The sequence below is a fragment of the Leucopleurus acutus genome (genome assembly GCF_964270905.1).
Source record: "Leucopleurus acutus genome assembly, chromosome: 1".
NCBI lineage: Eukaryota > Metazoa > Chordata > Mammalia > Artiodactyla > Delphinidae > Leucopleurus > Leucopleurus acutus.
This window is the reverse complement of record NC_139142.1, coordinates 167270985-167387655: the sequence shown is the minus strand read 5'-3', so window position 1 is coordinate 167387655 and position 116671 is coordinate 167270985. Positions and strand designations below refer to the sequence as shown.

At 48.4% G+C, this 116671-nt stretch overlaps 2 protein-coding genes across 2 annotated transcripts; both read right to left on the bottom strand.

The window, feature by feature from the left end:
• Positions 1-237: 237 nt before the first annotated feature.
• On the bottom strand, positions 238-48239 carry SLC28A1 (solute carrier family 28 member 1; the record flags this gene model as incomplete). Its single annotated transcript, XM_082850766.1, is given in 25 exon segments — positions 238-264; positions 268-310; positions 585-678; positions 681-695; positions 858-956; positions 1699-1773; positions 4893-5043; positions 5170-5338; positions 6398-6516; positions 12847-12972; positions 15597-15614; positions 15618-15677; positions 17076-17156; positions 27226-27294; positions 28911-29024; positions 29693-29840; positions 37075-37199; positions 37201-37265; positions 41286-41313; positions 41317-41377; positions 43505-43572; positions 43575-43595; positions 44162-44273; positions 47744-47902; positions 48154-48239. Coding segments are annotated over 25 exon segments (2133 nt in total).
• Positions 48240-58166: 9927 nt separating this feature from the next.
• On the bottom strand, positions 58167-105522 carry ALPK3 (alpha kinase 3; the record flags this gene model as incomplete). The annotated part of the gene is made up of 14 exons (XM_082852547.1): positions 58167-58503; positions 59110-59158; positions 61507-61730; positions 62535-62623; positions 63182-63462; positions 65683-65718; positions 65868-65995; positions 66371-66518; positions 67167-69252; positions 84341-85574; positions 86161-86278; positions 96550-96671; positions 100199-100237; positions 105380-105522. 14 exons carry the CDS (start codon positions 105520-105522, stop codon positions 58167-58169), a joined length of 5034 nt encoding a protein of 1677 aa, XP_082708673.1.
• Positions 105523-116671: the final 11149 nt, after the last annotated feature.

The following is a 116671-nucleotide window of genomic DNA, read 5'->3' as shown; positions in this document are numbered from 1 at the left end:
ACACTTGGGGAGGTAGGAAATGGGAGAGCAGAAAGGTGGTGACGAGTGGGGGGGCAACCCTCATTTACTTATGTACTCGCTCTGCCCACTCACCCTGTCACCCTTCCCAATTTATGACTGAGGTGGGTCTAAGCCCTGCGGCTTCCCCAAGGGGGTGGGCCTGGAGAGAGAGAGATGGGGACAGCTGCTTCCTGGGGAAGAATAGCCTCCAGAAGGCATAGAGATGTTCTGTCCCCGCTATGCACAGATCGTGTGATTATAAAATCAACAGCAGTTGTCCAGGGCCTCTAGGGTGAACTCCGGGTCGGTGCTGAAAAGAAGCAAAGGCTGCAGTCTGAGCTCTAGGCCTGGCTCTGCTAGCCACTAAAGGCTGTGCAACTTTGGGGAAGTTGCTCCATGTCTCTGGTCCAAACTTCATCTCTAAGTTTGGTCCTCAAGCCCCACTTCCTCCTCCCTTGGTCACATCAGCCACAGCCATGACATTTCTATCCCTTGCCCTGGTGCCAAAGGGCTCCGCCGGGAAATCGGGCCTCCTGGACCCCATCACTGTCAGGGTCCCTCTGCCCCACGGCCCAGGTTCTCACCTCTGGAAGGCCTGGCAGCAGCACTGGTACACCTCAAAACTGCTGCTGCTGAGGGTCGTGTTCAGGAGGGACACACAGTCGACCTCAGCCCCCCGGGCATGTACAGGATCCCTGTGCAGGGAAAGCAGCTGGTGGGCAGGGCCCAGCCCCTCACTACCCTCCAACCTCACCCAAGAACTTCCAGAGAGGCCAGAGCCCCAGTGCCTGGCCCTGGACCAGGGCCAGCTGGAGAATCAGGGCTCTGAGTCCTGAGCCCACCAGGCCTGCACTCACCTGCCATGCAGGCATTCACCAGAGACACACAGGCCCCCGTGCAGAGCACCCGGAGCATGATCTGGGAGAAGTTGCTCTTCTGCTGGGGGGCCATGGAGGCTGCAAGAGGACAGGAGTGCTCAGGGCCAGGACTCAGCATGCCCCTCTGCCTGTATCTGTGCCTCCGGCTGCATCTGCTGACACCCCTTTCTCTTCTGGGTGGCCAGAGGGACAGACGCTGTCCTCCTGATGCTTTTGAGTTTGGGAGTCCTCCTTGACCTGAGTCAGGCCCCTAGGTAGCACTCCACGCCCCGCCACATGCCATCAGTGGCAACTGTAGGAAGAGAACGTGAGTTTGGAGTCAGGCAGACCTGGGATTAAACACAGGTTCAGCCACTTATTAGCTGAGTGACTTGGGCCATCATTCACTTTTGCAAGACTCAGCAAAACGGGATGGTTACACCACCAGGCAGGGAACTGCAGGGGGTGGAAATGTTTTTTGTAAAGAACTGAGAGCTGTGCAGAGCCTTCTCCGCTAGGCCCCTCCAGGCCTGCCTGTCCCTTGTGGGTACGGGAACTAAAGCCTCAGAGGGCAGGTCACCACCGCACCTCCCGACCCTCCCCAGAGCCCTGAGCCAGGCTTGGCCTACAAGGCCAAGGTGCTAACCTCCTGGGCTACCCCAGCAGCAGAGAAATCATGAAATGCCAGGGCTGGGAGGAAGCTCCACGGCCGCCTTGTTCAGGCTCTGCCTTAGAATAATGGGAGAACTGAGGCCTACAGATCCCCAAGAAATATCTCAGAGCCAGGACTAGCGTCCATCCCCGACTCTCCAGGATACCGAGAGGCCCCTATAGGACTCACTCAGGCCTCCCAGCATGATCCCAATGGAGCTGAAGTTGGCAAATCCACAGAGGGCAGACGTATCTCTGCTCTGACCTGAGAAGACAGAAGATGAGCGGGGAGGGGCTTCCCTCAGATGGGATGGGAGTTTGCTCAAACCACCCCGTACCCTGGCCTTAATTTCACCCACTGCCTATGTGCGTTTGACCTTTGAAGCACTCGGTGCTGCCCTTTCCCAGCCCTCCACACCTACCTCTAAGTCACCTCAAGCTGCGCAACCTCACAAACATAGCCCCCTCCTCATCTGCCCTTGAATCTCCTTAATTACCAGCCTTTCTGGGTCTGATTCAGCCTGGCCCAGTCTTCTCACTTTGGCCCTACTAAGCTCTGTACCCAGGAACAGTGGGTGAACGGCCCTTCCCGACTTGCTGCAGCCCCGCACCTTTGTTTACGGAGAATGCATTCAGGCTGAGGTCCTTTGAGGTGCGGTCATGCCCAAAGAGCAGGATGGTGGCCCAGTGAAGAGAGGGAGGGATTCGGAGCCCAGTCAGCTTGGGTTCCAGGCTTGTCACGGCCTATTTCAGGTTGAGCAAGTCGATAGCCTCCTAAGTTTTAGTTTCTCCATCAGGAATGTGGGAGTAATAGTAGCTGCCTGGAAAGACTGTCATAAAGATCATCTAATGTACAGGAAGTACCAGGCACAGGGGAGGTATTTAAGCAAGGTAATTCTCCTTCCCTTTTGCTCTGAACGGTTGTGTAATTCCTTAGAAGTGTTAAGAGCCAAAATGGAACAATTTGGAAAAAAAGATTGGCTTAGACCCATACCTCACACCATATAAAAAATTAATTCTAAATCACGGAAGCAGATTAATATTTTAAACATCAAATAATAGGAAATACAGAATAATTATTATTGTTACAAAATAATATTATTACTCTCATTTTGGAGAGGAGCAAACTGAGGCTCACAGAAGTGACTGAGGACGTTCACACAGCAAAAAGGCAGCTGTGTCAGAATTTGAACTCAGTTTTGTCTGACTCCAAAGCTCATGATTTTAACTACTTCACCATATTGTTTCAGGAATTTAACCCTTGCCAGATTTTTGGAATGGAGATAACTTTCTAAATTTAGATATTATAGCAGAAATGCAAAGATTTGGTGTAAATTTTGTGTTTAAAAAAATCTCTGAATACAGAATGAAGGGGAGAAAAAAAGACTAGGAAAAATATATGTAGAAAATGTAACAGAAAAGGGTTAATATCTTTATAACACACAGAGTTTATACAAATTGATGAAAAAATATTAAGGTACCTGCATTCTGCGTACTCACTTACAATCACCCTCCCAATCTGCCCAAGTAATCTTAAAATGTCAAAAGTCAAATCTTCAGTAACTTCGTACTGCTCCTCGGCCTGTGTCACTCTCTTTTACAATAACCACCTGTTCTAACCTCACTGCTCTCCTCTCAGTTCTCCAAACAAGTGCTTTTCAACCTCAAGGCCTTTGCACGTGCCTCTTTCTTTGCCTGGAATGCTCTTCCCAATTTCTCCTGGCCCCTCCTCCTCCCTGCAAATCTTGGCCTAATAACCACATCTCAGGGAGGCCTTTTCTGACCAGCCCAGTCAAGGAAGACCCCCTCCCTGTTTCCTCTTATTGTTTCCATCAGAGAACTTACCACAAATTGTGGTTTTAAAATTTTTTATTCCTTTGCTTTCTTGCGTTTTGCTCGTGTCTTTCACTACGTGTAAGTTCCATGTCACCAGGGACCATGTCTGTCGAATTCCCCTTTTTATCCCTGGTACTCAGCAGAGGGCCTGGCACTTCAGAGGTCTCAACAAATACTTGCTGAAGGAATGAAGTTCATTTAAAAAGATCCCGAAGGCACATACCACCCACTATCTCTAGAGAAGGGAGTGATACTGGAGCTGAAAATGAGGAGTGAGGGGAAACCTGGGCTGTTTACTCCATACAAACTTTTTTTTTTTTTAAACTAAAGAGTACATTCCTTTACAATTAAAAAAATAATTTAAAAGGCAAGAAAAAAATTTTTTATTAAAAGTTCCTAGTAACCCAGTAACAAATGAAAACAATGAACTATTATTTGCCCCTTAACGTATCAAAACTTTTTTTTTTTTTAAGAGGCTACTCAGCCCTGTTCAGTGTGTGGTAAAATCAATGCTCACAGGCACAGCTGGGGCGGTTTCAGTTGTTACAACCCCTTGGGAAAGATACTGGCAGCAACCACACGAGGATCCGTGCCATGTGATTCAGTCATCCCACATCTGGGAAAGCTCCTGAGGAAATGCTCGGAGAGGAGGGAGAAGTCCTGTGCAAAAAGCTATTCATTTCAGCATTGTGTATAATAGCCAAATAATGGAATTATAGATTATATTGTTATATGTATTATAATATAATTAATTATAATTATATTATATATTATAATAGCTGTAATTTTGGGATGATAAGATGATGGGTAATTTTGTCATTCTCAATCATGTTACATACAGCTGTTATTATTTTAGAGACTTTCATTTTAGAAAGCTTTTATAGTTTTTTTCTTTTTTTTAATGTCTTAACAGGGACTTCCCTGGTGGTCCAGTGGCTAAGACTCCGCACTCCCAATGCAGGGGGCCCAGTTTGATCCCTGGTCCGGGAACTAGATCCCACATGCCTCAACTAAGACTTTGCATGCTAATTTGCATGCCGCAACTAAAAGATCCCACGTGCTGCAACTAAAGAAAAAGATCCCACGTGCTGCAAGTAAATAAATAAACAGATAGATAGATAGATAAACAAATAAGTCTTAACAGAAGAAACAAACCCCTGAACTGAATCCAATATATTGAAGATGAATGTGGTGGTGAGGTCTCCCCGTTTTACTCTCTTAGCTCATGAGATGCTGCCATCCATTCCTTCGGGGTAGGTGTGGCAGGTTCTACACTTGTTTGCCAACAGAAGAGGCAAGGTGCAGCGGCTGGCCCAGGGCTGCACAGGATGGTGGCCTGTCTACAGCTGGAGCTCAGATACCTCCAACGGGGCTCTTTCTCAACCTCAGCCTCCTAAGAGGCCTTGAGAAAGATGGCCTCTGAAGCTGTCTTGTTGCCCAGGGCAACGGGATGTGGGAGGTTGAGCAGACCCTCAGTGTGTCTCAGCCGGGCCCACAGGGGAGCCGCTGCATCACGCCCTGCCCCAGGGAGGGGACAGGGACACTCACAGAGATCCACTGCTTCCTGGAACCGGCCCACTACTCGGCGCCCGTCGTTCAGAAACAGCTTCATTCCCAGCAGCTCAGCCACCACCGGGCAGCCCTCCCAGGCCACTCCCATCAAGAAGGCCACTGACCACAGGATGTAGGAGCAGATGAGCCTAGGCATGAGGCAAGAGGAGTGGCTGGGACTGGGGTTGGCCTGGGCTCTGTGGGTGTCCACCCACCATCACCCACCGACCAGGACCACCACCTCCACAGGCTGCGGGGGTGGCCGGAACTGTACCTGGAAGCTGAGCCCCTGGACGTCCATCACGTCTTCCAGCCAGGAGAAGGCAGCATTGATGAAGGCCAGCACAGCCAGGAAAGCAATCAGGTTGGCTGCGATGTTGGTCACGACCCTCACGGACATGGCAGCCCCACTGCTAGCTGCTTCTAAGAGGTTTTGAGCATCTCTGTTGATGGGATCAAGAGCCATCATTATTGGCCTATCTCCACAAACAGCAGGGCTCCCCACCCTACAGGCTCAAAGAGGAACCTTGAACAGAGCATTTCAGAGCCAGTGGTCCTTGTTTTCCCTCTGAGGCCAGAGAGAGAAAGAGCCTGGCCCAAGCACTAGGATAAGACCCAGACTCCTAGCACAGATGCTGTCCGAGACAGAAACCACTAGCCACGTGTGACTTTTGAGCACTTGAAAGGAGGCTGATCTGAATTGAAATGTGTTGCAAAGATACACACCAGATTTCAGAGATTGAGTCCAAAAAAAAAGAAAAAATATGAAATACCTTATTAATAATTTTTATATTGATTACATGTTAAAATGACAATACTTAGGATATATTTAGTTAAATAAAACATTTTATTAAAATCACCTGCTTCTTTTTTACTTATTAAAAGATGACTACTAGAAGATTTTAATTATAGATGTGACTCATATTTCTCTCGGGCAGTGCTGCTCTAGACCTTCAGGAAGTTGTGCGGTTGGGGATGCCCGTTGTATCCACAAGCACATTTGTCAAAAGTCGTGTCTTTCAACATTTTTTAAGAATTAAATGTTACACAAAGGTTGCTAAGACTATGATAAAGAGATGTTAGGAGGTGAGAGAAATCAAGGACAGTGCTCAACACGTGAATGCGATTGACACTGGGGATCAGACCTCAAGGCATGTAGAGAAAGTGGTGTGGAACTTTTTAACGACCCTCCTCAACACACACACACACACACACACACACACACACCAGGCACATCCCCAAGAACCAGGTCACTTGCCCATGCCTTGACTAGTCCATGTTTCCTGCTGGTCAGAGACTGGAAAATAAGAAGCGAGAACTGGAATCTATATCTTCACAAGTGAAGCTGCGACCAGGGCAGTGAGAGAGAGAGGAAGTGGGCTGCGCTTGGTGAAAGACAGAGATGGGCAGAGAAAATAGGGCCTGCTGCTGCCCCCACCTCTGCTCCTGTCTCTGCCCCTCCCCCCCACTCCCCTCTCTGCAGACCCTCCTGCTGTGCTCACCTGTAGGTCAGTTTCACTCCTTCCTCACCCCTGAACTTGGACTCCTCCACCTCTGTGTAGAGGGCTAAGGCACAAGGGGCAGCCTTCACAGAGGCAGCAATTAAGGAGGCAGCATCGATCTTCAAGAGTGAGAATGAGGGTTATAGAGAGATGTCAGGAAAATGTGGAGGTCAAGAAGTGTGGCCCAGGGCAGCAGGGGGACATGGTACTCTACCCTGCTGGTATATCACCATCATCGCTACTGCTGTCACTGTCACTGATAATAGTAATACATTTTATGTGTAGAGGGTTACAGGCTGTATGCACAGAAACTTCTATTCCCACACCTCCCCCAGGACTTCAGGAAGTTAGGCAGGGCAAGTACTGTTATCTCACTTGACAGACAAGGAAACTGAGGCCCCAAAGGGTTAAATATGACTTGCCCAAAATAAAGGAAGGGAAGGAATTAGACCCATTGTGTCTTTCGGCTCCAAGTTCAAGGTTCTTCCTCCCTTTCTAGGCTGTCTCTCTTTGACCACTGATCTGAGGGCTGGTTCATCATTGGCTGAGGGGTTTGGGATGGTTTCAGACAAAGCTCACAGAACCTGAGAGTTGGAATGGATCCAAGATGTGACCTAACTTGACCTCATAGTAAAGGAAAGCCTTCCCTCTAGAGGATCCTTCCTGTCACTCACTGTGGCAGGGAACTCACCACCTCAAGGCAGCCCATCACCTCTACTCCTGCGGTCCGAGAGCTGTTTCTAAGGAAATCTGCCCCTACAACATACAACACCCACCCTTTGACCCTGGGTCAGTCTCCTGGAGCCATGCTATAGAAGCCCTCACAGCAAGATGATAGAGCTGCCAGACCCCCGGGATTCTCCCTTCCTGAATTTTCATCCTCACTGTGGTCCCAAACCCTCTGCTTCCCTGTTCTCTTCACAGAGATGGAACACTTTTTCACCACTGTGTTATTTACCAAATGGGAGAATTAGAACCAACCCAAACATCTGACAATGGGGGGATGGCTATGCATTGTCAAGCTGCCATCAAAAACAATGGTTACCAAGGCTTCACAATACTGTGGAGAAATGCCTGCATACTTGCATATAGAGCATACCCACAATGATACAGAAAAAAACAAACTCCACAACTCTGCATAAAAAGAAGATCAGAAAGAAATACACTGAAATGCCAACCAGTTGTCTGTCCCTGGCTAGTGGGGCCAGAGTGATTTTCTTTTCTTTCAGCTTTTCTGTATATCTCTAAATGTCCACATGATATATACTGTCTTTATAAGCAGAAAAGTAAAATAGACTTCTTCTTAAAGTTTGTAATAAATCAACTGCAGTTTTAAAATTTTAAATAAAAAGGAACTAAAGGAGGGGAGGTAAGTTTAAGCTACATGTTCAGGCGAATAAAGCAGACGGCCAATGAAGCCCAAGGAAGTACCAGGAACTACTGATGAGGAACCAGGCCTCAGAGACCCTCTGAGGCTCTGACAGCCTTGTAATATCCTCCTCCTTCTTCTTTTAAAGCCCCTTTGTTTCCTTTCAGCGGTAAGCAGAAACCACTTACGATGTGTACCAGCTCCAGCACCCACCTGCCACGCGCCCCCATCACAGCCACTGGGTGTGCAGGCCTTGCTCCTCATGGAAATAGCCAGCCTCAGGCAGGTGTCCTCTCTGGACTTTCCAGGCCAAGCTTTGGGACTTTGCTGGCCTCCTCCTCAGCCGCCCAGGTCCAGCGGGCACAATACCACATCTGGAATCTTGGGATTTTCCCTTCCACCAGCCAGGACCCTCCCCTTTCTTCCAGCTTGGAGGCCGCATCTGGTTTGTCAACTCGAGTCTCAGTGGGGAGCACACCTTGCACATTCATGGACACTGTCCTTTGAATGGGCCAGTCGTGGCCACTGCCTCAAATGCCCCAGGCAGTCATTTCCTGCTCATCTTGGAAAGGGCTGAGTCCTGCACTGGCAGGGCTCCCGGGGGCACTGGGTCAGCCCACACACACGGCCTCTCTGCTGCCAGTTATGCCTCAGGGCCATGACATTCTCCAGCGCTGCCTCCAGACACCAGGTCAGGAATGCCTTCTGTCCCAGCATGACAGGGCCCACTTCTGCCCAAGGCCCTCCTTCCTCTACCTAAAGGTGTCCTATGTGAAGAGGGATAGAGGGTAGGAGCCATCCATCTGAACTTTCAAAAAGGTCTTTACTGAGAAAAGAAATAAATCCAGACACTCCAAAGCATAAAATGGGCCAGTTTTAGAAGGCTGGACTTCTGACCCTAATATGTCAGAGAAAGAACAACCACTTTTTCAACACCATGTCAGGTGTTTTTCTGTTTTTTGTTTTTAAGATTTTTTTTGATGTGGACCGTTTTTAAAGTCTTTATTGAATTTGTTACAATATTGCTTCTGTTTTATGTTTTGGTTTTTTAGCCGTGAGGCATGTGGGATCTTAGCTCCCAGACCAGGGATCGAACTCTCACCCCCTGCATTGGAAGGCAAAGTTGTAACAACTGGACCACCAGGGAAGTCCCTTGCCAGGTGTTTTCTGTTTATTATGGCATTTAATTCTTAGACTGCTGTGAGGTGGGCAGTAATGCCACCCATTTTACAGGTGTAGAAACTAAGCACGTGGTTGACTCTTACTTGGCCCTGCTTGGGCCTCCCAGACCCTGTCCCAGGGGCTCCCACTCTTGCACGATTGATTGAGAAACATCACTGGCCATCCCCTCAACCCATCCTGTGTTCACAGCCCAAGGCACACATCTGGATCTCTACTCACAATGATCCCGAGCCAAAGGGGTGGGTAGGGAGACCAGTTTCTGGGGTTTTAGCAGAGAGAGCTCGTGCCTACCTTAGAGTGTTTGGGAAACACACTGAAAAGGGACATGTATGTGGAGGTCACAGCGAAAGGATCCAGTCAAGTAACACTTGGGACCTCGGACCAGGGAGAAGGTCTAGACCAGTGTCATCTGATACAAATATAGCACAACTGTGATTTAAGTTTTCTAGGAGCCAATTAAAAAAGTAAAGAGAAACAGATGAAATTAATTTCATTAATGTATTTAATTTAACCCAATACACCTAACATATTATTTTCTACCCTTGTAATCAATGTAAAACTTATCAATAAAATATATTAATTGATTTTTCCATACTAAGTTTCACAGCAGATCTCATTTCAGACCGACCACATTTCAAGGGCTTAATAGCCACTTAATAGCTAGTGGCTGCTGTGTTGGACAGCACAGGTCTAGAAATATCCACATTTTAGCAATAGGAGGGGTGCAGGGAAGAGCCAGCCAGAAGCTGAGCATCAAAGAGAAAGGAGGAGAGAGAAAGGGGGGATTCTCTTTGGAATTCAGGGTCTAAGGGCAGAGCCCAAGATACAGTGAGGAACTGCCTGGAAGAGGGCATGAAAAGAGAGAGGGGAGAGGGTGGGAAGGGCTGTGGGAGGAAGCCCGGGGGTTGCTGTAGTGGCGGCCAAGAGCCAGGCGGGGGCAGAAGAGAGCTTCTCTGTGACCAGACGCCGAGAGAAGGAAGGTGGACTAGGTGCCTTTCACCAGGCCAGCTATGGTGGTAGCCTGGGGCTTCCGTACCAGAGGCTGTGGATGGAGACCCGCGACCACTAGGCTGATCCTGGTGGCCTCTGCACATTCTGTAGAGCTAAAGGGAAGTGGGTACCAGGCCCCTTCAGTGGGAAGGCCCGCCTGCCTGGGGCTGGGCCTGGACTCTGGCCTGGGACAGGGAAGGAAAGGAGGCTGAGCTGTAAGGCGATTGTGGAAAAGGGAGAGAGTTCTTCCAGTACTTTGGTCTTAAGTAATGGCAACGACGCTTATGCGATAGAAAGAATACCATTCTTTTAACTGGCTTGTGGGACCCAAAGCAAGGTTAAGACATTTAAAGGCTCTAAGTCCCGAAGATAGCAGGGCAACCCCTCCCCCAATACACCACCATGAAAAAAGTTTCAGGAACAAAGTTTCAAGTTTTCATTTTTGAAATATCAAATTCCTTCCAAAATCAATTGGTGGTGAGGTATGGGGGAGGGGTGTGGCATGCATCAGCTCTGATGGGCCCTTCCTAGGCCTTGGTGAGAAAAGGTGCAAACCAGATGACCTCTAAAATTCTAGGTGGAGGGTGCTAGGCGGAGAAGACAAAGCCTCAGAGTGCAAGGGGCCTTCCTGAAAAGTCACGAGGCAGCAGCCATCCTGCCCAGACAGCTCTGTGGGTATGCGGAGTTGAGCCTCCTGGTGTGGCCCAGGTGTCCTGAGGGAAGGAGGGACTGAGGGGCAGGTTAGCTCATCCCCTTGGCCATCCTCAAACACAGAGATGAGAAAGACAGGTGGAATTTGAGACCAATACTGGTCATTCTTTCATCCCCCGACCCATTCACACACAGGCATCAGGAGAGCCTGGGCCCTGGGAGAGGCAGGCTGCCCTTCTCCAAACCAGCGCACGGAGGCCCACCTCACCCTAGGGGCTGTGACCGTGCATTGCACGGATGAACTTACCCAGCTCATTCCCTTACTGCTCTACATTTATGTTTCTTGGGTTGTTAGCTATTACAAATAATGTTGGAATTTTGCATCTTTTGACCACTTGTGAAAATATTTCTGTATCATAATATTCCTAACTAGATCAAAGAGGAGTATTTTTAAATTGACTGATAGGTGTTTTCCAAAAAGGTTAGAGCAAATTGCACTCGCATAAAGAGTATGTGGGGCTTCCCTGGTGGCACAGTGGTTAAGAATCTGCCTGCCAATGCAGGGGACACGGGTTCGAGGCCTGGTCCGGGAAGATCCCACATGCCGTGGAACTAAGCCCGTGCGCCACAGCTACTGAGCCTGCGCTCTAGAGCCCACAAGCCACAACTACTGATCCCAAGTGCCACAACTACTGAAGCCCGCGTGCCTAGAGCCCGTGCTCTGCAACAAGAGAAGCCACTGTAATGAGAAGCCCGCGCACTGCAATGAAGAGTAGCCCCCGCTCGCCGCAACTGGAGAAAAGCCTGCGCACAGTAACAAAGACCCAACGCAGCCAAAAAAAAAAAAAAAAAGAGTATATGAATGCCCCTCAGCCTTGCCGTTTAGAGGCATGTAAAATTTTGCATATCCTTGAGAAGAAACATAAGTTATTATTGTTTTAATTTATCAGTGAGCTTGAATATCTGTTTATCATTTATGAACTTTTCTTTCTTGATCAATCATTAAACTTTTAAAAAATTGTGATTTTTTACCTTTCAGAGGTTTTTCATTTTTATTAGTTAGCTCTGTCAACTTTTTCCTTTACACTTTCGGATTTCATGTAATGCTCAGAATTTTATAAGAAAAAGGCAAGTTGCAGAAAACTGTGAATAGAATTACCTCACCTTTAGTAAAAAAAAAAGCAAGTATATGTATATTCAGTTATATGTACTTAAATGACTTTTTACACAGAAATATCTGGAATGACATATTTTAAGTCAGTGGTTCCCAAATTGAACGAGTATCAGAATCACCTGGAAGGCTTGTTACAATACAGGACACTGGGCCCCATCCCCAGCATTCCTGATTCAGCAGGTCTACAGAGGGGCCCAAGAATTTGTATTCCTAACAAGTTCCCAGGTGAAGGTGTCGCTGCTGGCCCACTGAGGACACTTTGAGCACTGCTGTTCTCATCTAGTAAGAGCAGTTATCCATGGGAAGTGGGAGTGAAGTGTTTTGTTTTTTTTACTTTATTCACTTCTGTAAGAAGCAAGAATTTCTTCGATATTTAAGGGGGAAAAATAAGATCTTGAAAGACTTGCATGTGAAAACACGAACAAGTACAGTGTTTTACACAAATGTAATGCATTATTACCAGGCACTTTGTAGGGGACACACTGAAGATTCATCTCTGCTTGCCATGCACTAGTGTTGTGATTGGTTTAAGGGCCTGATTCATACCACTGGAATTTGATTTAGAAACGTACTGTGCTCAGAAAGCTACACAAGTAATCATTGAGGAGTAGAGGAAGAACTTGTGCCCAGAGAGGGTGTAAAGGAGAGGAGGTGCAAGGACGGGGTACAGGAAGAGTAGGACAGAGCTCCAGGGGTGGCCTAGGTGGGGGACTGTGTGTCTGAGTTTTGGAGTCAGACAGGTCTGGGCTCAAATCCTGGCTTTGGGCATCTCACTTACTCTCTGAGTCTCAATTTCCTCATCCTTGAAATGTGGATATTAAAACACTTAGCGCTTTGCCTCAGTAAGCAGAATACTGGAAACCTTTGTTCCCACTAGCCACTTGAGAAGCCCAAATGGTCCAGCCCACCTGGCCTGCCTTACTCACGTGAAGCTTCTCCTCCCACCATCACAGCAGCCCTGGTTTAGGACGTAGCCCATGAGAGAAGACCCCAGGTCGCTCTGGCCAGGAGCTGTGTGGGGCTCCCACAAAGGTGGGTTTCAGGTTCTTGGTTTTCAGCAAGCAGAAGGAGGGCTCTACATACCCCAAAGGAGATGTAGGCGTCCAGCAGGCTGCCGGCAATGGTGGCGTAGCCTCTGGTCATGACAACGTGGATTTCAGAGAGTGTCATGTCTGCCAAGTAGCGCCGGATCAGTAGAGGAGCCTCAGTCTGCAAACGGGAAAGATGTCAAACGAGCAGCGCTGGTCAGGCTAGCACGGGCACTTGGGGCGTACCCCCTCCACCTGGGAGTGAGCAGGTCACAGTGAGGGCTGGGGACCCCAGGGGAAGAGACAGCAGGGTGGGGTGAGGACCAGAGTCTATACTTGGCTGAGCCTCTCTGAACCTCAGCATCAGCCCAGCTCTGTGGAAGGACCCCCAGCCCTTCCTTTGGGCCTGATAACGCTCCCCTGTGTCAAGTGCCTCCCACGTCCAGGCACCCAGCTAAGCCCCTCACACACATCACTTACAACCTTCTAGGAAAGAAGTGGTCATCTCCACGTTCCAGGAGAGCAGAAGGTCAGAGAGGTTCAAAGAATTACCTCTGTTCGTGCAAAGGACCAGAAGCAGATGTAACTCCAAGCCTGACGTTTAGTGAAGCCATGGGAGTTGCCAGAGAGAAAGGAACTGGGGCATTCGATGGCATGTTTAGTTCAGGGCACGTGGGGAAGCCTGTAGCCATTCGTTTATTCATTCAATAAATAATTATAGTATATACTATGTTCCAGACTGTGCTATGGAATAGGGATAGAGATGGGGGAGGTGGAGGGCAGATGGACAAGGCAGGGTAAGCAGTGGACCTCAGCAGGCAGAGGCATGATCTGACTTGGGTTTTTAAAGGGCCACTCCAGGGGACTTCCCTGTCTGTCCAGTGGTTAAGACTCTGCGCTTCCAATGCAGGGGCGCAGGTTCGATCCCTAGCTGGGGAATTAAGATCTCACATGCTGGGCTTCTCTGGTGGTGCAGTGGTTAAGAAACCGCCTGCCAGTGCAGGGGACACGGGTTCGAGCCCTGGTCCGGGAAGATCCCACATGCCACAGAGCAACTAAGCCCATGTGCCACAACTACGGAGCCTGTGCTCTAGAGCCCATGAGCCACAACTACTGAGCCCATGAGCCACAACTACTGAAGCCCACATGCCTACAGCCCATGCTCTGCAGCAAGAGAAGCTACCACAATGAGAAGCTCACGCACCGCACCAAAGAGTAGCCCCCGCTCGCTGCAACTAGAGAAAGCTGCGCACAGCAATGAAGACCCAAAGTGGCCAAAAATAAATAAATTTTAAAAAAAAGATCCCACATGCCACACGGCCAATAAATAAATAAATGTTTTAAAAAATAAATAAATAAAGGGCTACTCCAACCTGTGTGTGAAGGATGGGTAGGGGCAGCAATGGTGGCAGGGAGAACAGAGAGGAGGTGATTGTCGTGTCCAGGTGAGAGACAAGTGTGGCTCATAGCAAAAAAAAAGAAAAAGGGCAGCAGGGCAGGTCTGGGATGTGATGTGGGGCAGAGCTGGCAGGACTTGCTGATGGACTGGATGCAGCTGGGAGCAAGGGAAGCAAAGGAAGGAAGGATGACTCCTCGATTTTTGTCTAACAACCTCATTGAAGACGTTGCCATTTACTGAGAAGGGAAAATCTTGGAGACGTGCATGTGTGTTGAGGGAGGGAATCAAGGGTTCTGCTTGTTTGGACTTGCCTAGTAAATTATCTAAGGATATCCAAGTGGAGGGTCAAGGGGGCAGTTGGATATGTATCAGACTGGAGTTTAGGGGAGAGGAAGTATTTAAGCCATGGGGCTGGGGCAATCCCCTGGGGACAGACTGTAGCCAGAGAAGAGAATAGGGCCCAGGCCTGCCAACACTGAGCTTGAAATGATACCACTAATCCTTGAAGGTTCCCCGTCCCCGCGAAAGTTAATTCACCTTTGGAGCTCTTTCGGTTATCGTGTCATATTCACCTAAGATTTGTCTTTTCTCAGCAAAAACCATTGATTACATTTGCAGCATTTTATATAAAATAAATGCTGATACTGAAATATCTTTTGCCTCATTTGGAACAACTAAGGGATTTTGGACTCTTTATCTCAGAGCACATCTGTCTTAATTGGCTTAAAAAAAAAAAAAACCTTTGAAATCTACACACTTGCATCATAGCAAAAAAGATGCAAATATTCTCCGAAGTTTCCTAAACTGCCCAGTGGAATATGGCATACTTTGGCAAGTATGTTTTCTTGGTGACTCACATGTTGGGCAGATGGGCCAGGATTCTGGAACAGTCACCAGAGTCTTACCCCTAGGAGGGTCCGGCCTTCTGAAAGGGACTCAGGACTGATAGTCCCTTCAGAGTCACCCTTAGATTGGAAAATACATTTTCAGAAAGAGGGAGGGGGAAAAAAGACAAACTGATGTTGTGGAAGGAACCCTGTCCAGGAAGAAGAAGCCTTGGATTCTAAGTTCTGGCTTATGTTGTGGGATCTTGGCAAGGCATTCCCAGCCCCGAGCCTCAGTTTCTGCCTGTATTAAGAGGAGAACATTGGACTCCATCTGTAGGACTTGTGAGTCTCTAAGCTGATGAAGACAGCCTAGACCTAGGGTGGGAAGAGGTACCAGGGAGATACTATCCTCCTTGGCACGACCCGGGCAAGGAGTGTATCCCCAAATGGAGCATCCCTAGGGCAGCAGCCTTTGGTGACCCTGGGAGAAGGTTTGATTGGCTCTTCTGCTGACTGAATCAGAGCTCTAGGGACCCAGGGCACCCGCCCTCCTTGAGGGAAGGAGGCTGCAATACTGACCTGGCTCACAAAGATGTTTCAAGCCACACTCAGGGTCTTCGTGGCCATGGGGCCCATGGTGGCCTGCATCAGCCAGGAGATCTAGAAGGAAGCAGGGTGCTCTTTGTGGATTGGTATCAGCAAGCCCCAGGGACAGAGAGAGTCAGGGGTGGAAGTACCTTAAAAGTCTTCCTTCCAACTCCCAACCCAGGTAGAACTCCCTTACGTACATTTCCCCAAAGGTCCATTCATCTTCTCCTTCCACACCTCCATTGATGGGGGCTTATCATCCATGAAAAAAGGATTCCCTGGTCAAATATATTTGAGAATTGCTGTACACACACACCTTGGAGATGACCAATACTTACCAGTTTATTAAAGGCTCTGAGAAGTCCTGCACAAAACTTGTTTAAATTTGTTTAGCCTGGTGTCTAGCTTAGCTTCATAAAATTATTTGACCAAGGGACTTCCCTAGCGGTCCAGTGGTTAAGACTCTGCACTTCCACTGTAGGGGGCGCAGGTTTGATACCTGGTTGGGCCATATGGCGCGGCCAAAAATAAAATAAAATAAATAATTTGACCATGGGATCCCTTTACCTAGTAGCATTTATTAACTTGCTGTGAAACTAGAGTTTTGTGAAAGGCTTTGGGGAACACTGTATTAAAAAGTTCTTTCTTTTAATCAACATGAAATCTGCTTCCCTGGAATTTCTCTCCACTGCAGGTACCTCTCAGGCTGCCTTTTCCCTAACCTTCTATAAGTGTTTAGAATCCTACCCGTAACCTTCTTCACCCTGGCCTTCTCTTTTTCGGCCCTTCATCCCTACTTCCTTCAGCCATTCTATGGAATGTATGGTCTCAGGCCCTTTCAAACTGAACCCACTGATAGTTCAGTTTGTCATAGCCCCTTGGTTGAACACATTCTCCAGATTTGGGGATAATTGTCTCCCTTATGCCATGCACTGTGCACTCTTAACATAACCACAGGCTGCACTTCTGGCAGCTGCCTGATGATACGGGTTTATTCTGAGCTCAATCAGCTAAAAACCTCAGAATCTCTTGTCCAATGCTGTCTGTCTCCTGCATCCTGGTTTTGTGCAGCAGATTTTATGAACATAAGCACAGGATTTGACATTTATATCAGCTAAGTCTGGCCCACGTGACCCACTGCTCTCAAGATCTTTTTGGTATAAATTATTTTTTCCCTTAACACTTCTCCTCAATTCAGCCCCAGTTATGTAAACTTCCCTCCCCCAAAGACCCCACTGGATTTTGGTGCCATTTCTCCTTAGTAGCATGACAAGAGACTCTGTGAAAAGTTGTTTCGTTGGTAGTAGACTCTGAGAGAAGGCTGGGGAGCAGTGGATGCTGGAAGGTCCAGGCCCTCAGAGCAGGGGATTTGGGGAGGGTGTGGGCTTGGGAGCAAGGCATTCTGGGAGAGTGTGGTTCCTGTCAGCCTGTGATTCTGGGAGGGCCCAGGCTGGGACCTTGAGAACTCACCTTCAGGATCACCCACTGCATGAGGCTCACATAGTAGAGAACGGACATGGCACAGATGAAGAAAACAATGATGGGCAAAACCTGCCAGCAAAGAGCACAGACCCCGGGGTTAGAGGCAGATAGGTGGCAGGGTACCACGCAGGGCCTCGGAGGCCCCAGACAGCCACTTCATCCAAGGGCTTGCCACTCAGAGACCCAACGGGGTCAGGGAAGAAGCTCTGAATTCAGTGCATGAAATCGCATATGGGGCCTCTCTGGAGGCAGCTGTCCTCTCTGTTCCCCTCTAAACATTAACCATCCACCCAGGCATCCCTTGGGCTGTGGTAGAGAAGCAGGACTTGAGTCCACCACTTTTTATCACCTGCTTCTTTGTCTGTAAAATGGGGAGGAAGTGACTACCTCTCAGGTTGTTGTGAGGGTTTTGGGAGCTGGCTCAGGGCCCAGCACCTTCCTAGCACAGGGTCCGTCCTCCACCCTGAGCTCAATCCTTGGCCCATGACGCTGGCCTTAACCTCCCTCCTGTGTTTCGGGCCTGAATCAGAGGCCCTCATCTTTCTAGTGTTCTACTTCCACTCGGTGCCAGTGAGCTCCGAATGACACTCACTGTAGACCAGCCATCTGCATTTCCTCCTGTCACCCTCTTTCCTATTACCAGGCTTATGACTGCTTTTCACTTACTCCAAGCCTCTTCAATTTCTCCTTCAAAGCTTCCTCATGTCCATTTCCTTCTCTCCAGAGCCTCCCCCTCCCTGCCCCGCACTTCCTTGTTACAGTCTGACTTAGAATAACAAGGACTGGCAACAACTTAAATGTCCCTCAGTGGAGGACTAGTTTGATAACCTACGGTGTGGCTGTGCAGTGGTGCACTCAAAGTCAGGAAACAAGAGTGAGGAAACTCACTATGAGTAGTTTGGGGATGATTTTCAAGATAGATTGTTAAATGAAAAAAGAGGGCTTCCCTGGTGGCACAGTGGTTGAGAATCCGCCTGCCAACGCAGGGGACACGGGTTTGAGCTCTGGTCCAGGAAAATCCCACATGCTGCGGAGCAGTTAAGCCCACGCGCCACAACTACTTAGCCTGCACTCTAGAGCCCGTGAGCCACAACTACTGAGCCGGCACTCTAGAGCCCACAAGCCACAACTACTGAGCCCACATGCCACAACTACTGAAACCCACACGCCTAGAGCCCGTGCTCCTCAACAAGAGAAGCCACCATAATGAGAAGCCCACACACTGCAACGAAGAGTAGCCCCTGCTCGCCACAACTAGAGAAAGCCTGCGCGCAGCAACAAAGACCCAACTCAGCCAAGTAAATAAATAAATTTATTAAAAAATTTAAAAAATAAATGAAAAAAGAGAAGGTGTAGAACAGGGTGCATGGTGTGCTACTTTATGAGTAAAAAAGGTGCGGGTGGCATTGCAGGTGCTCTTGTGTGGGCACAGACATCCTTAGACAGATATGCAAATGACCAGGAATGGCAGCTACCTTGGGGAAGGAACTGGATGACTTGGGGGTCAGGGGTGGGAGGGAGATTTACTTTTTACCAAATCCCCTTTTGTACAGTTGGAATGTGCTATCTGTTCCAAATAGCTTTAAAATAATAAGTTATGCAGAATTAGTAATAACATGGGAGCATTCTTATGCTAGAATGTTAAGTGGGGAAAATGGAATATTAAAAGCACAGAAGGAAGGCTGGGACGCATACACCCAAATAGTCAAGGTAGTTGCTTCTGTGTGCTGGGACCGTGGAAACTTTGTTTTCTTCTTTCTCCATTTCTAATTTCTCACCTGCTCCTATAATTTTCTATCAGAGGTGGACACTTCTCAAGGGAGGGGAGCACGGGCACAGGAGAGCATTGGGGGCACCTCATCAGCGCGGTTTTGGACTTGCTGGGTTTGAGATGCCTGTGGGTTTGAGTGGACTGTGGACTGGGCAGGTGGACAGAAGGGCCGGCAGCTCTGAGGAGAGTTCTGGGCCAGGGCTCGGTTGAGTGCAGGTTGAAGCCACGGGGCAGATGCAGTTCACTGAGGAAATTGCCCTGGAAGAGAAGAGCAGTGGCTGAGGACAGGGCCCTGGGATCAGCATCCCTGAAGGGTGAGAGAAGGAGGAGGAGCGCGTGGTGGAGACAAAGAAGAAACCGAGTGGTTGAAGGACTTCCAGGAAGGGGTGCGATGGAAATTGAGGGCAGCTTTTCTAGAAGGGATGGTCCATCAGCTGTGCCAGATGCATCAGAGAACTCAGTAAGGACTGAGGTGGATGCTTGGCTCCTAGCGATTCAGGGCTCCCTGGTGACCTAGGTGAGAGCGGTGTCGGGAGGGATGGGCACAGAGGCCGGGTATCAGCGAACCAAGGAGGGAGTGGGACCTGAGGAAGTGTAGAGACAACAGGAGAAGCTTAGCTGTGCTGGAAGGAAGAGGGGCTGCCGAGAGGGGTGAGGGGTGGAGGAAGAGTTGTTTCCATTGTTCAGAAGGAGAGTGTAGAGCAATCAAGTTCAAGCTCTGGTTCAAAATGAATCGGGACTACAGAGTGGTCCCTGATGAGAACAGAGACTCTGCCTAGGCAGCTCCCCTGGAGAAGAGAAACAAGCCCTGCTGAGGTTGTTTTCCCTTTCCTGTCCCAGATGAATGCCACGGGTTCTGTCTGGATCTGCTCCACTTGACACCCCTGTCACCAGCTTCACTGCATGGGAGTGTCACCTGACAGGGAACGCAGGCACTGGGTGGAGCAACCCTCTTCCTGCCCTGTGACTCCCCAGGCCGCCCGGTGCTGGACACACCCCCCAACACAAGGGTGGTGACAGCATCCTGCTCTCCCTGGGAGAAAAATGCAGAGAGGATCACGTACTGTCTAGACTGCCTGTTCAATTTATCACGCGAGGGACCACTCGGCAGACTGGCAGGTTAGCACAGATGGCTCAGGCCAGCAAGTAGAGGGCCCGGGGCAGCAGAACCCGACTGCAGAATCGGGACTTTCTCTTGGCAGCAACCAAGAGACATTTTCTAGCTGGGAGATGGGGATCTTTGGTGGAAGAGAAGCTGGGACATTTAATACTAAATAAGGGCCCTGAGGCCAATATGATCTGACAGTCCAGGAAATACCCTTGGGCCCTGTAGCATGTGAGATGTCAGAAGAGAGGGCAGGCAGCTGGCTGTGGGAAGGGGGAGGAAAGTGCCCTTAATTCCTACCACTCGTGCACTATGCAGTCCTGCTAGGAGCCAGGTACGCAACGTGTGGTGCCTCACGGATCCTCAAAGCAACTGAGGTCGATGTAAATCCACTTCACAGTGGGGACACTGAGGCTGTGAGATGTTGGTTACCTGCCCAAGGTTACACACCTGCAAAGAGACAACCACTAAGCAGGTTGCCAAGGACCTACCATGACCCTGAGGAGGTTTGCCCTAGTGCCGGTCCTGGAACCTCATTTCTTTGTCTTCAGGAGAGGCATCCCCTCCCAGGCAGAGCCTCAGCCCAGGGTGTAGCAGCCTCGAGTAAGTCCTGACCACCACTTTGTGGAAACTCAGAGCAGGCCGGTCCTGCTAGTACCAGCACTCACCCTTACTCAAGGGAAAAGGAAAGTATAGCGCCTCTAAGCCAGTGGTTCCCAAAGGGTGGTCCCTGACCAGCAGCATCACTTGAGAATTTGTCAGAAACGCACATTCTGAGCCCCACCCCCAGAGTTTCAGATTCAGTAGATCTGGGGTGCACCTGAGAGTTTGTCCTTTCCCGTGGACACCACACTCTAAGAACCACTGCTGTAGAGTCTAGACCAGACTCTCCGAGCAGACGCCATCTTCTTCCCAGGAAACAGGCTCTGAAAGCAGGGCTAAACCCACTCAGGGCCTGGTCCTGCCGCTTCCTCTCTATGGAGGGAGTTGAGCCAGGGCTGCTGACGCCCTCCTAAGGCTGTCCCAACAGCTCCCAAACCCCCAGCCCCCAAGGCCTAAGCCCTGTCACTAGCCCCAGGCCACAGTAAACCAAAAATACCCAAAGCTGGAAAATTCCTCGGAGGACACTGCTGCAATGTCCACCGACCTTGCAGAAGGAGGAAGGGACTTACTCCAAGGCCACATAAGTTGCGCATGCCTCCTGATTTCCTGCTTATGCCATCCCCTTCACCCAGAATGACCTCACCAGTCTGCCCCCATGCCTGTCTATCTCTGCCTGTCAAAGTCTCCTTCAGAGGCCTCTGCAGATGCCACATTCTCATAAGATCTCTCCAGTTCCATCATCCCATCCCCCTCCTTTCAGCACCCACCCCTTCTCCACTTCCCTTCCATTCCCTCCTCTGGAAATCATGCTCACTACGGTTACCAGTGACCCCTTAATGACTAAATCCAATGGCACCTGTCAGTTCTTATCTTACTTGATGTGTTTTTTTCTGGCCACATTTGACGCTGATGACCACTGGGGACTGCAGAGGCTGCATCAGGCAGACACCCCGAAACCCTTGGGAGATGAAAACACTTTCTGCCTAGGGGTTCCTCGGGGAGAACATTTCATCAGCACTGCTGAGCTTCGTGAGTGGGTGCGTGTTCCAGAGGCTGGAGTGATAGTGAAGGAACGAGTGAGCGAGTGAGCATGTGCTCCCAGGTCGGCCAGACCCAGGAAGGTGTGGGAGTGGGGGGGGGGAGGCGATCGTGTGGGTGGAAAGTTACTAGAAGGGAGATGGAGCCAAGGTGGAATGACTAATCGAGACCATACAGCCAGGAGGTGGCTGCCACGTCGACCGTGCCAGAGGACATTGAGGGCTGAAGGAGTCCCAGGGAGATTCGGCTTCCTGGAGGAGCAATGAGCTGGACCGTGGCCCAGCAGGAAGCAGCTTGGATTCTGAAAATCTGAGTGAGCTCAGAGATTTCCCCAGGCTGACACGGGCCAAAGACCTTGGACTTGGGCCACATGATTCATGGAAAGGACGGAAAGAAAACTCTTGAGTCTTCCATTCGCCTCAGCACTAACAAAGTTACCCCCAGCTTGAGGATAAGCCCCAAGCTCGGCAAGTGTGTGCGTGTGTGTGTGTGTGTGTGTGTGTGAGAGAGAGAGAGAGAGAGAGAGAGAGAGAGAGAGAGATAGGCAGGGGCGCAGGGTGTGAATGAAACTTTGTGATTAGTAAATCTTGTTGAGAAAGGGAGTTCTGTGGCCATGGAGCATTTGTCTTAAGTCCTCCCTCATTCTGGCATGCCTTTGCTAAGGAGACCACTGGCTAATAATACACTGGCCAGGAATTTGTGCAGAGGAGGACAGGGCCTCCCCGGGGCCAGGGAATAGTTGGCGTTTGACTAGGAAATGCTAAGCCTGGTTAATGATAAACTCACCTCTCCTGTTTTTATTCTCTTGACTGAACATCCAATCTCAAAGTCTTTAGCAGCTATTAACTGGTTTTAAATTTATCACTGTTGTTATTAGGGATGCTTTTTGTATTTGGAAGGGATACCTGATGTCACTGACTTCTACTTAGAGTATGAGGAAGAAAACATCGCTTAATCGAAGTCCAACAACCTGGTTCTAGCCCTGCCTCTGCCTTAACTCACTGCGCAGTTATGCCCAGGTCACTGCTCCTCTCTGGGGCATGGTTTGACCATCTGTAATATCAACAGGAGGCCCAAAGATCAATGAGCTCCCTCCTAGCCCAACGGTCTATGAATCCATGGTTCTGAAGGGTGATTCGGGGAGAGATGCAAGTAGCAGGTGTGTACATATTCTTCTAGAAAGGGAGGAGAGACACACAGCTAACACTGGCGAGGGGATGGACAGAGCAGCAAGCCAGGTGATACTTTCTTTGCCGAACTGGGAGAGAAGTTGAGTGGTGGCTCTGGTGGACGGCAGCTGCTTGGATGCCCCTTCCCTCACTTCTTTTGGTAAAAAATTTGACTTTCCTTTAGGAAACCACCCCTCCTCTACTCTCAGCCCAGAGGCTCCAGGTTTGGCCCATCAAAGTGAGGTATCTTGCCTGGCTACAGTTCAAGGATGGCATATACCCCAAGCCAGGCTAAAAAGAGCCTACTCTTGGATTTCCTGCTGGAGCTAGTGGAAAACAGGCTCTCTCTCTCTCTGCTAGGGTTGCTAAGTTGGTTGGATGTAAGCCTGGTACCTCTTTATCACAACCTCAAGAGAGCCTATCCAATACTAAGACAAAGACTAAAGCCAAGTCTAAGAACACAGAACCAGGATATAAGCAAGGCAAATCCCAGGTGATGCTGCATACCTGGATCCAGCAGGACCTGAAGCCTCTGGATTTCTCAGTGATCAGAATTAATCTTTCTGTTTGTTTGTTTTCTGTTTAATCTTTTGGTTTAAATCAATTTGAGCCGTGTTTCTGTCGTTTACAACCAATGAACTCAGGAGCTAAGCACCCCGATCAGGAAGTATAGCCTAGACTCCCAAAGGCGGCCCCACGTTACAGCTGGGAGGGACTCCAGATCAAAGGGTCCATGCCATTGCTGTTTCTCCCAGGCAGGTATGCTATCTGCCACGTGTGCTCTGCTCCTATACTAGACCACAGATGCTCACCTAGAATAGAAGGGCACCCTGAAAACAGAGCTAATCCAGGTCCTACAGGGAGCTGTCTGCCTTGTTTTCTATAATGGGGGGTTAATAGTACCTGCCGGTCCTAGGCAATAATCCTTCAAATGGTGAGTTTCAGAGGGTGGCTTCCACTCAGTCAGAGCAACTGACTCCCTGGCTTTGGGTGGGAACATGAGACTCCGGTCACTCCAACTTCAGTATCCCCTGCCCTGGCCTTAGTGATTGATTGGGTCAAGAATGGTCACATGACCCAAGGCAGACCAATCCAAAACCCACCCTGGGATTTTTTAACTTGAGCAGGCAGAGAAGAATTTCCCCCGTGCTGGGTGACACGCATGTAAGAATGAGTATCTGGTGTTGCTGGGGGCCAGGAGACGATCTGGTATGAAAGAATGAAGCTAACACCCTGGGATGAGCAGAGATTCAAGGCTGAGGGCCACGAGCCTGGCAGCTCTGGGGCCCTGGTTCCAGCTGGCACCAGTTCTACCTTGCCTTCCAGCTTGTGAGCCAAGAAACAGTCCTCCCTCTCTCCTCCCTTTAAAGCAAGTTTCAAATGGGTTTCTGTCCCTTTCAAACGAACCAAAGTTAAACTGTTTTCTTCTAAACCAAGGGAAAAACAAAGATCCAAGGTCGGAGGCCCCTTCGCTACCACTGTCTACCAAGGAAAGGGCTCTGATATCAAGGCACAGAAGTGAATAGGCAAGAGCATCGGGCTTATTCCAATCTTGATTCCAACCCTCTCCAGCGTTATGAGCTTTGCACAAGCAACAACCACTCTGAGCCTCAGTATCCTCACCTGAAAAAGGGGGATAATGATATTCTTTTCCCCATAGGGTTGTAAAGGTGAAGTGAGTGCCTGGCATAGTCCTTGCTCCAGAACTAGTAGCTGTTACTATGACTTCCTTCTCCCTAAGCTTTTCTTCACTGTTCCACCAGAATCTCAGGTCAGAGGGGGACACAATTGTTTCTAGGGGCCCTGGATCCTGCTGCAAAGCCTGTGTGTAGCTTTTGGCTCTAGAAGGTTGGGAAGCTCTGGCCTCTGCTGGGGAGGTTTGGAGAAAGAAGAGCTCAGCCCTGGTTTTGGGCCAAAGGACAAGCTGCTCAGGACCACACAGTCATGGGAACGGTGGCTCAGCCAGGGGGAGGCTGCCTGTGTGGGAGCCCAAACCACAGCCAGGGCCTCAGAGAGCCAGACGTTCCCAGCAGGCAGAGAGACTTCCCACTTGCACAGAAGAACCATCATTTATCCATCTCATTCATTCAGCAAAAAGCAGTGTACCAGGCACCGGGCAGGGCTTTGCAGGGCTCAGGGTCAGTTAACCGACACCAGAATGAGTAAGACCCAGGCTTTGTCCTCAAACAGCTAAAAGTAACAGCTGCAATGTGTGGAGCTAAGCGATGAGCTTCATAGAGCTGGTCTCTCAGCTGCACACCCCCACTTTGCTCCCCACGGTGGCCTCCCTTCTGGACTGTGGCAGTCTGGTGGTCCCTGCGTCATCACCTGGGTGTGAGGCAGCCTCCTCACGGGTCCCTTTTTCCAAGCATCCTGGCTACAACCCTTCCTACCTACTATTGAAATCACAACTGTCCCAAAGCTCCAATCAAGTCCCTCCCTGCTCAAAAATCTTCAATAGCTCCCCATTTCCTGGGGACCAAATCCAGGTGCCTCAGCCTGGCATTTAAGACTCTTCAAGAGACAGCCCCACCACACTTGCAGTTTATCCTCCAATCCATCCTTTCCTTCAAACAGCTTACATGCCCGTCGAACTGAACTATACCCTGTACCTTAGACAGCCCAGAACTTTCTCACCTCCACGTCTTTGCCCAGCCATTTCTTCTTCCTGACTATCTCTGTGCCTCCAATTTTTTCCTATCCCAAGGCTCCAGTTCAAATGCCACTTCCTTAAGGGGGCATCCTCACTGTCCTTATTTTTTAAAATGTCTCCCTAAATGGACTCCCCAGACACTTTCCTTTGTGCCAGTTACACCTGAACCTGGCTGCCTGGGGAGGTCGAATCACAGAGTGTTGTGGTTTGCCTTGTAAAGTGTGAGAAGCCACCGCCACTGTTTCTCTGTCTGGTGGACATAAGAAGCCACCCTGGAGCAGGACTTCACTGCTTTTCCCTGAAACCTTGGTGGCCCCTACCTGGAAATGCAAATGTAAAGGGAGCAGCCCTTCCCCGCCTCTGTCCTACAAGAATGGTGTTAGGGAACTTTTGGAGGGGCTGACAGACGCCTACACAGAAGTGATCCTCTCCCTACACTGAAGTGATCTCAGAGAAACATGATGGACAAATTTGTCCTGAGAGGACAGGAACCTGGTCCCTCCCCATTTCCTCCTAGGGCTGACATTATTGGAACCCCTTGGATGGAGTGGATGTTTCCCAGAGAGTTGCTGGCGCAAACAGAGACCAAAGCTCCCAGAGGACCTCACCATGATTCAGGGCTGGGGGTGGGCTGGAGGTGTCTGGACTCGTGAACTGGCTTGACACCCAGAAGTCCATGCCAAACCCACGGCTTGGGCTGGAAGCCTCTGGGCCCCAACACCCCCAAGCAGGGTGGGGAGGCTCTGGGAACGATGGCTGAGTAATGGCGAAAAGCAGAAATCTCTGGAACCTACGCGTGGGATCCTGCACGGCAGCCCCATGGTTACTGTGGTCCAGGACGTGCTGGAGTGGGCAGCACCAACTCCCATCTGTGCTGCTATGGTAACCGGGCAGAAACTGGGGCGAGCTACTGGGTAAGTGGGGCCCACGTCTCCGTCTCTCTCTACCTGGCATTAAGCCTGGAGCGGCCGCAGGGTCCTGAGACAATGTGGATGTGAGGCAGGCAGAGGAGCTACACTCGAGATCTTACTCAAGGAGGCACTTGGGTGCTTGGGCGGTCAGTCGGGGAAAGAAGAAATATAACCACAGTTCCACCCCGGAACAGTGAAGCAGTCACACCATTGCATACTCAGCACGGCCTGCCTTGTTTTAGATTACAGTTAGGGCTCTACCAGTACACAATAAAGTCTTTCAGTCTTTATCTCAATTTCCCCTATAATATTTTGCACTGCAGAAGGCACACATTTTTGTTGGAAGGAGGGAAGGAAAGAGGGAAAGAAGGAGGGAGGGACTGTAGGTCTAGGAGAGTCCAGAGGAGCGACTTAGAGCTTGCAGCTGGACTAATAAGGGCAGGCTTCCTGGCAGAGGTAAGCTGTGAGGGGCCTTGAAGGAGGAGTACCCTGAGAGGATCTTTGGAGCATAAAGCGTTCCTGGAAACTGTACTTTACAGTTCTAGGTCCCTGCAGCATGTCAGGGGCTAAGGTTATAGCAGGTGCTATCCCCATGTCCTCACCCTCTCTTCTTGTCCTCAGCCTCCCAGCAATTCTATGATTTGGGGATTCATTTTTTTTTTTTGGAAAAGAATACAGATATATCTTACTTTTACAAGTTTTACAAAATATACTGAAAACATACCCCCAGGTGAGTGCATTGCCGGGGCCCCTCTCAGGACCCCGAGGCTTAAGCCTCATTAGCTTCCAGTAGCAGGGCTCTGCCTGCAGGAGCCCTCCCCCTCCGCCTGGGCTGGAGGGGGAGGGCAGAGGCTGTTAAAGGCTTTACGGGCCAAGAGTCAAGCTGACCTGAAATGCAAAGGCATCCTTGACCAGAGCCTCCCCAGACAAGAAGCTGGACCTGTAGCTCAGGAAGATCTGAAAGGAGAAAACAAAACATGGAGGCTGCAGGACTAGTCCGCCCAGGTCGTGGGCTTTACAGGGGCCAGGGCACCACGTGTGTCATTAAAGCCACACTCATGGGCACCTGCTCCTTCCAAGCACGTCCTCCAGAAGAGACACATTTTCAATAAACTGTAAAGAAATACTCAGAGATGAGAGTTGTTAGGACAAGAACGATAAAGAAGAGACAAAGGAGGAAGCAAACAGTGAGCTGCCTGGAGAAGGCTGTCAAAGGTGGTGCCCGCTGTGTCTGCTCACTCCCCTCCCCACCGATGTCACCATCCTGGGCTCCTGGCCTTGGTGTTGCGATCTGGCTATGCTTCTACAAGAGACCTGTATTTAGGACCAGAACAAGCACTGTGACTGCAGGGCCAAGTCACTTCAGTTGTCCAGGCCTCAGTGCTCTCATCTATAAAATGAGGGGTGTGCCCAGAGCAGCCACTGTCTTTTCCTGCACGACACCCATGCAGATACCCTTGGCGTGCCCCTCCTTCTCCCTGTAGAGAGCACATGGAAATTTGAGATGGTGAGAGAGGGGTGAGTATAGGATCAACCTTGCGTCCTTGATAATTTATATTTTAAAAAGTAAATCATGGGACTTCCCTGGTGGTCCAGTGGGTAAGATTCCGCGCTCCCAATGCAGGGGACCCGGGTTCGATCCCTGGTCAGGAAACTAGATCCCACATGGCGCACTAAGAGTTTGCATGCCGCAACTAAGAGTCTGCATGCTGCCACTAAGAAGTCTGCATGCCATAACTAAAGATGCTGCATGCTGCAACTAAGACCCTGCACAACCTAAATACATAAATAAAAGATAAATAAATATGAAACATACTTATAAAGAAAAAAGTAAACCATTATTGCCCAATGATGTGAAGTAACTTAATGACACTCAAAAATGGTTAAAATGAAAACGAAAAGGTTAAAATGGTAAATTTTGTGTTATGTGTACTCATCACAATAAAAAAATGGAATTAAAAAAGTATAACTTCAACAAAATGATTTTTTTTTTTGGCGGTACGCGGGCCTCTCACTGCTGTGGCCTCTCCCGTTGTGGAGCACAGGCTCCAGACACGCAGGCCCAGCCGCTCCGCGGCATGTGGGATCTTCCCGGACCGGGGCACGAACCCACGTCCCCTGCATTGGCAGGCAGACGCTCAACCACTGAGCCACCAGGGAAGCCCAAAATGAATATTATTTTTAAACACACATATATACATACAAAGTAAATCATTTGCAATTTTTAAAGCACTTTTGACTATTATAAGTTCCTTTTGTTATGACCACTGAAGGCCACATGCCTTGTGGGCTTTCCCACAAGGAACCTACCTGTTTTGAGATTCTCTTCCACATCAGACCCAGCCTCTGAAAGGACTGCTCTGTCTGGGCAGGTGGCACCAGGCCTGAGAGAAGTAGCAGCTGCAATGCTCAGCCCCCAGCTGCCCAGCTGGTCTGGGGCCCCATACACACCCACCATCCTGGTCACGGTCCCTCTCTATGTCCTCACAGCCCACCTCCCTCCAGCAGAGAGGCTTCTCCTCCATTCCCTGGAAACCCAACACGCCCTGGGCAACTGCACCCCATGTACACACCTGGATCTGGTCGCCCAGCCACTGAAATGCAATAAATCCTGGTTCTGTTCTGATGACGAAGAGTCCAAGTGCAAACTGTAGTACAAGACCCCAGGACACAGCCCGCCAGGATACCTGCCACCCGATAGAAAGGTCCTGGTGAGCTCAGCTCCTCGGGAGATCCACAGGGAACAGTTGGGTGAGGGCAGAGGGCACAGCACTGCTGAGGGGCTATGGGAGATTTGGCCAGTCTGTAGGATGAGGGCTGGACCCAGCCAGAGCTCTGGGCCAGTTGCCAATGGTTACATTCCCCATGAAGTTCAGAACAGGCCACACTTGGCAGCAATGCGCCTGGGAAGTGGGCAGGGGTAGGGCAAGATCTAACCAAGGACCAGCCTGGAGTGTGCCATGGCACTTGGTCCTGGGTCATCACGGGGTAGGTGGAGCTGGAGTTGTGGCATCAGTGTCCGGCTTCCATGTAACTTTTGTCTGTCTGGATCCTCCCCCATCCCTCCTATATAGTCAGGGCTCCCAGCCACTCTGACCCCACTCTCTCTCCCTCAGTGCACTCTCCCCACCCCCAGCAGAAGGGAGCTGGACTCCTAAGGGCTGCTGCTACCTCTCAGCATTTAATGACTCCTTAGCAGTGATCCCTACACCCCGGTGTGCATCAGGATCTCTGGGAGCCTTGGCGGGAGTCTGGGGGAAGGTGTTAACCACACTGTGAAATGGTGGTGGGGGGACCTGATATCAGAGAGAGAAGGGACTGCAGCCCACTCTGGACCTGATAGCTAAGCACTCACTGCGCGGTGATGCTTTGAGAAGGCAAAGAGGAGGCTGATGAACATGCAGATTCCTCCGAAGGACACCAGTTGCTCAGGCCGCTGAGCGGTGTCCAGAACCAGCCATAGGATCAGGGCCAGGAAAGCAGCAAGGGCTAGAAAGGGCTCCCTGCAGGAGAGGGGCAGAAAGTCATCACTGTCAGCATCTCCTCACCCCCACACAATAGCACCCAGGGCCCCAGAGAAAGGGTACTCAGGGCTGGTGAGGGCAGAGAGAGAACGCTGTGTAACCTCAGACAGGCTACATAGCCTCTCTGAGTCTAGTTTCCTCATTGGGTAAACAAAGCCAAAGACACCCCGTTTCTCAAGTTGCCGAGAGGACTAAACCAAGGGATGTGTGTACTCAGCTTAGCATGGTGCCGAGCACATGGCCCCATCGAGAGGCAGGAATTCTCAAAGCTGCAATGATGCTCAGCTCAGCCCAGCCTCTGACCTTGCCAGGGTGAGGTGGGGCCTGTGTGGGCTAGAACTCAGTACCATGGACCATGGGCTCTGCTCCCCCAAAGCCCAGAAGCAGTAGTGTCAGTCTGGAATGCAGAGTTGAGCACCTGAGACCTAGGGCTGGATGCAACTTTTATAGCAACACCTCCCTCCCTGGGGCTGGGATTTGCTTGTCCAGGAGGCAGCCTGAAATGTTCAAGAGCCCAGGTCTGGGTACTGGGTGTTCAAGGTCTAGCCCCGACCCAGTCTTCAACTCACTGGGTACTATAACCACAGATAAGGTTCACTGAACACCTATTATGTGCCAGGAACTATGCTGGGTGCTGAGAGACTTCCAGTAACTGTCCTCATCTTAGAGATGAAGAAACGGAGGCCCAGGAAGTTAAATGACTTGCCCACAGCTGCCCATCTAGAAAGTAGCAAAGCTGAGATCTTAGCCCAGGCACTCTGGCAGCAAATCTATTCCCTTAACTAGTTCTGTACACCGTCACCAGCCGGTAAGAGGAGGACCCAGGACCTGAAATCCATCAGGCTAACCCCAGAGTTGACTGTTTATTTTTGGTGTGTTTCCCAAACTCCTATCATCCCAGTTCCATTGGCACGATTTCTGCCCTGTCTCTGTGCCACCTGTACTATTTTCCTTGAAGTTAACTCATTTTATAAAAACTGAAATGCATGTTTGGGGTTTTATTTTTTTTGGAAGGGGGTTGTTTTTAATAGCTTTATTAGAGATATGATTTTTTTAACTTTTTATTTTATATTGGCATATAGCCGATTAACACTGTTGTGATAGTTTCAGGTGCACAGCAGAGCGACTCAGCCATACATATACATGTATCCTTTCTCCCCCAGACTCCCCTTCCATCCAGGCTGCCACATAGCATTGAGCAGAGTTCCTGTGCTACGCAGTAGGTCCTTGTTGGTTATCCTTTTTAAATATAGCAGTGTGTACATGTCAATCCCAAACTCCTTAACTATCCCTTCCCTCCACCCTTCCCCGCCTGGTATTAGAGATATGATTGACATAATAAATAGAACATGTTGAAAGTGTATAATTTGATAGTTTCGACATATGTATACACCATGAAACCATCACCACTATCACAGTGAGCGTATTATATCCATCACCCTCAAAAGCTTCTTCATACTCCTTTGTAATTCCTTCCCTCATCCCCAGGCAGCAAATGATCTGTTTTCTGTCACTAGATGAGTTTGCAGTTTCTAGGGTTTCATAGGAATGGAACCATACAGTACATATTTTTTTTTGTCTGACTTATTTCACTTAGCGTAATTATTTTATTTTGAGATTCATCCATGTTTTTGCATGCATTCATTTCTTTGTATTGCTGAGTAGTATTCCATTGTGTGGATATACCACAGTTGGCTTATACATTCACCTGTTGATGAACATTTAGGTTGTTTCCAGTTTGGGGCTATTGCGGATAAAGCTGCTATGAACATTCAAACATTCATGTGCAAGTCTTTATGTGGAAGTACGCTTTCTTTTCTCACTATAAGTGGAATGGGTGACTCATATGGTAGATCTAACTTTTTAGGAGACTGCCAAACTGTTTTCCAAAGTCATTGTACATTTTTCCATTCCCACCAGCAGTATGTAAACGTTCCAGTTCCTCCGCATCTTTGCCAACATGGTTGGTATGGTTACTCATTTGAATTCTAGTCATTCTAGCAGACATACAGCAGTATCTCTTTGTGGTTTTAATTTGCATTTCCCTAATGACTAATGATGTTGAGCATTTTTCCATGTGTTTATTTGCCACTTATATATCTTCTTTAACTAAACATCTGTTAAAATATTGAGCCCACCCTTAAACTGGGTTTTCTTATTATTGAGTTTTGAGAGTTCTTAATACATTCTGGATGCAAGTCCTTTGTCAGGTATATGACTTTCAAAGCTTTTCTCCTAATCATAGCTTACGTTTTTATTCTCTTAACCAAGTCTTTTTGAAGAGCAAAAGTCCTGAATTCTGATGAAGTTTAATTTATCATTTAAAAAAATGGATTGTGATTTTGGTTCTGTATCTAAAAAATTTACTTAACTCAAGGTCACAAAGATTTTCTCCTACGTTTTCTTATAGTAGTTTTATAGTTTCAGGCTTTACATTTAGGTTTATGATCTATTTTCAGTTAATTTTTTAATATAATGTGAGGCATGGATCAAAGTTCCTTTGTTTCTCTCTCCTCCTCCTATTCTCCTCCTTCTTATTCTACATATGGATATCCTATTGTTCTAGAAGAATTTGTTGAGATGATTATTATTTCTTCACTGAATTGTCTTAGCACCCCTGTCAAAAATCAATTGGTTATATATATGTAGGTCTATTTCTGTACTCTCTATTCTATTCCATTGATCTATTTGTCTGTCTTGATGCCAATACCACATTGTCTTGATTACTGTAGCTTTATAATAAGTCTTAAAGACAGGTAGTGTAAATTCATCAACTTTGTTCATCTTTTTAAAAGTCCTCTTGGTTATTCTAGGTTCTTTGCATTTCCATATGAATTCTAGAATCATGTTTTGATTCCTATCCCAAAAGTCTGCTAGAATTTTGATTGAATACTCTTAGAATCTATAGATTAATTTGAGGAGAATTGATATATTAAAAATATTGACTCTTTCAATCCATGAACTTGGTATTTTGCTCCATTTATTTGTCTTTAATTTCTCTCAGCAATGTTTTGTAGTTTTCCATGCACAGGTTTGCAGGTCTTTTGTCAGATTTATCCTTAAGTATTACATATGTTTTATGCTATTCTAAATAACATTTATAATTTTAATTTATGATTGTTTGTTGTTAGTATATAGAAATACTTTTGTTTTTTGTATGTTGAGCTTGTATCCTTCAAACTTGCTAAACTCACTTATTAGTTATACTAGTTTTTTGGTAGATTCCATAGGCGTTTCTATGTAGACAATCCTGTTGTCTGTGGATAAAGACAGCTTTACTTCTTCCTTTCTAATCTACATGCCTTTTATTTCTTTTTCCTACCCGACTGCACAAGCTAGAACCTCCAGTACAATGCTGAATAAAAGTGGTGAGAATGGACATTCCTACCTTGTTCTTGATTTCAGTGGGTAAGCACTCAGTCTTTCCCAGTTAAGTATGAGGTTAGCTGTAGATTTTTGGTAGCTGGTCTTTATCAGATTGGGGACGTTCCCTTCTATTCCTAGTTTGCTCAGAATTTTTATCAGAAACGGGAGTGGAATTTTGTCAAATGCTTTCTCTGATTAGGATGTGCTTTGGTGTGGTTTTCTTCATGTTTCTTGTGCTGTAGGTTTGTAGAGTTTCTTGGATGTCTGGGTTTATAATTTTCATCAGATTTGGAATTTCTTGGATATAATTTCTTCAAGTATTTTTTCTTCCCTCCTTCTCCTTTGGAGATTTCAATTACTTGTCTGTTTGCCTACTTAATGTGCCATGGTTAACTGATGCTCTGTTTGACTCTTTCAAGTTTTGAAAAAATTTGTTAGGTAGAGCCTGAGCAGCGTTTATTCTGTGGTTAATTTTTCCCTATTACTGACCCAAGATCTTTCTTAGTACTCTAAACAATATCTGGTGAATCATGAGGTTTTCCACTCTGACTATTGAGAGCAAACACTGCTCCTGACCCTGTGTGATCTCTGGGCACTGTTCTCTAATCCTTTTCAGTGGTTCTTCTCTAGGCCTTGCATAGTTTCCTCATACGCATTCACTGATCAGAACGCAGTTGAATACTGGAGGAGAACCCTCTGCAGATCCCGGGAACAGATCTCTCCCCTCTGGTACTCTGCATTGTGAACTCTAGTCACCTTGGCTTTTCTGAAGTCCAAGCTCTGTCTTTTCAACTCAGGAAATCTACTGGCCCCACCGTAATGCCTCTTTCCTGCACTGTGGCCTGGAAACCCCCTCAATGCAGTAAGTTGGGGCAATCATAGAGCTCATCTCATTTGTTTCCTATTTCTCAAGGATCACTGTCCTTTGTTGCCTGATGCCCAAATTCTTAAGAGCCATATACTATTTGTTCTGGATTTTTAGTTGCTTCAAGCAAGAGGATAAACCTGGTCTCTGTTACTCCATCTTGACCTGATTTTGGAAGCCGAAATCAAATGCATGTATTTTAAAAACAGTTTATTGAGACAAAATTCACATACTATACAATTTTCCCATTTAAAGAGTATGGTTCAGGGCTTCCCTGGTGGTGCAGTGGTTAAGAATCCGCCTGCCAATGCAGGGGACACGGGTTTGAACCCTGGTCCAGGAAGATCCCACAGGCTGCGGAGCAACTAAGCCTGTGTGCCACAGCTACTGAGCCTGCGCTCTAGAGCCCACGAGCCACAACTACTGAAGCCCGCGTGCCACAACTACTGAAGCCCATGCACCTAGAGCCCATGCTCTGCAACAAGAGAAGCCACCGCAATGAGAAGCCTGAACACCGCAACGAAGAGTAGCCCCTGCTCGCTGCAACTAGAGAGAAAGCCTGGGTGCAGCAACAAAGACCCAACGCAGCCAAAAATGAAAATTAATTAATTAATTTTTTAAAAAAGAGTATGGTTCAATGGTTTTTAGCATATTTACAGGGTTGTACAACCGTCACTGCAATCAACTTTAGAACATTTTCATCAGCCCAAAGAGAAACCCACAGCTCTACTCACCACCCCCATCTTCCCATCCCCCTCCAGCCCTAGTCAATCACTAGTCACCTAGTCAATCACTAATCGGCACTTCCCTGGTGGTGCTGTGGTTAAGACTCCGAGCTCCCAATGCCGGGGACCCGGGTTCAATCCCTGGTCAGGGAACTAGATCCCACATGCATGAGCAACTAAGAGTTCATATGCCACAACTAAGGAGCCCATGAGCCGCAACTAAGGAGCACACCTCCCACAACTAAGACCCGGCACAACCAAATAAATAAATAAATATTTTTAAAAAATCACTACTCTACTCTCTGTCTCTATAGATTTTCCTATTCTGGACATTTCATATAAATGTAATCCTACAGTATATGGTTCTTTGTGACTGGTGTCTTTTACTTAGCATAATGTTTTCAAGCTTTGTCATTATTGTAGCATTTATCAGTACTACCTTCTTTTTCTGACCAAATAATATTCCATTATATGTATAGACACAATTTATTCAGCCATTTAATGGTTGATGGGCATTTGGATTGTTTCCACTTTGGCTATTATGAATAATGATGCTATGAACATTTGCATATAAGTTTTTGGATATATGTTTTCATTTCTCTTAGGTATATACCTAAGAGTGGAAATGCTGGGTATGGTAACTCCATGTATAACATTTTGAGGAACTGACATTGTTTTCTATTGCAGCTGCATCATCTTACGTTTCTTTCAGGAGTATTATGAGGGTTTCAAATTTTTTCGCATCTTTGCCAACTCTTGCTATCATTTATCTTTTTTGTTATAGCCATCCTAGTAGATGGGAAGTGGTATCTTGCTGTGATTTTTTTTTTTGGTATATAATTTGCAAATATTTTCTCCCATTCTGTGGGTTGTCTTTTCACTTTGTTGATGGTGTCCTCTGAATCAAAACATTTTAGTTTTTATACAGTCTAGTTTATCTGCATGTCTTTTTCTTTTTTTCCTTGGCCATGCCATGCAGCGTGCAGGATCTCAGTTCCCCAACTGGGGACTGAACCTGGGCCCATGGCGTTGAAAGCACCAAATCCTAACCACTAGACCACCAAGGAACTCCCTACCTGCATATGTTTTTTTAAAGGAAACTTTATAACAATACTTCAAATGGAAAACCAGTATCAGTGATTTGTCATAAACAGAAGATGACTGTAAAAATAAATCCTTTTATAAATCTATTTAATAAAGAGAAGGCAAATGTAAAAACAAATCTATGTATAAATAAAACTAAAACTTTGTTTATAGGCTGGCTCAAAGCATTTTGCTGTGGTACGGGGGTCTTACTTTGGGAAACACCATTATGCCCTGCACCTGCCTGCCTTAGTCATTGATTATCTTTGGGCACCAGTTTCTTCATCAACAAAAAAAGAGTACCTTTTTTAAGCCATAGAAACATTTTTTTCCAGCTAATTTTTTTTTTTTTTTTTTGTAAACCTGTTTATAAAACAGATAAAATAGAGCTGTCTGGTTGAAATGGAGACTGGGAGGCAGGGTGTCTGATGTTCCCCTCTCCAATCTCCCTCCCCTGCCCTATGGTACCTCCAAGGTTTCCAGAGCTCTAAGAAACCCAGTTTAAAAACCAGGGGATCCCAAACTGTTGTTCAGGAACATGGCCAGCTACATCAGAATCCCCTGGTGGCTAACTAAAAACATTAACTAAAGGGAAAAGAATTTCAATAAGAATAGATACATGTATATGTTTAACTGAATCACTTTGCTGTACACCTGAAACTATCATAGCATTGTTAATCAACTATACTCCAATATAAAATAAAAAGTTAAAAAAAATATTGATTCCTGGACCTCAATTCAGACTGCTGAATCAGACTCCAGGGGCGGTCCCCTGCGGCTGTATGTCTCACGCATGCTCCAGGTGATCTGATAGGAGGCACTGATATGGGTCCTCCCTGCTTGAATGGGCTGGGATATCTGAATTTAGGAAACTGTTGATTCCTGTCCTCAGGTATCATAGGCACCTGTTTTAACTGGAGCAGAGAATCAGGTGGGAACTGACAAAATGCCACAAAGGTGGCACAAAGATGCCTCTGAAGCCACCCAGCAACACCTGCTCCGGGGCTCCCAGGAGGCAGGCAAGTAACATGTGCTCTCCATGGCCCAGGAGCCCTCTGGTGCGACAAGGACAAAGGACCTCCCCACCCAGCCCTGGCTGTGACCCCGCAGCTGACTCAGCGGCCCTCTGCCAATGTGCCTGCCCACCCCCATACTCCCCTGGGGCCTCACTTACCTCTTAAACCAGAGGTTCGGGCCGGGATGCCCCAGAGGCTTGACACACCTCAGCAGCTTTGGCCCCGGCAGCCTTTTCAGCAGGCTGTGGGCCAGGAAGACGAGGTCCACACGGGTGAGGACACCTCACCACACAGGTGAGGGCCCTCTGGAAATCCAGGAGGCAGGCCATCAGCAGGAAGGCAGCAAATGCTGGGAGTAGGTGGAGGATGAAACAGAGACGGGGTCATCCATAATGACACTGGCGTCTGCAGGACCCCGCAGCCCTATCCTCCAGCTCCACCTTACTCCAGCCAGAGCTCTCTGAGCCTTAGTTTCTTCGTCTGGAAATGAGCACCATTGTCTCTATTTTGTCAGAGGGTCATTATGAAGTTAATTGACAGAATGTGTGTAAAAGGGCTTTGCAAACTATAAAGTGCTGACCAACGTGCTGAGGGAGATGTTTAAGGAGGAGGCAAGACAGCATGAATCTCTGAGCATCAACGGAGCGCCTGCTATGTTCCAGAGCCACACTAGGTTCCGAGGAGGACAGAGATGGATAAGTCAGTGGCTCCAGGAAGGCATTCACTTGTGTGTCAGGATCCCGTTCTGAATATTCATCAGTGACCATTTTTCTTCCTGGAATTTCCTTTTCCCCCTTTGCCCTTCTCCCCATTTGAGCTGCTAGGCCCGTCTGTGCTATACCTCAAGAGAGGAATACGATAGCAGATAGCAGAGGGGAACTATCTCTCCCTGGCTTATGAATTTCAAGAGCCAGAGCCCTTGAAGAATGGAAAGGACTTATAACATTTCCATTGGATAAAAAATGTGGGATGGAACATTTTGAGTAAGCGTAATCCCTCCCCCTCCCCCTCTGCTGCCAAACTAGTTAGAGGATACCCGTGGGTCCCAGAGAAGAGGACTCTGAGCCAGGGGAGGTGTCAAAAGCCCAGGCATATTTGTGGCATTGCAAGCAAAGGCGTCCTGCCCCAGGGAGGCAGCAAAATGTCACGGAGAGGAATACGCATGGAATGCATGGGCAGGCAGAAGGCTTCTAAGGTTCCGCACACCTCAGCAGGCAACGAAGCAGAGGAAATGATCTCTATGAGTGGCTCAGACAGAAAGGAGACCAGAACAGGCCCACGATGGAGATGGGGGTGTCTCCACGGCTACTTGCAGCGGCAGAGAACCCAGGACCAGTTGGGGAAGTGGACAGGTTAGCAGACCCTTGAGAACTGATCGTGGATAATCACCCCCAGGGACTCCTGAAGAAAGAGGTGAAGGCATATTCCAAACTGACAGACGTTCAGTTCCTATCCCTCACTTGGAACAATGAAATTGAAATAGAAACTTTATTTTCCATAAGTCAAGTTATGAAAAATAAAGTTACTTTTCTCTGACGCAGAAGTTTGTGGGCTGGGACACCTGTATGGGGGTTAGTTAGAAGCACACAGGTGAGGCTCTGCAGGGCAGCGCCAGGGATGCAGGCACAGGGCTGTGGGAAGTCAAAGGAGGGGGAGCTGGTGGGAGACAGGTACCAAGGTCAGCACGATTTATAGCACTGCCAGAATTACTCCTCACACCCATTTCACAGGTCGGTACTGTGGTGATCCCCATTTAGAGATGAGAAGTGAAGTGACTCACACAGGGAGGAAATTGGACTGGAATTCCAACCTGGGTCTGTCCGTGGCCAGCAGGAACCAGCACATCGTGTAGGAGAGAGGGCTGTGTGGACAAGTCCTCCAGGCAGGACACGGGAGAAACATGTATTAGGAAGTATTTTCATCCTTCTAGGATCCATTCACCTCTCCAGTGATAGGATTTTCTGTTCCTTTTGGGCACCCCCCTCCCTACTCTTAGCCCATGTGGTCCTGCGGTGTCTGACCCACTTCAGGGGTGGGAGACCACAGCATCCCCTGGGCCCAGGGATGGGCACATGACCCGAGCTAGGCCCATCAAAGGCCTCCAGGGACTTGGCTGGAAATATGGGCAAGAGGTACACTCTTCTGAGATTGGGGACGCTGAGGCCCTCCCTGTCAGTCAGTCATGGAGAAAGCCCATCTAAGGCGAGGAAGCCATTGCTATGGCTCAGACTAAGTGCTGAGAGCATGAGCTTCATTTCTCTACCACACCTACTTCAGGAAGTACGTGAAGAGCCCTGCCATAGAAGACGTGATACAACAAAGATATCAAAGAGCTGGAGGGAATCAAAATCCCGAACATGGAGAAAGTAAGGGAGGATTTAATGATTGAGACTGAGTTCCTGACAGCCAAGACAAAAGTGGAAATAGGATATGGTAGGTCATTTCCATTATCTGCTAGAAGGAATGTAATCATTTCTTCAAGAGAAACAAATCTGAGTCTGAGTGAAGGTGGACACAAGGGGAACCAAGACGGCCCTGCTCAGCTCCTGCCAAAGGAAGACTTCGCGGTGTCTGACATCTCGAGGAGGAAGCTGCCAGGGCCATGAACCAGCCCCATCGCAGCAGGGCATCCTGCTTTTGATTTCATCATGAAGACTGGGGCCCCTGCTGTCATGCCTCCATGTCCTCTCCCCTGTGTAGTCCCCACGATGGCCTCTGCATGCACACCCACCTCCCCTGTCCATCTCCCACCTGCCAAGCCAAATCGAGCTTCCAGCTGTGAGGACCCGCCTCTCCGCCTGGGCCCTGGACCCCTCCTTCCCCGTGCCCAGGGGACCTTGCTCCACCGGTCATCTCCACCTCCTCGCTCTTCCCCCTCTTTCTACAAACTCCCTGCCTCAGCTCAGAAACACAGTCAAAGTGCCTCCCTTCACAAACACACCCCCTTCCTTGACACTGCAACAGCCTTCCTTTAATATTTCCGCCCAGTTCTCATTAAAAAATTTCTCACAAGAGCTGTCTAGACTTACTGTCTACACTGCCTCTCCTCCTGTTCTCCATCCAGCTTTTGCAAGTCCACCCTAAGTCACCATGACTTCCTTGTCCCTAAATCCCACGGACACTGCTCCATCCTTGGCCCGCTGGTCCCCTTACCGCAGAGATGCTGGTGATCTTCCCCTCCTTCTTGAAACCCTTTGCTCCCTGGGCTTCTGCACCGACTCTGCTCCTGGTGTCCTGCTGCTGCCCCCACCTGCACACCTTCTCAGGCTGTCTCAGGACTCCTCTCCCTCTCTAATTCCTTCCGTGTGGCCGGTCCCCAGGTTTCCATCCGCGAACCACCTCTCAATCCGTTCTCCACGCACCCCTGGGAAACCTCTTCTCCTCCTGGAGGGCCTGGCAGCGGTTACCTCCAACACACTGTCCGAAACAACTCGCCATCCCCCTCCCTGCTGAGATCCCCTCCTCCACCCCTGTTCCCTGGCTCTGGCGGGCAGTATCACCCAACCCCGTGGTCCAAGCAGAACCCTGAGGCATCCTGGATTCCAGGGCCTCCTTCATCCTGCACAGGTGATCAGCTCCCAAGTCTGGCTGGTGTGGCTTCTCGAAGATTTCTCAGATCCGTCCCCTTCCATCCTCCAGCACTTCATCTTCTCCCATCTGGAACGTGGTCCTGAACATCTCCTTCTCCCGTCTTTCCCGCCTGCCTCTTCTGGGTTTCCACAATGTGAATCCAAACTTGACACTTCCCGGTTTAAATCCTTCAACGGCTCTCTCTGGCCTTGGAGGTAAAATCCAAGTTTCTCCAACTCCCTCCCAATACCTGGCCCCTTCTCATCCCTCCAGCCTCATCCTCTGGCACTCCCGGTCTAGAACTTTACCCTCCAGCCACACTTGAATGTTTATCAGCTGCCTGCCCACATACTGCAGGTTTTCACCTTTGCTTGTGTGTTCCTCTGCTTTCTCACTCCTATTGTCCTTCCCCTTTTACCTGGTTAACTCCTGTTCAATCTGTGAGACTGGAATGTTACCTCCTCCTGGAAGTCCTCCCTGATCACCCCCACATCCTTCCTTGGTGCTCCCAGGTGGCTCTCGGCATCATGTGGAAATATTTGTTCCCCTCTACCTTACTGATCAGAGAGTACCTTGGGAACAAGATCTGGTCTGGTTCAATTCTCATTCCCCAGCTTCTGGAACAAGAGCTGGCCCTGAGTTGGTGTTCAACAAACCTTTGTTGAGTTATTGGGTAAGTGAATGACCCTGCCCTGAGACATGGATGGCTGGGGTGGAGGTGGCTGAAACCTGGGTGGTGGGAGCCATGGGGCTAAGCAGGAGTGTCTGTCTCCCTGGTGGGGCTGGGCCCCAAGCTCACCAGTACATAGCAGGCCTGTGCAGATCCATCAAAGCAGCTGTGCGTGCTCCCTGCAGAAGCGTCTCACCCTCAGGGCTGGCTGCAGGCTCCTCCTGGGGAGAAGACCAGCAGGGTCTATGAGTGGCGCCCCTGACTCCCACCCCTGTGGGGATTCTCAACACCTCCAGGTAGAAGCCACTCAGGTACGTCCCCAGTAAAATGGCAACATGGGGCGAGCCAGGCACTGGCCTTGACATCCCACAGGGTTACAGGGCAACCCTAGCCCAGAGCAAACTAAGGAATGGCCGTCCACTCCTTCCGGCCTCTGTCTGTACCAGCTGTGTCTCAGCCTGGAGGAGCACCACTACCCCAGTGATAATCCTGCCTCCAGGGTTTGGGAAGGAACCCACTGAGACAATAAGGAAGAACCTTACCAACATACAGAAATGCACAAACCACGATGGCTGCCTCCCCTCCCCTGTCCCATTTCCAACTGTCTGAGGAGCCACGTGGGGAGGCGCCCAGCTCTGCATTTACTCCTGTGGGACATTATCTTCTGAGTCAACAGCACCTCCCAGAGAGAGGAAGTGTGAACAGTCCACTGGCAGCCGTCACACAGCCCCACTGTCTTCCGGACCCGGTGCAAATGCCAATTCTTGTCGGGTCACTTGGTCACTTGTCTGTCCCTGGAGGAAAGGCTGGTACCTGAATACCTCTGAGGTCTCCCTGGCTGAGCACGTAGGAGATGCTCACTCACACTCATTCAGCCACCAGTCACTTTTTAAAGGAAACTCTCTCCCCTCTCTCTGTCCCCACCACCCACCTCCTAAGTAAGGCATTTTTCCTCAATCTCATCCCAAGGCAGACAGATGGAATCCGCAACCCCACCTGGCTGAATGCTTGAGACCGAGCAGGACCCTATGGGCCTTCTGGGCACAGAAGCCTATGGCCCCCGTTTCTTGTTTGTAGGGAACAGACTCCAGCCTCCATGACCTTCCCTGAGTCCCAAAGGGCAGATTCAAACAGTTGTTAATCAGGGAAGGGAAGGGATGCAGAGACAAGGGAGGAACAGCCAAGAAACAATAGTGCAGCCTTGGGGCAGGGTCCTGGGTCCCCTTCAAGGGAAACACATAACAATATCTTTGAGCTCTTTACAGAACTAAAACCCAACAGATGGGAAATGTCAGCGTTCTTCATTCCAGAAAAGACCACCTGAGCCCAGATTAAAGGAACCAGAGAAGCTCATCAAGAAGATTACCTGAGGGCTTCCCTGGTGGCGTAGTGGTTGAGAGTCCGCCTGCCGATGCAGGAGATGCGGGTTCGTGCCCCGGGGGCCCGTTAGCCATGGCCGCTGAGCCTGCGCATCCGGAACCTGTGCTCCACAACGGGAGAGGCCGCAGCAGTGAGAGGCCCGCGTACCGCAACAAAAGAAAAGATTACCTGAAACAAAAGTAAAGGGGTGCAGGCCCTGTACACACCCTAGTCTTGTCAGCCACCCCACCCTTGAACCATTGCTATAAAACTCCTCACCAAATGCTCCTGGGTGGGGACACACAGTTTTCGAGGGCGGGAGCCGGCTGTGTCTCCCTTTGCCTGGCAAAGCAATAAAGCTATGCTTTTCTACTTCACCCAAAACTCTGTCTCCGAGATCCGATTTGGCACTGGTGCGCAGAAGCCAAGTTTTGGGCAACACGCTCTCATCAGCTCAGGATCTGGCCAGTCAGGAACCCCCCCCTACGCCCCCTGCAGTAGGCCTGGGTGTCAGGAGGCCAAGCTTTAGGTTCGATTTGCTGCCTGTGTGACCTGGGTCCATCTCTCTCCCTCTCTTGGCTTCAGCCTCCCCATGTGAAAGGAGGGGCCTGGCCCAGTCTAGGGGCTTTCAAACTAAGCTGCAAGGTTCCCTGAGGTGTCCCAGAGACCGAATGGGGTAGAAGGCAGATGGGGAGTAAAGAGGGGACCAGGCTGGTTCAGGGCCCCCATCCAACTTCAAGCAGAGCAGCCCCTCAGTATAAATTGGGGTCCCCCATGGGATTTTCATTCTGGCCGCTTCAAAGCAGATTGGGAACCTCTGGCCTGGCTCACCTCTGAGGCCGAGGTCAGCAGGACTCATCTGTTGGCTAAAATACGTTTACTCCTTTCTTCAGCAAAGGTCCAGTGAGCCCCTTCCCTGTCAGGAGGCCAGATTCCCCACAGGGGCCTCCTCCCCGGGCCAGCCCACATCCTTCCTGGAGACGACCTACCACCCTGAGGAGGGCTCCGGGCCAGCCTTGCTCCCGCTGTCCCTGACTTCTGCAGGGCTTGAGTCACTGTGCCAGGGTCCCGGCCTTCCTCCTAAAGCCACCAGAGATGGACCGGAGTGTGCCTCCCGCCTCACGTGAGAATTACAGCTGGGGGCCTGGAGTGCGGAGAGACCCAGGCTGCCACCAGTGTGCCCACAGTTGCCTCGGGAGTGGACTGGGGACTTATCCTTTAATTTCTTATTTTTTCGGCTGTGTGGCGAGGCATGTGGGATCCTAGTTCCCCAACCAAGGATCGAACCTGCGCCCCCCTCACCGCAGCCCCCCCCCCCAAGAGTGGAAGCACAGAGTCTTAACCACTGGATGGCCAGGGAAGTACCTTCCTCCTTATCATTTAGATCACAGCTGAAATGTCACTTCCTGGGTGAGCCCCTCCCTGACCTTTCTGACAAGCGCAGGCTCTACTGGCACATGATAAGTGTGCACAGATGTTTAATGAGTGATTAAGGGGGCTGCTCTGTGTGGAGGAGGTCAACACACTGCGGGGGGTCATAAGTGTTCAAGCAAAGAGGTGAGGAGGAGGTGGGGGCGGGAGGAAGATGATGAACAAAGGCCCCTCTCACCAGGAGGGGCCAAACCAGCTTGGGGGAGGGGACAGGCCAGGCTTTCCAACAGCTCAGCCCCCATGTTCTCCAAACCACCAGCCGCTGATGTGAGAGAGCTGGCCTCTCTTAGGCTCGGTGTGTCGTTCTCCGTGCGCCAGACCTTGCAGCTGAAAGACAAAGTCAGGGCCCAAAGCTGAAAGGGGAGGCTAGGCAGGACCCAGATGAGGGGCTGGGCGAAGGGCAGAGGATGGAAGGGAGGAGGCGGGGAGCGGGGAGCAGTGGCCTGGCATAGCCTCTCCCGTCCCAGAGCTCAACCCTCATTGTGCCAGGGGCCCCAGTGACAGAGGAAGGCCCCCGCTCCCTGCACTCCTGAACATGTGAGAGGCAAGTCCTTGTAAATCCGGGAGGTCAGGCAGAAACAGGGCAAGGTCTGCCCACTTCATAGAGTAGGAGAGGAAGGAATTATGTATAGCATATGTATGTATCTGAAAGGCGTTTTTCTGAAGACAGGTCTTAGCTTTCATCACTCAACGCAACAGGTTAAAACCATTGCCATTAAGTGATATTTTCATTGTATTACACTCTCCCATCTCTGAAAGATGGAGAGACAATATCCTGAAGACAACATTCCAGTCCCTGGATCCAACTATACCTGAAACCAGTACTACCCCTGGGCTTTTCAATTACAGGAGCCAATATAGTCCTTTTTTTTTTTCTTTTTCTTTCTTTCTTTCTTTTTTTTTTCTTTGCTGAAGCTCAGTACATAGGCCTAAACTCATCTGTAAATAAGAGCCCTAACGACGACTCCATCTCTCTTCACTCCTGTCCCCCCTCTTTTTCTTCCCCTTGGGTAGCACCCTACCTTGCCCAAGCACCAGACTGGCTAAGCTCACATACCCAGGAGCACACATGCAAGGGCACACATGAGCAGGCCCACGTAGGGAAGTACTCACACAGGCAGAGCCTGGGAAAGCCCAGCCACCCATGCACACATGCAAACACAGACACACAGCTGCACGGAGAGGGGCAGGCTCTTCTTCCTACTCACATATTTGTGGTCAACAAGTCCCTCTCAGGGAGATGGAAGCGCGTTTCCACGGGGACGGGCTGGATCCAACCTGCTTGCGTTTTGGCCTGTCTTCTCATCTCAGTGGAAATTCCTGGGCAGAGTCCAGAGTTGGAGTTGGCTGGGCCTCCCACCTGGCTTTGTCCAGCACGGTCTCCAGAGCCCAGGGCCACGGCCGGGGCAGGGACCCTGGCCTCTCTCAGGGAAAAGAGGAAACGGGGCAAGTGGGCCTCACTCTAGGCCTGGCCTGCGGAGCTCCTGCCTCCTAACTGAATCTGCCTTCCTCCTCAATGACGCCTTCCTCTCCACTCTTTCCTGCTCCCAAACAGGCCCACCTCTTCCAGGAAGCTCAGCTTTATTACTCTCACTCTCCTCATATCCCCTCCTGGGGCCTCCTCTTCCACCTGCCATCAGTGCTACTCAGTTTTTTGGATCATGTGTTTTATCGTTCACTTTGCATCTTACACAGCCTCCCTTTCCTCACTGGATCAGTAATTATAACGGCAACCTATTTTCCTGAGCTTGAAGATAAGGAAAGCAGTGTAGTGCCGTAAATAGTAAAAGTGTTTCAGGTCTAAGTGGTCTTGAAAACAAAACAAAATCACAGCTTGCCCTTTGGGTCCATGGCTTTTTAACTGACACCTAAGCAACAGTGTGCAAAGTCAATGGACAAAGCCTTTAACATTTCAGTCCTCAAACTAAACATTAAACTTATCTGACAGGATTGACAACATCTCCTTAATAATTAATCATACACACTCAGGACAACATCCTTTATGATGCATAAACACTTCCTGGTAACACAGAGGCGAAGTTACCAGCACAGGCTGGTTGTTCTGGAAGTTTGGGAACCATGATGGATGAAGGGTGGGGGGTACCCCTTCTCTTTAAAAACATTTTTTTTTGTCATTCTGATTACCAAAGTATTACACATGCATCAGCAAACATTTAAACATTATAGAAATATACAAAACACAGGAAGTTAAAAATCCCTCTAATCTGAGCCTTCCAGATATGACCACCACTGAGCTTGTGGAATTTTTCTCCAGACATTTTTCATAAGTGAATACTCTTTTGGGTTATTCATTTTACAAAAGAGGCTTATACTATACCAGCTTTTTTGCAATTTGCTCTTTTGGGTGGAGATCCACACTGTGCCCCACTCACTCTGTTGGAGGCTTGTGTGCTGCCTTGATTATAAACTAAACGTTTGTGGCATCATCTGGTTTATCCTGAGCAGAACACCTGCCACCATGGGCAGCCTCCACAGGGATGGGCTTGCAGCTGCCCTGGCAGGGGGCCTCATCAAGCCCCAGTGAAGGGCAGACGGGACTGTACCTGCTTCTCTGCCTCTGCCCACTTCTAACCTCTTCCTCCCCTCCTTCCCCCCTTTCCTGCTCCCTCTCCCCTCCCCTTCCCCCCTCCTCCATCCTCTCCTCTCTCCTCCCCCTCCTCTCTTGGTGCCCAGAGAGAAGCCAGGAGGCACAACACATCCAGGAGGAGCCAAACTTGTTCCAAAACATTCCCTACGCTGCACCTTAGAGCCTTGACATCTTCGTGTGCCCTGATCTCTCAAACAAGGATTTAATAGGCTGTGTGTCTTGAAATGAACCCAGAGCTTAGAGCCCAAAGGTCTAGATTCAGTCCTGGCTCTGAAAGTTAACTGGTTTCCTCATCTGTAAAACGCTAGGTAATAGTACCTACCTCATAAATAAATATTGATGGGGATTAAATGAGCGAATGCAGGTGAGGTGTTTGGCAGAGAAGCTGGCACCATCAGGCTGGCTGGTGTCATCGCTGTCACAGGTCCCATCTCAGGGCTGTCTGGACACACTGCTCTCCTCCTCCAGGCCAGGAGACCCTGTGTTGCTCCCCTGCTCCTGCCCTGAAGGAGGGGCAGTCAACAGCGATCCTGGCCCCCAGAAACCAAGTGCTCTTTTCAGGTGAAATTTGGCTGAGAGCCACAGGCTGGGCGGTTGGGAGGCTGGGTGGGTTGGGATGAGCCCCCAGGGAAAGAACAAGAGCTGGAGGACTTCACGGGTCCTGGCTGTGCCCCATCCAGCTGTGTGACCTTGGCGTGTCACTTGACTCCCTGTGGCCTGTTTCCTGAGGAGATGATCTCACTGGGGTGGTACAGTGAGGCCTGGAACTGAGCCAGGGCTGGGGTGCTAGGTCCAGAGCAGGGTGAGGCAAGGAATATATATATATATCTAATGACACAGACTTGTCACAGTTGCAGCATTTGAACTTGTTGTATAAAAAGGAAATCTGTAAATCTATAACTTGGCAACATTTTACAATGCTGTATATTAAAGATGGCTTTCTCAAGAAATCCAGAACCACACAGCCCTATGGTCAAACACTTGTGACATTTGTGCCTCTGCTTTTAAAGGTGCTGTGATGGACAGCTGGCATGCCAGGGTTCGAGAAGAGTGGATGGTTTGAAGTGCTTGCCTTTGCCTGTGCAAAATCAAGTGGCTGCCTCTGTTCCTGTTTTACTGTAGATTTGATAGTGTCTGTTCCTGTTCCATTCTCCAGGGAGCTTCTCTGTAGACTAACAGCACCACCCACCAAGTGGTAGAGATGCTGGTGTCTGGGTAGTCGTGGTTTTCTGTTGGACATTTGAATGTGATAAACAATCCAGCATCACTGGGGAAATACTGCATGTGGAATGTGCACGTTTCCAGGGGGCGAACATTGTCAGTCAAGAGGTTTGCAATGATTTCCTTCCTGCCAAAAATAAATGTGAAACTGCAAACAAAAAAAAAAGGCCTGCACGTTGCTATATATATATATATATATATATATATATATATAGCAATGTGTGTGTGTGTGTGTGTGTGTGTGTGTGTGTGTGTGTGTGTCGTGTATCTTTCCCCCCTTCCAATCAAAACAAAACAGAAGCACTTAGAAGGATTTATAATGAGGAGGCTGCTCCACCTCTCCCATCCCTGTCCTACTCCTCAGAGGCAACCCCTTACCTGTTTCTGGCTTCAGTTCTCTGGGGCCACTCCTGTTTCAGGGGAATTCTTGGTCTGAGTGGTAGAGAGTCCCTTCTCCTTGCCATACTCTGATATAATGAAGAGGATATTTTTACAAGGGGTGAGTGAAACATTCAGAACTGTAAGAGGCAGGCCTCGTCAGAAGGGACGTTCAACTGTCCCCTTATTTTCTTCTCACAGTTTTGCCTGCTCTCACCTCTTGGCTCTTCACAGATAAGGCCTTTTTCATCACACCTATTCATGTGTCCAAGCAGTGACTAAAAAGAGAGGCTCCTCCCTGGTCAAGTTCCATAAGCATGAGCTTGTCATTCCTCTTTCCTAAACCTGCTTCTCTCTCTCTTACACCTGGGCGGTTAGCAGAAAGGACATTCAATACAATGGTTCCTTTCTCATTTGGGGCATTGGAAGATGGGATTCCTATAGTCCTAGAAGAAATATGCTAAACTAGAAAGAGTGTACAAATTCTGATGACACAGAGCAAAATACAAAAACTGAAGAAAGGGGACTTCTCTGGTGGCGCAGTGGTTAAAGAATCCGCCTGCCAACGCAGGGAACACGGGTTTGAGTCCTGGTCCGGGAAGATCCCACATGCCACGGAGCAGCTAAGCCCGTGCGCCACAACTACTGAGCCTGCGTGCCTAGAGCCCGTGCTCCGCAACAAGAGAAGCCACTGCAATGAGAAGCCCGTGCACCGCAACGATGAGTAGCCCCAGCTCGCCGCAACTAGAGAAAGCCCGCGCGCAGCAATGAAGACCCAACGCAGCCAAAAATAAATAAATTTATTTAAAAAAAAAAACTGAGGAAATATCTTAGACGCGTATGCCCTCTGCTTGTAACTCTTACACACTTTCCGTAAGAAGGGACCCTCACGAGACTGAGAGCACAGTGCTCTTCTAGCACCTATACAGCAAGTCCAGGTGTTCACAGAGGAAGGAAATACTCCAAACACCCAAAACGCCAAACTCCCCTGCCCCAGCTTACTTGCCGTGACTATCCCAGCGTCTCCTGCTAGAGTCCACCCCTTGACCCTTTCTATTCATTGGGAACAGATGGGCACAAACGGCCATTATCCAGTACAAGATGAAAGAATGGGTCTGGGGGTTCATCTATCTCAGCAACAGTGAAGGGCTGGTAAAGTAAGACGCCTGGTCCCATGCCCATGAGGGCCCATGGCCACAGCAGGGGGATTTTCCCCAAACAGCTAAGAGATCTCTCTTGCCAAATATTTAACTGGCTGCTACACTGTGAAGTGTATTTCCCTTGTCTCTGTTTTCGTTTTACCTTCTATCCCTCCTGCCTTTCCATCTCATATTAGCTTTTTATATAATGAGAGGTTGAGATGCTTCCTTTTTCAGTTTGAAGCAGGTTAAGATGTTCCACAAAGGTAGGTCTTAATTCACGTCATCCTGTGAAGGACGTGATTCAAGGATGATATCCGTGGCTTTTGTGGGTTTTATACCAAAGGCTATATCCTCCTCTGGGAGGCACAGTATTTCCTGCCAGCCATTGGCAGGGGCTGTGGGAGCTGTTAATTTGGATCTCCATTGCCTTGTTGGCCCAGAGCCTGCCACGGAGTCACAGTTGTTAAGCTGGTTAATTATATAGGCAAAGATAGTTCCTTGATTGTTCCATTTTTTCCCTCTGTTGGGGCAGTGGTCTGATGTAGCACCCACTTAGAGCAAAGCCAGCTATTTTTATAAAAGTTTCCGTGAGGAGGGCTGTAGGCCTCCTGGGAGGAGCCGCTCAAATGAATCTACCACAGACCAGTAGTGTCATAGGGGAGGTGCTGACAAATGGGCATCACAAGTTAAATACAATGGTCAGGAAGAACAAAAATGAACGCCTCTGAGGGTCACATCTAGACACTGAGACTCTCCAGGTGCTTGCTTCCCTCCACCCAGGTGGGCTTCCACCAGTAACATCGTGCCTCAGGACGCAAGGCACGGTCTCCTCTCCGACTGGCACCAACTCTCCTTCCTGCATGGGCCTGCCAAGCCTGTATCATGCCTCGCTGTGCGACACTGCTTTCCATGCCACTGTGCCTTAGGAGCAAGTTCCCTCTTCCAAAGGCTGTGTCCCAGTCCCTTCACTTCTATGCCTGTTGGGGTTCGTGGAGAGCCTGACCCAGCCCAGGGGCTAATCACTGACCAGCCTGTGGGTCAGGAGGCAGTACTGATTTTTTCTCACGGGACGAGAGCTGGAAAGACGGTTTTCAGGGGTGGGGTGGAGATGTTGTTAGCCACCCCACCTTGAAGGAAGGGAGGAACACCAGGGTCTCCCAGCTTGGCAGGCAGGATGGATTCTGGGCCCACACTTAGACCTAATGGCTGTGAATTGTATTCTCTAGTCAGACTCCACGAAACCAGGGATACTGTGTCTCTGAGCAACTTCCTGAGTAAGACCCAGCACAAATTCCACAGGGGTTGATTTAATGGGCACTCAGCCACATAATCCGAATAATTTGACTCCAACTGCTCCAAGAATATACATTTTGCCCTGTTAGAAAACAAGAGCCCTAATGAAATTTCTCTGCCAGTGACACAGTCTACACAGTAGGACACCTGATGCATCTCAAGCAGATTCTTTGGCCTGAGATGGGGATTCTCGTTCGAGTTATTTACTCCGTACATCATGCATGAAGGTCTTTCATCTTCACGCGTGATGCATCCCCTGAGGCTGAGTAGACGGTAGCTGCTATCTCTCGCTGCCCTTTGGAAATAATAGGAAAGAACCGTCTCTGAACCACATCAGTTCTGAGGTCTGAGGACAGTGCCTCGTGGATTCCAGGACCTCTGGGTGTCAGTAGGGGATGCCTCTATTAGAAAAAGGAACAACAGGCACAAAATGGAGTCACTTGTCCCTAGGAGAGCAAACCAAGACTCTACTATAGTTTCAGCCACTCCCAGGACTGCAACCTTTAACCAATCAGTCTGGAATTACCTGATGAGCACAGTGAGGTCATCTCACCTGCATGATAGACTTCCCCTTTTCCCCCAAGGGAAGGTGACCTTGCCTGAAATAATCCGTTCTTTCCTTTATGACTTTATGGTCCCACCCTCCTTCTGCCTTTAAAAACCTTCCACTTTGTACACCTCCTCAGAGCTCCTTTCTATTGATACTTGCCAGATGCGACGCTGCCCAATTCGTGAATAAGGCCAATTAGATCTTTACTCAGCTGAATTTTCTTAACACTCCTACCTAGAGCTAGCTCCAATCACTCATGTGCATCTCAGTTCCAAGGGCTTAAGCAACAAGCCCAAGCTCACGTGGCTAGTAGAGGTGGATTTGAACTGAGGTCTGTCTGTTCTCAGCTCAAACAACCTTCTGATAATCTGGCTTCCCTTGAAGTTCTCCTTTCAGAAGAAGGGAAGAATTCCCTTGTCAGGTAAAGTGTCCAGTGTTCTGGATGGTTACATGTCTCATAAAAAATTAGCAAGGTGGGTTTTTAGTGTGAAAATTCCATTTCCTTGTACGTTTAATGAATGAAACAGGCTCCCTGAGTGTGATCAGCTCAGGGGTACTGACAACATCAAGGTACAAAACTGAGACCCAGACCCCATCCCACACAACACTGTTGGTCTGCCAGTAACCAGAATCCACAGTCAACATAACCCAGGGGATAAGAGGCAGAATCAAATCAGGAAAAAGAAGAGTTACTCCCAGAAGAAACTGTATGAGCTAGCTAATATACATTGCCAAAAAATATAGGGGAAATTTATGGAAACTTTTTAAGGCTGTTTGACCAAGATAGCGGAACAGAATTTTGATTCAGGTTTTGTTTATTGATATGTTCTCACTCACCAGAGATTCTATAGAAGCTCATACAGCCAGATACAGTTCTTACCATTTGTGCAGGGGGAGGGGGGATAATACAAATCTGGACTAAATACTGACCCACACTAAATTATAACAAAAGACCAAAATTCCAAGAAAGGCAGGAACTCACAGATTTTAGGAAACAAGAATGCTTTATTGGGTCCCTGACATGCATCCAGCCCATCTGCCCTCTGGCCTCTGACATGACCCAGAAGATGGTCTCACTCCCTGCCATGAGAAATTGGCGAGGCTCTGCGGGCTTTCCTCTCTAGGCCTGGAATTCTGGTTGGAAGAGCTCCTATGAAATGAACTTCCTGATCTCAGCAGCAGAGATAGACAGAAGGAACACAGTAGAGGAGTTATCATAATGGACATGGGCATGGAAACCAAACCTCTAGCTGTGGTTAATTAATCATTGGGCCCCAGGAATGAAAAAGACCAGACAGTGCCTAAGATATCAGCTAGTTACTACTGTAACCAAAGGTTTCTGGTTGGGCAAAGAGGTCTGTCTCAGCTGCCAAGGTAGAGTCAAAATCTCCCACTTAATTTCCAGACTTTCAAGGGAGAGGAAGTCAAATATCTTTGAAGAAAAACCTTATTTTAACACTTAGATGCATATCGTTAACCTTCCTTGCAACCTTCCCCAAAGGGATCTGTGTTCACTTATCTGGGAACGGAAAGGAAAGGAAAGTACTCAGACTTGGGGAGAGGGGTTTTGTAGGACACTGGCTCCAAGCCAAGTCCAATTTCTGGGTACAGCAGAAGAGCATGTGGTCTCCCAATCCATAGAGATGTTTAATAGACTAAATTCTGTGCCACAGTAGACCCAGTGGAATCTCAAAGCCAATGAAAGGTTATTTTGAGTGTTCAGTTGAAATGGATATATTCTGAAACACGCATAACCCCCACAATGGCTCTGATTAGTGGGGTAAGAATGACTATAATAGGATAGGAGAAGCAAAAGCCATCAGAATTCCCGCTCCCGACCGAAATGGTAAATCAAAAGTGTTTCCGTATTTGTGAGGGAATTGTAGAAATCAGTGTTACTATCAGATTTAAGAGTGAAGTCATAGTGATTCCTACCACAGCTCAGCCTGGCCAGGAGGTCTTTGGATTGTTGTCAACTTTAAAACGTGTTAACTCCAATTGCAGGTGCTGTTCCAGAAATGGTCTTCTTGCTAAAGCAAATTCATCCAGCTCTTGGCATTTGGTATGAACCCTTTGATCCAGTGAATTCATTTTTTTCCTTGATTTTGATGAGCAAAGAACATCAGAAGCAATTCGTCTTCAGCTGGCAGGGCAGCAGTACTCCACTGCTGTCCTGCTGAATGATATATATTATCTTAGCTGTTCAGCTCTGTGCCACAGACTGCCTCACAGGGACCTTGGCCTCAGCAATGCCATGTTCCAGCACGCTGACGGCATCATGCTGATAGGGTCTGGAGATCAACAGTTTCCCTAGATGCTTTGGTAAGACATATATATGTGAGTCAGAGGTGGGAGATAAAGCATGTGAAAATGCAAATGTCTGTTCCTTGAATAAAGTTCCTGGGGATCAAGGGGTCTGTTGAGGTCAGAATAGTTCCTCCATTAATGTAGGACAAATTCCTACATTTTGAATTCCTTACCACTAAGGCCCAATTCCAGGCAAAATTGTCAGTTTGGGGCATCTTGCTCCAACCCGTTTACTGACTGACCCAGAAGACTGCCAGCTTTGGGCAGGGCGCAGAGCAAGTGAAGGCTCTCCAGCAGGAAAAGCCTTGAGCACATATGATTCTGCCACGAGGCCACATGACCTGGCAGAGACAGTGGTGCTTGAGGGGTCTGTCTGTGGAATATTGGGGAGGCACATGGAGATTGTGACAAGTCTTGATTTAAAAAATATGGCAGGAGGGGGTGGGATAGGAAGGGTAGGAGGGAGGGAGACGCAAGAGGGAAGAGATATGGGGACATACGTAAATGTATAACTGATTCAATTTGTTATACAGCAGAAACTAACATAACAATGTAAAGTAATTATACTGTAATAAAGATGTTATTAAAAAATTTAAAATAAAAAAAATAAAAAATATGGCAGGAGAACCCAGAGTTTGGAATCAAGTGATACGCTGGCCAACAAGTAACTATTATCCTTTTGACACACAGCCCTCTGACTTGCCACTGGGCTCTGGGGAGTCTAACTGCTTGGCTACAGCCTACCAGGTGGCCATGCTGGCCCTTATGAACAGGGGTTGTCGGATCCACCCAGCCAAAATCAGGCATGGCCACCATCATTAGGTGAATGCTCCAGGATAGGGTTCTGGAGGCACAGGCAAGCTGTGTGTGGGCATCACTCACTCTCCCATAATGCCTCCTCCTGCCCTACGGCTGAGCTCGCCTCAGTCTACACTTATGCTATGGCTTTAACAGGGCAGGAACTTATCTTGACCATGAGGGGCCCTTCTTCTGGATTTGGATTTGCTTTCCTTACCCATCATGCCTCTCCCATCAAAATCCATGGAATTGGGCTTCCCTGGTGGTGCAGTGGTTGAGAGTCCGCCTGCCGATGCAGGGGACACGGGTTCGTGCTCCGGTCCGGGAAGATCCCACATGCTGCGGAGCAGCTGGGCCCGTGAGCCATGGCCACTGAGCCTGCGCGTCGGGAGCCCGTGCTCCGTAATGGGAGAGGCCACAACAGTGAGAGGCCCGCGTACCGCAAAAAAAAAAAAAAAAAAAATCCATGGAATTATCAACTGTTGTAAACAGCATTTCGGTATCCCCACATATTGCATTCAACCAGGGAATACACTTTATAGCAAAGTAATGGGTTGATGCCTATGGCCTTTGCTCATCTTGTCAGGATCCCCACAGTCTAGAAGCAGTTAGCTTGATAATATGGTGAAACGGTTTGTTGAAAACTCAGCTACGGCACCAGCTGAAAACAATACCTTGCAAGGTTGGGTAAGGCCTGCAAGATGTAGCATAAGCTCCAACCGGCAACCAATTTGTGGTGCTATTTCTCCTACAGGCCAGGGAGCAGGGTGAAGAGGGGCATGTTATCACGACATCTCAATGCGTTTCTCATATCTGAGGTTTAGGACCAGACTGGTGTAGAGGTTTTAGTTCCCAAGAAAACATCTCTTCAAAAATTCATAGTAATGATTCAAGTGAATTAGAAGCCTAGGCACCTGGCCGTCTCAGGTTGCTTGTACCTCTGAGCCACACAGAGCTAGGATAGGAGTATATCTAGGATACGAGTAAATATAGTGACACGTAGGAGTAGCTAGGATGATTAACTCTATCAAGGGAAAATATGATTGCGGCTACTTAAAAGGGGGCAGGGTACAGATGGACGTGGGGGTTTCCTAAAGTGCTTCCTGGTACTGCCATGTCCAGTGGCTAATGCTTGCCACACAGGCAGGACCGCTTAGGAACTCGACTTTGGAACTGAAGATTTGGGTCACTCCAAAGGGCAAAAAAATCCCTAGTCATAAATACTAGTTCTCACGACCAGTTATAGAAATGGACCGTAGCCTTTACTCATACTTCCCTTCTTCTTGGGTTATATAATTTCCACAGGTTGCAGAATTTCAAAAGGAGATTGTGATAAAAGAGGAAAGAGTATCATTAGTGACACTGGACTTTGGAGAATGGTAGCCCTGGTCATTACCCCTGGACTTAGTCATTGACTATTACCTTGAATGGTCTCCCCAAGCAGAGAGCGATTTGCTTTTGGTTGTATGTAAGAGAGTTGTAGTGCATCAGATGGGAAGAAAGGTGTGTGTGTGTGTGTGTGTGTGTGTGTGTGTGTGTGTCTGTGTGTATCTGTGTGTGTCAGGGTATCTTCTGTGGTTGCCTGCCAAGCCCTTTCTACCCTTCCACCCTCCACCATTCTTCTGGTAAGAATCCCCATCCTTTGGAAAACTACCTCTCTCCCAGTCCACGATGCCCGGAGCTCCAGGACAGGAATTTGAACGTTGAGTGGAGGGAGATCCACTGGAGCCAACGGCAGCAGCTCCTGGGAGGCAAGCTCTGGAGCTACCCTGGCTCCTGCCCTTCTAAAGGCCAACTGTTCAGCTATTCCTTTGGTTCTGTGAACTACCCCCAACACCCTTCCCATGAAGGTCCAAGTTCATTTCTGTTGCTCAAAACCCAAGAAACCTAATGGAAAGCACCTCTTTTGAGACCACCTCATGCATCTTTGCCTCCCAGCAGTGGTCAGCTCAGGGTCTGGCATAAAGTAAGTCTGCTCAGTATGTCTGCCGAATGAATGGATGAATGAATAAACAAATCAACAATATTCCAGCTCTCAGTTCACCACGGCAATCTGGATATGCAGGCTGGGAGAGTTGGGAGCAAGAGGAAAAAGTGGGCAGAGTCACCTGAGCACAAGAGGAGGTAGAGAAGTCAGAAATGTCAAATGGAGGGGGTAAAGGTCAGGCAAGGAAAGGCCTGGGTGATGGGGTGGGGCTGGGAATGAGAAGCCTCTGCAGCTTGGGAGGCAGGAAACAGTCAGTGAGTAGCTGAGAGGCAGGAGCTGGTCTTCCCCCGGGCTGGTCTTGCCCCAGTGGAGGCAGCCAAAGACACTGGGCGTTTCCCCAGAGCCCCAACTCTGCTCTTCCTTCCTGGGTTCCTTCCTCTGCATTCCTCTTCCAAATGAATGAGCAATTCCAAAGGCCTAAGCGCCCTCGTAAGGGGCACAAGCCATCATTCCATTAGTACAAGAAGCACAGACTGTCTAGCTGTGGCCACAGAAGGCTGAGGCTGAATGCCAATCTAGGATCCAAAACATGGATTCACTTTTCCAGTGGGTCCAGGGACTGCAGGACGCCTTCAGAGAACCGCCTGGGGAGACGGGACCCTGACCCCATATACCTACAACCACACCAGATAAGGGCGAGCAAGATACACAGTTGCTGCCTTTATTGCATTCCAAGGGGAGCAGGCTAGCTCGAGACCCACCCCATCCCAGGCCTCAAGGAAGGGTTCTCAGGAAGGGCCCAGGGTGCTGGGCCGAACACAGCAATTCCTTGGGAGCCTATATTGAGGCCCAGAGCTGGAGTCCCAGGGTCAAGAGCTAATGGTTAGGGGCAGGGGGTCCTAATTCCCAGGCACAGAGACACTCCTCCACCCTGCACATGGGTGGACTGCATTCTTCCTACAGCTCCCAGGTGCACGCCCTCTGGAGAAGAGTCCCAGCCCTCTATCCCTGGTCAAGAGGGGATGTGAAATTCACTGTGACCCCACCTCGTTTCAGTATGAAGCACAAGGTCCCACAAAGTCAACACCTTCCGTCTGGCCACAGCTGCTGATGCAACCCTCATGCCAGCTCTCACCTCACGGGCAGAGGGCCTGGGAGAAGTAGGGGAGGAGTGTCCTGGGGTGGGCTGAGAGGCCAGAGGGTCTGCTCTTCACCTAGGTATGGTGGGTAGGGTGGGGGTCAGGCTAGGGAAGCCCTCGGGTAGGGGAACAAACAGAACTCAGTGAAAGGCAGGCAGCAGGCTGCAATTGGGCTCAAAGCCAGGGATGGGGGATGGGGTGCAAGGGAGCATGGTAGGCAGGTGATTGAGTGCCTGAGTGATGGGGGAAGGAAGAGCATGAACACACATCACCAAAGACCACTGCACAAGGATATGACAGTCTCTGGAAGGGCCCTGAGCACCATTCGGGCTCAGGGACAGGTTAGTTGCAAGATAAGCTGGGATGAATGAGGCAAAATGACTGGAAGGAAAAGACACCCTGAGAGTCACCAGGCCAGACACCGCAGAGGAAGTCTGGAGCCCTGAGGATAGGGAGGGATCAGGGCCAAGTGAAGGGAAAAGGGTAGGTGCTGGCCTGCGTGCCCCCAGAGTGCAACATTCACGGCAGGGCCTGGGGCAAGGGGTTGGTTGCAGAACTCATGCAGAGGACTCAGGGAGCCTCCAGCAGTGGCCAGTGTAAACTTCAAGGAGGGCTAGGCTGCAGGCCCCGGCAGGTAGGGCCTGGGAGCCACGGGGACGATGGCACCAGGAGAGGCCACCGGGCTGGGTGTCAGGCACCAAGCATCTGATGAGGAGAGGCTGCGGGCAGAGGCCCCGAGGGGTGCCGCCTCAGTGCACCTGCTCCGGTCAGTCCCGTACTGGGAACGTCTCCATCGGTTCGAGCTGCTTCCTTGTCGGTCTGCTGCTGGGTGGAGGCCCCCAGCCTCCTGTGGGGGGCTACCGCATGCCCTGGGCCTTGGAGCCTCCATCTCGGACGGGAGGCTGTCCGAGTAACTGGGTGGCGACTGCCTCTGAGGCCTGAGGGGTGGCCTTGGAGCTTGGGGCACTCTTCTGGGGACTGGGAGGGCCTTTCCTCTGGGGCTGAGGACTCAGCTGGGGGCCCCTCCTGCCGGCAGATGGACTCTTGGAGCCTTTGGCCTTGGCTTGGGGGTGGGCAGCCTCAGGGCCCTTGAGAGGTTTTAGCCCCAGCATCTCACAGAAGGTGTTGCACTGGTGGGAAGAGGCAAACTGGTCCAGCAGGGCAGGGAAACAGCTCTCCTTGAGGCCTTGGTATCTGCAGCCAAACAGTGAGAGCTGAGTAGGAGCCCCACCCAGAGAGAGAGTCCTTGGGGGGCAGACTGTGGGGTGGCCACAACCAGGGTGTGGTGCCCAAGGTCCATCCTACCTTACCTCGGGGTGCTGGGGAGTCCACCTGGGGCCACCTCAGATGGCAGCATCCGAAACCTCAACTCTATACTGAGGTCTCATTACACCCTGGCCCATGGAGTTCATCGGGTGGGACGTCACTCGGTGTGAGGACCATCTGCCTTATTAACATAAATAAGAGCAGACTCCAGCTCACCACTCTGCTCACGGGGCCCTGCTTATCTGCACCCTGATGAGCTTTCACAAGTGAGAAGGAAGGGGAGCAGGTACACTGAGAGCCCAGGATGTAGGTGGTCCTGTGCATGGGCGTCAAGAGCTACTGGTCCAGGTCTGGGGTCAGGGGCACAGCAGGTGGGGATCAGTGGCCCCTGAGACATTACTACATGGCCATGCGTGCAAGTGGGACTCTCTGGTCACAGGTCTAGCACCTCAGGGATGGAGAACCAGAAGAACTTTGACATTTTCCACCCTGAGCAGACTCTCAGAGGGCATTCTGTCCCCAAGGAGCACTCACCCTCGCAGTTTGGTAGCAATCTGCACGTCAGTCATTTTCCAGTTAACCCCTGAAAAGAGAGAGAGTGGGGAGTTGAGGGCATCCTGGGCTGGTTCTAGGGCCCCCATGTCTCCAAGATGGATATCACTTTAGATGGGAACTTGCCAGATTGCAGGGCACATCTTCAGGTACCCACTCATTGGGTATCATCACCCTGGCCTGTCTCATGAGTGGTGTGGGTATCTCTGTATTATTAGTAGTAATAATATTCCCATTTTCACAGGTGAGGAGATAGGCTCAAAGTTAAGTGACTGCAGCAAAGTCACATTTATTCATTCATTTAATAATTGAACGCTGTCTGTGTGCAATGACCACCGTGAATCAAAGTTCAGTCTTTCTTACTCCTAGATGCAAAAGTCTTCCAGCTGTGCAATCCTGCCTCTACTGGATGAGATTAGGTCACAAACTGAGCTGGCCTCTGGCTTTGAGCTAAAACCTTCTCCTTCCTCATAACAGATTAGCCCATCTGGGCAAGAGGGAGAAAGGTGGAAATGTGAAGGTATTTCAGGGCTGGGCCAGCAGAAACGTTAACACTGGATAAGACTGGCTTCCACCTACTCATACAGTGCAGCAAGCAAGCACTCCAAGAAGCCCAGATGGGCTCCTGGGTTAAGACAGCCTTGAAGAACAGATCCAGGCAAGCGGTGACAAAGGAGGCATTTCCCACCCCGTCCAGGCCACCCCAGCATCTTAGCATTCACGCGTCAGGTCTGTGACTCTCCTTCCCTGTTTGTACACTGTCCGGTTGCCTTCCTCCAGGAACCTACCTCTCACTAACAGGCCTGAGTACCCGTGGATGATAGAGTGGCACAAATGTGGGCTTGAGAACCAGGCACACCTGCATTTACATTTCAGCTCTGTCACTTTGGAGCTGTGTGTGCTTGGCCAGTCACTTACTATCTCTAATCCTCAACAGTAAAAGTAGGGATAATGCTGCCCATCTTGCAGGGGAATTGAGAAGATCACAGTATGTGTAGGACTATAACTTAGTGTCTGAAACACAGTAGTTATGCAATAAATATTAATTTCTTTGTTATTTCTCTTTCAGCATTTATCACATTCCATTTTGCATTATAATAATGATGATCCCTTACACTTGCACAGAATTTTGGTTTGCAGAGGGCTTTCATAAATACAGTCTCATTTAATATTCTTAACAAGTCTGAGAGATAGGCAGGGAAGATATGACTATTCCTAGAGAGGGAAAGGAAACGGAAGCTCAGAGAGATTAAATGACCTAACCTGTCTGAGCTTGTTTTCTTCTCTGTAAAACAGACACCCAGCTAGAAAATGATGAGACCTAGGCTTGAATTTCTTTGACTCTCAAGTCTTTCTACTATATTATGTTATCATCTCATTGTAGAAATTGGTATACTTATCATAGCTTCTTGAGGACAATGGCTATTCCTAATTCACCCTTTTATCTTCCCAATATTTAGTAATGTTGGAAGGAAGGAAGGAAGGAAGGAAAGAAAAATTTATGAGTTAACAAATAGAGTGAATGTTAATGGTTTAATGTGTTACTAGCCCCCCTCCCTTCAATACATAGAGTTGTATATACAATATTTATTGTATTAGTATTTATTCTTTAACCCCAATGCAAAGCACATTTAAGCCAGTTTTCTATCTCTGGTCCTTGGTTTTGTCACTTATTTACATCAGGGATAAAATGTAATAGTGTGTGATATTCGCAGCATTCCAGTCCTCTCACTGTAGAGAGGATTTTATCTTTTCCTCTCCCCTGCCCTGTCTGGTTACAGAGAGTAGGCCTGGAGAGGAGTGGTCAAAGAAGGAAGGAGAATTCATGCTTGCTGGCCTTCCTTTGTTGGGGAGAATCTGAGTAATGGGAGAAATAGAAATAAACTAAAAAGAAGCAAGAGAGACTAAGTTTGTTTTACATAATAAAAAGCTACCAAAGACAGAGGGGGGAGCAGGGAAGGAGGAGACTGCAAAGCTATGTGTGCGGGGATGGAAGAGAGAGGTTAGGAAGTTAGAGAGTAAGAAAGTTCACAGCAGAGCTGCAGGGAAGAAGGAAAGGGAGATTTTGAAAACGCGGTTGTGGGGTTTGAATTAGATCCCATGTAACGGTCTTTGAAGTAAATTCCTTTTTAATTTTAAGTGAAGCCTGGAGTGTACTCCTTTAAATACAACTGCAGTTATAGACTAGGCACCATGAGGCCCTGATATGTATTAGCGCTGCATACAAAGTGGTTCCTGTCCAACGCACTTTACAAGGTTACTGTGAAAGCAAAGGAGAATATGTGCAAAAGTGCGCTGCACACGAGTAAACGAGAACTGTGACCCTGCCCCTCCGCATGCTCTCCTGCACATGTACATGCACACCTCACACCCTCATACCTGCCAAATCTGTGACAAGGAAGCTGCCATTTGTCCACAGATACAGCCAGTGCTGGAAGGTCTGGCATTTCTGCACGGCCTCAGAGCTGCTAGATGCTGCTGGAGCCGCAGCAAAGCCCCATTCCCGGGAACAGTAAGACTCCATGGGCTTGCCCAGGTCCTCCTCCAGGGTAGCATATGGGATATTGTTTGCAGGCCGGTAGATCAGATACAGTGGGATGATCCTAAACATAGTGTCACCCTGCAGTGAGCAGGAAGTATGGCCCCAGAGAGCTCCTCCCTCCACTTCAATTCTACACTCTTGGATCCAAAAGGAAGGCCCTTCCAAGAACAGAACTCTCAGCTCTGACCCTGGAGGACAGCAAGGAAGGGGGGGTTCCACCCTGAGTTCAGGAAAGGAAATGGTGGCCTCCTCCATTCTCTGAGGTCAGTGGGATTAGAACTGAACCCTGCTATAGCCCCAGGAGGCCTCTGTGCTTGAGTGAGGGACTAAGACCTGTAAGTGCCAAACAGAAAGGAATACCTCTGAGAGGATCCAACCAGACTGTGCTCAATGCCAGCTAGACCCTAATACTCAAGAGTTGAAGTTCCAAGTCTCAAAATGAAAACAGTTTCCATGTGTAGCTGACTCCTACAAAAATCCACAGTGACCCTGCCCACCTACCACATTAGAATCCTGACCAGTTTGCCTGGAAGCTTTAGCCCACCCCATCACCTTCAGAGAGGCCCAGAATCTGCTGTGCCCAAACCCTGCGATCAGCAAAAACTGGGCAAAGGAGTGGGGAATTAGGGTGGGTGGGAGGAGACTGAAGACCAGAGCAGAAGCTTTTCTAAAGTGGGCAGTGAATCTTGAGGTCTTTATTTCTAGATTTTGTGGAACCACTGAGCTGAGCATGGGGTTAGCTGGGGGCCCATTTACACGTGACCATGACTCAGGAGGCCCCCAGGAGGCTGTGAAATCATGGTTCTCTGCAGAAGCTCAAGTCAACCGGTCTGCACACTGCACGGCCCCCTCCCTGTGCACTTACTCAGGCACGTCCCCAAAGCCAGGTGCAGCCCGGGCTTCAGCCGCAAAGATTTTGCAGTACTCTCGACTCATGTTCTGGATCTTGCAGCCCTGTGGATTGAAGAGAAGCAACTCTGATCAGCAAGGAAGCATCCCGGTTCTCTATCTGCCTGGCTCTTAGGGGGAAGGCCATCTGCTAGAGGCTGCAGGGAGGATTCCAGCCCTGGGGGAGGTGGGGTTCATTCCTACCCTCCTCCCTACTCTGCACCTCATTTTTCTCATTTGTAAAACAAGAGGCTTTGGACTTGTTTTCAAAGTGGTTTCCAAAGTGTGCTTCCTGGAGCCCTAGTGATAGATGGCAATGCCCCAGGGGCCCCACTGCAGGAGAGCAAGGTACCGACCCCGCCCACAGTCACTCCCCTTTTAACTCCCAAATAAGGCTTCTGCGAAAGATATCTTTGCGGGCAGTGAAGAAAGTTTTCTGCTGAAAAATACAGTTTGAAAACTATGGCCCCAAAGATGTAGCCTGGACTACATCTCAGGCTCTCGTCGAGGTAAAGTTGAGACTAAGGTGGCTTCCTCCTCCATACTGGGCTTCCCAGTAGGACCCAGGCTGGGAAGGAGAGGGATGAGAGAGTGGAAGGATGGGGCAGGGGGATGGGACAGTACCTGGATGGTGACGTCATAGTTTCTGCCCAGGAGAGAAGTCTCACTGCTGGGCCCAAACACAAGCAGGCTGGACACCTTGATGATGCACGTGAGGCCTGACTCGAAGATGGGTTCCAGCCCGTAGATGACCTTGGCCTGGGAGGCCTTCCGAAGGCCACACCCGTGTCCACCACCTTGTAGCTCCTCGCTCACCAGGCGCCCAAAGAGCTTGTCCCCCCAACAGCCAGTGTCAGCCAGACCCTTAGCAAACACCATGGGGGTCATCTCAATCTCTTCTCCAACTGAAGGGGAACAGGAGAAATGTGGAAAACTAGAAGCTCCCCCCCGACTGCTGTGGGACCCGTAGCACCCCACCACTCTGTCCATGACTTCTCTTTGGGTGTGCACTTGTGGGGGGCGCCCTATGAACTATGACCTCCTGAGGGCAGACACTGTATCTGGTAAAACCGCCGTCATTCAACAGTGCTCACGTGTGCAGAGTAAGGGCTCAGCCAGTGTCTGTGGAAGGCAGGGGTTTTCTGAGGAAGCAGCAATCAATACAGAATATCAGAATTACTTTGTTTTAGAATTCAGTGTTTTGATCAAATGAATAAGTGACTCCATGTCAACCAACATGTTTGACTGAAACAAAAAGTTTGTGAGACAAATCCAGTAGCAGTGAGCACTCCTAGTGCTCAAATTGGGATCACTAAATACCATTTTCCACTAAAAGGAACCAGAACTCCCTAAAGAAATGGTTGATTCCGGGTCTAGGGCAGGAAGTGTCCTAGACTGACCTGAAACATCTCTGGACCAGACAGCAAGTAAGGTATCATAAACAATTGGCAACTTGTCAAAAGGACACAAGAGCCAACCTGAAGAGGCTTCTACTGGCAAAAAATGAGACAATCTTACCACCAACAACAGCAAAATAACTGCAAAGTATTGAACGTTCAAATGTGTTAAAAATCCATACTTTCATAATTATAAGTAAAAAAAAACCCTTCCCTCTGGAAAAAAAAACCCTCATTCGCGACCTTTGGAGGATGTTAGGGCACCAACTCACTATTCTGAAATCTAATAAGAGCAAGGAGGAAAAGAAAGTATTTTTTCCTTCATTTTCTGTTGGACCTATATGTATCAGGATTACCAAAAACCATTTCTTCTCTTCCAAAAAATTTCAGCTAATGAATAAAGAAGAAATGACAGAACTAAAATACTCCATGTTGTAAACCTTAATGGAATAAAGGACTTAGGTGATAATCAGTGACTGCTAAAACCCCTAGATGATGACAGGGGTTATATCAGATACAGTTTTTTAAAGTTTAAAAGGGATAGATCAGGCAGAAAACACCTGAATGAACCCAGTGATCATTCTTAACATTACTAAAACAGCCAGACATCACATGCCTCCAGATAGGATGCAAAGGAAATACACAGCACACCTGTGAAATGTTCACACACACACCCCCAAAATTTGCGCCTGAATTGGAGCAGGCATCTCAAGCTAATTACCAGTTTAGAGGAAGCACATCAATGAAGCAACATGTTAAATGGTGATATAATCAATAAAAATCCAAAATGTAAGAAATTCTTCAACAAATAAATGGCAAGGAGGGAAAACAAATGAGGGAGGAGGAACTATTATACATTTGATAGATTTAAGAGATTATGTTAGCCAAAAGCACTGAGTGGTTCCTAATTAAAATAAACCAACACTTACGAGAAAGTTGGGAAAATCTGATTGGATATTTGATGATAATTAAGTATTATTACTAAGTTTTTAGGCTTTTTTAGTTTTTAGGTGAGGTTATATTTGATATTGATTAAATCTGATTTGATAACTGAACAAAAGGCACTAGTTGAATGAATGAGTAAATAAGTGAATGAAGGAAAGAATTAAGGTATTAGTTGGCAAATGAAGCTCTAGAAACCTTTCCATCACCAGCCGCCTTCACGGTCCTAATCCTCAGTGTGTCTTTTGCAGGAGCAATACCTCTCTTCCCCTAATATGTGAGCCTTTAAAATGCTTATCAAACTTTGGGGTGTATCACAGTCACCAGGGCATCTACTGACATGCAATTGTGTTAGGCCCTACCCCAGAGATTGTGATTAAGAGTATCTGCAGTAGGGCTCAAGTAACTGCATTTTCAGCAAGCTCCCTGTGTGAATCTAATGCAGGAGTCCACAGACCACTGTGAGAAACTCCGGGGAGGGAGCTGGCAGGGTGACAAGTGGACAGTCCTGCTCTTGATCAAGGGCTCTGACATGGGCAAAGGGCACAGGCTGAATGAACTCCTTGTAGGACGTCCCCTTAGCCACCTCCTCCCCCCTCATCTTCTGAAACAGCTGTCCTCCCCCATCCTCCTCCACAAACCATATCCTAAACTAGGAGGCAAAGGGTGGCTGTATGTGGAGATAAACATGGCATTTAGAACAGATTCCAAGTCTTTAAAGAAGCCCCTGTAGATAGCAGGGTAGGGACACAGGCCCACCCATTCCTCCCCCTGAGGGGCACCTACCTTGACTTTCTTCTCTGGAGATGAATCCTGACAGCACTGTGTGGAGAAAGAGAAGAGAAAGCCGCTATCCTCAGGCAGGTCTGCCCAGACACAGCTCCGCCTCTGCAAAGACGACTGTTCCCCGCCCCACCCCCAGTGGGGGCCAGGCAGAGACCCCGGGGAGGGGGGGCAGAGCTCACACTCACCCTCGGGGCTGAGGCAGAAGTCAGTGGAGGCCGAGCCGTGCTCGTTGCGGATGGTGCATCGATACACGCCACAGTCTACGGGGGACGCCTGCACGATGGCCAGGGCCGCTGGCCCCTCATCCCCTGCACTGCAGAGAGGAGACCCTCTCCGTGAGGCCATCACCATGGCACAGCCCAGGGCCACCCTGTGGTCCTGAGGCTTCGCAGATCCCGCTCTCAGAGAATGCTGTGAGCCCTGTCTCTGAGAGCTCTGGGAAGAGCTGGGCCTGCATCATACAGGTCAGGACTGAACTAGCTGTGTGACTTTGGGCAAGTGACTTAATACCTCTGAGCCTCAATGTTCTCCCCTTCACTATGGGAATACTAGAATCTCCCTCATAGGGTTCTTGTGAGGATTAAATGAGGAGGTAGATCCAAAGTGCTGGGACAATCTCCCCCCCAGTATTGTTGCTACAATTTATTAGGGAGCCAGAACAGGTAGAGGTGGTACCCAGCTGGCTTACCTCCTGCCCACCTCGCCCACTGGGCGCTGATCCTTGGCCCATGTCAAGACTGAGTCACTAAGAATGTTGAAAAACTGGCACCAGAGCTTCAGGCTGCCCGAGGCATCAGGAAACTGCTCCACCCGAATCTTCCGGATCACCTGTGGGGCTGGAAGCAGGGGCACAGTTGAGAGGAACAAGCCACTTCCCCTCCATCGTGTGCCCTCTCTGGCCCTACCCCTGCTTCCCTGGGTGTCCGTGGTGGCACAGGCTGAGAGAAAACAGGATTCAAGCCTCCACACAGCCCCCACTTGAGTCCCACCTGTACCTCTGAGGCTTCTGCCCTGACTTCAAAGCGCACCTCTTAGCTAGAAAGCACATAGTACGGCACCTCCACTCCAGGCCAGGGAGAGCCTCACAGCTGAGGCCGCAGACAGCAGTCAAGAGAGGAACTTCAGTTTGCAGCCTAGGCTCCTAAACCTAAGACCCTGCGTTTGAATCCTGTCGGTACCACTCTGTACTCGCGGGACAAGTCTGCAAAAAGGCGATTACGGTGGTGATGATGATAGAGCTAGGATACTATTGAAGCCAGGCCCTGTGCTGAGTACTTGATTTATTCTATCCCATGTAACCCTCACAATGTTACAAAGTTGGTACTATTTCCAACTCCAAGCGGCCTTTCCGATTCCAAAGCCTGCGGGATTATTACGTAAGAATACCCTTTACAGAGGTACGCTAAACCTCTAGCAGGCAGGGTTACCCCAGCAGGGCCCTGCTCCGGGCAGCCCGCTCCTGGGAAGCCGTACCTGTTGCTCACCTTTTAGCAGGTCTTTGGCTCTCCTTGGCTTGGCCGGAGTGCCCTGCTTGCCTTCCTCCAGGGCCAGCTCTGCTTCCAGGTTGCTGGCTCTGGGGCTGGAGCCCAGGGCCCCTGCTGCCGGCTCCTCCTCTGCCCGCGGCACCTCCAGCAGGTCTGCCTTTCTGCCCTGAGTAGGGGAGCGTTTCTCCCGCCCTGGACTCCCCGGGAGCCCCGGTGCAAGGCCCTTCCGGGGCCCCCGGGGAGAACCCGAGGGGCTCTCCCTTTCTTCGGGCTTGGTTGGCTCCCCATCTCCTGCTGCTCTGACCTTAGGGAGAAACCTCTTCCTCCGGGCCCCCAGAGCCAGTTCCTCGGGGGTAGCTGCGGGGAGATCTGTCAGAGCTTCCCCTGGGATCTCCTCCTCTCGGAAGCGTTCCTGGGCTCTGCTCTCTGCTGACAGCAGTCCCTGCCCAGGGGCTGCCTGTCCACCCACGCCCCCCAGCGGCCCACCCATGCCGCTCTCCTGGGAGGTCGGCAGGAGGCCAGGCCCCTCAAGGGAAACCTCTCCCTCACCTTCACTGGATCCTCCTGAGGCCACCCTGGGGCCTTCCTCCTCACCTACCACGATGGCAGGGACAGAGAGGGGGCTGGGGCCAGGGCACCGGGCAGCAGCCAGGGCCTGACAGCCAACCTGCACCTCGCGGTCCAGGAGGCCAGTGAGGCGGCGGGAGGTACAGGGGCTCAGCAGCAGAGTCTGCGCGCTCTGCACCAGACGGTTGTTCTCCACTCGCTCCAGGATGCGCCGTGACGTCCGGGGACTCAGACCGGCCACTTCCACGGTGGGGGCCAGAGAGGGTGAGGGTGCCTGATCCCCGGCGGCAGCTTCCTCCTGGGCCGCTGGGCCCCTGCCACTCGTCTCTGAGCCGGATAGCTTCAGCAGCAGGAGCAAGTAGCTCTTCAGGGAGTCTATGAGGCCAGGGTCACAGGTCTGGGGGCCTGACGTCCTCCCTTCCGCGCCGGGCACCTTGGCGCAGGCCCCCTCAGCGTCTGCTGCCCTGGTTCCTGGCGGGTGACTCTGGCTGGGGGCGCCCAGCCCCAGGTGCAGTGCGGGGGCAGAACTCAGCGAGGCCTTGTCCCCAGAGGGTAGGAAGGCAGCTGTGCTCATGTGCTGAGAAGCCGGGGTGCTGGGCAGCCGCTGCTGTGAGTTATCCGTCAGGCCAGCCCCAGGAAGAGAGGGCAGAGTGGGCACCTGGCGGCTCAGGCCCGCTGAAGGACAGCCACCCAGATCCACCGGCAGCACTTCTCCCGGCTGTTCCTGCTTGGGGCCCTGGGACAGGCCCTCGTCGGCCTTGTCCTTAACTGGACCCGACTGCTCCGGCCCTCGATATCTCTCTCCTCCCACCTGCTCCAAACTGCCCTCAGGAGGCAGCTGTGCCCCGCGTGTGAGGCCCCCCGCCAGGGGACCTGGCACAGTTTCCTCACGGCTCCCGGAGGCCGTTCCTGCTGCCTCGTCAGATCTGAGCATAAACTCAGGTTTGTCTGGGACAGAGAACTCTTCTGGGGTCTGTTCAAAGCATTCAATAATCTGAGGGGACCTAGGATCCTCTGAAGGTGGGCGTTTGGGGGCCCTGGACTGTGGGCTGATACCGGTCATGGACGCCTTCTCTGACCAACATTTCACAGCTGTGGGAATGCTCCCCTCTGACCATGTCCCCTTGTCTTCCTGCACCCTTCTGTCTGCCTGTGTCCTCTTATCTGCCTGGGTCCCCACCTTTCCTTGTGCCATCACGTCCTCCTGGGAATTCCTGCCTGACTCTGACCTCTCACTTTCTTGTGTCACAACATCCACCTGTGTCTTCCTATCTGCCTGGGTCCTCTGGGTGGTTTGTGTTCCATCTCCCTGCGTCCTCCCATCCACCTGCATCTTCCTATCCATCTCTGTATTCTTCTTGCCTCCAGTGTTCTGATCAGCAGATGCTCTCCTGTCCTCCTGGGTTTCTGTGTCCATGGGCTCAATGATGTCCTGACTTCTGGAGGTGCTGCAACCAGCAGAGACCATATCAGAGCTGCTGCTGGCCAATGTGGTAGGAGCCATGGTTGCCTGGGACTCCTGGCCCTGAGAACACATGGACAGAAGCAAGAACTGAACTACACGTGCCTTAGGATCTCTTTCCAATCCAACATCCCAGCCTCCTCTGACCTCATCCAGAACTGCCATGACGAGAATCCTGCCACCTGGTTTCTCAGGCCTGCTGGGGGTGACAGAGTCCCAAGCCCACCCACCCAACCCCTGATCCCAGAGTCTACACCAGGGAATATCCAGAATCCAGGTCTAGCTCTGGCCCTCCCCACCTCTCCCCGAAGAAATTTTGCCTCTCCTGACAGCGCCTGATCACGTGCTACCCCACCCCTCAACCCTGCCCTTCGGAGGAGAGTGTCCTCTCCCCAGGGCCTCCGAGCAGTCAATCTGTCCCTCTCTTGTGGCACTAACTGTCCTGGATAGAATTATGGGTGAAGTGGGAGGGTGCCAGGGGGTCTCCTTGATAGCATCAGGGACAGCATCATCATTAATGCTGAGTGAGCGGCAATTACAAAATGCCATCCAGAGAGGGTTAAAGTCATTACGAATGACACCTGTGCCAGGAGATCCGTGAAACATTATAACGTTACCCTTCTGAACACCCGCTATTTGCAAAACACCATGCTAGGCCCCTACTTATCACATATGTATTACCTCGCTCCTCACAACAATACCAAATAGTTTGCAAGAATCATCTCTATTTTAGAGATAAGAACACTGATGGTCAAAGAAGGAATATGGTTTGTCCATTATCAGAGAGTAAGCGGTAGAGTTTAGTTTAGAAGCCAGGTGTGTCTAGCTTCAAATCTCATGTTCTTTGTTGTTACACTATATGGTCACACATTTAAATATAATGAAAGGACCTTCTATCTAAACATCCTGGCATAAAACAGTAAATTGCCTCTTTTCATGTTGGATATAATCAAAACCAACTAAGTAAACAAGAAAAATCAAAGCAAATTCCATTGTTAGTGGAAATGGAGGCTAATAAAACCTACAGTCTCAAAAAAAAAAAAAATGGGAAGGATTGCCAAAAGCAGATAGATGAAACTCTGGGAGGTTGCAAGAGCTGTAGGATCATGGAGGACTGGGTGGAAATCAAGCAGAAGACATACAAGGGAGACGTCCAACAGTCAGGAAAAGAACAGTGGAGCAGCCTACCGCAGGCAGTTCTCAAAAAACATGAGCAAAAATACACGAAAATTGCTAAGAAAATAGATTTTGAACATACGAGAACTTAAGGAATAGTGTTCCGTGGCCCTGGAGGAAACTACTGGAGAACAAACTTCGGTCAACCAAAAGATGACTGGGGAAACCACAGCAGAAGAATTGATGGTGAACGCTGAACATATATTTAACCATAGAACCAAGACTAAAACCAAAAAAGTTTAGAGTGGCAGATCAGAATGTCAGGGTTTATGCCCTGACAATGCAGAAACGATACAACTAGCACAGAAGGGGAAGGGGGAAGAAGATGACAAGTGGAGTTAAATGCCTTAATTGTATCACTTATACAAGCCAGGAATCAAAGGCATGACTCAAAGCTGAAAACCCAGGTAACAGAAATACAGCATATTCAATTATACAAAGATAGCCACTTAGAAATAAAACTTTGGGAAAATAGGAGATAGAAAATGAAAGGGAAAAAAGGTAGGGAGGAAGTGGAAGCATAATCACTGCTCATCATAAAAAAGTAAAACACACTGACTAAACAGATAAAATTATGGATGATATTACATAAAATTTAAATTATAAAGTACTACGTACAAATATTTCTAAGTATCAGAAGAACCACACACAAAACCAAAGCAAACGGAACGTATGAGACCTTAATATGTATTTAATTAAATTATATTTAAATTAAGTATAGAATTTAAAGTTACTTTACTGCGTATGGAATTCTGAATGAATGGTATGAATACGAAGAAAATAGAAGAGTCTGGTGAATAACAGGAGCCATCAAATGTAAGTCTGACTGACCGAAGAATGTTAGTAAAAACGCTCCTCCAACTTCTCTGAGAACCAGTAAGACACGTACAAAAACACCTTGGAGCTGGGCTTCCCTGGTGGTGCAGTGGTTAAGAATCCACCTGCCAATGCACGGGACATGGGTTCAAGCCCTGGTCCAGGAAGATCCCACATGCCACGGAGCAACTAAGCCCATGCACCACAACTACTGAGCCTGCACTCTAGAACCTGCGAGCCACAGCTACTGAGCCCGTGTGCCACAACTACTGAAGCCCGTGTACCTACAGCCCCTGCTCTGCAACAAGAGAGGTCACCGCAATGAGAAGCCCGTGCTCACCGCAATTACAGAAAAGCCCGCGCACAGCAACAAAAACCCAATGCAGCCAAAAATAAAATTTTAAAAATAATTAAAAAAAAAAAAAAAACCTTGGAGCCAACAAACAGCACTTAGGAATATATTAGAACCTTTTTTTAACTTCTGATATTCTAGGATTAAGAAATATATATTTAATATTTATTTATTTATTTGGCTGCACTGGGTCTTAGTTGCAGCATGTGGGATCTTCGTTGCGGCATGCGGGATCTAGTTCCCTGACCAGGGATTGAACCTGGGCCCCCTGCATTGGGAGCGCAGAATCTTAACCACTGTACCACCAAGGAAGTCCCAGGATTAGAAAGTATTAATATGGACATGAGATCTATACATTTACAAAGAAAATGCTGACTTTACACACAAGGCTCATGTGAACAGAACTTTTGATTAAAGCTGTCTTCACTCCCCCTCACCCACAGACTGATCAGTCCCTGGGTCCTACTGAACCTGCCTCTTCAGTATCTCAATATCCATTCCCTTCTCTCTGTCTCCACTGCCAACACCCTAATCTAAGCTGCCAACAATTCTATCTTGCCTGGACTATAGTAAAGCCTCCTAATTGGTATCCTTGACTCTAGTCTTTGCCTCTGCCAAATATGCGGCCCAAGTGATCTTTCTAAAATATAAATCTGGGCACTTCCCTGGTGGCGCAGTGGTTAAGAATCCGCCTGCCAATGCGGGGGACATGGGTTCAAGCCCTGGTCCGGGAAGATCCCACATGCCACGGAGCAACTAAGCCCGTGCACCACAACTACTGAGCCTGCGTGCCACAACTACTGAAGCCTGCGTGCCTAGAGCCCCAGCTCCACAAGAGAAGCCACCGCAATGAGAAGCCCATGCACCGCAACAAAGAGTAATGCCCGCTCGCTGCAACTAGAGAAAGTCTGCGTGCAGCAACAAAGACCCAACGCAGCCAAAAATAAAAAAATTAAAAATAATAATACAAAAATAAAAAATAAATCTGATTGTGACACGCCCCTCCTTAAAAGCCTCTCAGCAGCTTATCATCACTTACAGGCTAAAGCCTAAAAGCCCTAGCCTAAAAGAGAAAAAAGTTTAAGAATACTCCCTGCCCGGCAGGGTATGGGGAAACAGGCATCAGCACAGCCTCTATGGATAGTAATTTGGCATTATCTAGTAAAACTAAAAATACTTGTACTCTTTGACCCAACAGTTCCACTCCTAGGAATTTACCCTGTAGATATACTTTCATGTGCAAATTGACATATATACAAGGATACTCGTTGCCTCATAGTTTATAATAGCAAAAGGCTAGAAAATATCTAAATTACATCAATACAGGATTGATCCAATGAATTATGGTATATCCACACCCCAAATAAATAAAATAAATACCCAAATAAAAAAGCAAGGTATAGGACAGAAAGTATCATATGCCACCTTTATGTGGAAAATAAAGAGACACATATTTGTAAATGTATAGAAGATAGCTCTGGAAGGATGCCCAAGATACCAGTTATGGCAACTTATTTCAGGAAGAGGGATGGGGTGGTGGCGGTAGGGAAAGGGTGAAGATTTAATATTCTCTAAATACTTTTTATACTTTTTGGATTTTATACCATGTGCCTATGACACATATTTAACAAAATCCAATTAAGAATGAAAATGCATAAGTAAATAGGCCCTTGTGTGATCAGTGAGGGCTGTCCTTCAGCAGAGAACCCAGGTCTGTCTCTCCAGCCTCATCTCTTGGGTCCCTCCATCCAACAACACTAACGTACCATGCTGATTACTGTGCTAATTTATAACCACTTTGTTTTTCTCTGCTGGACATTCTCAGCCTTCTCATTGTTCACCTGAAGAACTCCTCCTTCTTTTCCCTGAAGACCTCACTCAAGTTTCTTCTCGTTTTAGAAGACTTCTGAGTTCCCTCCTCCACCCCCCAAAACGTACGTGGCTTCTTATCCTATGCACCCGTGGCAAATGTACCTAATTCTATTATTATACCCTCATTCTCTGTGGCAGTTATGCACGTGTCACCTGCTAATCTGTGAACTCTTCCCTTTCAAAGAGGGCCCAGCACAGGCCCAGGGTTAGCCTTGGTGTGCAATAACTATAAAGACTGACCTGTCTAAACACTATGTGGGGTGGGTGTGTGTGTCTGCATCTGGAACTGTATGGAGAAGTGAGGAGGAATGTCATGTATTCCTTAAAAATAAAAAACTGTGTGAGCTGGGGTGAACCTATCTGGTTCTCTGTGGGCTTTTTCATTACAAAGAACAATAGCAGTTTTAATTTTCCATCCTGTCTTTCTGTCTTCTCTGTAAAATTTTTGAGATTGAGGAACCAGTCTGAATCACCTTTGCATCCTTCACAGACCGAGGCACATAGGAGGTTCACAGGAATGAGCCACTGAATGGCAAGTACTATGGCTTGTAACCCTCTAAGAGGAGAGAGCGCTGGTTTGGAGAAGCAGGATACAAAGCCAGGGGCTTAACAGGGATGGAGCAGAGCATTGTCAAGGACCTGGAATCTACTTCCTTGATGAAACCCAGACCCAGGGCTCATACTGAGGCTTCATCATCTTTAAATGTTTGGTATAATTTTCCAGTGAAACCATGTGGCCCTAAAGATTTTGGGGAGGAGATTTAAAATTACAAATTCAATTTCCTTAACAGTCATAGTGTTATTCAAATTATCTTGTTTCATTTTTACATGAGTTTTGGTAGTTTTTTTTTTTTTAAGAATTGTTCTATTTCATCTAAGTTGTTGAATTTGTGAGTGCATTTTTTCCCATAATAGTCCTTTATTATCCTTTCAATGCTTGCAGGGTCACTAGTGATATCTCCTTTCATTCTTTTTTTTTTTTTAAAGAGCTTTATTGAGGTACAATTGACAAAACAGCATACATTTAAAGTGTACAACTTGTGTTTTGATATATCTATATACTGTGAAATGATCACCACAATCAAGCTCCTCTTTCGTTCTGAATACAGGTAATTTGTGTCTTCTCTTATTTTTTTTTTCTTTGTGAGTCTTGCTAGAGGTTTATCAATATTATTGATCTTTTCAAATAACAAGATTTTGGTTTAGTTTTTTTCCATAGTTTTTCTGTTTTCAATTTCATTTTTTACTCTTTTCTTATTTTCCCCTTCCTTCTGCTTGCTTTGGGTTAGTTTTGTTCTTCCTTTTCTAGTTTATCAATATGAGAGCTTAGAGTATTGATTTCAGACCTTCTTTTCTAATATAAATATTTAATGCTATAAATTTTCCTCAAGACACTGATTTAGCAGCATCTAAAATTTTGATATGTTGTACTTTCACTTTCATTCAGTTCAAAATATTTCCCAATTGACCTTAAGATCTTCCTCTCTGACCCATAAAAGTGTGATATTTAATTTAAAAGTGTTTGGAGACTTTCCTATTATCCTCTGTCACTGATTTCTAGTTTAATTTCATTTTTGTCAGAGAACATACTTTGTATTATTTCAAATATTTTATATTTGTTAAGGTTTGTTTACGACCCAGGATATGATCTATTCTAGTGAATGTTTTATATGCACTTGAAATGAATGAGTATTCTGTTGTTGTTTTGTGGAGTATGCTATGTGTCTATTAGATCCAGTTAGTTGATAAAGCTATTCAGTTCTTTTCTATTCTTACTGATTTTCTGTTTACTAGTTCAATTATTGAGTTATTGAGAGGCGTGTTAAAGTCTCCAACTATAATTGTTGATTTGTTTATTTCTCCTTTCAGTTCTGCCAGTTTTTCTTCTTGTATTTTGAAGCTCTGTTGTTAGGGGCAAACTCATTTTCATTTTCTTGAATTGATTCTTTTATCATTATGTACTTCACTATTTTTCCCTGGTAATTTTCTTTGCTCTGAAGTCTGCTTTGTCTGATATTAATATGGCCAGTCCAGTTTTCAGTTGATTAGTGTTTGCATTGTATATATTTTCTATTATTTTACTTTTAACCTACCTATATCATTGGAATTGAAGTCAATTTCTTTTAAAAAAGTATAGAGTTGGGAATTTTTTTTTTGATCCAGTCTCACAATCTCTGTCTTTTACTTCATGTGTTTAGACTACTTATATTTAATATAATTATTTATATGTTTGAATTTACATCAATTATTTTATTATTTGTTTTCTATTTGTTCCCTCTGTTATTTCTTCCTGTTTCCCCTTTCCAGTTTTCTTGTAGATCATTTGAAAATTTTTAGTATTCCACTTTAATTTACATATTATGATGCTTACTATATTTCTTTGTATTTTAATTATTGTTCTAGGGCCTGCAATACATACACTTAACTTCCCACAGTCTACTTAGAGTCAACATCTTACCACTGCAAGTGAAATGTAGTAATCTTACCACCATATAGGTCCCTTTACCCTCTCCCTCTTTATATGTTACATTTACATACATTAAAAACTTTAGCAGACAACGTTATAATCTGTACTTTTTACCTTCAAACATTTTTTAAAGAATTCAAGAAGACCACACACCACGACGAAGAGTAGCCCCTGCTTGCTGCAACTAGAGAAAGCCTGCGCACAGCAACGAAGACCCAACGCAGCCAAATAAATAAATAAATAATTTTAAAAAAAGAATTCAAGAAGAGAAGAATAATCTATTATGTTTACCCAGGTATTTACAAGATTCCTTGTATCATTTCTCTTTGTCTGAAAAATTTACTTTAGCAATTCTTTTAGTCTGCTAGTACTGTATTCTCTTAGTTTCCCTTTATCTTGGAATGTCTTTATTTCACCTTCAATACTAAAAGATATGTTTGCTGAATGTAGAATTATAGATTGAAAAGCATTTTCTTTCAGCAGTTAAAAAATATTATTTCACTTCCTTTTTAACCTCCATTGTTTCTGATGAGAAATCTGCAGTCATTCAAGTTATTGCTCCCCCATAAATAGTGCGTCGTTTTTTCTCTGACTACGTTCAAGATTTTATTGCTGTTGTTGTCTTCAGTTCTCAGCAATTTGACTATGCTGTTCCTTGGCATGGAATTCTGTGGGTGTTTCTTATTTGGGATTTGCTGAACTTCTTGATCTGTAAGTTTGTGGGGGTTTTTTTTGCCAAATTTGGGAAGTTTTCAGCCATTATTTCTTCATATATTTTCTCTGCACCATACTCTCTTCTCTCCTTCTGGGTATCCAATGACATGAATGTTAGACATTTTGATATTGCACCACAGATCCTTGAAGCTCTGTTCATGTCTTTTTCTCTCTGTTATTCAGATTGAATACTTTTGATTGATCTATCGTCAAAGTGCACTGACTTTTTCCCTATTGTCCTCATTCTGCTGCTGTGCCCAACAAGCAAGTCTTTTTTATTTCAGTTATTTTATTTTTCAGTTCTAAAATGAACAATTTGTTCTTTATACCTTGTATTTCTTTGCCAAGACTTTCTATCTTTCCACTTATTTCCAGAGTGTTCAACCTTACTTTTTGTCACTGCTTTAAAGTCAGATAATTATAACATATCTGCCATCTTGACATTGGCATTCTTTAACTGCCTTTTCCCATGCAAGTTGAGATTTTCCTGATTTTCTCATATGCCAAATAATACTTACTATATCCGGCACATTTTGAATATTATGAGATTCTGGTTTCTTATATAAATCCTATAGAGAACGTTAATATTTTTGTCTTAGCAGACACTCTACTTGGTTGTGTTCAGGCTGCAAGTTCCATTCAACATTCTGAGGTTGTAGTTTCAGTGTCAGTTCCATTTTCAAAGCCTTTGCAGTGCTATTCAGATCTGTCCGGTGTGTGTGCCACCCAGTGGCCAGTCTGGGACTTGGATGATGGCCTCTTAGTTCTTTTTTGATACAATGTTCAGAACCAGATCCATGCATGAACAGCATGAGAATAAGCCCAGGAATTTATAAACAGCTTATGAAGTCACTTTCCCAAACTTCTTCCTGTGTATGATCTACCCTTTACTTTCTGGGTCCCTAGGATTCCCTTTTCCAGTCCTCCCTCAAAGTTTTAGACCCCTGTGGCCTCTGCTACTATCACTACCAGGAGATTCCTCACCTATTCCTCAAGCCTGTTCAAAAGGGCTTCTCCTAAAGCTCTCTCTGTTCATCCTGATGCTTATTTATGAGTTTCTGATTGCATTAAGACCAGGCCAGGTAATACTAGATTTTTTTAAGGGTAAATACTGCTGAATCAGTGGTACTTAATTCTGGTCTTATTCCTCAGTCTGTCTGCTACTATTTGCTTATCAAAGTCATCAAGTAGGGTTTCCCTGGTGGTGCAGTGGTTAAGAATCCGCCTGCCAATTCAGGGGACATGGGTTCAAGCCCTGGAAGAGCCCACATGCCGCGGAGGAACTAAGCCCCTGGGCCACAACTACTGAACCTGTGCTCTAGAGCCCGTGTGCCACAACTACCAAGGCTGCGCTCAGGAGCCAGCAAGCCACAACTACCGAAGCCCGCGCACCTAGAGCCCGTGCTCTGCAACAAGAGAAGCCACCGCAATGAGAAGCCCACACACTGCAACGAAGAGTAGCCCCCGCTCACCACAAGGAGACCCGCACAGCAACAAAGACCCAACACAGCCAAAAATAAATACATAAAATAAATATATTTTTTAAAAAAAGTCATCAAGTAGCTGCACCATGCATTTAGCCCGTTTTTAGTTGCATTCAGTGGGAGATACAGGGTGGATGGTATTTACTCCATCTTATCCAGAACTGGAACTACCATAACCACGATAACTAATTTAACATTCGTTACTGTATTCTCTAGTTCTGGATTTCTACTTGGTTCATTTTAAAGTCTTTGCCACTTTTTATAGTTTCTAGTTCTCTGCTGAAATCTTCAATCTTGCCTTTTTATCTTCTTGAATATAGAATGTATAGTTTTAGTTTTAATAGTTCATGTCTGATAATTCCAAAAGTTGGAATATATTGTCTGCTGTTTTTGCTAGCTCTTTTTCATGTTTCTTTTTTTTTTTTTTTTTTTGCCATAATACGCAGCTTGCAGGATCTTAGTTCTCCAACCAGGGATTGACCCAGGGCCACAGCCGTGACCGTGCTGAGTCCTAACCACTGGGCTGCTGGGCAAGTCCCCTTTTTCACGTTTTCCTCTCTTTGTGTGCCTAGTTATCTTCATTTAGGTGCTGAATATTATATTTGAAACATTTTTCAAAAATAATTTGTGGCTTTAGATGATGTTATCATCCTCCAGATGCTTGGGAGCAAGGTATCTTAAACCACCTTAATCTGATTTCAAGGATTGAGATATTTCTTGGTCACCCAGGTAACTCAGAGTTAAGCCTCAGCCCCCGTGAGGGTAATTTGCTTCTGGTTCCCTTAATCCTAGGGTACAAACCTTCAGGGTTCCCAACCCAAAGACAAGGGGGTTTATCAGGGCTACCACTCTTGAGACCATGGGCTCCAATTCTGGTCTCCCAAGTCCCTTGAGGCTGTCTACAACACTGCTGAGTCTCTCATTCTCCCCTTCTGGAGTGGCAAACAACCCCAGGACAAAAGCTATGCCAAAGGCTGAGCTCACCATTCTGGATTTCCATCTCCTCCCAGGTCCTGGGCAAGTGATTCTTCACTTTGTTCGCTCTCCAGTACCTTCAAGCAGACATTTTAATATTTTGCTCAGCTTTATTAGTTGCCCTCAGTAGGAAAGTTGGTTGGAATTATCTAACCCAGCATTACTGGAAGCTGATATTCAAAAAATGTTAGTTCTCTCCCCTTTCTGTCTCACTCCCAAGGCTGGGAGTGAGGATAGGCAGGGGACTTCCTTGGCGGTCCAGTGGTTGAGACTCTGTGCTTCCAATGCAGGGGGCATGGGTGTGATCCCTGGCCAGGGAAGTAAGATCCCATGTGCTGTGTGGTATGGTTAAAAAAAAAAAAAAAAAAATTTTAAAGAAATTTTTTTTTTAATTTAGAAAAGACTAGGACAGGCAGGTGTGCATTCCTACCTACCACTTACCCTTGCTTCATGCTATTTGTCCTTCCCAGAATGTCTTCCTTCCTCTCTTTAACCTATATAATTTCTTTTTATCTGGGGATATTATGGGCATTCTTTTTTTTTTTTTTTTTTTGCGGTACGCGGGCCTCTCACTGTTGTGGCCTCTCCTGTTGCGGAGCACATGCTCCGGACGCGCAGGCTCAGCGGCCATGGCTCATGGGCCCAGCCGCTCCGCGGCATGTGGGATCTTCCCGGACCGGGGCACGAACCCGTGTCCCCTGTGTCGGTAGGCGGACTCTCAACCACTGCACCACCAGGGAAGCCCTGGGCATTCTTTTATATTAAAAAAATTATATTCGATGTTTTTCTACTATGGTATTTCCAGTAATAAACCCTATACATGCTGCCAACTGGCCTCTTCCCAGATGCCTTCTCTCGTGACTGCAGACCACCCCACTCTCCGTCCCTAGAAACCTACTGCAATAACATTCACCACAGCCTCTTTGAGCTTATGGTTTGGTACAAGTCTAATACCCTGGATTCATTAGATAATTTCTTAAGGCAACGATCATGTCTCTCCTCAAGCCCCTCTCCCTTCAACAGCTCTCAGAAAATACTTATATTCACGTAGTCTCTGAAAACCAAAGCACCCTAATTATGCAAGGAGAGTTTCCGCATATTGAGATGATCATCCTCAGGACATACAGGATGTAAAGTACTGTGAGGTCTCAAGGCGTTCAGCAGAGCCCTCTCATGTCTATACCACCCACTCTGAGGATTTGGGCAGATGGGGCATTCCACCATATCCCCAGGCTCCTGTACCTCAGCTCCAGAGATCTGAGCCAGTCTCAGAGAAGATCTCAGGTTAGGGCACTAAAAAGCAGCTTTTGAGGACACTGAAGGCCAGTTCCCATTCACCAAGTACCTTAAGCAAGATTGCTTCTGCCCAGGGAAAGAGCTCCCTGAATAGCATGGCTGGGCTCAAGGAGAGGGTCCCTGGACATTCTTAACAACCCAAGAGGCCTCAGTTTTAGCATCTGCTCCTCATCCATATATCCAAGACAAAAGCCTAACTTGAGCTGTCAGAGATGCCCCTTATTTCCAGGACAGGAAATCAAGACAGTGTAGGGAAGCAGCAGCAGATCCCAGAAGCAGAGGCCTTTAAAATATCTAACGCTAACAAGAGGCATGCTGGACCCATATGGAGAAAATAACAGAGCTTAAAAAGAAATAAGAGGGAACGTCCAGTGGTTAGGACTCTGCGCTTTCATTGCCAAGGGCCTGGGTTCAATCCCTGGTCAGGGAGCTAAGGTCCCGCGAGCTGCGCGGCTCGGGCCAAAAGTTTTTTTTTAATTTAAAAATAAAAAAAGAAAGAAGAAAGAAGGCTTGAATGATAGAAAAAAATACCATGCTTCTGGATAAGAAAGCTAAATATTAAGATATTGATATTTCCAAATTAATTCTTATGTGTAAAGATACTTAATGCAGTCTCAATCAAAATACCAATGGTATAGAGACAGAAAGCAGATTAGTGGTTGCCTGGTCGTGGGGGTGGGAACAAGGATTAACTGCAAAAAAGGAACAAGGATCTTTTCAGGGTGATGGAAATTTTTTTTTTTTTTTTGCGGTACGCGGGCCTCTCACTGCTGTGGCCCCTCCCGCTGCGGAGCACAGGCTCCGGATGCGCAGGCTCATAGGCCATAGTTCACGAGCCTATCCGCTCCGCGGCATGTGGGATCTTCCCGGACCGGGGCACGAACCCGCATCCCCTGCATCGGCAGGCGGACTCTCAACCACTGTGCCACCAGGGAAGCCCGATGGAAATGTTTTAAAACCGGATTGTGGTGATGGCTGTACAACTGTGAATTGTGTACATTGGTCTGTACATTTTAAACAGGTGACTATTATTGGTGTATAAATTATACCTCGATCAAGCTGTTTAAAAATAGAAACCTAACAAACTTTACTAAAAGACCATTCAAAATTCAAATCTGACTAGTCTTCCATGAAAGGATGTAATATGCTTTTGATCTTGTTAAAAATAATTCATCTCTTTTTGAAAATGTAGTTTTTTAAAATGGTGAATATAAGGATACAAGGTATAAAAAACAATGTTATCTGGGAGTTTGGAAAAATTCAAACAATGATTCTAAAGTTTTCCTACAGGAATAAACAAGAGAGAATAGCTGAAACATGTTTAAAAGAAGCATAAGAGGGTTGCTCTGCCAGAAATGAAAGCTACAACAATTAAAATGAGATCATCCTGTTGTAAGAATCAACAAACAGATTAATGGATTATGATCGATGTATATATGGGAACTAAAATAGGCTTTAGTGGGTATAAAATTAGTGTATAAAGAAAGAATCACAAACTAATAGGAAAAGGTTGAATTTGGGGGAATACTTATTAACCAAAAATTGAGCTAGAGACTGATACTATGCCATACACACAAATCAATTCCAGATTACTTTAAAAGTCAAATGAAGAAATTCAAACAAAAATTATAAAAATACAGATATATATTTAACTAACCTTGGAATAAGGAAGAAAAGCATAAACACTATTGAAGAAATGGTTAAAATATGCATATTGTGGCATCTTACATAACCACTAAAAATGAAGTTTTTCAGATAATTTTCAGGAACCATGAAAAACTGCTCATGCAATAATGAGAAGTAACGAAAGGAGAATATAAAACTGAATCAGAATAACAATGTAAATCAAATTTTTAAATAACAAAATACATATACAGAAAGATTGGTAGATATATCAAGATGTCTTTGGATGGCAGAATTATAGGTGAATTTTTACTTTTTCCTTTCAGCTTTTAGAATTTTCCCCCATATTTTTTTACTATGGTCATGTGTTTCTTTCATAATCAAAAAAGATTTTTTAAAAAAGATTTGCTAGAATGAGAATATGAAAAACCAATCAAATTCAGCTACTAAAAAGCAACAGCTTCAAAAATACATATAGCTGTTAAATGCATTTTTCACATGTATGATACATTTCACAATTTTTTTCAGTACTAAAAAAAAAAAAAAAAAAAAGCCACAAAAGCTCTTTGCAGGAACAGCAGAACCTCTACAGACAGCCTCTCCTGTGCCTGCAGTGCCCCAGCCCATTCGTCCCACCTGCAAGAGGCAAGGAGGGCCTTGTCAGGAGGATGCAGCCATTCTGGCTGTGGTATTCCCCACCGCTGTGGGCAGAGAAGCCAGATTCACTCACAGACTTGGCCGCCAGCCTGATCTCTTCCCAAATGTGCTCCCTAGGGGCCCATGAGAGCCATCCCTACCATATGCCCTGCTGTCCGCATGTGGAGCGGCCCCATCTGGGCTCCTAGGAACTCACCACTGCAGCTGCTGAAATCTCCTGAGACCAGGCATGAGAGGCTGAGAGTCATGAACAGATTCAGAGAGTCTGGTTTGAGGTTCACCCCACTCCAAAGACCTCTGAACTACCGTCCCCACAGACTAACCTCAGTACCCTCAGCACACACTGAAAGAAAACCATCTCCCCTGGCCACCCTTGAAACTGGTCTCTCCCTCCTGCCCCCAGGAAAGCTCTCTGTGTGGGAAAGGCAGCCCCTCCAGGAAGCATCCTTTTCCTGCTGCCCTCCAGGAGGTACTGCAGCAGCTTGTCCCTCATGTTTCCCTTCACTGTTCCAAGAAGCCGTCTGTCTTCTGCCTTGACCCCTGTGAAACACTGCTTTCAGCTGCTCCTCCTGTCTCCTGGGACCCATGCTCCTGCTTCCTCTGCCCAAGAAACAATTTCATCTTAGTTCTTGCCAAAATGCTGTCTCCACTTGGGGTTGCCAGATTTAGCAAAGAGAAATACAGGACACCCAGTTAAATCTGAATTTCAGACAGACAACCAATCATTTCTTAGTATAAGTATATCCCATCTATTTTATCCAACCCACCCCCAGTCTTGATACACTTTTTCCTTCTGCCCCACCATAAAACACTCCTTCTCTCTACATTCCTGTGAAATACTGCCTGCCCTCTGCCCCTGAAACATGAAACACGGACCAAACGGGATAAACTGTTTTCCTTCTGTTAATCCTCTCAATTCCGCTCCCCTCTTCCCTCTTCCCCTGCCCCCTACCCCCATCAAACTCCTCAATGCTGCCACCTGGATGCCCTCCCCTCCCCTGTCTCCACACAAAACCTCTGTCCTCTGTTGGCTACCTGATCCCCAGAAGAATGCCAGCACTCCTGTTCTCAGGGAAAACAGTTTGCCTCTACCTCCCACCACAGTAATGTCTCAGACCTACTGCCATTTATTTCGTTCTTAGCATGCACCAAGCCCTGGGCCAAGCACCCTGATTCTCACAGCAGCCCTTTGAAGTAGGCACTGTTTTTATTAAGGTTTTATGACTTGCCCAAGATCGCACAATGTTAGGGATAGTCAGATTTGCACATAGGTATACCTGACTCCGAAATCTTAGATAAAACCCCAGATCAAGTCAGAATTTTCTGGACAGTGGATATTTTTTCAATCTTCTACTAAGCACCCAGGTCAAGACCCACTGCACACTACAGACCACTCCTCAGTCTCCCCATTCTCTTTCCTCCCCAAAGAACATCCTCTTCCTCCGCCCCCCTCTGCGACATAGTCCCCTCGGCAGTGAACTTCCATGTTGTCAGAGGAGATGGTCGCAGTCAGGCTGTGCTGCCCACACGCCTGGCATCTGGGGACTGCCTGGGGCGAGGTCCAGGCCTGTGGTCCCCTGCTCCTGGCCAGCACTCCACCTCACCCCACCCCCTTCTATAAATATCCCACTGCTCACTGGCTGCCCAGCTGCTGCAGCAACAGTTTCCATGAGGTCATCTTTCCCAAGCGGCCTCCAGGCACCCAACACCCACACTTACCTTTCCTGGAGTCCTGTGGCCTGCTTGCCCCTGCAAGGGGCTGTCCTGGGTGCTCTGTCTCCTCCGGGCGGGGGGTGTGGGCACTTGGGCAGAGGCCTGAGGCGGGGCCTTCCCTGAGCTCTGAGCCCCAGGTTCTGGATCTTGACTTGGGGAAGAATCAGGCTTGCAGCTGGTGGTGGGCTCCCCTTTGGGCTTCGGAGGAGCAAATCTCTTCCTGTTGAAGGGCCTAGTCTGCTGGGGGGCTGAGGGCGTGGGCTTGCCAGGGACAGCAGGTTCCCTCTCACCTCTGGCTTTGCTGGATACCTTCCCTGAGGGCAGCTCTCCAGGTGTCCTGCCACAGGGGGTCTGGGCCCCCTCCTCCCCCTGAGGCTTGTCTGCCTGGGTGCTCTCCAGATACATGTCCTTCAGGGAGAAATACACTTCCTGGTCTGGGCCTGGGACAGGGGCATTCTGGGCCTGGTCTTGAGTACCCACAGCAGAGGCTGGCTTCCTGGTGCCATCTGCTCCGGAGGATCCAGGCCCCTGTGCGGCCCTGCCCCTCGGCTGGGTCTGAACCTGCTCCATGTCCATGGGCCCCTGTGTCCCACAGGAGTCAGGCTTGTCTGAACTGGGGACACAGTTTTCAGAGGAACGGTGGCTTCGAGCTGCCCTCTCTACCTCTGGCTTCTGCACACCTTGCTTAGGTTCCTCATCTTTCTTTTTCTTCTTGGCCCCAGACTCCTTTTTGGGGGCTCTTTGAGGCCCCAGCTCCATGGCTTTACAGATGTATGTCAACAGGCCATGCTCCCCAGCTTCCCCGTTCTCAGGGGCAGCCTCGCCGTTGGTGGTCACCTCTCCGGAAGCAAAACTGTTGATCAGGCCCAAACCTGGGTGCTGACCAGGCTCCGTCTCTCCCTCCTGCCAAGCCACCGGTGTCCCGTTCTCGACCTCCCGGGTGGGGGACGAGGGGACTGGCACCTCGGCCCCACTCAGCCGCCGCTTCCGCTGGAAGCGGTCGGGGCTGAGCTTGCGCAGGGTGTCGGCTTCTTCCACGGCCTCCTTCCCGTGCTTCCAGCTCTTCTCGATCTCACGCATCTTTGCCGCAGCCTTGCGCTTCAGCTTGGCAAACCAGCGCTGGTGGATCTTGTATTCGGTCATGGTGCCCACCTCCAAGACCCCCGAGCAGGACACAATTCCCTTGGCATTCTGGGCAGAGGCCTGGTAGATGGCGGCATCTTCTTCTCGACACCTAGAGGCAGGAGCATGAGATGGGAGGTGAGAGCCCACAATCCTCACAGCCAGAGCCTCGCAGAGTTGAGCGCCCCGCCCCACCCCCTGCCAGCCCTGCCCCGAGTGCCACGCCCCACCTCCGATAGCACCACCTCCAAAATTCCCCACTACAGCTGAGGAAACTGAGGCTGGCAAGAGGGTGGGAGCTGGCCAAGGTCATGCTCTTCCAGGACAGATTAGACTTGGGGCCCAGGAGAGCTCCCTTCAGAAGCAGGTGACCCACACAGCCCCTTGTGAAGTAAGGATGACACAGGAGCTTTTTTGGGAAGCTGACCTCATGGAAAATGTTGCTATGGGTCAGGACCCCCTCTGGTTACACTCAGCTCTCTGGCTGTCAGAGATACTCCTGCCCTGGCCTTAGGAGATCCCAGACACTGGCAGGCAGACACGCTTCAGCAGGTGGCTCAGCTTAGCCGCAGAACCCCGCCTCCACCCCCAGATCCTGTCTGGGCGTCTTCATCCAGCTGACTCCATTTCTAAGGGCAGACGTGGGCCATAGGACCTTCAGGAGGGCAGAGAGAGCAGAACAGGCCCCTCTCCCTCACCTGTAGAGCTGCAGTGTGTGGCGGTTGCCCTGATGAGTGATCTCGTATTTTGGCAAGCCACAGTAGCGGTCCAGCTCTGTGTCATCCTTGTACCAGGTCACCTCTGGCTCTGGGTATCCTAAGAGGGAAGCAGGAGATTGGGTTGCAGGGAGACCAGTTCCAACGTAGTGGGAGGAGAGAACAGGATGCCATGGCTTCCCCAGACCACCTGAAGAGACTGGACTGGCCCACCTGCCCCCGGGGCTTGTAGCAAGAAGAGGGCTATCATATGGCTCAGCTTATTTTTAGAAGCTAGGCCCTGTCAAAGCCTAAAACTGTTCCCCTTCAGCAGCTGGAAGGCAAATATAGAGTAGAAACTGCCTAGCTTCTGGTAAGAAGGGAGGCAAGGAGTCTCCAGAAAGCTTTGGCTGGTAGTAATAAGCTTCCTTTCTTCAGTGGCCTGTTCTACATCCTCAACAGTAGTAACAGCTCTATCCTCGGAGGTCTCTCACCAATACCCAATATCAACACCACTGCCAAGAGCCCTCCTTCTTTCATTCCAGCTTCCTGAGCTGTTAGTATTATTTGATGACACAGCTAAAACATCCATCCATCCATCCATTCATCCATCCACCCATCCACACCTACTTTCCCAACCATTCACTACTGTGAAACTGACTGAGGTATTTTCCCAGCCCCTCCTCTCTGGATTTCCAGCCCTACTCACAAAGAGTTTCCTACTGTAAAAGTCACATGTCCCTTCTTCCCTGGACACTTGGCTGATTTGTCCAGTAATGGACACATAATCAGTTAATCTAATCCAATTCTTTGATCTAGTATTTGGGAATTGGAACCTAGAGACGGTCTACCCTAGTGTCTGGAAATAACTTGGAAGGGGTACAGCCATGTTCTGCCACATGGACTGAGAAGCAGACAAAGCTGGTCGACGGTGAGATGGAAAATGAAGTTGATGTTCAGGATAGAATAAGAAAAAGGAGAGAGAGACTTCTCTGGTGGTCCAGTGGTTAGGAATCCACCTTCCAACGCAGGGGATGTGGGTTCGATCCCTGTTCAGGGAACTAAGATCCCACATGCCGCGGGGCAACTGAGCCTGCACACCACAACTAGAGAGAAGCCTGCACGCCGCAACGAAGACCCAGTGCAGCCAAAATTAAAAAAAGAAGACAGAGAGAGTCCCAATATCCTTCCAAATACTGGCTCCATTCCTTGCCTGGGCACAGCTACATTCCTACTTGTCAATTCCATAAGAAGCCCATCTAAGCCTTACCAAAAAATTCTGCTTCATTTCTTAAGCTGACTCCAATTAATTTGCAATATTTATTAGAAATTAAAGACTCCTAACATATATTCCCTTAGGTGTGTGCTGACTGCCAAGCAAGGGTTATGAAGATATAGGAGCTTGACAGACAGCTCTCTGCTCTCAGGGAACCGACTGTACTATAGAGAAGATAAGACAGGTCTCCGCACAAGGGAGGGATGCACCTGTATCTGGGTACACATTCTCTGTCTTCCCTACTGTCTATGGATAAACTACCCCCATGCCTATCTAAAGACACCCTCACTGCATCTCATCTCCTCTTGCCTCATCAAGGACATCTCTCCAACAATCACTCCTCCTCTCCTGCATCATCAAGCTTTTCCTCTCTTACATCATTCCCATCAGCATACAAGCCTCTGTACTGTCTCCCTTCTTTTAAAAGAACTTTCTTTGACCCCACGTCCCCCATTAGCTCCTGCCCCCATCTCTCTATTCTCTCCTTTATAGAGAAACACTTTGGAAGAGTTGTCTGTATTCACTGTCTTCACCCCGTCTCCTCCAATCAGGCTTTTGTACCCACCGCTGCACCAGAATTGCTCTTGGCAAGGTCACCCATGAGTCACACATCGCCAAATCCACTAGCGTTTCCTAAGCTTCGTCTACCCGATCGATCAGCATTGACCGTCCCTTCTTGAAACCTTTTCCTCGCTTGCTCCTGGATGCCACTCCTTCTGAGTGCCTTTCCTACTCCACTGGCCACTTTTCCTAATCTCTTTCTTCCACTGCTCCCCCACCATCACCACCTAAGACTATAAGTGTTAGATAGGCCAGGGCTCAGGCCTCAGAACCATTTTCCATTCTCTAGCCATAAAACCTAGGGGATCTACTCCTGTCCTTCAGCCTTTAAATAGCTATATCTTCCTGACTCCCAAATTTGTATCTCTAGCCCAGACCTCCCCTGAACTCCTGGTTCTTATTTCTGACTGCATACCTGACATCTCCACTTGGAGGTCTAATAGGGATCAAACTTAACAAGTCCCAAACCAAGCTCCTTATTCCCCTCTCCAAGGCAAGTCCCACATATATCAGTAAAGGGCAAATTCATCCTTCTAATTTGGCTCAGGCCAGAAACCTGGAGGCAATCCCTTATTCTTTTCCTCACGTCCACTCCATCAGACGATTATATGGGCCCTTCCTCCAGACTGTATCCAGGATCTGATCACTTCTTGCCATTCCCCGCCGCCAACCTGGTCCATCACCATCATCTGACACCTCAGTTTCTGCAACAACCTCCTTGCTGATCTCACTACTTCCATCCTGGCCTCTCTTCAGCCCATTCTCAGCACAGCCAGAGTGAACCTTTTAAAATGAAGTAAATAAAGTCAAGTGATAGCACTCCTCTGCTCAAAACACCCTAGTAGCTCCCGTGTCATTAAGGCCCTCATGACGTGGGCCGCGCTAGCGCACCAGCCTCAGTTCCTCCCGTTCTCTGCCTTGCCTGCGGTACCCCTGCCACACGGCCCTGCTGGCTGGCCTCTGAAAGCAGGTGAGAATCACATCTGGATTCCTCCCGCCTCTGTTCACACATTCCCTCCTTGGAGAGGCCTTCCCTCCCAGCCCCTGTGAAACAGCGACTCTGTCTCCCTGGAAACTCTTAGCCCTCTTACTATGTTTCTTTTTCTTCATAGAATGCATTGCTGCCTGACATATTATACCCTGATGAGGTTGTTGGTTTACATCCATCTTCTCCAACTCCCTGGGGAAAGAACAGCTCCATGACTCATCCGTGTTATTCGTGCTATGTCCCCAGTTCCTAGAATAGTGCCTGGTATGGAATCAACACTCGTTAAATATTTATAGGTGAATGAATGAAGCAATGCACTAACGGCTCAGGGTACAGAGAAGGGAACGAGCACCTCTGGCTGGGGAATCAGGAAAGGCTTTATGGCATGAGCAGCATTTGAAATGGCTGTGAGGGTGGGTAGAATTTCAGAAAACGTGGGTTCAGTGCCTGTACATCCCCCCTTCATAGCACTAATCACAATACTGTAACTGACTAGCCCCTTGTCTGTCTCCCCTCCTAGACTTATGTCCCATGTGAGTCAGCATCATCTCTCCTTCACTTCTGTATCCCTACCACCTAAGATGGCACCTGGCACAGAGTAGTTACTTAATAAAAATAAAAATCTGCTGGACGAGTGAGTAAATGAGAAAGGGAATAAGTGAGCAAACAAGAGGTGAGTGGGAAGGGCATGCCTGACAAAGGAACCACAACAGCAGAGTGTGGGGTGGAAAGCAGAGGACACACTGGGGAACTGTGCACAGGAGTAGGGAGCAAGGGAGGTGAGGCTGCAGCTGGGTCAGCTAGGAACAAACTCTGGGCAGCCCTGACTGTAAAGCGAGCCCCATGTTTCCACAGTGAGCTAAAGCCCCTGGTTACATCACCGTGCATGTCCTCACCATCCCATGGGGTGATCTCATTCCTACAAGGGCCAGGCTCAGAGCATCCCTGCCCCATGATCTGCCCAGTCAGGCCTCAGCCTCCAGGGCATCCGAGTCCAGTCAGGCTGTAGCGAGAGGGCAGGGATGGGGCAAGAAGGGAACGCTGAATGGAGCCCACAGCCACAAGGCTGGGGCTTCAGCCCCCATGCCACCTTTTGGTGCCTCTTCACTAGGTGGGGGCCAACCTGACAGCTTAGGGCTCCACGGCAACAATGGATTCTGGAAACAACTTTATTTGGGGAGAAAACATTTCTTTGTGCCCTGGGTAATAGAACTGTATTCTGAAACACACAAAAGCAAGGGAGGTCCTTCACTCCCAGCTGCACACACACGTGTGCCCGTATGTGTGCCCACAGGCTGGCATGCACGCATGCACACACACACACACACACACACACACTTGGCCCTGACCAGGAGAGCCCACAGTAGTACTGAAGCCTGAGGCCTTCCCTCTTCCCCTTCCTACACTGACACCTCTGCTCCGCAGCCAGCATGCCTGAGTCCAGAACTCAGCTCGGAGACTTACAGCCTCATCCTAACCATTCCCATTTTGGAGAAGCTCAGATTCAGGAGAAGAATAATGATGAATGTAAATTTAGAGGTTTCAAAGACCTTTCAAATATAAAATTTCATTTGGTCTTCATAACAAACCTGTGAAAACAATTGTGAACATTTACTGAAGACTTACTATATGCCAGACACTGACCTGTATATTTTTCATGTATTATCTCATCTAATCCTCTCATAAATCCTATGAGGAATGTACTGTTATTAATCCTCAATTTAAGGAAGAGGAAATTAAAGCTCCTGCCCAAAGTCATGCAGCTGGTACACAGAGGAGCCAAAATTCAAATCCCTCTCTTCTATAAAACAGGTAAGGCAGGTGTTTGAATCCCTTTTACACAATCCCTTCCTTTTACACAAAAGGAAGATGAGACTCAGAGAAATCAAGTAACTTACTCAGGGTCACACAGCTGGCACATGACAAAGCCCTTGGTGTCCTTTTCCTTATTCCACTGCTCTTTCCCCTGGGGACTCCGGGACTAATATGTAAGTTTCTGCCCCCAGCAGTCATTATCTTAGACTTATTTCTCTAAAAGGAGTTTCTTCAAGAACTTGGTTCTGTCTAAAGGCTAAGTCCCTCTGCCCAGTTGTCCTGACACACACACACATACACAGGCTAACACAGAATCTACAACAGAGTTGAGGAGAGTGGGGGAAAGGGGTCACCATGCTGGACAGAGATGGGCAGCCTCAAGGAGGACAGTTGCACTCTGGCCAGAGGGGCCCCTGGGGGAGACAGGAGCCAGAAGGTCCAGTCAAGGCCTGCTATCCCCCATATGCCCACTCTGAGAGGGGAGAACCCCAGGGTCATATACCACTTCTCCAAGTCCCGAAGGGCTTCCCTCAGAGCTCAGCCAGCAGGGGCACTGGCACAGACTCCTCTTCCTCACCTGGACTAGATCCTGACCCACCACGAAAGCATCACCTACTCCTGGCAGGGCCCTGCTTAGACTGACTCATCACAACCTCATTCAAGGAGTGCTACCAGCAGGGTGGGAGGAAGTGAGGTCACTCCATCTCCATGGGACGAGCCAGGATCACCACACCAGTCTCATACAAAGGCCAGTCTGAGCCATACACCCATCCCCGATCCTCCATTCCAGATGGGGGCGGTGGGGAGACCCAGTTTCTAGCCCTGTTTCCTTTGTTCTCTGATCTTTCTGCATAATGCTTTCCCCTCTCCCTGGCCCCTCTCTTACAGTCTACCTTTTCTCCTTGTTAATTGGGAAAGGCTTACTTACCAAGTGTACTATGGCGATCACAGAGAATTCTTTCTTAATCTGCTACAAAAGACTCAGGTAACCTGAGATTTTTTTTATATACATGGGGATGAGGAGGGAGGAGGAGGGAACTAGGTACGACAGTGGACTAAGGTGTGGATGTTAGAGATAGCTAGAGCCCTAGAAATCTTACAGCCTTACTCAGCAGAGTCGTAGATCTCATCATGGCAGGTGCTCCTGAGCAGAAGACCATGGGCCTGGCTGGTCATCATGAGACATGGGTATTATGGCAATTGAGGGGATAAAAGTTTGTTCCTTTGAGTTGGGCTTGAGACAGGGAAAAGCTTACTCCCATGACGACCTTGGGGGCATCCAGTAAAATACTCCAAGACTCTGTAAGTCAGACTCATGTCGGCTTCAGCATGTTGCTCTCAGAGTCCATGGCTACAAAGGACAGAATGGAAGAAGGAAAGGAGGGAGGCCCCCGCAGCAGCTGCTGTTGTCAAGGCACTGAAGCTGCAGCTGCAATGAACAGGCAATGTGGAAAGTGGAAAAGACACTGATTTTGTTGTCCACACAGTCAGGGTCACTGTGGTCATACTGGCAAATATATACTAAGCGCCTTCTTTGCGCCTGCTCCAGAGGCACGATGTGTCAGGTGTGTGCTCTATCCCCCAGATCTCACGGTCTCACTGGGGAGAGAGATGGACCAAGAAGCTGTACTGTGAAAGACAGAGTAAGAGCTCTCTGTGGGAATGCTGGAGATGACCTCCTGGAGGATGAGCTGTTTGAGCTGGGCCTTGAAAGATGATAAGGAACTTGCCAGGCTTCTAGGTAAAAAGGCAGCACGAGCATACCATCTATTTTCACTCTCTCACCCAAAACCACTAAGCTACACTAATGAGATATTTTTATTTAAAAAAAAAAATGTGTGTGTGTGTGTGTGTGTGTGTGTTTGTGTGTGTATATGTAGTATATATATAGCCACTAAAAAAGGGGAGAATAAGGGGAAGGAGAGCAACAGGAACAACAACATTTTGAAAGCTGGAAAGCAGATGGACAAGTAGAAACTGACTTAGCAGACCCAAGACAGCTTAACCCAATGAGAAACTGAGAACTACCCTTTGAACACCAGAAAATCCTCAAAGGGCATAGGAACTGGCAACCAGATATCTCTGGAACTGGGAGTAAAGGGAAAGAAGGAAAGGTAAAAAGAGGTGTAGAAAACAGTCAGATCTCTGGATCCCCTCACCCACTCCATACCACTGTGTAACTAACTGCTCCTTCCCCCTACGTCCAAAGATGCAGTTTAGTAACTGGAAAGGTAAAACTTTGCCCTGAGGGTAAGCCAGCTTGGTGGAGGGCATAAATATTCTATGGAAAAACGAATCTATAAAATAAATGTTTGGGCTTCCCTGGTGGCGCAGTGGTTAAGAATCCGCCTGCCAATGCAGGGGACACGGGTTCGAGCCCTGGTCCGGGAAGATCCCACATGCCAGGGAGCAACTAACCCCGTGTGCCACAACTACTGAGCCTGCGCTCTAGAGCCCACAGCCACAAGTACTGAAGCCCACGCGCCTAGAGCCCGAGCTCCGCAACGAAGAGTAGCCCCCGCTCGACGCAACTAGAGAAAGCCGCGCACAGCAACAAAGACCCAATGCAGCCAAAAATAAATAATAAATAAATTTATTTTAAAAAATAAATAAATAAATGCTTTATGCTGAGAGCCCACCCAATCCTCTCATCTGCATAGCTTCCAGAAAACTCAGGCAAGACACTAGAAGAATACTCACTAGGGAATCTGGCTAGTCCAAGAGGAAGGAACTAAAGACACTCACTTTGTCAGTTCCCAACTCTAGTGGTGGCCAGGTCACCCTAGAGTGAAGACCCAAGGTTTCAGGCCCCTCCTACTTGCTCAGAACTTCCAATTCGCTTTTTAGTCTCCTGCTCTTACTCATTATCTGACAACCAAAGATTCCTAGGTATCTGAGGAAAGCCTATAAGCAGGAGATTCAGGACCAAAACAATTAAAGAGAAAAAAAGCAAACTGGAAGAAACACAAACCATGCAGGAAACGTTTAGAAAACTATCATTACCAGTCTCAGAGAGTTAAAAGAAAATACTACATTCATGAAAAGAACAGGATGTTCTAGAAAAGGATTAAAAAAGAGCTCTTATAAATAAAAAACCCAATAGAAAAGTTGAAATATAACACTGAGGAAATCTCAGAAAGAACAAAAAGACAAATAGATGAAAGGGAAGAAAAGATAAGAAAATAAGAGAATGAGTCCAGGGGAGCAGATATGCACATAACAGGAGTTCCAGAAAGAAAGAACAGATAAAACAGGGGGAAGAAATCAACATCAAAATAATCTCAGATTTCTCAGAACTAAAGGCCATCAGTTTCCAGACTGAAAGCATCCAAGCATGCCCCTGGATGAAGACACCCGTAACAAGATACATCATTATGAAATATCAAAACACCCTTAAAAGCTTCCAGAGAGAAAACTGGTCTCATGCACAGAATCAGGAATCAAACCGTCTTCCTGCTCTGAACAGGGAACACTGGAAGCAGGCAGTGTAGTAATGTTTTCAAAATTCTGAAGGAAAATTACTTTCAACTTAGAATTCTATACCTAGCCAAACTCTCCATCAAGAGTAAAGCAGGAAAAAAAGACATTTTCAGACAAAAGTTGTCTAACATTTACTTACCATGTACTCCTCCTAGGAAGCTACCAAAACAAGGATGTAAATCAAGAAAGAGACAAAGGTGGAATACAAATAAACAAGAAATCCATTACAGGAGGGGTAAAGGAAATCCACAGGATGATGATGAAGGGAGATCCTAGGATGACGACTGTGTACCAGATGCAGAGAACAACTAAGTCATACTGGAGCAGAATGACTCAAAGGAGAGATAGGTTGAGAGCTTGTCATCATAATGCCTCCTGCTCTTGTACCATCTTTGGGACCTGATGAAGCCACTGGAGGATGCAGCTCAATAAAGCCAGAGAGTAAGCCAAGAAAAAGGAAGACATGAGATCCAGGAAACTGAATCAAACCCAGAAGAAAGGCAAAGGAAAGACCCAGTATAACAGCTGTGTATTAGGCCTAAAAGGCCACCAGTTCACGTAGAATAGGGATGTCTCTAAGGAAAGTAACTGACAGGGTACCGATGGCATTGATCTTGTGGAAAGTTATTTTAAAAGGCTATTAGAGGGACTTGCCTGGTGTCGCAGTGGTTAAGAATCCACCTGCCAATGCAGGGGACACAGGTTCGAGCCCTGGTCTGGGAAGATCCCACATGCCACGGAGCAACTAAACCCGTGTGCCGCAACTACTGAGCCTGCACTCTACAGGCCGTGAGCCACAACTACTGAGCCCGCGTGCCACAACTACTGAAGCCCGCGTGCCCAGAGCCCATGCTCCACAACAAGAGAAGCCACCACAATGAGAAGCCCGCACACCACAACCAAGAGTATCCCCGGCTCACCACAACTAGAAAAAGCCCGTGTGCAGCAATGAAGACCCAATAAATAAATAAATAAAGGAGATATGTGAGGGGAAGCAGAGAAGCACAGTAACATAGCAGATGCAGGCATAAGCAAGCAGCATCAGATGCTTCAGAGAGCAAAAGCAGCTTCTCCTCTTCACCAGGTTTGTGGGCTTTGGCAAGTTTCCTCCTTTGTAAAATCTGACTAATAATAGCACTGACTTCACAGGGTTTGGTAAGAATTTGACAACAATGGAAACAGATACACGTTGCAAAAGGTGTTATGCTGTACAAAGTTAAGGGATGCAGGCGCATCTCTGCATCCCTCGGAAGTGTTCTCAGCTTTGAGCACAGAGGGTTCTGGGCAAGGTGAAAACTGCCCAGGGGAACCCAGTCTCAGAGAAGATGTTTAGCTGGTTGGGGCAGACAGGTTCCCCAGAATCAGGACATGTCGTAGCTGGAAACCACCAACGCCCTTGATTTACTGAAATAAATGGGCTCTTGGAGGGAATCTTGACCTGGTGGCTGCAGAGCTGGGAGAGATAGGCACCCATTGGTGAGTCCTGCAGGCCCTGAAGCAGGTCGGGTTAGTGCAATGGAGCCACTGCTGGGAGGTTTGGGGGAGGGATACAATGCCCAGGGCCAGCTTCCCAGTACCCTCACCCCTTTATTCCCCCCTTCCAAGGAGTATGTCTCTGCTTCCTATTCTGCCAAACTGTTGCTTCAAATTCCACCACGGAGTTCAGTGAAATGCACACATGACAGTCTTCACTTCTAACACTTACACGGTACTTACTGCATGCCAGGTATTATTCCAAATGCTTTGCATGTATTCATACTATTATCGTCCCCACTTTGCAGGTGAGGTGCTCGGCATCACATAATTGGAAAGGGGACAAGCCAGCATTCCAAGCCAGGCAGTCTGTCTCCAGGGTCTGCGGTCAGAATCACTCTACATTATTGTCTCTCAGGCTTGAGACTCCCAAGTTTCAAACTACTCAACTGTAAAATGGGGATATTTGAGGAGTAGCCTTGAAAACCTCTTTCGACTGGAGAGCTTCTTTCCTTGGAATAAGATTCATCAGTCGTGTATGTATGCCTGAGGGTGAGGAACCTTTACAGAAGACAGGTTTTGAAGAAGAGCAGGGTGTATATGTGGCTCCAGAATGGGAGGAGAAAGGGACCCCAGCCCACACAGGGAGATGAAACTGGAGAGAAAGCTAAGAAGACAAATGTCAACTTGCACAGTTTTGTGCACACAGCCAACCCCTCTCCGTGCCTGTCCCCACAGCCCCCTTAGACCCCGACCTGTGCAGCAGCCCTGGCATGGATCATACAGACGGCCTCATTACCTGTGACGATGCAGGTGAATCTAACGTCGCTGTCCTCGGACACAGCCCGGGACTTGAGCGTGGTCTCAAATAGCGGCTGGGTCTCCTCTGTTAGCTGAGCAATGACGGAGCAGAAGGTGCTCCTAGGAAAGGCAAAGAACTATTCAGAGCAGCCTTTCTCCCACCTCCACCGCATTATGCCACACCCTGGTGCCCAAGGTAGCTTAAATCTTACCATGTCCATCCGTCATCTCGTGGCCATGGCTCCAGCACCTGGGCAAGTCTTTCCTCCAGAAAGCCTAGGCCTCTTGGCCAGGCTGGGAGCAGGGAAGTTACCAAGGGGCTGAATGGGATCCTGACCCAGACCCATTACAGTAGGCAGCATCTGACCATGGACCAGACTCCTGAGCATGCCAGACCACCAGTCCTGGCATCCCCATTCCATCCTTATTGTGGAGTCTTGCTTCACACTCCACCTTTCAGGGAAGCTCGTGCATGGGGGATACACACACATGGATAGGCCCAGCCTCAGAGATGGAGACCCCAGCACAGCAGAGCCTCCATTCATGCCACAGAGGGAAAAGCCAGCCAACCCCATGTATACATAGGTCCTAGGAGCTCAGGGGCCTCTCCTAAAGCTTAGGCTCAGAAGAAAAGCCCCTGCATTTGCGAGCATAGATAGACCCATAGTAGACAAAGAATAAGCTGGTCAATGCCAGGGGTCTAGATCCAAGGGTGGCCTCTAGCTCCTAGGAGTATCAGAAAAGAAAGACTCAAATGAATTCTCACCCTAAAGAGGGCTATGGACTTCCAGTGGAAAGCCAGTCATGGCTCCCTTGCTCCCCCCTTAGATCCACATGCTCAAGTGAATACACGGCTGGCAGCTCCAGGACCAACCAGCAAGACCGCCAAATCACAAACAGATCCACCACTGCAAAAGCCAGGGCTTTCAGTTCCCTCGTGATAGCCCATCTTCCAGAACTCAGGGGCATTTGTGCGCTCACTCAGTCCAGCACAGACTCACCAGCACTGCTCAGCACTTACAGTCCTCTCCTGCCTGCACACACGAGCAAACCACCATGCCAAACCCTTCCATGGGCCAGCAGAGACACAATGCATCCCTAGGCGTGACGTGTAACCACATAGCCAGGTTGTGTGGGGCACAAGCCGTGCCCAGCCCTCCTCCCCCTCCCAACTCACACGCCCTCTTGTGAGCAGCAGGGAGGACTGCAAGGGGTAATGTGAAGGGGAGCAGGAGAAACTGCTGTGGGGGAAGACAAATCACTCAGAGCTGCCTTTCTCTGAGCCTCAGAGGAACGGGTAGTCGCCCGCCGGCAGTGTGTGTCTGCCTGTAATCTCTCCACCAGGGGCAGGTAAGAGTCTGTGGGAACAAGCAAATAGAAGCTAAACCCTACTTTGTGGGGAGGGCTCCACATTCAATTTATCATTTCTGTGGTTATCATTCTGGACTTGAGTTTGAGGAGAAAGGTCACATCCCAGGAAGAGTATCTGAGATCAAGTAAGACTTCTGGACTGAGGGGGTCCAGCCATGGTTTCTGTACAGGAATGCAGATGCCTGGGCCTTTGAGCAGTTGACAGGAGTCCTCCCCCACAAAGACTACCCAGAAAGGGGATCCCAACTTCTCACGTGCCTGAACGCTTGAGTTGGGACTGCAGTTAAGGCTGCCATAACACTCCCTGCCACGCTCTCACCTGGAACCTAAGTAACTTATTAGATGGTTGTAAGAACTGTCTTCTTACAACTTACTGTCCTTTCCTTTCCCTTTTAATCCATTCAAAATAGAGGGTCCTTCAGGATCTAGACTATCAACTCCCTGACACTCAGGAATTTTATCTGAAAACGTTTCTTGCTGCTCTCATGCTAGCAGCAGTTTCTGACTTTGGGGAATACCAGATCCCAACCAACAGTTTCTAAAGGAAAGTGCTATGCCAAAAGTAATCAGACTTCTACGATTTTGCAACTAATTCAAAACATACCTCATTATGTCCTCGCTACATAATCTGAATCCTACCCTACTCATGAACATGAGCCTGGATCTCATATTCAGCTTAGGCTCTTAGGGATGAAGCTGCTTGGGAAAAATCTAAGAAAATAAGCTACTGGGTAAGTGAGAAAACAGGAAAGTTATGCTTTAAGAAAATTTGCAGTGCTCACACTAGATATTCAACAACAGGTAGTTATGTTATTTCATTACTTTTTTTGAATAAGAAAGAATGCTTATCTTCTCAAATTTTCCAGACCAGGTCCTAACTATATTATTAACTATATTAACTGCTGAAAAGTATAGCTAGAAGAATGCCCTCTAGGAGAGTGGATCTGGGGTACATTTGGGGGGACAGGGAGAGTCACTGCATATACTATCATATTGTACTGAATGTCACCCACTTTCTGTTCCCATTTTCCAAACCACTCAGACATGGGATGGACTCTGAGTCTGCTGCTTCCTGCCCCCTGGAAAGCCAGGAAGTCCATGCATCTGAAAATGGTCTGGTCCCACCCTGACACCTCCAGGTCCTTCCAATTCTGTGACTTCATAAGGATATCACAGCCTAATAATGTGTCTCTATAGAACACCAGAATCACCACTGGTTTTCAACATGTTCAAAGGAACCTAACCCTGCCCTTAGGTTTGGTTATTTACCTTGCTTTAAGTAGACTTCCAAGACCCTCTCTCTTTTAGCATTTACCACACTCTGCTTTGAATTCGTTGTGATACCCTCTCTTCTACCCCTTCAGACAGTGAGCCACCCAGAACAAAGGTCTCTCAGTATTCTTGCCTATCACAGGAAACGTACATGGTAGGCACTAATTATTAGCTATTCAGAAACCAGTTAGCTACGCAGAAATCTTTCTCTGTGTAAAGAAACTGTAGCCAACTCTCCCCAAATCTGCCAGAGTCGGGGATGAGGCCTAAGCAGTTGGAAGTAGCCAGGAAACGTTCCCATTTTGATCATAATTGTCAGTTCTGCCAGGGGTGGAGAGCTGTCCCCAGCTAAGGAGGCAAGAGGACAGTCATTCAACGGGCAAACCCGGCCCGTGGGCCTGCTCAGGCCCTGATCTGTCTCTGAAGTAGATTCAGAGAACAAGTTAATGCAGGAATACACTAACATGGTATTCCCTGACCTTACAGGGTTCACAGTCTGCAGAGGTGGAGAGGAGCCAAAGGAGAGGGAAATTGGGAGAAAGAGATGACAGAAGGAGAACTTATGGGACTGAGAAAAAAAAATTTTTTCAAGGAAGTATCCATGGTTAGAAGATAAACAATAAGGTGTCAAACCTAGATATGTGGTTACAAAAACCATGAAAGCCTAGGATGGGGGAGAAATGGGGCACATGACTGGTGGTTCTCTGTTCTGGTCCCATGGTGCCTCTCCCAGGGGCACAGAGATACAGCTGCAGGCATCTCAGGGACCCTGGCCTATTTCTGGGTCCCAGCACCCCTTTCGGATGGTGCATGCAGGCATCAACTCTGGCCCCTGTGAGACCCATGCTCACGTGAGTGCCCTCTCACACCCTCCCCAACCACCCTCCACCTTCCCCTCACCCCATGCAGCCTGGTTAGTGCAAAAGCAGTCACCCAGAGGCCCCTCAATGCCCACACCCAAGAAAAAAAGCAGTCAGAGAAATGTAATGCAATGGTGCGTTTACCTTCCAGAGCTGGGGTGAGACAACCAGTTGCTTGATAAGCTAAGCAAAAACAGCAAATGGAATCATTAGGCCAAAAAAGCAAGGAGAGGAGGAGGAGAAATCAACAACAGTCGGCAAAGTATTAATCGGCCACCATCTGGGGCCCAGGGGCTTTTCTATTAAAAGGGACCAGCTGTCTTAGTTGGCCAGCTCCAGTTAGCAAGTGGCCTCACCACCCGACACAACGTATCTGAAACCAAGAGCTCGTTAAATGCAACAGAGTCCAGGGAAATGGTTAGGCAGGAAGGAGGCTCCCAGGGGCTGAGCTTTGAGAAAGGTGTGTCCCAGGTCCTTGAATCACTTGTAGCTTCCTGGCACGGTTCCCCACTCCACAGCACGCCAGCTTGGGGGCAGCTCCTGCTTCAACCCTCGGCCTTTATGGGGAGAAGAGCCCCCATTCCTGGAAATCCCCTCACAGGCTGGGAAGGAGACAGGTGGCTTGGAGAACACCCATTAACATGTTAAAGTACGGTTAAACAGACCTCGCAAGGCAAACCAGCTGGGAGTGTGAAGAACAGAAGAACAAAGCAGTTAATTCAACAGGAGCCAGGAGGCACCCAGTTCGGTCAGACCAGCCCAAGGCCCTTTACACTTTGAGGCCCTGATCATCCCTCCTGCCCCGGGGCAGCTGAAAGCGGACACCAGCTAGGGGCTGTGTAGGCCACTGGGGGGTGAGGACTCACACAGAGCTGCCCCTTAGTGGAGATCCAGCCCACTTGACATGAGTCAACTTTTGCCTCTGCCTCCAGTTTTCCTAACACAAATATCTCCAGTGGAGTCTACGGCCACCATCTCCCACTGCTCTCTGGGAGATCTCAGGGGCCACCCAACCACACTCACTCCCTTCAGTCTGTCCCCACCATGAGAATAGCTCTCCCTTCGTTATCAGCAGTCCAGTCTGCTCAATGGAACTCTGTCTGCATCTCTGACCACTGACAGCCTGTATCTTTATAAACAAAAAAAACCAAACTCATCCTCTACCCCAAAACATGGCTTCCACTCCAGGGCTCCTGGGTTTGTGGATACTACCAGCACTCTCCTGAAGCTGTAAATCCGCCATCTTGGACTCCTCCTTCTCCCTCCCAAGTCCAGTTAGTCCATAATTCTAGGCCCTTCTTTCTCCTTTTCTATTCCTGCTGCTGTGTTCTGATCTAGACCCTCGTGCCTCCATATTGGATGAGCACACAATCCCCTTCTCCTTCACCCGTCATCACACCACCTCTCTGGAAAAAAAAAAAAGCTACAATCCCCCCACTGTGTATTATATTGAGTCTCAACTCCTTGACTGGGCACTTAAGGCCCTCCCTCACCTACTCGCACCCCATCGCACACGGTTCTCTACTTCCCAGTACTCAGGTTCCACTGTAACCAGACCTGTCGCCTAACTGGCATGGACAGGTCCATTCCTGGCCTCTGAGACTTCACTTTTGTCCTCTCTGCTCAGAAAGCCCTCCCTCTTTCCTTCTGCTCATCTAAATCCTGCCTACCCAGCCTTCAAACCTAGCTCTTGTAGCTTCTGTAGCTCTTGGCACAGTGCTAGGCATACAGTGGGTCTTCAACCTCTGTTTTATGGAAGAAAGAGGGAGAAAGAGGGAGCAGGAGGGAGGGAGAGAAGGGAAGTATTTCTTTCAGTCTGGAAGGGTCCTGCCCCCCAGAGGGAGCTGCTGCTCCAGAATGCAGCTGCCTTTGCTCACAGCTTCAAAAACCCTCTGGAGGCCAAGAGGGCACACCTCCAGTGGTTTCAAGGCACTAGCCAACTCCATCCTTTCCTGACCATGAACTTCCTTTGCCTTTCTCCTCAGAGTGGAGAGATTTCTCCCTTGTTGGGTCTGAATTTCTTCCCTAGGAGGGAGAGGGAGAGAATCAGCTCTCTAATTCAGACAGAAAACGATAGGTTCCACCTGCAAGTGGGCAAGGGTCTGAACTGTGATAGTGACCCCTCCCTGGCTCTCTCTAGGGCTGGTTGTGACGCTCTGCTCCCTGGCTCCATCATCCTGCTTTCTCTAGGCCTCACCCTTACATAATTAGCCACGTTAGGAGGAGTCCTGGGCTGTGGAGGCACCTTGTCTTCAGAAGGTGCCTGTGCGCTGCTGACTGGGCCAGAGGTAGGTTCAGGGCTCTCACCCAGGAAGGGAACTCCCCATTTACTGACTGTGAGTGGGTCAGAATTAGAGGCATCAAATGTTGGGGTAGAAAGGCTAAAAGAGTTCTTAATGATACCTTCGTTTTATAGAACGGACATTCAGGGCCCAGGAAGGAAAGGTCTCTTAATAAAGGAGAAAAGTAGGCCTGGGGGGAGAGGGGGCGGCAGCGTGGGGGACCAGGACTGGCCCTGGAAGCTGGGGCCTCCCATTCTTCCTGGCTTTCATATATTCTGGGACATAAAAGGCCCTCAGAAAGTCCTGGCCTGTTGCCTCAGTTTCCCTGAAAGCCCTAGACAACCTGCCTGACCCAAGCAGAACAGAAGAGGTGTCACAAAGCTATAGCAAATATCATGGGCTCTCCTGCTCCTCCGAGCCCACTTGGACCAGAGTGTCCAAGAAACGAGTGGTCAGAGATTTCTGGAACTTCTAAGTGTCCCTCGTAAGCAAGTTAGTAATAACTGCAACCACCCGACTGTGGTTCCTTAACCTACTCTAGCTTACCCATGCCCCACCTTCCTATAGGGGTGAGGTCCTAGAGGCTGGATGCCCTAGGAGGGAGGGCCTACAGTTTGGGGGGATTACTTGCATGTTGAACCTCTGACCCCAGGGGTACTGGAAATATCCTTGAGCTGACTATGGACTGGAAATCCCTCCAGGGTTGGAGGAAGGAAAGGTATGCACAGGAAGACAGGTTCTAGACCTAGGCCAAGGCTTCTGGTGGCCTGGCTCACAGCCCAGCTGTCCATCGGCTCCCAGGGGCAGCCTACCCTCCCAAGGTCCCATGAGAATGATGACTCACAAGCTCTGTGATAGCTGTGTATCAAGGTAGACCCGAAAACACCTAAGTCAAGAGTGAGTGGGATGGAACCTGCCTCTTGATCAGAATTCTTGGATAGTCAGGGCTCATCTAGGCTGGAGCCAGGGTTAACTGGCAAAGTCCTCAAGGGACCCTCTTTCTCCTCCATCTCTTGGGCCCTCTTCCCACACCCACAGGCAGTCAGGTTGCTCTGAGAGACAGAAGACTATATGGTTGCCTGCTCTAACACAGGAATCAGGCCTTGATAGACGGCTGTGAACTGCCTCGGCCCCAAGTACCCAACACAGCCCCATTCACTTTCACAGTCTCCCCTCTTTGGCCAGAGGTTTTTCCAGAGGTAAGAGAAACCTAGCCTTCTTTGTCTCTCAGGACCGGGGACGGGGCGGGGGTCTGTGGCCAGGTGGCAGAGGCAAAACCACAGCCCACAGTCCTGGGCTAGAAAACCCTCTCTCCCACTGCCCCAGCCCTGCCTCTCCAAACACTTGATGAAAAGAGTCTCCATTTAAGAACATTCTCACTTAGGTCCAAAGGGACTGAAGCCAGACATTTCTAATCCACTTGCAGTTCTCAGGCTGACACACTGCTTTGCACTCATCACATGTGCAATTGTATCTACCATACAACTTCTCAGGCGGCAGCTGGAGAGTGGACATGTGTCCACTCTCCAGCCTTTTTCCTAACAGCCCAGACCCACTGCCCTCCCAGTTCTGCCTGGTTTTCAAGCCACCCCAATGCTGTCTCTGAGAAGGGCCCTGCATCCCGCTTCTCCTTGTTCCACTGGTACTGACAAAGGCCAGACACAGGAGGCAAAGCCCAGACAAATCACTGTGACAAGTATGAGACAAGCATGAGGCTCCTGGAAGGCAGTCAGCTTCACCATGGACTGGAGTAAATATACAAATGTCATTCCAGTTTTTCCATAGAGCCAGTGGCTAGGAGGAAGGGGCATTCTTTCTGGCAGCCAGGGACCTTGTTGAGTCTGACTCAATCACTAACACCAGCCCTCAGCCCTGCCCCAGACATGTGACACCATTTGACGAGTTTTATGCAGAAACCGGTTCCGGTTACATTTGAACTTTTCCAACTCCAAGGTCAACAGAACTCAGCCAATCCATGAGGAAGTGCCTGGGACTTTTCCTGAATGTCCTTGATGCCTGTTTTTGTGCTGTTTTAAGAACGGAGGACAAGAAGTCTCCAGACAGCTTCTCAGAGGACTGGCTGTTTTCTGTGTGACCTACGGTAAGACAAGTTCTGGGGCTGTGACACAACCACTAACCCAATAGCCAACCATCACAATTCCCTTTGGAATAGACTCCAGAGTTGGAGGGAAACGAAGCTGTCCAGAGGGGACAGGAAGTGTCCGTCTCCATGGTAATGAACGTGTTCCTGTGTGTCTGGGTGCCTTTGAGTGCCAAAATGCCCCTCTATTGTCTGCAAGTCTTTACACGGGTGGGTAGCCTAGCTCCCAAAACAAAGCATCCACACCTCTTTAATTCTTGGAAGAGAAGTAAAGGGCTCATCATTTCGGCCCCTTCCCTTGGCATCCCAGTACCCCAGACTGGGCAGGGAAACTGGCTTCCTCAGAGCCACAAGCTCTGAATCTTCAGGCCGGGCCGACCAGCACCTCGAGCAACCCCTTCACCTCACCAGCTCCCACCGAGATCCCGGGGAAGACCAAAGTCCTGGGCCCAGGGGAAGACCCTTCTCTAAAGAGTTTATTTTTTCCGCTGAATCCGGAGCGAAGCAGCCCCCTTCAGGGCAGTGCCCCTAGCGCCCCCCGCCTCCCCCTCTCCCCTGCCCACCCCCGAGAATGTTCTCCCCCTCCCTTCCAGCCGGCAGGAATGTCAGCCTCTCCGGCTTTCCTTATCGCGAGCTGTGGAATCCGAGGCCCGGGAGAAGCTGAGCGAGGGGCGAGAGTGAGGTAGGGGAGATAAGGAGAGCGTTCAGGCCCCTGTGAAATCACCCCAAAGTAGGGCCTTCCTCGTCCCCAGAGCCTCGCATTGCCGGAGGCTAGAGGCCCACGGGCCATGAGAGGTCAGGGGAGCCGTGAGGGGCCGTGAGGGCCGGTCCGGCCTGACCATGTCCCCAGGCCTCGGGCCGGCGCTCCAAGGGCCCATCCGAAGGCCTCCGCCCTCCCCACACACCGCCCCGGCCCGGCCAGGCCCCCAGGGCGCGACTCACCTCGTCTCGGGCCGCACGCTGAGCAGGTAGCTGCGGCTGGCGGGGCTGGGGATCCACATGGGCCCGTCGTCCCCGCCGTCGCCCCCCGCCCCGGACCGTCCGCCCGAGCCCCAGCCGCGGCCGGGGGCCCTCCGTGACCCCATGCTGCTGCCGGCCCGCGCCCGCCGCCGGCCCCTGCCCTTTCTCCAGGCCCCCGCCCGCCAGGACCGCGCCGCCGGCCGCTGCTCCCGCCCGCGGCAGACGCGCGCCCCTATTTATAGCCGCGGGCCAGGCCGTCGTCACCTGCTGCTGTCCCTCCCCTGGCCCGGCCAGCGCGGCCTCCGAGGCGCCGGGGGGCGCCGGGCCGCGGGCCAGCCCCACCAGGCCGTGCGCGAGGGTCCGTCGATTCCTTCCCTCAGCCCACCGCCCGACGTGTGTGGAGCGCCCCCTCCGCGCCAGCAGCCGCCCTGGCGTCGGGGCCAGCCGCCCGGGGAGGCCTCCCGGAGCTAGAGGGGAAAGGGGGGTGCGGTTCTTGAAAGGAGACCAAGCATATGCCCTTCACCAGGTCCCTAGGACCCAGGCTTCCTGCCAACCTTCCTTTCCTGCTCGCGCCCCCGTTTCGCAGGTGTGGAAGCTCAGGCTCTTCGGCCTTTGCCAAGGGGAAGGTGCAGAAGTACCCAAGGAGCTGCGTGGGATGTGCGACCCAAAGCCCTGGAAGGCGAAAGAAGCGGGGGGCGGGGGGCGCGAGGGGGCGGAAAAGCTGCTCGGAACCTGGGGTGCTGGATCCAGTGGGAGACCAGGGAGCCAGGGACCCGCCCCTCTTGCTGGTAGCAGCCCTGACTGACCCTGGCCTTGCCAGTGGCTGTTGATGCAGCACTTAGACAAACCCAAACCCACATACCTGCATAAGTGACCTCAGTTCCAGAGGAGGCCAGTACTCCTCAGAATGTTCCTCTCCATTATCTAGTAGATTAGGGGTTCAGTAAACACCTCTAGAATAATTGAACCTCCTTCTCCACCCTGTTCAGTCTCGATTTCCCAGCACCCGAGGGGGAAATGGCCTGAGTCCTAATGCCCAGAAAAGCAATCATTCAACAATTTCTGAGAGCAAAATTCTAATCACTGTGTAAACCTGGTTGTAAATATTGGGAATGACCACAGTCTGTTTACCCATTCTTTCGTTTCTTACATCCTTGAGAGCATCCAGAAAGTACCTGGAGCTGGATGGTTATAATTATTAGAAAGTTGGAGGGCTTCCCTGGTGGCGCAGTGGTTAAGAATGTGCCTGCCAATGCAGGGGACACGGGTTCGAGCCCTGGTCTGGGAAGATCCCACATGCCGCAGAGCAATTAAGCCCATGCGCCACAACTACAGAGCCTGCGCCCTAGAGCCTATGAGCCACAAATACTGATCCCGAGTGCCACAACTACTGAAGCTCACACACCTAGAGCCCGTGCTCCCCAACAAGAGAAGCCACCGCAATGAGAAGCCTGTGTACTACAACAAAGAGTAGCCCCTGCTCGCTGCAGCTAGAAAGCCCGCACGCAGCAACAAAGACCCAATGCAGCCAGAAAGAAAGTTGGAGCAAAGGAGTACAACCCCTCTGTTCTAGAAGCTACACTCACATCCCCACTCCTTTTGGAAATGGCTCTTCCTTCACTTTCACTGTGTGGTTCCAATGGCAACTGCCTTGATCCTACATGTTCCCTTCCCCCCACTCCCCACACCCTCCCTTCTGACTCAAGCCAGTCTATTCATGGTACCCATCTCCCTGACTACAGAAGCAAGCATCAGACCCAAGCTGTGTCAATCAAGGTTCTTCACCAATATGTTTTCACCTGGAATTGGGAAAGAAAACCTGTCCCTCTGTGGTAGAAAGCTGTGAGCTGCAAGGTCCCAGCTTTTAGCAGCCATGTTTCTGGCTGTGTGGAGGAGGCCAGTCTGCAGTGAGGAAGAAGGAAGCTGACACAGAGAGAAGCAAAGGCAAGGGGTACAGCGTCCTGATGGCTTTCAGGTGCCTTGTTGCAAGTGTTCCTGTGATCCACCTTTGTCCATGGCCTTCCTGCAGTTTGGCAGTTCAACCATTTCCTGGAATCCATACCCCAAAAGTTCTCCCTTTGCTCAAGCTGATTCAAGTTAGGCTTCTATTAGTGGAATCTAAGAGTCCTAACCAATACTAAAGCCTCATCTTCTAATGAGCCCGAATTTGCCAAATTTGACCACATGCCCCCATTCATCCTTGTTCTTGGCTCTCTGGAGGTGGGCATATTAAAATCTCTTCTGTTGTCTACAGGACAGTCCTGCACATATCTGAAAGCCTGCTTGGAGTTTTGGTTCATTTGTTTAAGTGATTACCCATGTATCGGGCTAGAGCACATGTGCTAGAGGCAAGGGTCACAGGATCTGTGCCTTCAAGAATCTTATGGTCTCATAGGGGAGACAGGAATATAAGCAAAATACAATGCAAGGTGAAATGTACAATTATAAAGCCATGCATAGGGGAGCATAAAGTATAGAAGAAAGTGGTTAGTTCTGTCTGGGGATTTGGTTAGGACAGTTTACAAGGAAGAAACTAAAGCTGAAGAAGGGTTTTGATAATTGCATAGGCAATTATCACAAATAGACTCACAAATAGACTCTTGTGGGTGGGGGCAGGTGGACAGAATTTTCCAGATGAGGGAATAGTATGCACAAAGATATGGAGGTGTGAAGCAGCTTGGCATTCATGTCACTCAAGTGTAAAGGATTTGAGCAAACAGAGAGAGAAGTGGATTAGGCAGAGGCCAGATCCTGAAGGCCTTGCCTAGTACAACGAAGAACCTAGAATTCCCTTTCAGGCCATTTCTCACGACAGTGGATATGGTGATGCTAGTTACGCCAGTGACTCCAATTTATCAATTTCCTTTTGAAAATGTTACACATATACCCCCACAGAGGTCAAACCAGAGCAGCCCACGATTGAATTAGCACCTCTCTGGGTCTGGGCTCCACACAATTAGCAACAACTTTTCTTTTTCTCCTTTGGCTGCCTTGGGTCTTCCTTGCTTCCTGCGGGCTTTCTCTAGTTGCGGCGAGCGGGGGCCACTCTTCGTTGCGGTGCACCGCCTTCTCATTACGGTGGCTTCTCTTGTTGTGGAGCACGGGCTCTAGGTGCGCGAGCTTCAGTAGTTGTGGCACGTGGGCTCAGTAGTTGCGGCTTGCGGGCTCAGTAGTTGCAGCTCACGGGCTCTAGGGCTCAGGCTCAGTAGTTGTGGTGCACGGGCTTAGTTGCTCCACAGCATGTGGGATCTTCCCGGACCAGGGATCTATCCCGTGTCCCCTGCATTGGCAGGTGGATTCTAACCCACTGTGCCACCAGGGAAGTCCCAGCAACAACTTTTTTGGCAGCCAAATTATTTCACTGATCCCGAGCCTGTAAAGTTTCAACATGAACCACTGTTCCTCTAAGTCTTTCCCACTCCTGCTTATAAAGTCTTTTTTTATCCTAAGTGCAAACTTTCACCTTTTTTTTAAAGTTAAATCTCATGTTCTTCATCACACGTTCCCTTTCCTTCTTATCTGACTCTTTTTGAATTCTGCTCCTGTCATCCATTGTATAATCTGTCCTTCCCAGCTTCTTGCTATATGCCAATTTAACAAGCAGACTTTCATGATGATACGGGCACAGCTGAGTAAGGAGTGTCAAGGCATTCAAGGATGGAGAGATGGAAAAGGCACAGTCTCTTTTCTGGATTTACTGCCTAGCAGGAGAGAGAAGATATGTAAAGTGTCGTTTAACAAGCACTAGGCTAGAAATCCAGAGACTCAGGTTGTAATCCTGCTCTTACACTGAGTGGCTGTGTGACCTTGGGCAAGTGGCTCACCATCCCTGAGCTTTGTCTTTCTCCTTTGTTAACAGGAGTGAGGTCATGATCCTTTATGATCCTGAAGGTCATAGCTGTTGATTCAGCAAGTATTTATTAAGTCTCACTGCTGACTACTACACGCCAGGCATTATGGCAGTACTGAGGGTGCAGAAATGAATGTTACAGTCTCTACCCTTGAGAACCTCTCAAGCCTGAAAGAAAGACAGAAAATTAAAACAGAATCGCCATCAATCCTCCAATAGAGGTTTGCACATGAGAGCACAGAGGAGCGCGTGCTGTGGTTCTGTGTTTGGAAATAACCATAATACAAGGCAGGCAGTGTTTGCTATTAAATAGGAGTACTGATGAAGCGTTGTAGGAACTTGCTACTGGTGCCAGGATCCCCTCTCCCGATTGTTTTGAACTTCCTGGGGCCTCAGAGTAAACTGGGTGCCCGTGGTAAGAAAATCTTGGGCTACTGTTAATTAACATCCTTAGCTCAGTGTAACAAGGGAAGCTACTCTCAGACTACGACAGGGTCTCCCGGGACATTCCGACTCAACTACATTAGCTCCTCTCAACAAGGTCTGGATGAATTTGAACACGACTTTTATTTTGAATTAGTCCCATCCCTGCCCTTCCTACTCAGCTCTCTCTCTTCTAACAAAATTCCAAGGGAACAATCCACCTTCCTTTGAAGCACTGGCCAAGGGCATACGTTACCTCATATTTATTAGCTATCAGGACACCATTCCACATTTCTCATCATCTTCTACCTGAACTTATTGAATTCAGGCCACCTCACACTGAGTGCCACCGTGCAGCAGGCTCTGGTCCCCTGCCTCTCTAATAACTCAGGCAACAACCTGGCAGCAGGTCCATGGACTTCATCCTCTCAGAGACCTTCACACCCCCTCCCTTTAGCAACCCAATCAAATGTCCACCACTTGAACCTCGTCAGAGGAATTTCTCCACCTCTAAAATGCCATCCTGTTATCCTTCCGTGTACCAAGCCTGCCTTCGGCTTTAGGGCAACTCCAGTCTCCAACTCCCCCATAACTTCTCCGCTCATGAGTTCCTTCCTGACTTCTTTATGATGCCCATCCCATCCCCATCTACACACAGACACAGTGTAGAGTGGACAGTAACTTCAACTACAACTATACTTTCCTCAGGAATCTCATTTCACTTGCCCCTTGACCTTCTCCTAAGTTTGCCTTGCTGGTCCATAACCTGGAGTCTGGCTGTGGGCTTCCTGCTCTGAGGCTGGCCAACATTTCTGGTTTCCAACCAGAGTCCGATCTCAGGCAGCTTGGCAATCCTTTTACGTTTCCCCAATCTGACCTTTTCCTTTCCCTATAGCAACTGTTCCAAACAAGATTCCAACCTCCCCTCGCCTTCCTCGCTTGCAGTGGTCAACTATTCCTTCAAAATACAGGGACAAGTGAGACCATTGGTGAGAACTTCCACTTTGAAGGAGGACAGGTTAGCTGTATCATTCCTGAGTTGCACTAACCTCTGCTTCAAAATGTATACTGTTCCTTCCAAGGCGCTCAAACTTCTGCTCTATCAGCTCTTCCCGTCCTCCCCTGCCCAGCCTCCTTCCTCACAACCTGTGAGGATGATCACGTTTGTTTTCCCTGAAATATTTACCTTATCTTTCACTTCCCTTTACTACCTTTACTTCTCAAAAGAGATCAAAAGAAACCAGTCACGTTTTCAAGCAGTAATGGGTTACCAGAATTGGGTGATAAAGTGCAAACTTTGGCCTCCTGAACAAAGCAGAAGCGTCCCCACGACCAAAGCTGAAACAGACGTCAGAGCCAGGCCTGCCCAAAAAGAGTGGCCAGATGCCAGTGCCTGAGTGTCACCATGGAGCTCCTAGGGGTCAGAAGAGGTCCCTGGCCGGGGGTAGGAAGAAGTCTGAGTGGAAGCACATGTGGCCCCAGCTGTGAGGAGGGGAGGAAATGGGGGCAGGGACCACTCAGGGTTGGCAGGAAGAGAACTTGGCCCCTACCTCTAGCCTTGTCCTGCCACTGTGAAGCCTCAGCACTCTCTAGGACACTTCTGTTGGGGGTCCCCCCAGCCTGTGTATGGACATCTCCAGGGATTAGAAATATGCTACTCCTCCAGGTGGCCCATTTCACTTTTAGGAGGATCTTCCTTTTATGGAGTCTAATTCTGTTCTGCCTTCTGAGGCCACACAGAGGAAATCTAGACTCCTTTTTGATATAATAGCCCTGCAAAGGTATAAAAAAAGTGATCATGAAACATCTCTTTTCTTGATGAAACCTCAAGTTCCTTCAAGAGCGCCTTGAGTGAAATGGCACTGAGGGTCCTGCACCAAGCTGGATGGTCCCCTCTGAACATGTCCACTTTGCCAATGTCCACCTTAAGCTACTGTGCCATGAATGTCACACTTCACAGGTGAGCTCTTCAAGGGAAAGTACAACTATCATCAACCTCACTCTGGTCAGTAGACTTTCAAGATCTTATTTTGCTTTTCTGGCACCTGTGTGGACTCAGGCTGAAGTACTCTTTTCCACAAGCTTTGGCACAGGAATTGAGGTCAGAGGTCAGTGACACCTTCCTTATGAAGCATCATCAGCTTCCACACCAGTTATCAAAGCTCCCCAGACCTATGGCCCATCTCAGTGCAAGTCATTAGTAGCATAGTAAGTTAATCAAACACAGGTCCATCCCCCCAGTTTGCTCTATTTTTCCTTCTCTTGATTCCACTCGTTTTAAAGGTCTCAGCCCTGAGCTCAACAAAGCCCTAGATTTCTGCTGGCCCTGCCCTCCTGTAGGAAACTTCTGCCCTTCTGCTGCAAGCTGCCCTTCCTGCCAGCCAATCTGCAGTGCTCTAGACTGCTTGTCTGACCTCCCTCCAAGAGCTCCCGCAGCTCCCAGCTCAAGGCAGCTGAGTCCCTAATGCTGGAGGGTGGAGACTCTAGGTCCTGCTGCTCTGGGATGAGCTGGCCACTCTGGCACTGCAGGGATTGGAGATGTGGCCACAGCCATGCTGGGGTAAGTGGACACCAATTAAAGGATTACTGGCAACAAGAAGCCACTCCTGATTCTGGTTTGATTGGACAGGGAATTTGGGACTCAAGTGTAGAGCTGCCCCAGCCAGGTGCCCTCCCCAGTCCACCTATTCTGATTCAACATCCGATTAGAGGGGCCAGGAATTTCTGCCTCAAATTGTAGGTCCCTTCCAGAATAAAGTTACCATTACATGAGAGGGTGACTCTGTGGTCAGGGGGCAGCAGTTAGGTGGTCAGGCCCAGGACACAAACTCCACATTCTTAGAAAGACACCATCCCAGCCCAGTCCTCTCCGGGTCTTCTTGCAGAGTGAACTGGTCCTTTTCCTTCCTTTCAAGTCTTTTTTTAAGGGTCCTTCTGTATCTCAGCCGGCCCTCCTTTTCCACAACAGCTGTATCTTCTCATTCTTTAAAACATGCCAATACCTCCTGGCAATAGTTGCTGCAATTACTGCTCAACCCAAGGTATGCCATTGACAAACCAAGCCACTGCCTCCATTTTTGCTAGCACCTGCCACACTTCCTTCTAATCAGCTACTCCTACTTTCTAACCCCACCACCACCATCATCACCCATCCTAAAAGGCAAGTGTTATTTCCAGGTTCTAAACTCTCTGCCTGTTCTAACTCTCCTGCCTGCTCCTTCACAACTTTCTGTGCCTTTCCTTACCATCACCTCCCCACTCCCCTCACCTCACGTTCTCCTTTTCCCCATTTAAAAATCATATTCAAAACCCTCCTCAGATCCAGCCGAGGGTAGAAATGCGACACCTCCTTCTCAGGCGAAAGCTTCTTAGAAAGCAGAACTCACCTTCCTCCTCAGATACCAAAAATATGCAACCTTGTCTATATGCACAATGGGTCTTAGGGCAAAATTACAAGCAACTTGGTCTAAGGACTAGAAAACCCCCGGAGGAAAATAGGAATTGTATACAGTGTGTCCTGGGCTATAACTGAAAAGGGAGGCCTGGAAACAGTGGAGATCCTAGTTTAAAATATCAAAGAGCAGCTAAATTACTCACTTCAAGCATCAAAGATATAATCAACTTTCTCCGTTTCCACAGAAAATAGAGGCAAAGACTATGGGATCAAGTTTTACAAGTAATATCTAGTAGACTTTAGTCTATTTATATCTATCTATCTATAAATAATACCATGCCCATCCATGAAATGAGATGGTAGCTACTGACCCACTGTCACATGAGCACTCACTACGGTGGAGGCTTTTCCAATTTTAGAATTGACTTAAATGGCTTTATCGTATCCTTTTGACACATTTTCCATACAATCACTTACACATTTGTTGAGTTTTCAGTATTCATGCACTAAAAACTCAATTTCAATTTGCAAATAATAGTAAATATTATAAAAAATAAGAGCATGTTAAAAGGCCAATACATGACACAATGAACTAGTTCAAGAATTCATCTGGACCTAGGTCTCTAATGAATAGATACCTGGGAAATAGAAGAATCTGAAGATGCTTTGGAATTACAAAATAAACAGTTCAAACTTGGAAAGGCTTGACAAAAGCCAAAAGAAATAGTTACTCATAAAAGAACTAGAATTCTAATTGAAAAAGCAGAAATCTGATGCAAATTTAAATATAAATAAATGCAAATAAAAGTGATATTGCCTTGGGGGAGGGGGCCAGTGTGTGTGTGGGGGTCTTCCATTTTTGTATATATCTAGGCCAAAAGTCAATACATAAATAAAACAATTAAACAAAGGAAGAAATTCAGTAAGAGATCTTGCCTTTAGGAAAGTCCCCTCTATTTTTACATAAATATATACAGGATCAAGAAGATAAAATCTAACCAGGCTCAATTCTAGATCCCCAGGAATTTAAAACTCCCGCCCCCCCCCCCACCCCGAATTTGACAGATGCAAGAACTGAGGCCAAGAGAGATCAAATGACTTAGTTACAGAATCCAGACTGGAACCTAGGGCTCTTGATTTCTAGTCCCTGGATTTCTTCATTCTATTACACTGCCAGTGAGTTTATTCTCAAGGCTATGTAGAAACAGGGAAAATGTCCAGACATAATGTTAAGTAGAAAAAAGTAGGATACAAAATCAGAGGCAGTGCAGTGCTAGTCACACCTGAGTAATCTCAGATCTGCCCCTTACTAGTTCCATGACCTTAGGGTCAACCACTCTGAACCTCCAAAAGAATAATAGTAGTATTGATATTTATCTCATAGGATTGTTATGAGACTAACCAGGAGAAGGAATGTGAGAATAATGTCTGTCATATAGAAATGTTTGATGTTAACCACTGTTATTATCATAATTATACCATAAACTCAGCTGTGAACAGAACAAGGACTGGAAAATGATATGCAAAAATGAAAACAACTGCAAAGATGGGATTATAAATATGCATGTTTTTTATTTCTCTAATAATGCTATATCATTTTCCAATAAGAAAACGGTGTTTTTTTTTTTTTTTTTTTCAGCCGTACCGCGCGGCTTGCAGGATCTCAGTTCCCCAACCAGGGATCAAACCCAGACCCCTGTGGTGGAAGCATGGAGCCCTAACCACTGGACGACCAGGGAATTCCCCAAGAAAAAAGCATTTTAAATAGAGACCTAAAACAAAAAAACAAACCCATACTGGGACTTGAGTCTTAGTCTGCTCTTTCCTCCAGAGGGACTGAAGGCTCCCAGCTTCTAAGACTGCTGTGGCAACTGTTGGTGGAAAAGGTCAGGCTTTGGACAACAGCCTGAATCCCCTGGAAAAGACAGGGAGAAATGTTCCAGAATCCAGAAGATTCTGTCTCAGATCAGACCCTGAGACAACTTTGTAGCTACCGGTTGAATCAGATTCTTTCAGTCACGCATACATGCATTAATTCAGTCATTCAAACATTCTTTGAACCACTAGTGTATACAAGGAACTGTACTACGAGCTTTTAATGAATTAGACTGACCCACTGGATGAATTTAGAACAATCTCCATTATATAAGTGAAAAAAAAAAGCAAGCTTCAGAACACTGTGTATAGAATGCTACCATTTGTATTAAAAATAGATATATAAATATACATATTTAAAAACTTGTAAATGCATAGAATTGCTCAGGAAGGATACATAAGATATAGAAACAGTGATTAATTCTGGACAGGGGGATGTGGAACTGAAGGCTGACCTCCATTGGGAAGCTTACTTTTCATTGTATTCTCTTTTTGCATTGTTTGGACGTCTTACCATGTACGTGTATTAATTTTTTCCAAAAATGAAAAAAAAAATTAAAAACAAGTAAAAGAAAGTGTGCCCAGAGCTGAATACACAGTGATGACCAGGGCAGGCAGAGGGGTTTTTCTGCAGTCTCGGGGAAGGCAAAGTGTGTTGAACTTGCTGAACCACAGCTGTTTTCAAAAGCCAGACTGTTTACATAAGTTAAGGGAAGAGCTCTTTCTACACCAATTAGCTTATAGTAATTCGGCATATCATTTTACAGAGATAAAGGAGTTGGAAAATAAATACTAGTCATTTGTCAAGCCTTAGAGTGTATTAAATTGTAGTTTCTACAAGGGTGGGGATCTTATCTGTTTAACTTGATCAGTAGAGCATTCACTCCAGCAGATAAGTGCTTGTTACAGCAAGCATTTTCTGATAACAAATGATAGCACAACTATTTTAAAACATCTTTAAAAAAAAAGATCAGAAGATATTGGACCCTGAGGGAACCATGTTCCCTGTGAGGGTTGGGCCACTTTTTCTGTAATAGCCTCACCAAAATAATGATCTTCAAATGGCAAGATAAATCCCAATGAGAATGAAAGGTCACAGAGACACTGCATGTGCTTCGGAATGCCACAAGCAAATGTGATGCACAGGGCCCTCCTTGGGGTGAAAAGGCACAGACTGACTCCAAAGAGAACCTGGTGCTCAGTGGGGCACCCCAACTGCAGGGGAGGTAGGAAAGCAGTTGTCTGGATGGCTGCAAACTGTTGATAAGCTGGCAGCCAGCCAAAGTAGCCGGGTCACTAAGGCAACACAGCAGCTGACATCATGGACTTTAGAACCAGATGGGCTTGACTTACAAGGTCACCCAGCAACTTACTTAACCTCTCTGAGCCTCGGTTTTCTTCTCTGTACAGTGGAGGCTAACTGTGAGATCACTGTGAGGACAAAGTGAGAATCACTGCAAAGTGTTTTTAGAAAGATGCTGGGCCCACAAGCAGGACTTAAAGTGCTGTTAATCATCACTCTTACTAAACAGTGGAGAGATGTCCCAGACCAATCATAACTGACCATCAGCATCAAGTCTGAATAGCCGGCAAGGTACACTCCACCCTGACATTGATAGTGTTTCACAGTCAATAATCCCTGACATTGATAGTGTTTCATAAACTAGAAAATGCTTCCATACTTATCACCTCACAAAAGCCTGTGAATCGAGTTGGATGGGAAATACTAGGC